Source organism: Carex rostrata, chromosome 25 (genome assembly GCF_964058835.1).
Source record: "Carex rostrata chromosome 25, lpCarRost1.2, whole genome shotgun sequence".
In the NCBI taxonomy this organism is placed as follows: Eukaryota; Viridiplantae; Streptophyta; class Magnoliopsida; order Poales; family Cyperaceae; genus Carex; species Carex rostrata.
In genome coordinates, this window is record NC_135942.1 from 4,777,115 (window position 1) to 4,921,293 (window position 144,179).

Here is a 144,179-nt window from a genome sequence, read left to right on the forward strand (position 1 = left end):
AGGCCTTGTTATTCCACCAAACGTGCCTTAAATGAGCCGGCCTAAGATGGCATAAGCCGGTCTTTAGGCCGGCCTAAATTAAGCCACCTCACATGGTGGTTTAATTTTTATTCCACCTCGTGGCCTAACTTGAATGATTATAATAATATTTTATTTGTATATAATTAGTATGTTATTGTTAATAATTATTATTAGTATATAATTATATAATTAATATCTTATATTGTTAATATATTATATAATTATTATAATAATATTATATAATTAATATCCTTTTATTAATAATTATTATTAATAAATAATTATATAATTATTATGTTATATTGTTAATATATTAATATTGTGTAATTAGTATCTTATTAACGATATATAACTATATAATTAATATGTTATATTGTTAATATATTAAATAATTATTATAATAATATTATAATATTTTATAGTTATTATTAATATATTAATATTATATAATTAGTTTCTTATTATTAATAATAATTATTAATATATAATTAATGCCCTATATTATTAATATATTAAATAATTATTATAATAATATAATATATTAACATTATATAATTAATATTTTCTTATTCATAATTATTATTAATATGTAATTATATAATTAATATGTTATACTGTTAATATATTAAATAATTATTATAATAATATTACAATATATTATAGTTGTTATTAATATATTAATATCATATAATTAGTATCTTATTATTAATAATTATTAATAATTAATATTCTTAATATAGTAAATCATTATTATAATAATATTATAATATATTATAGTTATTGATATATTAATATTATATAATTAGTATCTTATTATTAATAATTATTATTAATATATAATTATATAATTAATATTTTATACTGTTAATATATTAAATTATTATTTTAATAAGATTATATAATTAGTAATTATTATTAATATATAATTAATATTTATATTGTCAATATATTAAATAAATTTTATAATAATATATAATATATTACAATTATTATTAATATATTAATATTATATAATTAGTATCTTATTATAAATAATTAACCAATTTAGGCTTTTAAAACTTTAGTCCTCCACCAACTCTAACCAAACAAGGAATAGTTTAAGCTGTGATTTAACTTTAGGCCTCAACCAAACACGAATAATTTAGACCGGCCTAAGTTGGAATAACCAATTTAGGTCTCCTTAGCTTTAGGCCACAACCAAACATGGGGTATGGCTTTAATTCCAATTTTCTATTCATTATAAAGAAATAATAACAAGAATACATAAAAATTAGATAGTTCGCAAGGAAAAAATTTCTTACCGTATTCAAACATGCATTTTTCCATGTGTTTTCACAATATTTCTAATCATAAATTCTGACAAAATAATTAAAGAAAAAATAACTGCATAATCTCATTTTATTAATTTCCAAAATATCCGAATATGACTAACTAATTGTCTACGACTCTGCGTAAGGTGTACAAACTCATTTTATTAATCGCTTGATCCGGCCAATACGAACAAATTTAAAATTTATTTAAATTTTTTAAGTAAAAATAAGGGTCAAAGCCCCCATTTGATTTCAAAATTTATTTAATTGGATACGGATCAAAGTTTATGCAACCCATCAAATACATATTGTTTATGAATTTTAGAAAATATATTTGTTATAATCCGACATGACATGACATGATAGTATAATATATTGTATTCTTTTCATAAGTTTTTTTAAGAACTCAAAATTATGCTTGAATCAAATTAATTTTCAATGAGTTGAATAAAGTTAATCCAATCTGCTTTAATTATTTTCTCTTTGTTGTTTTGGCCAGGAGGTTTCGTGGAAGCTTGTTAGAGAAGGAGCCAGCTGGCATGGTCGACAACTCTTGTTATTTTTCTTCATCAAATGATACAACAACCTTTTTACTTAACGAAACCAACGACGATCGATGTCTCAATCTTAGTATTCGATACGGCGAGGTAAAAAAAAAAAAAAAAATACATGGTCGACAACTCTTGTTATTATTCTTCGTCAAATGACACAACAGCCTTTTTACTTGACGAAACGAACGACGATGGATGTCTCATTCATACTGATAAATGAATTACTCGGGTTGGTTCGGCAATATTAAAAATTTGTGATTTGAATATAATTCGGGTATAATTCAGAAATGATTTGAAATTATCCTGATTAGAAATTTCAGTCCCGCAAGAGAGCAAAAAAAATATATTTTAGAAAAAATTCACAAATAATTCAGGAAATTCGGAAAATATTTGTAATATTTGGTAATTATTCGGATTTAATTCGGTCAAAGTTCGGTTAACCGAATAATTCGGCGTTCGGTTCGGCATCACCAAAAAAATGAATTATTTGGGTTTAATTCGCAAATATTGTGACTATACTCTCAATGAGTTCGGCGATGTCAAAAGTTTGCGATTTGAAAATAATTCGGGTATAATTTGAAAATGATTTGAAATTATCTGGATCAGAGATCTCAATCCTGCAAGAGAGCAAAAAAAAATATATTCTAGAAAAATAATTCGGAAAATATTCGTAAAATTCGCGAATTATTTGGGTTTAATTCGATTAAAGTTCGGTCAACTAAATAATTCGGTATTCAGTTCGGTATCACCAAAAAAAAAATTATTCGGATTTAATTCGTGAATCTTGTGACTATACTATCAACGAGTTGTATTTGTTAATTGAGAAAAGGTAATGTCCCCCGTGCTACAGTCCCCCAAAAATCCCCGTGTATAAAAGCCTTCCCTTTTTAGCTTAGTTCTGACGCGTTTTTAATTGCCACAACTGCCATAATTTCAACTACTATAATTTCAAGTACACTATGTATGTTTACATAATTATATGTTGATAAGCCGAAATGATATATGTTGAAACCTAGGGTTTGTTGTGTAAATTAAGCCGAGTTTTATTGAAATTAGAATTTAATTAGGTTAGAAATGTTTAAAAGTTCAAGTTACTGCTCTAGTTGTGTTTATTTTGTAGGTAATCAAGTGCTTGGAGCTTAACGGAGCAAGACGGGTGATCTGGAGCAAGACAGCACGAAGTTTGGACGAATTTTCCCATTTATTGCGGACCGCAATTAATTTATTGCGGGCCGCAACCAACTTAGACAGAACAGCTTCCAGCCTGAGTTTTCTGCACTTCCATTGCGGCCCGCAACCAAGTCTCTCTGCGCGATGGAATGAACTGCCCACTCATTTGCGGCCCGCAAGGAATTTATTGCGGCCCGCAATAACAGTTACAGAACGATATTTTTGCTATTATTAGTTGTTTTTATTTCTGGAAGAGGGGAGAACTGTTTTTAAGGACGAATTTTAGACATTAGAAAGAGAGAAAAACAGAGGAGAAAAGTGAGAAAAAGGAGAGCAAAAGAAGAGAGAAGAAGATAGCGAATTCATCGAGCGATTATATTGTTTTCTTTCTTTTGAAACTCTCTTACTCGTTTATTCTCTTTTGTGCTTTAGCCATGATCGGCTAAGGACATTTCTAGGGTTGATTAGGGTTATATTTTCTTTTGTTTTCTTCCTCTCTCATTTCAGGTTGAAATCTGGCAGAGCAACCTTCAACTCCGAACGTCACAGATTTGGTTGAGTGGTTTTCTAGGCGAGGATCAACCCATCTCTTCTACCAGAGACGGAACAAACACCCAACAAGGGGACCTTTCTTGCACTTAGATCCACGCCAATTAGACATGTCGGCCGGGAATGAAAATGTTCGTCTGGAGAACCTCCAAAGAGAACGGGATCAGATGGCCCGTGAACTTCAACTCTTGCGTGCAGCCGCCGTTGATAGACAAAACAATGAAGCCGCTGATGCCAACCGGCCCTTGAGAGACTTTACAACACCTAGGGCTGAGGAAATCCACCTTGGTTACACGGCACCTACCATTAATGCTGAAGAATACCAAATTCCGCCAACATGGGTTAGCATGGTGCAGCGCAATCTGTTCCATGGTCTAACTCACGAGGACGCAACTCAACATTTAGCCAATTTCGAAGAAATCTGCAGCACAATTAAGGTACAAACTGTTTCTCCAGAAAATCTCAAAGTTATGGCCTTCACCTTTTCTCTTGCAGATAAGGCTAAAAGTTGGATAAGAAGCCAACGACCCGAGAACATGAACACTTGGCCTAAGGTGGCAAATGCTTTTCTCAACAAATTTTTCCCACCATCCAAAACAAACTCCTTGCGCCACCAAATCCACAATTTCCAGCAGAAAGGAGAAGAAACTATGAGCGAGGCTTGGGAGAGGTTTCAAGAACTGCAGAGGTGCTGCCCTCACCATGGTATCGAGGGGTGGAACTTATTGCAAATCTTCTACAACAGTCTTCTGCCGCAAGACAAGGGTATGCTAGACGCAGCCGCTGGAGGTAGCCTCATGAACAAAAGGGCTATTGATGGATACAAGTTGGTTGATGACATGGCTCTCAACCAAAGCCAATGGCACAACCCTAGAGAGACCCCGATCATCCTGCAACGGGGAATGAAGGAGGTGAATTCGAATTCAAACATGGCCGCAGAAATTGCCGCTTTAAATCGCAAAATTGATCAAATGAGCGTAAATTCGGTAAACTATCCTTCTTCTCTTCCTTGCTCAATTTGTGGTGCTACAGACCATTTAGCAATTAATTGTGTTGTAAGTAATGAGGTTAGTCATGAGAAAGTTAATGCCATAAACCAAGGCAATTTCAAACCAAATAACAATCCTTACTCCAATACTTACAATCCCGGTTGGAGAAATCACCCAAACTTTTCGTGGAGACAAAATGACCAATCGACCCAAGGTAACCAAAATAACCAAGGTAACTCAAACTTTAATCGACCAAATCAAGGTTATGGTAACCAAGGGTATGGTTCTAATGCACCACCAAAATCCAATCTTGAATTGATGATGAAGACTTTCATGACAAGTCAAAATCAAAAATTCGATGAATTGACCAAAAAGGTAGACATATTGGCAACCCAAAACAAATTGCTTGAAAACCAAGTTGCACAACAAGCTACACAATTCTCTCGCCAACCGGGCACACTTCCGCCAAAACCCGAGAACAATCCCAAGGATGTCAAGGCGGTTAGGCACATGCTTCGTAGCGGTACGCAGTATGAGGATCCACCTATGCCAAAGGATGACTTCATACAACCACAAGGGGAAGAGGCACGAGGAAATGATGAGCACATCTCCACACATGAGGATTCCGCCTCGAAGGAAAATACACCAATGGCACCAAGCGGCCATGCAGACCAAGCAAAGCCATCTCAAGATGGGACACCAAAGGTAAGTGCACAGCAGGTACCTCTCTACATCCCTCCTCATAAATACGCACCTTTCCCTGGTAGAATTAAAAATGACAAAACTGACAAACAATTTGCTAAATTCCTTGAACTGATGAAACAATTGCATGTAAACCTACCATTAACTGAGGTAATGACCCAAATGCCGGTTTACACCAAATTTTTCAAAGACATTCTTGCAAATAGGCGTAGGCTTGAGGAAGTCCAAATGGTATCCTTAGACACGAACGGTAGTGCCATGGTAATGAATGAATTGCCCAAAAAGTTGGATGATCCGGGTAAATTTTCCATACCCTGTTCGATAGGAAATGTCCAATTTAAACGTGCACTATGTGATCTAGGAGCAAGTGTAAGTCTTATGCCAAAGTCGGTATATGATAGGTTGGGTGTTGGAGAACTTAAGCCAACAAGAATATCGCTTCAATTGGCAGACCAATCGGTTAAGTTACCTTTAGGAGTTGTAGAGGACTTGCCGATTCAAATTGGTAAGTTCTTTGTACCAATAGACTTTGTTGTGGTTGACATGGATGAGGACACTCATACTCCACTCTTGTTAGGTTGACCATTTCTCAATACGGCAAAAGCCGTGATTTATGTTCATGATGGAATTATAACAATGAACATTGGTGAAGAAAAATTAACATTTGACATCAAAAGATCCATGAGATATCCATCTAACGATCAAAGTGTCTTTAGTGTTGAGATTCTTGACAGGTTGATAGATGAGGAGCCCATGAACAACTTGGAGAAGGGTTCCTTTGAGCATTGGATGGATTAGGAGTGCGAAAAAGCCAACCAAACGAGTTCTGTAGATGTTATTGCGGCCCGAAGTGAAAGTTATTGCGGTCCGCAGCCAATCCAGACAGAGCAGGAAGAAATTCGCACAGTTATTGCGGCCCGCAATGAAAGTTATTGCGGACCGCAATGAAAGTTATTGCGGCCCGCAACCACTTCAGACAAAGAATCTGCAGAAATCAGACATTATTGCGGCCCGCAATAACAGGTGTACAATTATGGAGAACCGGTTGAAGGGAAGATTAACATCTCCCTTACCGATACACAAACGAACTAGAAGAGGAGAATGGTCAAGCTCGAGACGTTAAACGAGCGCTTCTTGGGAGGCAACCCAAGCAATTTACCTTTTTGCATGTTTAAATTTTGTACTTTAAAATTAATTTGCATTTAGATAGGTTAATTTAGGTGTTTCAGAAGATTTCAGCCTTCTTTGCGGTCCGCAATAACTTTATTGCGGGCCGGAATGAAGCAAACAGAGATTTCTGAAGCTTAAGTTACAATTTTTCCCTTTATTGCGAGCCGCAACGAAGGAGTCAGAATATTTTTGTTCGCTTACAAAGGTATGCTACAAAGTCTCAGGTACAACAAGTTGTACCAGTTTAAACCTTGAATCTACTCTCGTCTAAGGTTGCAAGTGCACAACCCTATCCGTATAGCATAATAAGGTATCGATCCTCAGGGACGGTTTAATTCGATTCTAAATTTCTACAAATCCGAGTTAAGTACTAGAAGTGTGAAAGGTTTGGTTTGAATTCGTTTCAATTTCTCAATTCAATAACAAAAGATTGCAAAAGAAAGTAAATGTTTGTTTCAGTCAAGTTTAAAAGGATGTTTCCAGGGTTTCAGATTTCATCCTCAGCTTTGCCTCTCTGGACCTTCACTCGACTCGCATCATCTCTGATGCAACCCTAGTGATGCGACCCGCATGGTCTCCCATGCGACTCGCATGGCCATCGAGTGAATGCAGCATTTCACCTGTTTCTGAGTTATTCGATTGTGCAAGGTTCTACTGACCCTACCCACGATTCCTGAGCCTCAACTCTCGTTTATTAGCACCAGTAACCTAGTAGGGAATTGCAATTTCACCTTCTTAGATCTACAACTTTCAACTCTCGTTTATTTGTATTCAATCTAAGTCAATTGATCGGTTTGCTAAAGGTATCCACTATCTCTCAATAAATGGAAATCTCATCTTTCGGTTCAATTGATCTATCTTTTCAGATTTCTAATCTACCTCAAGTGCTTGATTAAATTGCAAGAAAGATCTAGATCAAGATATTAGAAGAGATGAAAGATTCATTCAACAATAGTCAACAAAATGCAATCACACAATCTCAATCAAGCTTTAAAAGGAAGATACACAATCAATTGATCACAAGAACAACTCAAATTCAAGTGAAATACACACAATCAAAGCTTTAGACTACATCAACCCTAGAAACAAAGAAGGATCTACTCAAACAACATCATAAAAGAAGAGAGAAGAGATAGGATCATGATAGAACCAATTGAAGCAATCTTGCAAGGATCTTCCCTCCTTTCTCTCTTTCTTGATCAACACTCCAATTCTTGAGGCTTTGAATCTTCAAATTTCGGAACTCCCTCTCTGGTGACCGAGGCGGGCTATTTATAGACTTTTCAAAACATTTGCTTCAATTCTGGGCCCTTATTGGGCCTTTGCTGTCTGCTCTGGAAGCTCGCGATGCGACCCGCATCAGAGTGTGATGAATGCGCCTCGCATGCAGTGGTGCTGCGACTTGCTGGTGCGGCTCTGAGTGGTTGATGCGCCTCGCGTCAATCCTGATGAGGGTCGCATCAAGGTCTCTTAACTTCAGTAATTTGCTTGATTTCACCAATTTTCCTGCAAGATAAGAATGAAAGCACAGCAGTACCAATTCTACGCATAATCATTATAATAGATGTTATTTAATGGCTCAAGATTCATGTTTTGGTACCGAAATTGGTCAAAACAATAGGTCGGATATAGCAATATCAAATTCCCCCAAGCTGACCTTTTGCTTGTCCTCAAGCAAGGAGCATTCTTTGGTACCAGATTGGTTCTAAATGCAAGAATCGACATAAGTTGTTATTATCAGGAATTTCGTGAGTCATTTTGATAACAAGTTAGGCTTTCCTCGAACTACTTTGATTCACTCCACAAATCGTCCACTTAACTTCTTTTTCCAAGATGTTTTGTTAATTAGAAAGACTTAGAACTCAGATTTATCAATATTCATTCTTAAACTGAAGTTATACCCTAGTTTGTGGTGTACGGATCAAGTTCCCCCAAGCTTGGAGCAAGCTAGAGTCAGAAAGTTGCGGACGAAGTGTGTTGATATATGCAAAAGTATATTATTTCTATCGAGCTCAAAGGCATCCGAATGGATTGTGCCAGTACTCTTTTTTATGTTTAAATTGGGAGACGAGCTCAAAGGCGCCCCGAAGGACTTATTGCCAGTACTCTTATATTCTCCATCTTTTTTTTTTCTTTTTTCTTTTTATATTGCATATACCATGAATACACACAAACACTGGTATTCATTCATACCAATGAGTATCCCAATCTTTATTTATTTTTATTTTTTTTTAAATCCCGTTTTCTTGTTTTAAAAGGCATAATTCAGATTTCAAACGTTTCTCGATAAAATTTAAGATCTCATCTTTTCAATTTCACAAAACTATCTCATTCAAGTCGGTTAAGTGGTCAACCATGGGGTTAGACATAAGCAATTCAAGATCAGACTAGTTATTACCACAATAATTCACAAAATTCCCGAATCAAACAAGTCATGCAAGAAAAGTAAACATAATCTAAAAGGGTAAACATGGTCTAAAAACGAAAAAGATAAAGGTGTAGTGTACCCCCCCCCCCCCCAAGCTTAGTCTGAGCATTGTCCTCAATGCTTCAAGACTGAAAGATAAAGTAAAGAGGGGAGTAAAGAAAGCGAACCTGATCAGTGGTGAGGAGGAGGATGATCTGGCCAATATCCATGGTCCTCATAAAAACGCCAGTCCTCCATGTGAATCTCAAGCCTCTCGAGTCGTGTATCATGAGTTGATAAATCCATCTGGATGCTGCTAAGAGTGTCACCCTGGTCAATCAGAGTGGACTGGATCTCCTGCTGAGTGGTACGGATAGAGATCTGAGTAGCCTGCATGTCCATGATAATGCGATACAGGTCTCCGATGGTAGGGTCAGATGGGTGAGATGGAACAGCTGTAGGAGTAGAGGTGGGGGGTTGGTGAGACGAGCTGGGGACATCAGTCATGACAACATCCTCGGAGGGATAAGAAGAAGGAAATGGAGCTATAGGGGATGAAGAAGGATGAAATGAGATATTAGGAGAAGAAGAATGAAATGGAGCAATAGGAGAAGAAGCTCGCTCGAGTGGAGATGATGTATGGAATGAGGTATGAGGAGGTGGAGATGGGACTCTCTCAGGCTGAGGTCCAGTGAAAAGCCAGGTACTCTCATCCTCAAAAGAGATCGGTGCTCGAAGAGGCAGCTGAAACTGAGCACCATGCTGCAGGCGCCAAAAGTTATGGTCACTGTGACCGGCTGGCCCGCGCACGATCTTGATAAAGGTCGCTGACTGGTAGGCTACGACATCTATGTCAATCCGACCTCTAGACTGGGTAAAACCCGCGGTCGAGACACCTAACCTGTCAGCGATGAGAGTGACGTAGGCTCCAATGTGGATGGAACCTCCTACCTTCTTGTTCTGCTGGATATCGACCCAGTGTCGAACCATGAAGAGCATCAGATCGGGCCGCTCTAACTCCACATCGCGTCGTAGCATGTGGTCCAGCAACTGGAGATCCTCCTCATTGGCCCTAGCCACCGTCTCGCCTCGTGCGAAGATGGTGTTGGCTAGGGCACGCTGAATGCAGCGAAGAACAGGGTGTGGGATGGCGAGACCTCTGTACTGGTTGCTTGTGGCTGTCTGCATACCAGTAATCAGGCGCCAGAAATGATCCTTGTCAAAGCCCACGCGAAAGTCGAGAGAGTCAGTGGTGGGGTTTGGGGCAAACCCGAACCACTCGCGGAGCCTGGAGACACGCACGCGCCGAACCTCACTACGCATCTGAAATTTGATGTAGGGCTGGTCAGAGTTATCATACCTGAGCTTGAGCGAGGAGAGGAACTCAAGTGTAAGCTCGTCGAAGCATGGTCGCTCAATCTCCCAGAATGCCGGCAGGAACCTTACTCGCTCAGTAAGGCGGCGGAAATTGTCAGAAACTCCGAAAGCGCGGAGTGCGTCAAAATCGGGACGGTGCATGTTCGCGAACTTGCGCTGCTGCAAGAGCTCGAATCGCTCAAACATACCCCGACCCGTGAAAGAGAAGGGAGGGTCAGGGTAGTGCTCAGCACGAGGAGTGGTCTGAGCAGAGATGGCATCAGAATCCTCGGAGACATAGTCAACAGGTGTCCCTGCTGCATAATGAGAAGAGGGAGAAGGGTGATAGGAAGAATGAGGAGAAGAAGAGGGAGAAGGGTTACCCGTATTACCAGACGAACCCGAGCCTTGCTGAGACCAGTCAACCGACTCCGAAGACTCAGAAGGAGAAGGAGTGGGGTCTGGTATCCCCTGTTGGAGACGAAGGTCTCTCTGACGGCGGAGCTCTGCTTGATGGCGCTCGTGGTTGCGCTTGGATCGGAGCTCTCTGCACATTGCTTGTTCTGGATCATCCATGATGCGGGTCGCGTTAGGGTTGAAGCGGGTCGCGTTGGGGTTGAAGCGGGTCGCGTCTACCTGGAAGCGGGTCACACTGGAGAAACTCGGGGCGCAGCAATGGCGGAAGGGCAACCGCCCCTTCGTCTCCTTCTCTCTCGGCTGTGCTTCCCTCGCGCTCTCTCTGTCTCTCCCTTTCGGTCAATCTCTCTCTATCACTCTGTCTCTCTCGATCTCTCTCTCGGTTTCTTTCTCTCTCTCACGGTGTCTCTCTCCCTTTCGCTCGGTCTCTCTCTCTTTCGCTCTCTTGCTCTCTGTAGGTACGGTGAAGGAAGAAAGAAGAGGGGGAGGGTTAAGAGGGAGGAGTCGGGTCGCTTGGGCTACTGGTCTCATTAACGCTGTCGGTGTTGCGATGCGGGTCGCATCATGACTCATGCGGGTCGCATCAGAGTGAGTCGAGTCGCAGGAAACACTAAAACTTAAATTATCTAAATGCAGGATAACTAGAAACAAACATACAAAAGGAATGAAGGTTATGCAAAAAGTAAAAAGAATGTTTGGGCTGCCTCCCAAGAGCGCTTGTTTTAGGTCTCGAGCCTGACCGTCGTCCGCTAGGTTTCGGTTGAGATAGGATCGGAGAGATCATGAACAAATCGTCCCGGACGAGGGTGACTCGCAATGTAGTGCTTGAGACGTTGTCCATTGACCTTGAAGGTTCCACACGCGTCATTTTCAATCTCAACTGCACCAAATTGGTACACCTTTTTAACCTCAAACGGACCGGACCATCTAGACTTCAATTTCCCTGAAAAGAGTCGCAGACGAGAATTAAAAAGAAGGACAAGATCACCTTCTTGGAATTCGCGAGGCATGATATGCTTGTCATGGAGAAGCTTCGTCTTTTCCTTGTAGATCCTTGCATTCTCGTAGGAGTGTAAGCGTATCTCGTCCAACTCGTGTAAGTCAAGAATGCGCTTCTCTCCAGCTTCCAGCATGTCCATGTTGATGGCCCTTGTAGCCCAGAACGCTTTGTGTTCAATTTCCACAGGAAGATGACATGGCTTGCCGTACACCAACTTGAAAGGGCTCATCCCAATCGGTGTTTTGAAGGCAGTTCTGTACGCCCACAGTGCATCACTCAGTTTCAGAGACCAATCCTTCCGTGTCCTCGCTACGGTCTTCTCCAGGATAGACTTGATTTCCCTGTTGGAGATTTCAGCTTGACCGTTGGACTGGGGGTGATAGGAAGTGGTGACCTTGTGTGTCACCCCGTGTCGACTCAGGAGTTTGTCGAATTGGCGGTTGACGAAATGCTTGCCACCATCACTGATCACAGCGCGTGGGACTCCAAAGCGTGGAAAAATGATGTCGGTGAACATGCGTTTCACTGCATTTGAGTCAGCATGTCGACATGGAATTGCTTCGACCCACTTGGACACGTAATCCACCGCAACCAAAATGTACTCATAACCGTGAGATGGTGGAAACGGTCCCATGAAATCAATCCCCCATACGTCGAAGAGCTCTACCTCTAGGATGGAATTGAGAGGCATCTCGTTGCGTTTGGAAATGTTCCCTGTCCTTTGGCACTTGTCACAAGCTGCAACTAAGGTCCGCGCGTCTCTGAAAAGAGTAGGCCAATAGAAACCAGATTGCAGGACCTTGGCAGCTGTCTTGGAGAATGAAGCATGACCTCCGTATGCTGACGAGTGGCAGTGCTCAAGGATAGAACGCGTCTCTTCATTTGGTACGCAACGCCTGAGTATACCATCAATTCCTACCTTAAAAAGAAAAGGCTCATCCCAAAAGTAGTGCCTTGAATCTGATTTGAGCTTCTTTCGTTGCTGGTACGTCATGGTGGCAGGGGTGATCTCAGAAGCTAAGAAGTTGGCAATGTCTGCATACCAAGGGTCTGATTGAAGGCTTGTGCGGGTCGCATGAGGAGTGAAGCGGGTCGCATGACCCTGGATGCTGGTCGCATTGATGGTGTTCAGTGCAGAGATGGACAAAAGTTGTTCGTCAGGGAAAGAATCGCTGATTGGTAGATGAGCAGAGCTTCCTCCATCCAAACGAAGTCTAGAGAGATGGTCTGCCACCGTGTTTTCGATGCCCTTCTTATCCCTGATTTCAAGATCAAATTCCTGCAGAAGAAGAATCCACCTGATCAAGCGCGGTTTAGCATCCTGTTTGCTCAACAAATACCTGAGTGCGGCATGATCTGTGTAGACGATGATTTTGGATCCCACCAAATACGACCGAAACTTGTCGAGAGCGAAGATAATCGCCAGGAGTTCTTTCTCGGTGGTCGTGTAATTCATCTGAGCTGGGTCTAGCACTTTGCTGGCATAGTAAATCGCACATGGCTTCTTGTCTTTCCTCTGCCCTAGAACTGCTCCGACAGCGTAATCACTAGCATCACACATGATCTCGAAGGGGAGCGACCAGTTAGGTGGTTGCAAAATGGGCGCTGAGATAAGGGCTTCTTTCAATCTACTGAAAGACTTGACACAATCGTCCGTGAAAACAAAGTCAGAATCCTTAACGAGTAGATTGGTCAAAGGTTTCGCGATTTTGGAAAAGTCCTTGATGAAGCGACGGTAGAATCCTGCGTGCCCGAGAAAGCTCCGTATGCCCTTGACATTTGTTGGAATCTCCAGTTTCTCGATCACCTCTATCTTCGCCTTATCCACCTCGATTCCCCTGGAGGTCACTACATGTCCCAGAACAACTCCAGTTTGGACCATGAAGTGGCATTTCTCCCAGTTTAAAATCAAATGGACCTCCTCGCATCTCTGGAGAATCTTGCAAAGGTTCGTCAAACAAGACTCAAAACTTGAACCGTACACGGAGAAGTCGTCCATGAAAATCTCCACCTCGTGCTCAATGAAATCAGAAAAGATGGCCATCATTGCTCTCTGGAAGGTTGCAGGCGCATTGCACAGACCGAAAGGCATCCTACGGTACGCGTACGTACCATAGGGACAAGTGAAAGTGGTCTTTTCTTGGTCCTGTGGGTGAATGGGTATCTGGAAGAACCCGGAGTATCCGTCCAGATAACAAAAATATGAATGATTTGCAAGCCTTTCCAAGAGTTGATCAACAAATGGCAAAGGAAAGTGATCCTTGCGGGTGGCAGCATTGAGTTTTCTGTAATCAATACACATGCGATAACCGTTCACCACACGTGTTTGGATTAACTCGTTCTTCTCGTTCCTCACCACTGTTGTACCACCTTTCTTCGGCACCACATGGACAGGACTCACCCATTGGCTGTCGGAAATTGGGTAAATGATACCTGCGTCGAGAAGCTTGAAAATCTCTTTCTTCACCACCTCTCGAAGGTTTGGGTTGAGCCGTCTCTGGTGTTCAATTGAGGGTTTGTGATCGTCTTCGAGGAAAATTCTGTGCGAGCAAATGGATGGACTGATTCCCTTCAGATCATTGATGGAATACCCGATTGCCCCTTTGTGAAGCTTCAGTTTCTCCAAGAGTTTGGAGGTCTGATCAGGGTTCAACTCTGCGTTCACAATGACTGGAAAGGATCGATCTGAGCCTAAGAATTCATATCTGAGATTGGCTGGAAGAGGCTTAAGCTCAGGGACCTTTTCTTCTGTCTGCGTGTTGATGCGGGTCGCATCATCTCCCTGCGGCTCGCGTTGAGGTCCTTGCGGGTCGCATCCTGCTTCTTTCAGTTCAGCTGTTTTCACATCTGCTTCAAACATCTCTCCCAATCGAGCAGTTTCAACTTGTATCTCAGACAAGAAATCAGCGTGTGCTTGCATTCCCTCCTGAATTTGTTCAATGAAGTATCCTTCTGCCAAGTCCGTTAGACATTCTTCGGTCGCATCGATGCGGAAGCAGGACTCGGCGGTGGACGGGTACTTCATTGCTCGGTCAATCTGGAATCGCACCTTCTCTCCTCCAAAGTTCAAGGTCAGCGTTCCTTGGAACACGTCAATGATTGCACCTGCGGTTCGAAGGAAAGGTCGTCCAAGAATGATCGGGACTTCCTTATCCTCTTCCATTTCCATGACTACAAAGTCAACAGGCACGTAGTACTTGCCGACCTGAACTGGCACATCTTCAATTATGCCAAGTGGAAGTCTTACTGAGGAGTCAGCCAGCTGAAGTGACATCCGAGTTGGTTTAAGCTCCCCCACTCCCAATTTCTCAAATATCGTGCGAGGCATGAGGCTCACACTCGCTTCCAAATCACAAAGAGCTCTCTTGATTGTCGCTTTCCCTATAATGCAAGGAATAGAGAACTTACCTGGGTCATCCAGTTTGGGAGGAAGCTCGCTGTTCAAAATAGCACTGCACTGCTCCGTCAGTTTCACCGTTTCGGCCCCCCCCAAGCTTCGTTTGTTGGATAGAATATCCTTCAAAAACTTGGCGTAAGTGGGCATCTGGGTTAGGGCTTCGGTGAATGGAATTGTGATGTGCAATCCTTTGATAACCTCAACGAAGTTAGCGAACTGTGCATTCAATTTGGTCTCAGCCAATCTTCGAGGGAAGGGTACAGGTGGTCTGTACGGAGGTGGCTTCTCGGCTTTTCCTTTGTTCTAAGCCTCAGGCTTGTCTGATGCGGGTCGCGCGTCTGGGATGCGGGTCGCATCCAAAGTCTCTTCACTTGGCATTGCGGGTCGACTAGCTCCTTCATGAACAGGAGGGTCTTCAGAGCTGGATGCGGGTCGCACGACTGGGATGCGGGTCGCATCAGATGAAGTTTGCTCTGTTGGGTTGACTGGTTCCTTGTACTGGGTTCCACTTCGCAAAGTAATTGCCTTCGCCTCTCCTCTGGGGTTTGGTTCTGGTTGTGCAGGTAGCTTCCCAGGTTGGGGTTGGCTCGAGGCGACTATGTGACTCAACTGCTCAAGCAATTTGTTCTGAGTGGCTATTTGAGTCGACATGGACTGCATTTGTTCCCACATAATTTGGTTCATTTTTCCTTGCTCGTGTGTGAAGTTGGTCGCATAGGGAGGCACATAAGGTTTGGAAGGACCAGCTTGAGATGCTCGGCTGTTCTGATTGGGGAATGAAGCGTTTTGGTAGAAGTTTCTGTTGTTGCTCCCTCCAGAAGAATTGTTCCAGTTGTTGCTAGATGAAGGGTTGTTGAAGGGTGGTCTGGGAGGATTGTGGAATGGTGCAGGATTGTTTTGATTCCTATTCCAATTTTGTTGTTCCATTGGATCCTTGGAATAGGATCGGTTGAAGGGAGGTTTTGGGAAGAAGGAAGGTTCGTTGTTGATGGAGTTGACCTGCTCGATCTCCTCATCAGCCTGCACCAATGGACATTGCTCATAAGCGTGTCTCTCATCACCGCACATGACACATGCTTGCGGCTGCTATTCGACTGCCTTCACGCTCAGCTTGTCCATCGCTCTCTGCATGGCGTCCATCTTGGCGGTGAGAGCCGTGATGTGATCCACCTCGTACTTGCCACCTCCTTGGCTACCACCTTGGCCTCCTCTTCGTCGTGAGTTGTCACGGCCGGACCACTGCTGGTTCTGCGCCATGCTGTCTATCAAGTTCATAGCCTCTAAAGGCTCCCTTGACATCAGCGCGCCTCCCGCAACAGCGTCGACGTAAGCACGAGTGCTCTCTTTCAAGCTGTCATAAAATGTTTGGATCAAGAGCCAGTCCGGTATACCATGGTGTGGACAAGAGTACTGCAGTTCTCTAAACCTTTCCCATGCCTCATTCAGGGGTTCATCAAAAATTTGACTAAAGCTGGTCAGGTCATGTCTTACCTTGGCAGTTCGTTTATGAGGGAAAAATCTGGTCAGAAACAGTTTGGATAATTCCCTCCAAGTCAGAACTGAGTCCCTAGGTAAAGATCCTAACCATTTCTTTGCCTTGTCCCTGAGAGTGAAAGGAAATAGAGCAAGCTTGGTGTAATCAGCATTCTCAATGTTAGTTTTGATGGTCGTGATGCACTCGAGGAATGTTTGGAGATGGGAGTGCGGGTCTTCGCGGTCGAGTCCATGGAAGGTGTTCTGTTGCACCATGTTGACTACCCTCGGATTGAAGTTCGGTTGTTGACCGGGAATCCTTGGTAGTCTGATCGCGCCTCGGACATCTCCGGCTCTTGGTACGTTGAACTCACGCAAGGTCCTTGGCATGAAGACATCCATGTCGTCGTCAGACTGATCGGTCAGATCTTCTCTTTCTCTGTTTCTGGCTTCTGCATCCCTGTCCTCCCTGCTCGGATGTTCTGACATTGTTTCTGTGACGCGAGTCGCTTCAGAAGTGATGCGGGTCGCGTCGGATGTGACTCGGGTCGCGTCAACTTCGATGCTGGTCGCGTCAGCTGATAACTGAGCAGGAACAGTGTCGTCAGGAGGAGTGTCGTCAAAAAGCGGTCCTCTGCTCCTCAGTTGGTAAGTCAACTTGTATTTACCTGCAGGAGGGGGAATGAAAGCCAATTTTTAGTGATAAGGAAGTAAAGAAAAAGAAAAGATACAAATTAAAATCTAGATTAACTAAGAAAAGCAAAAATCTAGAAAGGAATTTATAGCCGTCCCCGGCAACGGCGCCAAAAACTTGTTCGCTTACAAAGGTATGCTACAAAGTCTCAGGTACAACAAGTTGTACCAGTTTAAACCTTGAATCTACTCTCGTCTAAGGTTGCAAGTGCACAACCCTATCCGTATAGCATAATAAGGTATCGATCCTCAGGGACGGTTTAATTTGATTCTAAATTTCTACAAATCCGAGTTAAGTACTAGAAGTGTGAAAGGTTTGGTTTGAATTCGTTTCAATTTCTCAATTCAATAACAAAATATTGCAAAAGAAAGTAAATGTTTGTTTCAGTCAAGTTTAAAAGGATGTTTCCAGGGTTTCAGATTTCATCCTCAGCTTTGCCTCTCTGGACCTTCACTCGACTCGCATCATCTCTGATGCGACCCTAGTGATGCGACCCGCATGGTCTCCCATGCGACTCGCATGGCCATCGAGTGAATGCAGCATTTCACCTGTTTCTGAGTTATTCGATTGTGCAAGGTTCTACTGACCCTACCCACGATTCCTGAGCCTCAACTCTCATTTATTAGCACCAGTAACCTAGTAGGGAATTGCAATTTCACCTTCTTAGATCTACAACTTTCAACTCTCGTTTATTTGTATTCAATCTAAGTCAATTGATCGGTTTGCTAAAGGTATCCACTATCTCTCAATAAATGGAAATCTCACCTTTCGGTTCAATTGATCTATCTTTTCAGATTTCTAATCTACCTCAAGTGCTTGATTAAATTGCAAGAAAGATCTAGATCAAGATATTAGAAGAGATGAAAGATTCATTCAACAATAGTCAACAAAATGCAATCACACAATCTCAATCAAGCTTTAAAAGGAAGATACACAATCAATTGATCACAAGAACAACTCAAATTCAAGTGAAATACACACAATCAAAGCTTTAGACTACATCAACCCTAGAAACAAAGAAGGATCTACTCAAACAACATCATAAAAGAAGAGAGAAGAGATAGGATCATGATAGAACCAATTGAAGCAATCTTGCAAGGATCTTCCCTCCTTTCTCTCTTTCTTGATCAACACTCCAATTCTTGAGGCTTTGAATCTTCAAATTTCGGAACTCCCTCTCTGGTGACCGAGGCGGGCTATTTATAGACTTTTCAAAACATTTGCTTCAATTCTGGGCCCTTATTGGGCCTTTGCTGTCTGCTCTGGAAGCTCGCGATGCGACCCGCATCAGAGTGTGATGAATGCGCCTCGCATGCAGTGGTGCTGCGACCTGCTGGTGCGGCTCTGAGTGGTTGATGCGCCTCGCGTCAATCCTGATGAGGGTCGCATCAAGGTCTCTTAACTTCAGTAATTTGCTTGATTTCACCAATTTTCCTGCAAGATAAGAATGAAAGCACAGCAGTACCAATTCTACGCATAATCATTATAATATATGTTATTTAATGGCTCAAGATTCATGTTTTGGTACCGAAATTGGTCAAAACAATAGGTCGGATATAGCAATATCAATTTTCTAAAAAAAAAAAAAAAAAAAAAACTGCATGATTGCGGACCGCAACCAGGCCCGTTACGGCCCGCAACAGGGATCCGACAGTGAAAAACAGGGTCCTTTTTGCAAAATTCTCCCTCCTCTCTCTATCTCTATCTCTCTCACAATCCGCCCCCAATCTTTTTCTCTCTTCTCCCCTGCCTAAACCTTCTCTTTCTCTCCCTCTTCCATCTCAATCCCTCCTCTCTCTCTCTCAATTTCTTTTTTACTTTTTACTTTTTTCTTTTTCTTTTCTTTTTCTTTTCTCAATCTCTCTCTATTTCTCATTTCCTTTTCTTTCTTTCTTCTTTTTCCTCTTTCTTTTTCACCAACCTTCACCGATCTGCAGCCATCCTTCCACCGCACCTCTTGCGGCCCGCAACACATCTTCTTGCGGCCCGCAGCGAAGCAGTCAGAGGTGCTTTCCACATCCAACACATCTTATTGCGGCCCGTAGCCCTCTCCTTTGCGGTCCGCAATACAGCACGCAGAAACCCTCTTGGCTGATTTTGCTGGAATTTGGGCGCATCGACTCGGCACTTGGACTTCTCGGCTACATCTCCACTTCAAATTGGTTTGATTGCACGCATTCGGTTGTATTTCTAACTCTTTTTCATTACAATTAAATCAATTAAGGTAATCGAATTGTGAATTGTGCATGAATTGAGTAGTATGGTTGCTTGAGTTGCAAATTGTTGATTGTGCTTGACTTGAACCAAACTGCGATTGAGTCTTGTAATTGCTCGAATTGAACCGTACGGTACCAAAAATGCCACCAAAGACGAGGGGAAAGAATAAAATAACCGAGGATGAGGATCACTTAATTCCTAAACGGCCCAAACAATATAGGGAAAGAGCCGCTCATACCAGTGGTTCCGGTGATATTGAAATGTCTGACCAGCCTGATTGGACCACTCTACCTCAAGATCAGTGGCCTGAAAGTCGTGACCCTGACTATGGTCTTAGGTTTGTGCATCCAAAAGCACATGAAAATTTCCAGATTCTTAGGACCAAAAAAGTTGTTCAGCCCAAATACGTTCACATACCTACCCTTCAGCAGTTGGGCATTTTAGATGAGGTTCAGTCCCTCATGTCTTCCCTTGGTATTTGGGACTATTGTACCAGACCATTTCCTGCGTACCGCACTTTGACTTATGAGTTTTTATCTTCTCTTCACATGGAGGATGATACTTTATTGCAGTACTATTTGGACGGTATGGAGTACCAGATCACAATTGAGGAACTCAGCAACCTCATGGGGTTCACTCACCAGCCTGAGGCAGTCACAGTGCCTAATTGGGAGCCGGATTCCAGTTTCTACGACTTCTCCTGCCAGCTGATTGGTGGTCCTCGGCGGACTTACAAGGCCAGTCAGATCAGCCACCCTGTGTTTCGCTACATCCAGCGTGCTCTCGCCTTCACTATCTTTGCACGCGGTGAGACGGTGGGTACCATGGGCGAGTGCGAGACATACTTCATCTATGCCATGATCCATGCTCTGACCAGTCCCGAGAAATTACCCCACGTCGGTAGCTTCTTCATTGATAACCTCTTGAACGTGCGAACAAACGCCACTCCGGGCGGTATGATCTCTTGCGGTGGGTTTGTGACCCGTCTTTCCATTTACCATGGGGTCATTCCTGCGGACGGGCCGGTTTACAAAATCCCTGCCCATCGCCTCCAAAAGCAAACCGAGTTCATTGACATGGCGTATCTTCAAATGGCTGGTATTTTCTCTCGAATTGGAAACTCTTTCTTTTTCATCTCCAGCGGTCGGCAGATTCCTCTACCTCTGCCGGTTCCGATTGATAGGGCAGATCCTTCCACTTGGATTCTGCCCCTTAATGTGGCACAACCACACCAGCCTGGCGCCGAGCCTGCCGCACAGCCCGCTGTCGATCCATTTGGGATGCCTCCGCCTGAGCAGCATCATGCACAGCCTCCTCCATTTTGGGCTCCCGGTCCCGGCCAAGTGACCCCACAGCAAATGTACGAGTTGATGCAGACCATGAACAACAACATCACTAATTTGGCAGCTCAGAGCGATCGGCAGTACACACAGCTGCGCGATTATGTGGATGAGCGGTTCAACTCTGTAGACCGACAGATAGCCGACCTCCGCACTTACATAGGTGGCCAATTTACTGAGCATCAGACCTACATGACAGGTCAGTTCGGCACTTCTCATTCCGACATGACTCAGCTCACCGCGCAGATGGGGCGTATGCATGTCCAGTACACGGACCTTGCAGGGACTGTAGATGAGATAGCCGAGCAGCAGTATGGTACTTACCATCGGACGGACTGCATCTACGGGCATATGTCTGACTCCGGCTTTGTTTCTACTGACCCGATACCGCGGCGCCGGCGACCTAGGACATCACCTACAAAGACTAGTACATCATCCCAGGGGACTGCTCCACCACCTCCGCCGGCCTGATTCTCATTGTGAGTTTTTCTCATCTCCTCTTCTTACCTTTCGTTAGCTTGTTTATTGCACCGAGTCGGTGCCAATGTTTAGGCTTGGGGGGGGGGGTAAAATTGCAGGAATTGTATCTTAGGTTATATATTTTGTTTGTTTATTCGCTTTAGTTTCAAAAAAAAAAAAAAATTTTGAAAAAGATAAAAAAACATGGTAAGTTCTGTGCTCTTTAGGGGAAAAACAATTAAATTTGAAGCCTTGAGAAAATAAAAATCTAAAAAAGTGGTGATTTCGATGGTATAACCTCATGGCGCACGTTGGGGTAAATAGTTGGTGAGTTTATGTTTTATGACACCTTAGTACCTGTGGTCTTAAATTAGAACCTGTCTACATGTTGAAAATCAAGTCTCAGATGCGCAATGCCAAGAGTTTCCGAAAGGCTTGGTGCCCGTAGGAGACTTTGCGCGAGACTCAGAAATCCTTTTCTAATTAAACTTAATTGAACAAAGGTGTAGGCTGAAAAAGTGAGCTATGTTGGATTGAAGTCCTTAGGACAGATAAATCCGCATAATAATAAAATTAAAAAAAAAAAGATAAAAAAAAGAAGAAGAAAGGTTTGTGTAAAAAAATAAAAATAAAATAAAAATGAGTGGAAAAATGAGCGAGCCAAAAACAGACGGATGCACAAGTAAAAAAAAAAAAAGTCAAAGCATCAGGCACAGTCTACACCCCTAACTAAAATTTTATTTTTCAAAGGATTTTCTGGAATTGGTTGTCACTTGTAGAACGGGGAGAAAAATTTAAGATTAACTAATTCTGAAGTGTCATATAGATATAAACTTGCTTAATTAAAACCAAAACTTGCGTTTGTGAGGTGAAGAAGATCATTGAAAGAAACCCACATAATTGTTCTACACACTCATGTTTTGGATTAAATTGTTTGGACCCTAATTTGCCTTGACCGACCAATTTTATGTTTAAGTCTTTGTTATTAGGATAGTTTAGATAACTTGGTTTAAAATACATTAACCAGCCCCGGGGATTTCCGTGAGTGTTTAGACTTGCTTGGGACAAGCAAGGACTAGGCTTGGGGGAATTTGATAAGCCGAAATGATATATGTTGAAACCTAGGGTTTGTTGTGTAAATTAAGCCGAGTTTTATTGAAATTAGAATTTAATTAGGTTAGAAATGTTTAAAAGTTCAAGTTACTGCTCTAGTTGTGTTTATTTTGTAGGTAATCAAGTGCTTGGAGCTTAACGGAGCAAGACGGGTGATCTGGAGCAAGACAGCACGAAGTTTGGACGAATTTTCCCATTTATTGCGGACCGCAATTAATTTATTGCGGGCCGCAACCAACTTAGACAGAACAGCTTCCAGCCTGAGTTTTCTGCACTTCTATTGTGGCCCGCAACCAAGCTTATTGCGGCCCGCAACCAAGTCTCTCTGCGCGATGGAATGAACTGCCCACTCATTTGCGGCCCGCAAGGAATTTATTGCGGCCCGCAATAACAGTTACAGAACGATATTTTTGCTATTATTAGTTGTTTTTATTTCTGGAAGAGGGGAGAACTGTTTTTAAGGACGAATTTTAGACATTAGAAAGAGAGAAAAACAGAGGAGAAAAGTGAGAAAAGTGAGAAAAAGGAGAGCAAAAGAAGAGAGAAGAAGATAGCGAATTCATCGAGCGGTTATATTGTTTTCTTTCTTTTGGAACTCTCTTACTCGTTTATTCTCTTTTGTGCTTTAGCCATGATCGGCTAAGGACATTTCTAGGGTTGATTAGGGTTATACTTGAAACTTTTGTCATGAATTAGTTGATTTTATATTATATTTTCTTGTTCCTTGTCATGATCTATTCTTTATATTATTTGATTGTGAGGACTTAATCGAAATCGCATGAAACCCTAGGATTTGGTATTTGCAATCGAGAGATTGAATATTTAGTCCTGACCATAAAGAATAGGGTATTTGATAGGCTAAGTACCGAGAGGCGACGCTTGTCTTATACGGGCTTTACCCGATAGGTTAGAAAATTGTACCAAGTACCGAGAGGTGACGAATAGCTTTCTACATCAATTGGGACAGTTAAGGACTTAATGACTTTGGATTAGTGTAACCAAGTACCGAGAGGTGACGTTTATTCTAATTTAAAAATGGTATTAATATAGAGATATCACTTTGTACCTATAACATTCAACTGTGCCTTCATAATTATAAGAACAACTTTAATAAATCAATTAATCGTGACATTAGTGGATAGGAACCCTAAGAAACCCTAATTTCTCATTCTTGCTTAAAAACCAAATTTCGCCCTTAGACTTTAGTTAATTCAGTTTGATCACCAACAAACAAACCTCTTAAACAAACACAAACCTTTTTAATTCACTTTTACTAAATTAAATAGCTAGGTTAGAATTAATATTCCAAATTGTCCCTGTGGAGACGATCCCTAAGTGCTACTTGACTAGGTTGTACACTTGCAACCGAATTAAGTATAAACTAGGATTTATTACTTGCAATACAACACATCATATGTGTATGTTTATAGGATAATATGTGTATGTTTACAAAATAATATGTGTATGTTTACAGGATAATATGTGTATGTTTACAGGATATTATGTGTATGTTCACAGAAGGTGGTCCCCAACAGCTGTCACGCGTTTTTATGTTTACAGGATTTAGTACTGATGTTTACAGGATTTAGTATTGATGTTTATAGAATTAGTTAAAAATCTCGGGAGATTTTTGAGAGACTGAAGTTGGAGGACTGTTAGCTACTTCCTTTGTTAATTATACTCTTTTAGGTAAACTGTTATATTCAGGTTATATTAATTGAGGGGAGATTATCTTGATTTGGGGCGTTATGGCCTGGGGATGAAACATTCATATTTGGTACTTGTAAAACTTGTGTTATGTTGCTTTTGATAACGGAAAGCAGCAGTTCTAGAGATTATATATATTTTATTTAAAAATAATCGTTGAATTTATTCACATTTTATTGTGCTTCAATCAATTTATTCATTTACTTACTATCGTCTAATGAATGTTACTCTACAAATACGTTGTGTTGAATTATTTTAGAATATTATTACGATCAATATTATTATTATGAAATTCCAATTAATTAATAGCTTTATTTATGTTACTATTTGTTGGGTTTAAGCGGTCCTACGTGCGTTGCACAGTGCAGTTGTCAAAGTTTAGGGGTTTGATCAGCCGTTTACTGTGTGTGCGGGAAAAAAAAATTCACTCGGACTTCACAAAAATCAGCTCACGCGCACAGTATTTCGGCCATTCAAAAATTTCCATTTTTGTTCTCTTTAGATGGCCAAACAGACCCTAAAAGAATGCTTCTTAATTATAATGACATATTTGTGCATGAACAAAAAAACCCAATTATAATATAATTTTCTTTTGAAGTTTAATTGTATTAGTGTTAGTATTAGGTGAAATTACATTATGCTGAATTGTTATTCACTAAGCTGTTATCAATGATTTTTGTGTTTTTTTTAATTAGTAATACGACCAGTTGTCCATAACTGATTGCTTGTGATTTTTAATTGGTATAATATAATATAATATAATATAATATTATCAGACATTGATCCTACCTTTGTTTAATTCCAAATTTCCAATAAAATATAGTCTATTTTCTTGTCCTATTTTCTTCAAACTAGTACACGGATCTACATTATATAAATTTACTTGTTTAACTGTTTGATTATATAAACTAGTAAGAAACAGTCTTTGATTTTTAAATCTATACTGACAAAAAATAACATTCTTAGTTTGAAAGTTCGTAAATTCAAAATTCAAATAATTCTTTACAAACATAAATTTAAAAGACACTTATTATCCTTCTATCTTAAAAAAAATATAGTAATGGTCTCGGAGACATAGTCAGAAGATTCGCGAATTAAATCCTAATAATTAGTTTTTTTGGTGATGCCGAATCGAACGCCGAATTATTCGGTTGACCGAACTTCAATCGAATTAAACCCGAATAATTCGCGAATTTTACAAATTATTCGTGAAATTTTTCTGAATTTTTTCCAACACATTTTTTTTGTTGCTCTCTTGCAGAACTGAGATTTTTAATCTAGATAATTTCAAATCATTCTCAAATTATACTCAAATTATTCTTAAATCAAGAATTTTTAACCTCACCTCAGTGACCTCACCAAACCTGAATAATTCATTTGTCATATTGCTCAGAGATATGAAGAACCGAACCTTAACCTAACATTCTAATAAATGCTCACAAGTGGTTACTCTTTAGTTAGGGCAACAAAGCTACAAATAAAATATAGGAAGAGGAGGAGCTGGCGTGGATAGAGAGATGGCATACATATAACATATGCTAGAGGTAGAGGGACTCTTGTGTAAATAAAAATATATTATATAAGTCAGTGATGACAACTGCCAGTAGTTGGGTTTTATGTAAATAATTTTTTTTATCAATATATCTTTTAGTGGGACTTTTCCACTAAACTTCCAAAAAAAAGAGAATATATGTTTGTTGACTCGCCTGATACTCTTGTTTACTCTTTCTAGCCACAGAGGATTTGAACTCGTCTAGCATGTTCTGTGGAAAGAGACATCTTGAAGCAGTGACCAATCAGAGTATGGTCAAGGTCAATGCAATCCCTTAGTCATGGTCTTGGAGGTTCCTTCATGCTCCAGTATCCTCCAAGGATCAATGTATCTGTTTATTTCTATATCAGTGTGGCATCTGTCATGCAACTTTTGTGTAGCCTATTTGCGCACATACATAGTCACAAGATTTGCGAATTAAACCTGAATAATTCATTTATTTTTGTGATGCCAAATTGAACACCTAATTCGGTTGATCGAATTAAACCCAAATAATTCACAAATTTTATGAATTTTTTTCGAATTTTTCCTATAACATTTTTTTTTGCTCTCTTGCAATATTGAGATCTCTGATCCGGATAATTTCGAATTATTCTCAAATTATACCCGAATTATTCTCGAATCACGAATATTTGATCTCGCCGAACCGAACCCGAATAATTCATTTCTCACTATGCGCACATATCATGCAATTTCTTTTTTCAGTTGTCAAATTACTTATAGAACAACATGAGAAAGACATTTGAGAGCCAATAAAAAAACGTCCATTTTGGTTATCAGGAAATTTACAATGATAATCTTTTAGTAATATATCGTGTATACAAAGCGAAAACATTTCTTGTTGCTGCTTTAATTTTTAATATTATCCTTCAAGAAAGAAAACATTAAAGGGTGTCGGCGTGTCGCCAAACCTACCCTTCATTTAAATAAACACAAAAACATTGAAGAACATTTTGTACTTTATGGCCGATTTTTTTATTTTTATCCAAAATTTAAATTAAATTTTAAAAATTAACCGAACCGGTTGGTAAATTATAAAACTACCCAAACCGCTAAACGGTTAACCGGACCCTAGGTTCGGTTAACGGTTTAGCGGACCAAGGGTTCGGTTAACCGTTTAGCGGACCAAGGGTTTGGGTCCGGTTAACGGTTAACCGGATTCGTTGGTTCGCTGAACCGTTAACCGAACCCAATTTTTTTTTTTTTTTTTTTTTTTTATTACTTTTTTTTTTTTTTTTTTAAAACAGAAAATTTTAAATTTTTTTATTTTTCTATTGAAAATATACATGAAAATTCGTATTTAGATTTATTAACCGGAAATATGGTTTTGGTCCGGTTATCCAATAACCGGTTTTTTGTTTTTTTGTTTTTTTTTTTTAACTCGTTTTTTTATAACCATATTTATATGCATATGTATATGTGTATGTATATTTTTCTATAATTTTAAATTTTAGATTTGATTTACAAATTTTTTTTGTGTAAATTTGATAAATCTAAATACGAATTTTCATGTATATTTTCAATAGAAAAAAAAAATTGAAAATTTTCTGTTTTAAAAAATATTAAGTGAATAATTTGATAGAAAAATACACATACACATACACATACACATACACATACACATACACATACACATAAATAATATACAGTTACCAATTTTTTTTTACTTTTTTTTTACTTTTTTTGAAATTATAAAATTATTTATTCTGTATCATGGTTAATTTTCAGATTTAATTTACAAATTTTATTCGTAAATTTGATAGATATAAATACGATGTTTATTTTTGTAAATCGTATTTAATTGAGATTCATTGTTTTGGAGATTTTTTAAATGTATCTTTTGGAGATGCATTGCAAAACAATAATCTTGTATAGTGGAAATGGGAGATGCAAAGCAAAACCATGCATCTTTAGTTGTTTACGGATCTTATACAACTGGGTTGGACATTTTTTTGCTCCAAATTAATCACAACCATTCAAAGAACCATTTTTTCTCAAGAATTTTCAGAAGTTGCTGAATTTTAATTTTTTCGAATTTGATGGTTCATGATTAGTGTTTTCCGGATTTGATGGTTCATGATTAGTGTTTTCCGGATTTGATGGTTCATGATCAGTGTGCACCATTTTTATACTTCTGGATTGTACATAATCCATTTCTGGTTCAAATGGAGGCAATGGACATGTCCATTACTTTAGGAATGGAGGGGTCTATGAACCGGTTCAACCTAAATAGACTTGGTCCATACCTTACTCATGAACTGCGAAAAAAGAGAACTTTTTTTGCTCCCACCGGGGCTTGAACCCATGTCACTTGGGTGGGAGCCAAGTACACTAACCGCTATACTAGATTAACTTTCTTGTTACCATCTTGATTCTTGTTTATTATATATACGACTTGTATAAATTTTCTAGTCTATATAATTTCAATGTTTCTTGTATAGTGAATAATTTTTTTTTTTAATGTAAACTATATATATTCTGTCGGAATATTTATTTTATTAATATTCTATATAATCTATATACACTAACCCTAAACCCTAAACACTATATATTCTATATAATCTACATATACATATAAAATAAAATTCGTATTTAGATTTATCAAATTTACACAAAAAAATTTTGTAAATCAAATCTGAACTTTAAAATTATAGAAAAATATACATACACATATACATATGCATATAAATATGGTTATAAAAAAACGAGTTAAAAAAAAAAAACAAAAAAAAAAAAACCGGTTATTGGATAACCGGACCAAAACCATATTTCCGGTTAATAAATCTAAATACGAATTTTCATGTATATTTTCAATAGAAAAAAAAAAATTAAAATTTTCTGTTTTAAAAAAAAGTAAAAAAAAAAAAAAAAAAAAAAATTGGGTTCGGTTAACGGTTCAGCGAACCAACGAATCCGGTTAACCGTTAACCGGACCCAAACCCTTGGTCCGCTAAACGGTTAACCGAACCCTTGGTCCGCTAAACGGTTAACCGAACCCTTGGTCCGCTAAACCGTTAACCGAACCTAGGGTCCGGTTAACCGTTTAGCGGTTTGGGTAGTTTTATAATTTACCAACCGGTTCGGTTAATTTTTAAAATTTAATTTAAATTTTGGATAAAAATAAAAAAATCGGCTTTATGGTTATGGTGGCATTTTTTTTTTTTTGGTTTTAACTTCTGTTATCTGGATACTTCAATATGGACTCTGTATTCATATCTGATATGTATTAGATACCGATAAGCGTCCGATACGGCTCTGATACTTATATAATACGCCAGTTGATGTATCAGATGAGTTGATATATCATATACCTTTCGATACAGTAGCCTGTCGACTTGTTTAGATACGGTTCTAACACGCCGAGATACGTCTCAAATACGCATACACCAGCGCAGTGTGAGAGGTGCACACGCAATAATCGAACCTAAATTCTGAGACACCAATGCAAACAACTTAACCTCTACGCTAGATTAGATTCACCGTTAAAAGTTAGTAGCTGTGCTATTTAATGTATACTTGAGCTATCATTTTTATAATTTTTTATATTTAATTTATATAATACATGTGTTGAATTAGTAATATAATTAATATAATAACAAATAAAATATATAATAGACATATCATATTCTTAATTTTTAAAAATTACTACGATACCCGTATCCATGCAACATAGGTTTTAACTAAAAGATATTGTATTGGTGTAAGAGAAGCATTTTTAAAGCAGTTATGTAACTAATATGCTATCATGTAATAATATCTAAGAGAACCAAGTTTTAAAAAATAGAGTTTAAACGACATCTTAATATATTAAAGGGATTTAAGTATCCTCTGACATTATATGTTTGTTCAATTTGTTTTTAAGAATTTTGGATGATTAAATGGATTAAACTTCGAAAAATCAGTAGTTCACTTTTAACGTTTTTTAATAATGATTAATCACCCTATAAAAATTACGATCCTATTGTATTAAATTATGATTAATCACCCTATAAAAATTATTTTACTTTATTATGTCTCATGTTTCTTTTATTATATATGTAGTATTGAATTATTGGTTTGAATCTTATAATATTAAATTAAGCACTATTTTGATTTAAAAATTAGGATCTTGTTCTGTTGAAGTACTAGTTTATTGTAATACGCTGCTAATTAAAATTACGTTGAATTATGTATAAATTATTAATATTTGATATAATTTGTAAGTATAGAGATTTGTTAATAACCGTTATAAAGATTAATAGTTAGACGTTAAACTGTTAATGTCTGCTCTAAATTTAAACGTTTTGTACAAACTTGTCAACAGGGGCGAACCCAGTGTACTCCGGGGGACAACAAATTTATAGGTTCGATTCGACTTTGTCTCTCTCTGGGATTTTATTTATTCCTCTCTGGACTTTAAGTTTGTAATTAATGTTAAATTTAGGGTTAAAATTATAAATTTGTTGAATTCTAATTGGTATTTAGAATTAGAAGTCGAAAATTAAAAGTTAGAGCATTGTTTTTTTATATAATATCTGATTATCTAATGGATTTGAACCCGATTAAATATTTAAATCCGATTCGTTATTTTTTTTTTCCATTAATTGCAACATCTGAAATTGAATGCATCTGAGGACTTGACTTTTGACCTGAAAACAACATCAGTATATGAACTAAGACAGTACAAGGACCACAATTTATCCGGGTGAAGTATTTTTTTTTGGGCATGATCAAAATTCAAATTCAAATGAAATATTAAATTCTATTAAAAAATGAAGTAAAAGAAATGCTCACGAGACACCAATGTGAACGCTAATATCCGATAATTATTTTATTTGGGTTAGAAACCAATTGTTTAATTGCCTCACAAAAGAGAAGTATGACCCGAAACTGGTTTGCTTCAAGAAACAAGTTCTGATAGCTAATTTGACCAGGGGAATATTCAAACAGATAATCTGATTGACAATTTAAGGAATACAAAATTAAATTGCATTTATAGAAGGACCGTTCAATTTAAGATATATCACTTGAAAATTTGAAATACTTTGTTATTTGAAATGTATTAGAAACAAACCAAACTATTCAAACATCTCTACTCATATATCTCTTTTTCAGCAAAAAATATATATTATACATCAGATAGTCAATGTTTTGGAGATGGTTAAGACAACAAATTATTGAACCGGATTTAAATAGCTAATTAGGTTCAAATCTGTTAGGATTTTAAGATCTAAAAATTTAATCTAACAATTAATTAGAGTTCGAAGACCTAAAGTAAATCTAAAATTTTAAAATTAGAGTTCAGGGTAGGGCATTATTTTTCGAAATAGAACAAGAATTAAAAATTGGATTCTTGGAAACTATTTCTGAAATTCTAAAGTAATACAATTGCCTCCAGTATGCTAGATCCGTCTCTGCTCATGGGTTCGGATTTTATTCCGACTCTCTGATCATAATCCGAATAAATCCAATCCGAAATGAAATACACATGGTCGTTTGATACTTGTGCTAAAGCAGAACAATCAAAATCCATACTAAAAATTTGAGTGACTCTAAGAAATTCGAATTCAACCCTAGTAATTAGAATTTATTATTCATAGAGAATATTAAAAAAGAAGCGAGAGAAGCATAAAGAGTACTGAAACGTGAGAGAGAAAGAATTGAAGAATTGAATCTCTGTTCATTTTCTTATCTTTGAATTGTACAATGCTTGAGTATATATAGAACTCTTTACATCTCAACTGCTATCTGTATATTACAGCTCATCTAACTTCTAACTGTCTAACAGTGACAGTTCTAAATCACTAACAGCCTAACTGTCTAACTAACTAAGTCTTGGTCAGCAGTGGTTGACTTATCTCCTTTAGCCCCCCCGCAAGCTGGACCTACGGTCAGCTTGGATGTGAGATGAAGGAACCGAGGTGAACCAAGTGGCTTTGTGAAAATATCCGCAAGTTGATCCTTTGAGGAGATGAAGCGGATTAGAAGAGACTTGTTAGCAACCCGCTCACGAACAAAGTGAAAATCGATTTCAACATGTTTGGTGCGTGCGTGAAACATAGGGTTCGAGGCTAGATATGTGGCGCCGATGTTGTCACACCACAAAGTAGGTGGAGTGGCCAAGTGCACATGAAGTTCGGCTAGTAAAAACTGAAGCCAAATGAGCTCAGAGCAAGTGACAGCCAATGCTTTGTACTCGGCTTCGGTGCTAGAGCGGGCAACCGTAGGTTGCTTCTTGGCTCCCCATGAGATGATGTTAGCACCAAGGTAGATACAAAACCCCGAAGTGGACTTGCGATCGTCTAGTGAGCCCGCCCAATCGGCGTCACTATATGCATGAAGAGCAAAGGAGGAGACCGGCTTAAGGGTTATGCCATGAGACATTGTACCTTTGAGGTAGCGAAGAATCCGCTTAACCGCTGCCCAGTGGGAAGTCGTGGGAGATTGCATGAATTGTGACACTTTATTGACCGCAAAGGCAATATCCGGGCGAGTGAGGGTTGCATATTGGAGGGCGCCAACAATAGAGCGGTAAAGATGAGGGTCTTGAACCGGATCTCCATCAAATCGGGAGAGTGCAATCTTGGGAACCATAGGAGAAGGGTAGGAATTAGAATTGAGCATGTTAGCCCGACTAAGGATATCCTTGATGTACTTGGTTTGAGATAGATGAAGCTCATTAGCCATGGAATGGACCTCAATACCAAGAAAGAAATGAAGAGGCCCGAGATCTTTGAGTGCAAATTTCTGTTGGAGAGAGCTAATAAAGGCTTGAATGAGAGAGAGGCTAGAGCCCGTGACGATGATATCATCAACGTACACAAGAACAATGAGAGTGCCGGTTTGAGAAGAAAGGATGAAGAGAGAAGGATCATAGGTGGAAGCCTTGAAGCCTTGGGTGATAAGAGCGGAGCTAAGGGCATGAAACCACGCTCTTGGGCTCTGTTTGAGACCGTAAATGGCTTTGGTCAGCAAGCATACATGATCCGGTTTAGAGCTGTCGACAAATCCCGGTGGTTGCTGCATGTGCACGGTCTCTTGGAGATCGCCGTGCAAGAAGGCATTCGAAACATCAAGTTGGCGGAGTGGCCAGCCGTAGGAAAGAGCGAGCGTAAGAATGACCCGAATAGTAGTAGGCCGAATGACCGGGCTATAAGTTTCGAAGAAATCAATGCCCTCTTCTTGGTGGAACCCTTTTGCTACTAAACGAGCTTTGTACCTTTCTAACGAACCATCCGCACGGCGCTTAATTTTATAAACCCATTTGCAACCGACGACATTTTGATCAGGATTAGGTGGAACAAGGATCCAAGTTTTGTTTGCACGAAGAGCATCAAACTCGTTATTCATGGCTGCAACCCAATGGGAATTTAATTTGGCTTGGTTATAGGTCCTGGGCTCAACCAGTAGAGAGGTGTCGGCTGTTAAAGCTGTAGGGGCAGAGGAATCAATTTTGGCACGGCTACGGGTAATCATGGAGTGATTAGAGGTAAGCCGGGTAGAAGAAATAGGAATTGGGGGCTCTCTGGAAGAAGTGGCGCGCATGGGAGTTGGTTTAAAGGGGATCGGATCCGCTGCAGAAGCAGAAGGACCCGTGGATACCTTGGGGCGGCGAGAATAAGTCAAGAGAGGACGTGGATTTGCTGCAACGGGTGAGGGAGCCGCACCAGGTAAGATTGGAGCGGATTGGGGAAGTGGTAATAATGAATGTGCAGGATGCTCTGTGGCCGAATCCGTGGGAGACACAGGTAGGAACCCCAACCAATTTTCTGAAGGAACCGAATCCAAACAAAAGGAAGGTGCAGAGAGTTGCTGAGTGAAAGGAAAGTGCTGCTCATCAAAAATAACATGCCGTGAGATAATCATTTTATTAGAAGCAATGTGATAACACTTATAACCTTTTTGTGACAAGGCATAGCCAAGAAAAACACACGACATAGAACGGGCTTGGAGCTTGTGTTTGTTATACGGCCGAGTGTATGGAAAACAAGAACACCCTAGTACTCGCAAAAAGGAGTAATCAGGAGACTTATGAAAAATTTTAAAGAATGGTGAAGAATCGGCATTTGAGGGAGGTTGCCGATTAATTAAATATACCACGCTAGCAAAGATGTCATCCCAAAATCGGGTAGGAATAGAAGCATGAGTCATAACGGCTAAGGCAAGCTCAACAATGTGGCGGTGTTTTCGTTCCAACACACCGTTTTGTTGAGGGGTGTAGGGACACGTGGTTTGATGGATGAGAGAAGGGAAGGCACGTGCGATAGGTTTGTATTCGGTACCGCCATCCGTACGCAACACCTTAATAGATCGTTGTAACATGTTTTCAACTTGTGCCTTGAAGGAAGCAAAAACATGAAAGACTTCATCTTTAGACCTTAAAAAGTAGATCCAAGAATATTTAGAAAAATCATCCACAAAAACAATATAGTAACGAAATCCATTAGTTGAAAGTAAAGGTGCGGGACCCCAAACGTCCGAGTACACTATCTCTAATGGTAAAGTAGAAGAAGAAGAACTAGAAGGGAAAGGTAATCTATGTGCTTTAGCCAAAACACAATGATGGCATAAAGACATTTTATTTGTATTACAAGGCAAGGAATGAGAATGTAAAATTTTATGTGTAGTAGTAGATGAAGGATGCCCGAGTCTAGCATGCCATGTGTCAATTGAGACTCGTTCACCAAAGTAAACTTGAGGATGAATCGCCAAAGGTAGAGAGAGAGGGTAGAGTCCATTAACAAGGTTGGCTTGAAGTAGCGTCCTCAAGGTGTGGCGGTCCTTTATGACACAAATGGTAGAAGAAAATTCAATGAGTAAGGAGTTGTCATGTAAAAGTTGAGACAAGCTCACAAGGTTTTTGGTAAAGTTTGGAACAAACAAAACATCATGTAAATAGATGGTGTACTCGGAAAAACGTAAAGAGGTAGAACCGATATGAGTAATATTCATACCCGCACCATTACCCACATGGAGCTTGTCACATCCTTCATACGGCAAAAATGAGGAGAGGTTGCTTAGATCATTCGTCACGTGATGAGTAGCTCCCGAGTCCAAATACCACTCCGAACCAGCTGCAGGTGGTGCTGTCTGGACATTGTTAGCTTGAAACGGAGCATGCTGAGCTAAATGAGCTTGAAAACCTGGTGTGGACTGTTCTGGATAATTCACCAAGTCAGTTCTATACCAACAGATTCGGGCTGGATGGCCTCTTTTAAAACAAATCTGACAGATGGTGTTTCTGTCTTGGCCCTGAAATCCAGCTCCAGTGGGCCGTGCAGTAGGAGAATTGGGCCTGGAAACATAGTTTGGTTTGGGCTGCGGATTGGGTAAAAGAGGCCCCCTGTTCTGGTTTGGATGATAGGCACACTTCGGGCGAAATCTCCCTCTGCCGGGTTTGGATCTGTAATTCGGCGGACCCGAATAGGAAGAGTAGAAGGCGGCGGGATTGTGAGAAGAAGGAAGAGAGGTAGAATTAGCACCCGATTGAGCTTGAAGAAGATTCTCATGGCTCTGAAGCATCGCCTGGACTTCATTAAAAGAGAGGTGATCTTTCGTGTTGACAGCAACAACGAACGAGTTGAAGTCCGATCCAAGTCCGCCAAGCACCTGGAGAACTAGATCTTCGTCAGAGACTGGATGACCAACGAAAGCAAGCTCATCGGCAATAGATCGCAATTTCTGACAGTAATCGGAGCAACTCAATCCTTCTTTGGTGGTTGTCTGAAGAGATCGACGGAGCTCAGACAGTCGAGCGCGAGAGGTAGCAGAAAACGACTGTTCAAATGATTTCCAGAGTGCGGCAGAAGAATCGCATGAAACAGCCTGACCTAGAAGCGTGTCAGATAGGGAAGAACGTAACCAGCTGAGAATAAGCTGATCTTGCCGATGCCAATGGGAAAAGCGAGGGTTGTCTTGCACCGATCCATTAATCGTTACCTTCTTAGGTGGAGGATCATCAGTGAGAAACCGGTACAGACCATGACCGTGAAGAGCAGGAGTAATCTGAGATTTCCAGGCCAAGAAATTGGTGCGATTGAGTTTTGTAGAGATAGGAACATTCAGTACTACAATCGGATCAAGAGATACTTCAGTAGACATTATTGAATTGAATTCAGGTTGAGGAGTATTAGTGGGAGAGGAAGAAAGAGACATGGCTCTGATACCATGAAACGTGAGAGAGAAAGAATTGAAGAATTGAATCTCTGTTCATTTTCTTATCTTTGAATTGTACAATGCTTGAGTATATATAGAACTCTTTACATCTCAACTGCTATCTGTATATTACAGCTCATCTAACTTCTAACTGTCTAACAGTGACAGTTCTAAATCACTAACAGCCTAACTGTCTAACTAACTAAGTCTTGGTCAGCAGTGGTTGACTTATCTCCTTTAAGTACAAATGAATTTTATGAGTAGAAGACACGATATAGATTTTACCGATTCAAATTACAATTTTTTTTCTTCAGAAAAAAACCGAATTATGTCTGTATTCTCTGTGGTTTCATCATATTAGAAGCATAGTACAAATAAAAGAGCAAGGTTCTAAATAGTGATTATAGCGCTATAGCTTTTAAGGTCCGAAAAAACTATAGCACAATCATAGCTAGCTATTTAGTATCATTATAAAAGAAAAGCGGTTAATAGCTTTATAGCTTTTGAGATCCGAAAAAACTATAGCTAGTTATTTAGAACCCTGCAAAAGAGTAATAGATAATGAAACTACAAAAAGTCCAAACACATGTAAACATATGCAAAGAAAAATAAATAGTTTTAATTTATACTTATCCATATATTAGAATCTAGACCAATTCTTCTACTCATAAAAATTCAACTGTTATTTTTATCTTTTTTTATGATATTTTCTACAGATAAAAAATTCTCTATCTCAGCTACCAATTTCTCTTTACAGTTTTTCGAAAATAAATCTTATCTTGGTCCAAAAAATAAACAGTTCCATTTGGATCCAAAGTACATGCATTAATTAGTTATATGTATATTTTTACATAGTTTCTCGTTGTGCATTGGTTCTGTTAAATTATATGTCAGTTTAAGCATATCTATCAATTTAAGTTTCAATTTGAAAATCAGATTTCCTAATAATTTAAGTTTCTGCAAACAAATTTGTTACTTTCAGAGGGTTCATACACATAATTCACACATTGCAACAAAACAATATATGAAATTATGAATACCCTTCTCCACGTGGTCTGCTAATAGCAACAGGCAACAGAAACGGAGAAAATTTAGGGACCGGATCGGTTAAAATATATATAGTTAGCCAGCAGAATTGACCAGTTCCTTGCAAATATTTTATGAGTTAAACGGACGCCTACACTTTTTCATATTTTATTTCACTGTAGTATGTTTGAATGTGTCAAGAATATGAACTATTTTAGAATAAGACTATTCAGAATAATAATGTACAATCAAATAATATTTTTGCTATTTGAAATAATTAAAATAACTACTATTCTGTATTTTTTGTAAATGTTTGAATAGTTACTATTTGGAAAGTGTGATGAGAGAGAGAAAAATATTTTTATTTTTCTCGGATTTCCTCTAACACAGTTCCGAAATAATAAAATTGATATCATTTATATTATCTCCACATCGTGGCAATAGTTTGAGACCCCACTTATCTATCTTTCTTTTTAATTAGTATATTGTTAACACTATTCTTTATCAGTCACAACTATTCACTAAAATATACAATCAAAACAAAAATTTTATTAATCCGAATAGCACCAATTTTTATCAACTTTGATTTTCAATGAAATCTTGGTAAAGATACTTTGATCAACCTTGTATTTAAGAGCTCCCATACGAACTTTAGCAAAGTACTTTATTAAATATCAAATTTATAATTGCCCTCGACACTATGGAAAAGAATATGCTACTTTCATCCAACCGTTTAAATATTTTCATAAGGTTCAAATTTTGAAAAGAAGAGAAGAGCAACATATACTACTATTTATAAGCATATCAATGTTACCGACAGACGTATTCGTGAATATATTATCGACAAAAAAAACCGTTTATTGTCGCAGATAGTGACATATTTTTATTGTTCAAATCTAAACTGTTAAAAATTATTTGAACAGTTTAAGAAAAACATGTTCTTGCAAACTTGGTTGCCATAAAATAGAACACCATGAGTAAGTATTCTATTGCCTGAAATTTTGAGTTTAAATTCCAACTATCTGATTCGAATCCGAATCAATCTGATCTATTTAACATTCATGCTAAAACAGATTTGACGGTTCAGATCTAAATTCAAATTTTGTATTACTTTAGATGATATAAATTCAAACACCACCACCTTTCCTACATGGAGAATGCTGAAGTTTTACTTGGTCCAACAATTTTATCACATGTTCACATTCTCTCTGTTTAATTTTCCTCCATTTTGAACAAAGAATAATTAGGTTTAGATACTTATCTCTAGAGTCTTCTGAAATATTATCATAAATTTCTAACCACTTCAAATACACACTTCTTTCTTATGAAAGAACAATTAATTTTCATATAATATATATTTCTTTAAAACCGAAATAAACATTCACCTACTTTATGGTATATGCTGTGTATAATTTTTTAGTCCAGTTTCATTTAACTAAAACAAGAATTAATTCAAAAACTGATATGGTGCAGAATGTCAGAAAGAACAAGACAACATATCTGCACAAAGAAAACAATCACTAGATTTCTATCACTACAATTAAGCAAAGATTATTAAATTTGTGTCCATAAAATCGATGCATCTACTTCAGTAGTACATGTCGTACGCTCAGATGATATAACTTTTATGATGTACTACGTACTACTCTTATATGTTTAATAAAATATATGCTTACGAACTGTTTACCCAAAAAAAAAGAGTTAATGCAAAAACTCTCACCCATATAACAATGTCCACTAATCTAGGTCATCATATAACCTACATCAAAAGCTGATATCACTAGTACTAAATACTAATATCCTTCCAAAAGTCATACATAAAAGGACAATTTTCTTTGTTCATTGCGTTCAGCAACTTGGGTTCCTACGCTGTGTATTATATGCTAGTCGGTGGGGAGTGCGTATCCTCTGAGATATCTTAATTTTTGCGTGACCGATGTGTCCGGTGCCTATTCGGGGATAGCGCAGGGGCCAGTATTATTTTTGTTTTGAGATTCGTGTAAAACTATTTAAACGGTTGATAAATTCCAAAAAGTCACGCAAAGTTTGAGATATCTCAGAGGATACGAATTCGTCGGTGGGATGGTCTGCGCTTACTACGGAGAATTTTTTTTTTTATAAACCATAAATAAAAAATATTTTTTATATGCTAGTTGGTGGGATGGTCTGCGTTCAACCATATATAGAGAGAGAATGCTGTAATGTTTTTTTTTTTTTTTTTGCATCAAATTGTCATTTCGGTACCGGTCATTTTTACATATTTTGAGAATAAAATATATTGAAAAGTTATAAAAATACATGAGACTGAATTGTCATTTTTTGTTCTTATGATTTTTATAAAAATTAATAATAATTATGAAATGGCTGAGGGGGCAGTATTATCTGTGCTTGGAGATTCGTGCCAAGTTAAAAAGCAATTTACTCAGTCCGGTAACATGAGAGGATGTGAATTCATCCCGATTGGTTGTGATTTTTTTTGTTGACATCCAGATTCAATTCATCACGTGCCGGTTGGATTAAAAGTTTATATAATCCAAATTTGAGTTTGTTTGCAAATTGTTGGCAAATTGTGTAACGACGAAATGTACTTAGTTTGCAAATTGTGTCTGCTTAAAACATTTATTTATTTTTTCAATAAAGATTGAAGCTCAAGTTACTCAACTATTTAATATTTATAAAAGATTTTCTCATTCAGATTTTAAAATTGCAATCTTTCACACAAAAAGTATTGTCTTTATCACTGGATCAAATATTAGTTCTCAAAATACATGGATTTCTTTTCAAAATCTTCTTCGATTTATCTTGCAGGTGTTATGAATAAAATATTAATGTGAATGTCCATAACTCCCAACATTCATTCTCCACTATCCCTATTACTCCATGCACTACAATTGGAATTGATGGCCACTACTATTGAAATTTATTTTTCTATTTATTTAGATGGTTTTTCATTTACAATTTGTACCCTATAAATAGAGGCTTTGTAATATTGTATTGTACATATATATGAGAAATGTATGAATAAAGATATTGCCATCTTTTTCTCTCTATCTTGTTTATTCTTCTTTCTGCTTGTTTATCTTTATTTTATAACACGTTATCAGCACGAGAGCTCTACTAAGATTTGAGGTAATTTTAATAACTTTTATTTTAATTTCATTTATATAAATAATACTTCCTAGTAATTGCTAAATGAAATAAGTTATCAATTTATTTATATTTATTTTGAGATGTTTAGTATGATTCATAGAATTTTATATGAATTGCATTTTTTATTTAATCTTCCAGAAGAAGATTTAAAAGAAAAATCTTCTTGAAGAAGATTTATATAATGTATAAATATTGTATAGTGGTTCATATTTGTTTTCTTCAATAATTGAATATTTTTGAAGAGGATTTCAAGAGATATTACGAAAATTCTCAATTTTATAAAATGCACCGAGCAATTGGCCCGAAGCCATTGTAGCCAATTTATCAACCTTTTCAATTCATATTATTGGCCCGAAGCCAATTCACCCCTAAGGAATTCAATTTAATTGATAACATATTATTGAATTTTAACATTTATTGAAAATTGGCCCGAAGCCATTCTATCATAGTATTGATTTCAATTTTAAATTGATTAATGAGAAATTGAATTTATTAAAAATTGGCCCGAAGCCATTCTGTCACCATAATTCAACTTTTAAATGTTCATATAATTTTTTTTTCAATAATTGAATTTTTTGGAAGAAGATTTTAAGAACAATTCTATAATTTTGATCTTCCCGAAGAAGATTTTAAGAAATTTTCCTGAAGAAAATTTAAATAAAAATTCATGTGATGTTCATATTTTTTTTTAAATTTTAATCTTTACGAAGAAGATTTCAAGAAACAAAATTTGTTCAAGTAATCTTCATGAAGAAGATTTATGTGGCTCACAAAAATTAATATGAGAATATTTCAATATATCTTCTTGAAGAAGATTTCAATAAGATTTATATGATGTGGAATTTTTTGATGTACTCTTTCTGAAGAAGATTCAAGAAATATTTCGAGTTTATACATTATCTTTTACATTATATTATGTTAATGAAATGGCCTGAAGCCATATGAATATAAATTATGTTAATGAAATTGGCCTGAAGCTATTTCATCAATTTTATCAATTGACCTGAAGTTCAATTATAATAAATTATTGAAGCCACATGTCTTGTTCTGGTTGTAAAAAATAATAATTACACCTGAAGTGGAAAATAATATGATGGACAAACTATTTGATATGGACGTGATAATGAAGAAAAAACGCATCATTCCACTAGACGCGGAAAAATAAATGAACAAAAAGAATTACCATTAGAAGTGGAGAAATAATTAGAAAATGAAGAGAATGACAAATAAGAAAATTCATGCTATTATTAGTCATGTACCTGTCGTACGCCAACGTACCTGTAGTACGTCAAAACATTATATTGAACTATTATGGACAAACTCAATTTAGTCAAATGATTTGACATTATTTGAATGATGAAAAAGAGAAATATAAAATAGGTGACATTTATGAAAAATTGAGCCCTCACTGTTTGAAAAAAAAATAGTATATCAAACTTATACAAAATTATTTGAAAAGAGATGATTTACTTTCAAAAATCATTTAATTTTCTATTAATACAATGCCCTAAAAGAAGCTTGTTCGTTTCTATTAATACAATGCCTTAAAGAAGCTTATCTATTTCATTAGAGGTATTACATTATAAGGTGGAATTTTAATTTTCATCTTTTATGTTGTTACGGAAAATTGTAAGATAAAAAATGAATAGTTATTCATTCTTTATTTTAAAAAATGAATTAATACTTATTTATTATTTATATTGATTGTAGTGCATAAAAAAATGTAAATGTAAGATAAAATTTGCTTATTTATGTTTAATTTTTTTTAAAATACTACTTATTTATTCTTTTTATTATTGATTATTGTTGAAATGGTATTTATTTATTTTTATAAAAAAAATGATTGAAAGCTCGAGAAGAGCTATTTTGTTGTTACATGTAGAAATACAAATTTATATTAATGATGTATTATATTCTTGTAAGTCTCAAAGAAATTTGAGACAACTAATGAAAAAATATTGAATATTTGAAAAACAATGCATATTGAAAACAAATTGCATATGTTTTACCTCCGACTTGTATTACACATATATTAGTACAATTAAAGCACATGTTATTGTAAACCAGAAGTTTACATACAAGAATATGTTTATAGTTTGCCATGACCGGTTGGACCATTATGGATCAATAGTGATGCGAAAAATAATAGATAATTATTATGAACATTCATCAAAGAACTAGAAGATTCTTTAATCTGATGAATTTTTTTTTGTTGGTTTTATTTCTAGAACGTATATAATGTGATATTTGTGGAACAATATATCTAACATGTGAACCATTTGAATATTTTATGATTTTAATTGATGCATCAATAAGATGGTTACATGTATGTTTATTATCAAATCGTAACCTGGCGTTTGCGAAATTATTTGCTCAATAGATTTGATTAAAGAGCATAATTCAATTATGAAAATACGTCTAGACAATATTGAAATTAATGTTGAACATCCTGTAGATGTTAGTATATAAAAAGAAGATATGATATTCACATCATGTCAACTAGCTATTATAAAGCTTCCCCTTATAATTGGTTTTTGGTCACATATCTAATATTTCCCATATAAGAATTTTTGAATGTGCGGTATATGTTATAATTGCTCCACCACAACGTACTAAAATGGGATATCAAAGAAAGTTGAGAATTTATATTGAATTTGAATCTCCATATATAATAGAGTGGTAGATTTATTCATGGCTAATTTTGCCGGTTGTGATTTTAATGAATAAAAATTCCCAACCTTAGGGGGAGAAAACTATCAGCTGAAAAAAAATATTAGTATGAATTATCATTGTCTTATTTTGATCCTCGTACTAAAGAATGTGAACTAAATGTTCAAAAGATAATTCATTTGCAAAGGTTACTGAATTAATTGTCAGACACATTCACAGACTCAAAGAAAGTGACCAAATTACATGTACCAACTGCTAATTCTCCAATTAAAGTCGGTATCCCTGTTCGACAGACAAATTATAACACGCATGAAGCGTGAAAAAGCAATCGGTTCCAAAGATTAAAAATATAAAAATCCTCGAAAAAGAAAATGAGCAAAGAATGAAAATGGTCAAGTCGAGGATATGATAATTTCAGATAAAACTCCAGAAGAGAATGAAATTATAAGTAATATTGGAGTTCCAGTAGAAACTCAGGTATCTAAAATTTATGAAAATAAAGAGATCTAGATAAATTATATCATGAATGAAATAAGATGGAACCGAGATGAAATTGATATCAATAATATTTTTGTATATAATATAGGACTAAACATAATAAATATTGAGGATCATGACTAGAAGTCTATTAAAGAATGTCGACAAAGAAATGATTGGCCAAAATAGAAAGGTGCAATTGAGGTAGAGGTAAACTCTCTTGAAAAATGAAAAGTTTTTGGACCTGTAGTCCTTGTACCTCAAGGTATAAAACCAGTAGGATATAAATGAATATTTATGAGAAAATAAAATGAGAAAGGTGAAATTTTGAGATATACTCACATGTAGTGGATGCAACAACTTTTTGATATATAATTAGTCTGGCAGTCCATGAAGGACTTAATTTGCACCTAATGGATATTGTTACAACCTATTTAAATGACTTGCTTGATAATGATATTTATATGAAAATCTCTGAAAGATTTAAGATGCCCGAAGCATGTAATTTAGGTTCTCGAGAACATTATTCAGTTAAATTGAATAAATTTTTATATGGATTAAAGCAATATGGAAGCATTTACTATATTTATTGAAATATGGATATAAGAATGATACGATCTGTCCATGTATTTTTTCATGAAAATATATAGAAATGATTTTATTATAATTGTAGTTTATGTTGACGATCTAAGTATCATTAGAACTCCTGAAGAGCTTCCAAAAGCAATAAATTATTTAAAGGAAGAATTTGAGATGAAAGATCTTGGGAGAACAAAATTTTGCATTGGATTGCAAATTGAACATTTAAAAATGATATTTTTATGCATCAAGAAAATTATATTGCAAGAGTGCTGAAATAATTTTATATGGATAAATAACATTCATTAAGCACTCCGATGGTTGTAAGATCATTAGATGTGAATAAAGATCATTTAGACCTCGAGAAAATGATGAAGAACTATTTGGTCCTGAAGTACCATATCATAGTGCAATATGAGCACTTATATATTTTGATGGACATACAATGCATGATGTATCATTTGATGTAAATTTAGCAAGATATAGTTCTTCTCTCATGTGAAGATATTGACATATAATTAAACATATATTTCGCTACCTATGAGAAAATTTAGCAATACACAAAAGCAAGCTAAGTGTGTGTTTGGTTAAGATATGTGATTCAACACATTTGTTAGACATGCAACTTGTCTTTTAGAGAAATGATCATGACGATCATATATGAATATAATATTGTATGTATTGCTCAATGAAAGAAATGATACATTAAATGAGATAGAACAAAACATATTTTACCAAAATTCTTTTTCACACATGATCTTCAAAAGAATAATGTTATTAATGTTCAGCAAATTCATTTAAGTGAAAAAATCCAGCTGATTTATTCACTAAGGCACTCCCTACTGCAATATTCGAAAAGCTAGTTCGTAATATTGGAGTTCGCCGAATTAAAGATCTTGACTGATGCTGTCATGAGGGGGAGTTCATATGCACTATATTTTTCTTAACCATGGTTTTTCCCACTGGGTTTTCCTGGTAAGGTTGTAGTTGCATATTTAGAAGAATATTGTATTATTTTTTCTTTACTAGATTTTTATCCCATATGGTTTTTCCTAGTAAGGTTTTAATGAGGCATATTCTTATGTAATGGACATCCAAGGAGGAGTGTTATGAATAAAATATTAATGTGGATGTCCATAACTCCCAACATTCATTATCCACTATCCCCATTACTCCATGCACTACAATTTGAATTGATGGTCACTACTATTGAAATTTATTTCTCTATTTATTTAGATGGTTTTTCATTTACAATTTGTAGCCTATAAATAGAGGCTTTGTAATATTGTATTGTACACATATATGAGAAATATATGAATAAAGAGATTGCTATCTTTTTCTCTCTATCTTGTTTATTCTTTTTTTATGCTTGTTTATTTTTATTTTATAACAGCAGGGATGTTATTTCTATTAATCCACATTTGAGTAAAGTTAAATATTCATTCCAGTAATGCAACGTAAGATTCATAATTGCAAATTATTTTCACTTTCGAGAAGTGTTCCCGTGAAATTTGCACCCAAAAGAATAAGTATTTAACCATCCATATAGTTAGATGATAAGATATTTCACCTAGGAAATATATGAGCATTGGGCCCCTTGAATCCAATCCGGCCCAAAATCATATCTAAGCCCACATTTAATGTTCTTCACTTCTCCCGTCTCTGTTTTAAACCAAAATGATGAGAGTCCTATTGCACCAGACATTATTCAGGCCGTCTGATCGATACATGAGCATTTTTTTTTTTTTATGAACGACTATATAAATCTTAAAATTCAAACATTTAGTTCAGATATCAATCCAGCCTTCCTCATCCGTTTGAATCAAGTAAAATAAACCAGGATCTTAATTAGACTTATATCTTTCTATAATACAGGAAAATAACCTCTGGATCAGGAATTTTGTCTGTTAAATATATAATTTTGTCTCATCCGTTTGAATCAAGTGAAAAAAGGGCTAATCTCCTCTATATAAAAAAAAAAAATGTAATTTTGTCTGTTAAATATATAATTTTTATGAGGAGGATTCAAATGCCTCCATGTTTTTGTGCCTCCATCATGCCTCCATCTTTTTCCATCATTTTCAAAGTTCAAACAGTCGATCCGAACCGCTCAACCTAACCTCCATACTAAAATATGTTTGGAGACCAAATTTTATATTTTTAGGAATTTTTTTACTATTTTTTTAGATAGGTACAAAAATACTGTTTTTAGATGGTTCAGATTTATTGATTTTGTACCTATCTAAAAAAATAGTAAAAAAATTTCTAAAAATATAAAATTTGGTCTCCAAACATATTTTAGTATGGAGGTTAGGTTGAGCGGTTAGGATCGACTGTTTGAAATATGAAAATGATGGAGAGGGATGGAGGCACAAAAACATGGAGGCATTTGAACCCTCCTCAATTTTTATATACATCAATGCATTTTAACCCCCTTTAATTTCAATATTTTAGTTCAGCCTCCGCTCTGCATCACCAATGTCCAAATTCATTGTTCTAAAACTTCTCACCTGGTTAACAATCTCTATCAGAAAAGTTGACACCATCACCCTTTAGAATACAGGTACACCGTCTGTAAGGCCGGATTTGCCAAACTAAGAGAACCCATAATAATTATTGAGCTTGCTTGAGTTACAATTCTATCTTTCTTTTCTAAATAAAACTTGAGGCAAATTTTACATGTTTAAGATACCTCTTTGAATTCTCAGAAAGTTAGCAATAAAACAAAACGTCAAACACCTTCAAGGCATACCATGAATTGAAATAAAAATAGCAAGATAATGAAAATAGAAATTGGATACTTGTGGCATCTCTGGTTGTGATCTCCTGAAATATCATGGTGAGCAACATAGGATAGATTAGAAACTTGTATGATTTCTTCTCTTTTAATACAATTAGGTTCAGGCCGGAAAAATAGAAATCACATTCTCTCCAACAAGGCTGGAAATGAATCGAACCGAATTGAACTTTACCCCGGTTTGAGTTTGGTTTGAATTAATTTCGAATCGAATTTTTTACGAACTCAATTTCAAATCTTTTACGAACTTTTTACAACAAGGAAGAGTGATCGTAGTCGCCGAAAGCGAGAGGTGAAAGTCATCTAGGGTTTTAGAATTGAGAGCGAGAGTTACGACTTACGAGTTATGACTTATGACTGGGCGGCCTTATGTTTTAACTTTTAAGTCATCAACGGAAATCAACAGTTCACGTTACTTTGAGATTCGAACTAGAATAGTTTGCGAACCTATTTCGAACGAACCAGGTCCAGTTTGAATGCGGTTTGAATTAATTTTGAACTATTTCGAATCAAATTTTTTATGAACTTTTTCGAATCAAACTCGAATTGAATCATGAACTACGAATTTTTTGTGCAGCCCTACTCTCCAATATCTGATAAGGGAATCTTTTATAATTACTAGATCTGGACCGTTCTTTTTAACTTGGCATGAATCTCAAAGTCCAATAATACTACCCGTATAGTGACCCGAATTCGAAACCGGCATCTTAGCCTTTGATTCGAAGAATAATCTCTTTCCAATAACAAAACTAATATAATTAATCAAAATCTTCTCATTTGCCGTAATTTGTTTTAACTCTGTTATCAGAACCGGAACAGACCGACAAATTTGATTAGAAAAAAATTGGACCTGAAAACTATACCGGTTCAATTTGTTGAGGAGACTTGAAATATAAAAACAAGTTTTCTACACGTATCCTTTAGAATATCTTTCCCATATCTTCTCTAGTTAGATTGGAAACTTATCATAAATGAGAGAAATTGTATTGTTTTTTTTTTCTTTCAAAATCCTCACACGTAGAGGTAGAACTAGAAAATTTCAATATGTGGTGAGTGAGATTTGAATTCATATCCTCCCAACTATATAATATAGCTCTAACTACTAAATTATAACTAAACATTTGTTATTTATTGAGGAGGACTGGACTATATAAAAAGTTAAAAATAAAATAAAACTTCATTAAATTTAATATACATAATTAAAATTTTAAAATTATAGAGATGACTTAGTCGTTTTTGGTCAGGCTAGAGTTCCGTCCGTACAATAAACAATAAAGAGCTCATTCTTCAAACAAGAGAAGTTATATCCAAATCATCTTCTAGTAACTAGAATTCACAGACAAAAACTAATACGTAAGTATAATATTGTGACATATCATGATTCCTGACATTTCAGTTTGTAGAAGGTAATTAGAAGAATAATATTTGATCCCACTAATGTAATAGTCGAATGCTTTTAATGTCTTTGATAAATTGCTCAAAATTTTCTTTTGTAATTACAATGTTATTATCTTTGGATTTGTAAAGCTCTTTTTACAAATCTTTGGAGGTAAAAGAACATGAATGCTTGTGGGACTTCATCTTGGTGCATTTTTGGACTTCAATTAAACTAGACATCGGAGTAAAGGTCATATATTAATCTCAGTACGTAGTGCCAGTTTAACTATATATGATTTATGTATCAAGTACTAAATCTAACAACATTTAATAGCCATATTGAGTGTGCACAAATTTTTTTTTTGAAACCTTGACAGTGACTGTCAAATATAATTTTTATTAATTAAAACGTAAAATACATCCATCATTCTACATCTAAAATATCATTCAAACTACATCAACATTTAAAAACACAAACAACTAAAACAATAAAAGAAACAAACCATATCCTTTAGTGGTAGACACCGATAGCCTTCAGTATTGGCTAGCTAGCGACCAAAGGAAATGAGACATCTTTTTTTTTTTTTTTCCTATTTGGGTTGCAGGCAGAGAAGGCAAGGTGCCATGGTGGTGGGAGTGCAAAGAAAGATGAGAGCCGACGACTAGGGCTATTGCCGCCAACTGTTCTCTTAGTTCTCCCAACAATTGTGAAGGAAGAGAAGGTGTCGATAGGTGCTGGGGTAAAGGGCAGGAACGAGTAGCGCTTGCTGACGGCTAGAATTTTTTGAAGAGAAAACGGGGTGGATGAGAGTGGAAGAGGGCGGAGGAGGGAATAGAGAATGCAGAGAAGAAGAGGAGGAAGAGGAGGGTGAGGATCCCCCGCTCCCCCTTGGGGGAGCGGGAGGCGAGGACGAGGTTGAGGAGGCTTGCTGGCGGAGAAATGGAAGAAAGGAGATGGACAGGACTGAAAAGGCTTACGGCGTGAGATGGAAGGAAGAAGATGGCAGAGGCGGCTCGAGTTTTTACACTTTTTTTTTTCAATATGCTGTAAAAAGAGTGTGCACAATTGCTTTAGGATTTAGGTGCATCTATCTCTTACAATCTGGAAATTCAAAAAACCAATTTATTGGAATTGGGTTTTAGGTCTTTGCCCTACTTTGAAAAATAATATTGTTCCTATTTTGATGGTCTGCCCTGTAATTTGAGTCCAACGATCCAATAGATTTTAGATAGAAATTAAATAGATCTAATATTGGATAACCCAACAAATTAAATAGATCTAAAGTAGAGTCCAACAATCTAATTAGTTGATCCAGCTCGTTTTGTTGATCCAATTTGATTATAACATAGATTCAATTCTCTGTTCAAAATATTTTTTCATTCGCTGATCCAATTTGTTCTCTGCCTCTCTCTCTCTAATTCCTCTCCGCTGATGCGTTCTCTGACTTAAAACGGAAAATAAAACACAGACTCCTCTCCGCTCTGAGCTCTCTGACTCGAACAGAAATACACAAATGAAAGTAGAATATCTCCTCTCCGCTCTATGATGGGAAAGAAAATAGAAAATCAATTGAAAGCTGCTCTTTGCTTTTTTATGACATTGTCTCTTTTTATTTGGACCTTTCCTCTTGATGAATTTGAACCTTTGAAATCCGATTCGATAATTTTTTGTTCTATTATGATAAAAATCTTGCATCCGCCTATGTATGTCACTAACGGGTACCGGTATATTCTATTATGATTAGAAGAATCATTATGCAAATTTTATGAACTTATAATATTTATTTTGTAAAATGTGCTAAAAATAAATAAATTACAGCAATTGTAGGATAGATAAAAAAGTAAATTACAAGAATGAGACAATATTCACGAGGAATACTGTTGGTATATCCTTGCGAATACTACCATCGCTAATTCTATTAGCACGATTCTATCGGTATACCCTTACGGATGTTGTCCCATTCTCTTTGGCTTCATGTTATAAGTTGTAATTGATTAAAAGAAAAAGTGGTTCAATTAGTTAATCTATTGCCCTTCTCTGAATGTTTGAATTGTAATTCGGGTTAAATTTAGAGTTAAAATTAAAATAAATTCCTTGGATTATGATTGATAATTAGAATTATAGATTAGAGAATCAGAAATTACAAGTCGGAATATTAGAAACTACAAGTTAAAGCAAGACCTAATTAATTAGTTAATAAATTTAAACCTAATTGGCTATTTAAATTCGATTCGATATTTTTCTGCCCCCGACGAAAATCTTGGATTCTTTCCTGACTAGATCGATGTTGGATCGATTCGGAAAACACCCCAGTACTCAATAAATAACAGCCGCCTGAACACCAATTGCGAACTTAGGTAGCCATACAACTTGCAAACTTGTCAAATCGGAGACAGAGACAGAGACGGTTGTCGATGCTTTCAATCACAGTCTAATCCGCCGCCTGCAATTGGAGATTAGACTGTGCTTTCATTCTTGTCTATAATGATGCAAGATATTTGCTATTCACATTCAAAAGCTTTGGCAGCTTCTGCCAAATAAAAAAAAAAAAAAAAAAGCAAAGTGAGTCCTGCTTCTTTTTGGAATTTTTTTTTATAAAATAAAATTAGAAAAAAGATTTTTATGAAATCAACATGATTATTTTCTTTTGAAAAATCATAAGAATCGAAATGTCATTTCGATTATTTTTTTTCTTTGGACCGAATTGCTATTTTAGCCCCAGCCATTTTTATAGATTTCGAAAAAAAATACGTTGAAAAATTATAAAAATATCTGGGACTGAATTGCTATTTCGCCCTCCCCAAAAAAAAAAAAAATTGAAGACCGAAATGACATTTTAGTATTTTTGAAAAAAAATATTCATGTTGGTTTTATAATTTTTTTTTCTAATTATGGTTTAAAAAAAAAAAATCTTCCTTTTGCGTGTCCCATTTTATGACTTGGGCAAAATATTCTTCGTCATTTCGGAAAATGTGAAGTTATTTAAATTTCCGACCTGATTCAAACTAGAGTTTGAATAAAACCCGGGTCGGGTATACCCGACCATACCCGCCCGTACCCGCCGCCCGGGGTACCCGTGCCCGAGCCCGGGTATGGGTCGGGTACTCGGGTATGCGGGTATGGGCAAAAACTGGACCGGACCCGTTATTTTGAACCAATACCCGACCATATCCTACCCGAGTTTACCCGTACCCGACTAAACCCGTACCCGAGTACCCGTACCCGTATACCTGACCACTGTTCATCCCATTTCAAAATTCAAAAAATCTGATTTTTTCCACCCCAAACCGGTGCGATCCCATCCGGACCCACCCGGACCGACCGGATGGGACGGGCTTTTTTTTTTCTTTTTCTTTTTCTTTTCTGTTTCTGTTTTCTGTTTTCTGTTTTTTTCTGTTTCTGTTATTGTTACTGTTACTGTTACTGTTATTCTTTAAAAATTAAAAATTTAAATTTTATCCCTCCAACCAAAATTTCTTTAAATACCCCTCTTCCTCCCTTCATTTTCACATCTCCATCTCAATTCTCATTCTCTCATTCTCTTATTCTCTTAATCTAAATTTCTATTATTCTCAAATTTTAAATTTATTGTTAAAAAAAATATATAATTGTACATTTAATTCCTTCTACAAATACGCAAACGGAATTATGAAGGTATCAAAATTACGAAGTTCAGGACCTTCTGCAAGATTTTTCCGCGAGATTTAAATGTTATATTTATTTCATGTTAGATTAATTTATTTTTGTAGAGTAAATTTAGTTTATGTAGATTTATTGGATGTTAAGTAATTAGATATTTAGATTTGTTAGATTTATTTTATGTTAGATTTGTTAAGTAATTAGATTTATTAGATTTATTGAATATGTTAGATTTATTTAGTTTATGTTAGATTTGTTAGATGTAAAGTAATTAAATTTGTTTTGATGCTAGATTTTATTTTTGAAATTCGGATTTATTTTTCATAGGTTTAAAAAATGGGTTATATTTATTTTTGAAAATATGTGAAGTAATTAGATTTGTTTTGAATATGTTAGATTTATTTTTGAAAATGTTAGATTTATTTTGAATAGGTTAGATTTAATTTCTGTTTTTTTGTTTCTGTTTTTTAATTTCTGTTTTTTAATTTCTGTTTTTTTATTTCTGTTTTTTAGATTTATTTTTGTGAATGTTAGATTTATTTTGAATAGGTTAGATTTATTTTTGAAAATGTTACATTTATTTTGAATAGGTTAGATTTAATTTCTGTTTTTTAATTTCTGTTTTTTTGTTTCTGTTTTTTTATTTCTGTTTTTTAATTTCTGTTATTTAATTTCTGTTTATTAATTTCTGTTTTTTAGATTTATTCTTGTAAGTGTTAGATTTATTTTGAATAGGTTAGATTTATTTTTGAAAATGTTAGATTTATTTAGAATAGGTTAGATTTATTTTTGTAAATGTTAGATTTATTTTGAATAGGTTAGATTTATTTTTGAAAATGTTAGATTTATTTTGAATAGGTTAGATTTAATTTCTGTTTTTTAATTTCTGTTTTTTTGTTTCTGTTTTTTAATTTCTGTTTTTTAATTTCTGTTTTTTTTTATTTCTGTTTTTTAATTTCTGTTTTTTAAATTTATTTTTGTAAATGTTAGATTTTTACAGAAATTACTAAATATTTCAATTAGTTTTTAAATTATTCATTTTAAAGAAGAATTACTAACAAAAAAAAAACTTAGAACTCCGCCTATGTTATTTTACATAGCTGGTCCCATGCCCGGAATAAAGGAGGAGGGTAACTTCTATTGTTTTAAAAATTTCGAGATATAAATAAATTATGAAACTATATAATTAGAACGAGAATTTAAAAATAAAATAAAATGACTCGTGTAAAGAAATAAATAAATACATTTGTACTTAGGCGACTAAACAAACAAATTTTGGCAAGAATAATTTATATATATAAGTTACAAATTTTAATTATTTAGGAATTATAAAGATGTGACTTGATAATTTTATGTATATATATACACACTATTTGATATTGAATTATTCATATTTTAAAAGTCGAATTATAAACACGTAATAACATTTATACGACATTGTTAAAAAAAAAAACAGCAAAAAAAAAAACCAACAAAAAAACAAAAACAAAAAAACCAGAAAAAAAAAACCAACAAAAAAACCAGCAAAAAAAAAACAGCAAAAAAAAAAAAGAAAAAAAAACCCGTACCCGTACCCACCTTACCCGTCAAGGGTACACGGGTAAGGGTATAGGACGGGTAGGGTATGGTTTTTGAAAATTATACCCGCCATACCCGTACCCGTATACCCTTGTACCCGAGTATACCCGTACCCGAGACGTACCCGTACCCGTCCCGGGTATACCCGGGGTATCCGTACCCGCCCGAGTGTAAATACACTAATTCAAACGGAGCCAACCTCGGGGTTAAACATAGATCGGATACGGATTTAATTTTTTTGATCCGATTCTAGTTGGGTATGATTGGGATCCGACCTGATCCAAACTATTTCATTATTTTTTTGTTTGAATTTTAATTTGAAATTTAGTACTAATAAACTTTTATGACACACTAATTAAGAGTAATTATATATTATGATTAACTTACATAAATAAATTAAGAATGATTAAAAAATTAGTAATAAAATTATATGGATCGACTCGTGACCCGTTTGAGTAAGATTGGATCAAATAATTTTGACCCGAATCAGACGAAATCAAATCGGATCGGAGAAAATAATAAGATAATATCAACTTGAGTCATAACACTTTTTCAAAAAAAAAAAAAAATCCTGAATATAGTGTATTTTTTTTTAGTAAAAATTAAAAATCAAGTCACTTAATTATATAATATCTATAAAAAATGTTTATTTAGATATCAAATCTACAACAAAGTGCATTTCTCCAGTGGGATGGTACATGCCTAGCAATCATTTCTAGTTTACATTCAATTCATATATATGAATTTATTAGGAACTTCTCTGGCATAGAATGAACAAGAAATTTACAGGAGCATTGAATGAATAGACTAAACTTCTAAAACCCGGTGAGCATTGAATGATCAGCGAGCGACATATATTTTTTGAAATTTGAAAGAATTCGGGTAGAAACTATAACAAGTTGAGATAGGAAAAGCCGAGCATGAAAAAATCTTGATAAAGATATTTATTTCATCACACCAGTCATAGGTCAGAGGCGGATCCAAAAGTAAACATGGATATTTTAATTTTGACAAATTAAATACATGGGTGCGGATGTGGAGTCAAACTTTAAATTATGAACTGAATTATATAAAATTTTCATACTATTTATCGAATATAAATAAAATTAATTATATAAAATTTTAATACTGAAAATAAAAATCAATTTTACACAGTATTTATAAGATTTTATTCTGAACTATATAAAAAATATAACACAAGTATAAAAATAAATGAATCAATCGACCTCATTTCTTTTTTATGACTCTGGCATCGAATACTATACTAAGAGTAGAACTAGGGTGCTCTTAAGCTCACCAAAGTTTTGGTGAGCTTAACTCTAAAACTCATCAAATCGATTTCAAATAACAAATCCGAACCGTTGAAACCCACCTACCTTACGTGTGATGCATCTACATGTGAAATTTTTAAACATTTGAATTAATTTAGTATAAAGTCAAGCGGTCAAAATTAGAAGGTTAATAAATTAATTTTAGTGCATTCATTTTTTGAACGTTTTTGACCGCTTGACTTTATACTAAATTAATTCGAATGTTTAAAAATTTCACATGTAGATGCATCACACGTAAGGTAGGTGGGTTTCAACGGTTCGGATTTGTTATTTGAAATCAATTTGATGAGTTTTAGAGTTAAGCTCACCAAAACTTTGGTGAGCTTAAGAGCACCCTAGTTCTATACTAATTATAAAGATTTTGTCATGTAATTTTGAATAAAATGAATAGTCTATTACAATTACGGCTTCATATATTATAAAATAGTTCATTGGACATACAAAAATTCCTAGTTTTACTCTTAGGTAAATGTTTCTGTCACTGGAATAAGAGGTGGAATTAGAAAATTTCAAAATTAAAATACAATATGTGGTGATTGGAATTTAAATTTATATAGTCTCAACTACAAAATAGAATTCTAACCACTAGGTTAAAACTAAACAATTGTTATTTATTAAGGGATATTGGGCTATATAAAAAGTTATAAAATAAATAAAATTCCATTAAATTTCAATATACATGCATAATTAAAATTTTAAAATTATAAATATAACTTGGCTGTCTTTAACTGATCTGAACTACCGTAATATTTTCCATTATCACAAAGGAAAACAGAACACAACATTATCAGTTATCACTGATGCTGACAGTAGAGATGATGCTTAAAGTTCTACAAACTCTAGGCCTAACTCTTGCATTCCGATTTTCTGTGGATAAATTTTTTCACTCCAAATTCCCATAAGCAAAAAATATTTTTATAAATTAATTCTGGAAATATAAATTATCTTTTTTTGCTATGATGATATTTCTTTATTTTTCTAATTTCATTATGTTATCCGCAATGAGTGTAAGTAATTTCGTTTCCGTTATGTTCCCAATTGGTTAGGGACAATTAATTTGATATCAATTTGATTGTGGATATACGGTTATTTATAAAATATAAATTAATGTACTGCTTTTTTTTAAGCTGACTATCAATTTATTTCAGCACATACATTTAAACTTTTTTATTATAATGTAATTTTTCTATATTTAATTTGATTATCCTATTTTAATTTATTTTTCTAATCAGAACTTTGCATGGAGACAATAAAAATCATTCAAGCTATGGCTTAAACTACAAATTCCATCCAAATACAATAAATAGCTTAAGACATGATTTAACTTTAGGCTTCAATTAAATGTGAATAATTTAGACCGGTTTAAGTTAGAACAATCAATTTAGACCTCCTATATATGTGATAATTTGTAATTAATAATTTAGAACTATTACTAGCTAGCCCGAACCAAGGATTTAAAAAAAAAAAATAGAACTATTATCTATACAAAAAGCTTAAGTCAACAATTTAGAACTAATTCATTCAGAATATTGGTTCACAAAAGAAGGTGGATGTGATGTTTGTGTGTCTTCTTCAATTTATTTCACCAAAAAAAAAAACTTATGTTCAACATTTTAGAACTATTTCATTCAGAATATTGTTTTTATTATTTTTATTATTTTTTATGCACGTGGTAATTTGTAAACTTTTCGCTATATATATATGGAAATAAATTTGTGTTGCGATCCGAATTTCAGAAACAGTAATCCGGAAATTTCTGCTTTTCCAAATCCAATCGTTCAATTTTTTATGTGCACATATTTCTAAACAACTAGTTTTTCTATGCACGTATCTCAAAATAAATTAATAATTGAATTTGAAAAAATAGGAATTGTAAGCTACTGTTTACATGTAAGGATCGCAGCAGATTCGGATCCATATATACATATTTGTCAGCTTCGATCTTCTTATTTTTTTTCTTTCTTCTCTCTCTTTCTTTTTTTCTTTGTTCTTTTCTGAAAAGTTAATTAAGACTTAGTCTCAATGGCTATAAAGAGCAAAGTGGTCCTTTCAAAATTAATTTATCCTACGAAAAATTTAAGGATGCTGCATGTGGCGTGCTAAAGTAAATAATTGACCTGGATATTATAGCTACCATTTCATGAAAGTTAAAAAGTTTGCACTCCTAATTAATCTCCTCGTAAACCTCTGTTACCTTTATCATTTATGGATTAAAACCCAAAGAGAAAGTTAGAAAGCGATTAAGCGACACTAATTAAGAAATCAAATCCTCTGCCCTCCGGGGGGCAGGAATTTCCTGCCCCCAGAGTCTCTGCGCAGTGGGACCGGGGTGGGACCGTTACTGTTTAAGGGTTTAATTTTTGTTACTGTTTTTAAATGGGGTCCCACCCGCAGAGACTCTGGGGGCAGGAAATTCCTGCCCCCCGGGGGGCAGACGATTCGGTCTCACTAATTAAACCCAAGTACAGAAAAAGCTCTGTTAAGATGCGTGATCTGATAGAGAACATATCAACTTGCTCTATTGTCTATTTCAGTTAGGTTTTGAATGATTCTTGTGTGAAATTCATTTCCGCAAGACCGCACATATTCTTCTCTTCTTGCATTTAAATCACTTGCATATTAAGGCCCAACAACTAAACTTAGGGGTGCAAATAGATCGGATACGGATCGGATAGTGGTAAAACCATATCCGTATCCGCTTTTATTTTTCGGATATCGGATATCCGTAGATATATACATAAATATTTTCATAATATATATTAAACTATATAGTATATATCTGCTATTCAAATACGGATAATTAAAAAGCAAAACAATATATGTATCCGTATCCGTATAGATATTCGGATATCGGATATCCGTATCAAATTTTCGGATACGAATCCTAATACAGTCGGATATTATCCGATCCGTTTGCACCACTAACTAAACTAGCATGCACAAAAAATGTCGTAAAAAAGCATCAGTACTTGTTGAACTAGTTAATTTCTTGTATTCCAATTCAGCAGAAAACCATGTTAAAAATAAATAATGGGTAAGCATATTGACACCACACATATTTATATTAACACAACATCTTTAATAAAATTTAATGTATGGACAATTTTAACCTTCTTTAAATATTTTGCTCATTACCATATTTTTCCATAATATAATTATTGTAGTGATCATTTATTAACTTATTTGATTTTCATATTTGTTAGATATTGTTTTCCTTTTTAATTTATTTTATATTGAGGTAATCTTTTTCTGCTTCATATTTTCTCATAAAAAATATATATAACTACAAACTTTACAAGAAAACTATCAATTCAATTGAAATTTTAAGCATTGAGTGATCCATTAATTTCCACTCAAACCATATTAATTCAAGGTATGTATTTATTTATTTTTTTGTAATTTTTTTTATATTATGATAAACTCGCTTTAATTTTGATACTTTTTATCTACAAAAAAGAAGACGGCTACCGGATCATATTACATATCTCGCATTAAATTTGCTTTAATTTTTAAACTTTATAATTTTTTCTTAATTTAGATATTTATTATCTCTAGTCTATTTTATTTAAAATTGCTTATTGATTTTTTTGTAATTAATTTATATTTGTTAACAAACAAACTTCTTTCTATTATAAACTCTCAATGTTCACTTACATACAACATAATACTACTTGTTTTATAACTTTAAACTTTAAAAGAAAACTTTAGAAATTCCTACAACATTAAAAAAAAAAAAAAACAGAATTAGAAAGTAGAAACAACACAGTTAATTCTGATTCCTTCACTAAAATGGATCCGTATCCGGTATCCTCCCAGGTACCTGACTCAACACAATTGAAATGGACGGCCCAGATTTAATTTTAGCCGGTGGGTGATCGGGATGGCAGTAGGGGCAGTATTATTCGTGCTTTGAGATGGGTACCAAGTTAAAATTTTCATTTTCGGATCGTCCGATTCAATTCTACTCAGTCAGGTAACCTGAGGGCCGGGATACGAATTCCACTAAAATACCCATAAGAACTATAGGAACTTCAAATAATTTGAAACCTTCACCATTAAAACTAGAATTAAAGAACTTTAATTCTATAGGTAATACACTCAGATTGACCAACGTTTTTTTTTTCAAAAGCCATGTTTAATTAGCCTCAAATTCCGTCCACCGTACGTAAAATATTTTCAAGGAGTTTTATTCAAATCTAATTTTATTACATAAAATTAAGTTTATATTTCAACAAAACCATAATTGCATAGCGACAAGGAGCTAGCTTGTATTCAATTATTTTTCGCATGGTTGTAGTTACGGAAATTTGAAGCAAAAATAATCAACATTCATGCACTTTGATCAGCAAGTGAGAATAGCTCTTCTAGTATAATCATCAATTAATGCATAAATCCCACTTAAAAGCAATGTTCCTCTACATTTCATTCAACTTATCCAAAATTAGAAGAAGAGAAGACAACTTTCCAAGGCCACACATTCAACTTTCTCGATCGTTAAAACTTCACGAGTAAAAGAAATAGTCCTCTACATTGATTTCACGTGAATAAAAGCTCCTACTGCGCGCAATATGTATTTTTAGATACAAAAAGGAAACTAGAAAGCATAGTAAATTAATCCTAAGTGCAACAAATACTCGCTCTCTATATACATTTACAACAATACTAAGAGCTCAGACATGCATGGTTCATGAAATGTTTTGCCTTCCCATGATCTCTATCTCGATACCGTTCTTATCCACTGGTACGTGTCCAGCGAAAAGCGACACATGCCCCGCCAACTTATCCTTGCGTGAAAAAGTTGTGCCACATGAACACAACCACCGGAGATCGCCACAGTGCTTCTCATGAGTGCGTAGGTCAGAAAGCACCGAAAATTCTTTACGGTTGCACCGGTTGCACACGTACATCTTCGGGCAATGGCTTCTCTTGTAGTGATTTTTCACACAGATAATACTCTTAAGCGGTTGAAACTTGGCATGCTTTTGATTCCATCTGCACCCTTCATGCGGGCACGAGTACTTCCTGGTGCTCAAACCCGAGCCCAAATCAGACTTCTGTATCGGGTTTGTCAACGCAGCGGGTGTCTTGTACTCATCTCCATGGGCCCGCATATGCATCCTCAAATTCGCATCACGCTTGAACCCCTTCCCACACACTTGGCAATAATGTGTGTACTTTGCAAGCAACTCAGATGCATCTAATTCAATTATATCCCTTGCTACTGATGTAGTCGTGTTCGGAGGCGAACAGGATCCTGATCCAGTACTCAACCCGGATCCTGATCCGATTTTCTCGTTGCTGTATTTTGTTTCCTGATTATAAACTATGACCTCATTGATATCTTGGCCAGATATTTCATTATTAGGATTAGCAGTTGTAGCCAAGGCTGGTTCGAGTTGTTGAAAAGCATACATCATTGACGAGGCAATAACTGTTATCTCTTGCAGCGCTGTGCCGGCACTAGATACAGCAGCGCTAGGTGGATTATGCGACAGCGCCAAGCTGAGAAGTGGTTGCAGCTGTTGTATCTTCTCTTTGATTACTGTAAAGTTGAACAAAAGATTTTGAGCATGTGATTCAAATCCGGATGCAGTAGCAGGGACCGACGGGTGGTGGGCCGACGAAGGCGGAAAGAAGCTCTCCATCATCTCCATCATGTGAAATGCTTGTAGGTTGTGGTGATTTTGTTGGAGATATGAAGGAGCCCCTTGATCCATGATTAATTCCTCTAGTGCACTTAGATTTGGCTTTTCTCTCCTAGGTTTTCTTATCTTATTTTTGTCTCTTTATCAAGGCTAATCTAAGGTGGAAGAGAGAATGATAGAGGCGTAGAAATATAAGATTGGATAAATAGTTTAAAAAGGATTGGAAGTCAACTAAAGGTACTTAGAACCATCCCTGAGTAAACCTCCCTCATATAGCGTCGGCTTTAAGAGTATTTCAACGCAGAGGTAATATGTGCAGTTGTGCTGTATTTTAAAAATTATCTATACCTAATACACCGATTTCAAAATTGACAATTTCATTCCGTTTCGGCCAAATTCCGGCCAAAATTTAACGATACACTGTGAACTAGTTACGAACTATACAATATGGATACATTCCGGCCAAATTTCGGCCATTTTTTTTAAATCAAACATACATTGTGAATTAGTTACGAACTATATATAATATGGAGAAAAAACTTATTTAACGTACGATGTGATAAACGAACAAATGATATAAAAAAGTAAAAAAGTAAATATCTTCAATATAGCTTAGATAGATTGATAGAGACGGGTATCTGTACAGGAAAAATATTAAATATGATAGGAAAAAATGAAGATGAACTAGTGCTATATTAATTAAATAGGGTGTATATTAAACCTCGTTTAGTTTGGAATGTATTCAGTAATTAATCAAAAAAATTTAACAAAAAAACTTAAAGGGCCTTTTTCCCATATTCATCATATTCAAATAATGATGAATTGCGTATTTATCAATGCATATTCTTAATTACCATTCTCAGCGACGCTAATTATATATAACAAAAATTTAAAAATAAAGAATATAATTAAGAAACGGAAGTTTATATAATTGAATTTCAGAAAATACTATTACACCAAGCAGCTGACCGGAATATATAGTTGTTGCTCAATGTAAAAATTGACAAGCCTTGTAGAAATATACTTTAATATTAGCATGTTGGATTTAATATAATGGTTTATGATGTAAAAAGGCTGGATTTATACGCACGGTGCAAATAAATGAAATCAAATGGATTGATCCCTTCAAGGGAAGCATCAATTTGATGAATGAAATAATAGAGGGTCCCAGGTATTTATATACTAAATAACTCGGTTTGTTAAATTATACGAAATTTATTGTTAAATTAATTAGCTTTTTAGTGACTCTAGGCCACTTGGTAATAACAATCTATGGGAAAACACAGTGTTTTCTTCAATTTAGCAAGTTAAACTTCTAAATAGAAATTATAAAATATGCCAACTTATTTGGGTTCCGAGGTCATAGAATTCTGTTAATTTATGGGTTGCATAATATAATAATGGAGAGTCAAAGTTTGAGGGAACAAATCATCGCAACAAATAAGCGATACACGAAATATATATATAAAAAAATAATAAAATACATAAATAAGCTAGCAAGAGTATGTATAACCATGTGAACAATAAAGTGAAATTCACATAATGTGCCGAGTGAAAGAAACCTAGCACAAATCTTAAAACATATCTACTATAATTTGGCTGGGAGCTCATTATTGAAGCTCATTGTATTAGGCGGAACTAGAAAATTTGAATAAAAGTGACTAAATTATAAAATACATAATATGTAAAAAGGTAAAAATAATGTGATCACTAGAAATTGAATTCAAAGTCTCAAAAACATCAAATGAAATTCTAATCAGTAGACTGCAAGCATACATCTGTCATTTTACGAGAGAGTCCAAACTATATATAAATTAAAAAAAAAATTAATATATATAATTAACAGTTTTAAAATCATGAGATGACTTAGCACTTCGTGACAAACTGAAAGTATATAATTACTCAAAATAGTAGCATTTTTAAAGTAAAAATAAATTACACTAGCATTACATAACAAATTATTATTGGGCTGAGCGCTGGAGAGAATGGTCCATCAAGTGGGACAGTCAAATTAGCCCAAAATGGAGTAGAACTAGGGTGTTCTTAAGCTCACCAAAGTGTTTGGTGAGCTTGACTCCAAAATCCGTCAAATCGGTTTCAAATGACGAATCCGAACCGTTGGAACCCGCCTATTCTACGTGTGATGCGTCTACATGTGAAATTTTTAAACTTTCGAATTAGTTTAGTATAAAGTCAAGCGGTCAAAATATGTTCAAAAAATGAATGCACTAAAATTAATTTATTAACCTTCTAATTTTGACCAATTGACTTTATACTAAACTAATTCGAAAGTTAAAAAATTTCACATGTAGACGCATCACACGTAAAATAGACGGGTTCCAACGATTCGGATTCGTCATTTGAAACCGATTTGACGAGTTTTGGAGTCAAGCTCACCAAACACTTTGGTGAGCTTAAGAACACCCTAGTTGTACTCCCCAAAATGTATCCTTTTCAATACATAACAGATTTTGAAATTGTTTTACAATCTTAAGTTGAAATTCTAAATGCTTTTTTATTTTTATTTATTTTTTTATTTTTTATGAGAAGCCCTTGGGCATGAAATTCTAAATGCTGCCATTACCCCAGAGACCAAAAGACGTTGCTATACCACTTCATTCAACTTGGATTTGCAATGAACTCTAAATTCGCCACAAAATATTGACCCCATATAGAGATATTCAACCTTTGTTTATTTTATTTTATTGAATATTAATTCAACCTTAGTTATTTCCTTGAGATGTGCTGAGTAGAACTAGGGTGCTCTTAAGCTCACCAAAGTTTTGGTGAGCTTAACTCTAAAACTTATCAAATTGATTTCAAATGACAAATCCGAACCGTTGAAACCCGCCTACCTTACGCGTGATGCATCTACATGTGAAATTTTTAAACATTCGAATTAATTTAGTATAAAGTCAAGCGGTCAAAAAACGTTCAAAAATGAATGCACTAAAATTAATTTATTAATCTTCTAATTTTGACCGCTTGACTTTATACTAAATTAATTCGAATGTTTAAAAATTTCATATGTAGATGCATCACACGTAAGGTAGGCGGATTTCAACGGTTCGGATTCGTCATTTAAAATCGATTTTATGAATTTTAGAGTTAAGCTCACCAAAACTTTGGTGAGCTTAAGAGCACCTAGTTCTACTCAGATGAGCTAATTGAACCTTGAAGAACTTTTGTCTCGTTTCGCTCAAGTCATGTAGTACGCAAGTACTAAATGCTCCTCCTATCTCAATCAAGTGCCATAAGTGCCAACCTATTATAATTTTATATCTTTTATAAAATTGATACATGATAGAAAATTGGTACTTCTAGATAACGTAATATTTATCAATTTCTTTTAAAATGGTTGACCCAGTTTATCTCAAAGCGGAGTAAGAACATGCTTTTTTGCTGTTCTCTTTTTAAAAGAAGTCATGTTCGTTAGGTTTGTCTCCTATACGTACTTGTGTAAACTGCTCGGGTTGAGAGGTGGAGGTCATAAATCAATACATTTTATTTATCTGTCGGCGAGATGACAGTGACGTTGGAAGATGTTGCATGTCTATGGGGCTTACTGATTAAGGGTAATTAACTATTTAAAATTATTTATCAATTATTTTAATTAACTATTTATAAAAAAATGAATTGTTAATTGTATAATTCTTTTAATTTGCAGGTGACATGATTACTGGCACCAGCGATACTGATTGGAACCCATACTTAGAGTTTGATATAGGGGTTGATCCTACTATTTTTTGTAATCACCTCGATGAGACAATGCCATACAAATATAAGATTTATGATCCTAACACACTGAAAGAAAGATTGGCCATCTCTGCTTATGCCCTTAGACTGAAATAGTTGCAGACCCAATTTAATTTTGCATTAGAAAATTGGCACGATGATGAGACAGTTGCACAGTACATAAGAGATTTTTGTATGGATTTATTTGAGTCAGTTATGTTTCCAGATTCGAGTGCGGATGGAGTCCCTGCAATGTACTTGCAATTCATCAATGATCTTGAGACTCCACGAGAATACAATTGGGGAGGTGCAGTACTTGCACATCTCTATCGAGAGTTGTCATGTGCTTGCTTCGCGGGAATGGACACGATAGCGGATCCGATGTAGTTGTTACAGATTTGGTCATGGACTCAATTTACTGTTTGTTGGCCTATACCTCGATCAGAGCCACTTCCCTTCGATGGTGCTGATGAGGATACGAGAAATGTTATTGCCTGCATAGTAAATTGAATCTCCCAAGCAATCTGCATAATATATTTTGAATTGTGACATATTGCATATTAATATTGAAAAATGTAGTTTGATTGAAAAAAAAAGTAATGTACGAACCATACGAGAATGCCTATGACCACGAGGAACGTATGCCAGTGTAGCAATATCTCCTGTTCACGGGGGGAGCCTGACATCGTAGAGCTTGCGGATTGTTATCTGAGATATACATTGATCTCATACCACGTAAATTGAACCAATGCATGTATCGATGATGCATCGACATGTCATATGGTCTCTACTCTCCAATTAATAATGCAGGTTTCTCGATGAACTCACTATGAGTAACCACCCAACAATCATCCTTTGTTGAATTGCCATCGTGATGCCACGTCTTTCGTAAATAACTAATATCCCATGCTAGAGGAGGAGGAGGAGGAGGCGGGACCTCTTGGTACTTACCAAACTGGCGCATGACCCTAGTCGCATGCTGAAACTCCACCATCCAAAAATAGATCACGTAACTGTAGCTCATCCAAAACCTCTTTTGTCGTCGGACATGTCGAGGTAACTAATTGTAGAAATCAACGTATGGTCGCCAGTTAACTATCTCATTAGCTAGTTTATCAAAGCTATCTCTATATGTGGCTGTACCTCCTGTAAAAAAAAATATAAATATAAATTTTAAAAATAATTATAAATTTTATCGAAGCCATCTCAAATTATAATTTTTTTTACCTAAGTGAGGGTTTTCTGTCCACAAATGGAAAGTGGTCCACTTTACACCGAAAGCATTTCTCGTATTCTCATCGACACCATTGAAGGTAGGTGGCTCTAATCGGGGTATAGGCCGACAAACAGTAAATCGAGTCCATGACCAAATCTGTAACAACTACATCGGATCCGCTATCGTGTCCATCCCCGCGAGGCAAGCACATGACAACTCTCGATAGAGATGTGCAAGTACTGCACCTCCCCAATTGTATTCTCGTGGAGTCTCTAGTTCATTGATGAATTGCAAGTACATTGCAGGGAATCCATCCGCACTCGAATCTGGAAACATAACTGACTCGAATAAATCCATACAAAAATCTCGGGTGTACTGTGCAACTGTCTCATCATCGTGCCAATTTTCTAATGCAAAATTAAATTGGGTCTGCAACTATTTCAGTCTAAGGGCATAAACAGAGATGGCCAATCTTTCTTTCAGTGTGTTAGGATCATAAATCATATATTTGTATGGCATTGTCTCATTGAGGTGATTACAAAAAATAGTAGGATCAGCCCCTATATCAAACTCTAAGTATGGGTTCTAATCAGTATCGCTGGTGCCAGTAATCATGTCACCTGCAAATTAAAATAATTATACAATCAACAATTCATTTTTTTTATAAATAGTTAATTAAAATAACCGATAAATAATTTTAAATAGTTAATTACCCTTAATCGGTAAGCCCCGTAGACATGCAACATCTTCCAACGTCACTGTCACCTCGCTGACAGGTAGATGAAATGTATTGGTCTCTGGCCTCCACTTCTCAATCAGAGCAGTAATCAAATGCAGATCAATCTTTCAATCATTAAGGTGAGCAATTTGATACAACCCTAACCTCTTCAGAGCATTATCCATCCGATTGTTGTAAGTAATATTAGTCTGATGTGAATTTACTTTCAATGAAGAAGTAGGCTGCCAAAAATAATTAAAACATTATAAACCCTTGAAATACTTCATATAATATTTATTTGAAACAAATAATTAATAAATTTAACCAAAATTGCCATATCACGAACTTTCCATGCCTTGTAGTTCTTTGGTACTAATTTTAACAACTCCGGATAATTTGAATTATCCATTGACTCTGTTAGAAAATTTAACTATATGTAAGTTAACCCTAAAATAAGCCCTAAAAATTTACTACATCCTACATAGACAAAAAATTATCAACAAATTCAAAATTTTAACAATACCATTCAAATTAGACAAAATAATATTAAACTACATATTATTAAAAATTTAGATTTTAACCATACACAAATTTATTCTAAATTATACAAAATAACAATAAACTTCACATTTATCTAATTTTACCAATGTTTTAAAATGCGGCCGCATGGCCTGCATGTGCTTATGCAGTGGTCTTCCGCATACATAATCTCATGCAGTCAATTTCATGCAGTTTTGAATATATGGACACATATACGGTCCATGCGGATCTAAAAAAAACCTAAAAACTATTTTGTAATGGAGAAAATTAGAATCTATATCATTTATAATATGGTAAAGAGGACAAACCACTAGACTAAACAAGTCTCTAGATATAAATTAATTTTATTTTATCTATATTTATTTAAAAAAGCATAGTAAAATCTCATATGTACTTCCACATACAAATCCGCATATGCGGCCGCATGCCGCATATGCACTATGCAGTGACCTTCCGCATGCATGAACAAAACCACATTTTAAAACATTGAATTTTACACAAATTATACTACATATTACTAAAAATACATTATACTACATAACACTAAAGTACACAAATTTATACTACATATATACTAAATTACACTATATTTATACTACATATTACTAAATATACTCCAAATGAACACTAAATTACACCAAATTAACACCAAATGCGAATTCAATACTAAATTTAACAAAAACAATCTAAATATACCAAACAAACTAAATTAATGTAGTTATTCGTTTTAATTTAGCTAAAATAAAAAATTATAAAAAAGATGGATTTTTACCTTGTTAAAATCGTAGATCTGAAGAGTTTCTAATTCTCTTAAATGATTCAAAAATTTTAAAACAATTGGATGGAGGAATGATGGAGTATTTTGAGAGGATAAAAGAAAAAAAAATGCATGCCTTCACGGTTTGAAAGGAAGAGGAGAAAGGTAGAAGGAGAAGGGGAGAGGGAGAAGAAGCTGGGGCATTTTTTTTTTTTTTTATAAATCAAGCCTGCACCGATCCAGGGGATCGGTGTAGCTATATGAAGGGATTTTCTGTGGCGACATACCTGCTAATTCACTTATTAACTTAAAAAGGTTTGTTTACATATTGGACCAACTTTTATTAAATCCAATTTTAAACATAAAATATGGACAACCAACAGGGCCAAACGGGCAAACAGCCAACAGACCCCTATTTCTAACTTGCGCTTGTATAAAACATTTGCCCAACAGACCCCTGTTTCTAACTTGCGATTGTATAAAACATAAAGTATTAAAGAAACCAAACGGGCAATATACTAAGTTGCGATTGTGGAGAAAAGTAAAAAAATAATCAAATTGCACAAAAACATCTTAATTAAATTTTAGCACTAAATCAAAAGTGCATAAAACATCAAAGGGCCTGAAATTTTACGCCTCAACAAAAAGACGAGAATATTATACAAATTAATTGAAGTTCTTGATTTCTTGGAGTTCTTCTTAAAGCTCTCCTCGGGATCAATCTGCATAGATTTTGAGGTCATATATAAATGAACAGTTTGCTGATTTTACTTTAATTCGAAATAAAGAAAAAAAAAATTATACCATTGTAATCATATATGCAGTGACAGCTGGTAGTACGTATTTTATATTCATATATACACACTATATATGCAGTGACAGCTGGTAGAACGTATTTTGAGTTTTTGAGTTTCTTGACACCCCCAGGTGCAAAAAACCCCCAATAAAGGTAGAGAAAAGAATTTGGCTTAGTACTGGTACCAAACCTGACTGGAAAAATAATTGTTGTGTCAGTAAATACCAGAAATGACCAGAGAAGACGCTTCCAATTAATCCATTTGCTATCACCACTTCATCGGTTTTAGCTGAGTGAGGAATCGTGAATTTCGGTTCAACTCCCAGAGCAGTCAAGGGCTACACTGAAATTAAATAATATAACAATCATTATAAGATAAAGTCAAAGGCCATATCTTATATAGATCAAGTTCCATCATTTTTTTTTTCTAAATTCGGTACTTATTAGGAGGAAATGGGAAGTAGGTCTATATAGCATCTCTCTAATGGTCTGTGTTACATATATGATAATACATAGTTACATACCTATTTGAGCATTTAAGGAAAGTTATTAATTAATTAATTAACGTTGACCAATTCATATACAACGGCCAGGAAAATGGCATAATTATCGCCACCAAAATTTAGAATTCTGAATAATAAAAAATTAGAATTAAGCCATACCAAACCACCAAAGAGCAACAAGTGTAAAGAGACCAACATATCGAAACAGCTTTTGCACATCTACTCTTTCGCCTTCCTCTCCAGCAAATTTTTTCAGTAGAACTTCATGCATTAAAAAAAATCCAAGGGTTATTTTATAATAAAAAAAATTGATTCTAGCTTTTTCTATATTCTTTGTCAAGAATTAGCTATTCATAAAAGTATGACTTTTGATAAAATGATGGTTACAATTGAAAATTTCAATCAAGAATGTATCAAGGCAACATCTTACCAGTAAATAGGCCATATGTCATATGTGACAGCTGAGGCCTGAGAGAAAGCCAAAAAGATCACCAACAAGAGTTCTCTCTCCTCTCCTCTCAAATAATACAATTAATGCAGGTACCAGCCAGAATGTCTAAAGTTTCCAACAATATGGTGTTAAAATTTTATCATTACCGTATAAGCTATAAAATATTAGCAAGTCATAGGTTTAGGGCTGAAACAAATTATATAGAACGAGAGATACTGGTTGAATTTTTGTGAGGCAACATGGTGAGATTCAGTGATGAAGATTAAAAGGAATGCTGTCCAATATAGGGAATGAGGGATATGAAGGTAAAGACGTAACAGTCATTTTCATTTTTAATTAATACTGAGCAATAATTTGTAGAAAATTGCCTTACAAAATTCAGATATGGGGAATTTAAAAGGTTATTAAGTTTAGATGGGATAATGGCAAATTTTGAAGCTTTGAATGGGGAATATCTAATCTAGAAGTTCAATGAATATATTGAATATTTTCTCTTCTATCTGCTGGTAGTGTTGCCTGCTTTTGGAGCTTGATTGCACAAATCAATACAAATTGAGACAGGTTTGCACTACGTTGAGCACAAGAGTTCACAGTAAATGAATTTTACAAGCTAAGCGGGTCCAAGAAAGGGCTGAAATTGAAACATTGGGGCTTGACTGACTGAGGCTATAAAAGAAGTATGGAGTAAACTACTACCTTTACCAGAAAAATTGTACTGCCTGAAGTTGCAATTGTTGCATCAGATAGCAAATAGAACTTTCATTATCAATAGAAGTAACAGAGGGTATCAAAGAATAGTTCATTAATATTATTAAAAAAACAAAAATACTAACCTGAATTAAGCTGAATCTTCTTCATTGAGCTCCAAAACTGGTTTTCCACTCCTTCGTTTTCTCAAAATAGTATCAGATTTCTTCATCAACTTCACATATTTCTTTCTCACCTTCAACAAAGGGTGTCTTTCAATCACAGTACCTTCCCCATTAACCTGATAAGCCTCTTTAAGCACCACAAAGCATGTCTTGTTCTTCAACAAGAGGTAGAACACGTGTGGATGCTTTTCAAACACCTTATCCACCTTTTGAGGAAGCCTTAAATGCTTTCGTAAGCAAAAAAGACGTCTCCTTTCTGCTGAATTATCGACAAAAATGCTCAATAATTCATGAAGAACACCTGCAACCCGTTTCTCGGCCACATCAGAATGGAGTTCCAGATCAGAGAAAGCTTCATAAGGAGATACGTAAGGCAACTTTTGAAAATGGTCGAGCCAATCTCTTATCTTGACTTTTAATCTAATTCCTTTGAAAGGAAACAAAGGGAAGTGAATGTCCGATCGAGACAAGAGCTCTAATTGTTCTCCAGATTCATTGATAGCATTCCTTTGCAATGCTGAAAGAGGCAATGTTTGACCCGGATCGGGAGCTTTTAACCACATCTCTCCATCCCCAATTTCCAATATTTCAAAACCAAATTTTAGAAGGTTCTCTTGGCTTTTCAGAAAATCATCAGGTAAACCCAAGTACCACAACATACCTTGAACAATCCGGAACGGAAGAATTCTTTCTCTAGACATTAGCACAAGACGCCTCAACCTATCCACAATATCTTCCATCTTTGTCTCATAAACCGTGTTTTCTTCTTGGTCAAGCTCAAATGCCTCCTGTGTAAGCTTAAACCAAGGAAGATTGTACTTGGGTCCTGTGAATTCCTCAAAAAAAGAGGGATATTTCCGGAGGAACGCCGTGACACGGCCTGATATCTCTAGCCGGCAATTTTGTTTTGAAATGGAAGAGATGGGAATGCCAACTTCAGGTGGAGAGAGAGAAAGGATGAGATTTTTTAGAGAGATCAGGATTTTGAGATCTTTTGATTTGGTTAAGAGATCAATTGAGTCGAAGTAAGGATCTTTCTTCCATTTCATGGTCACAGTTACATGCGTGCATTGTTGAAAGAGCGTGAGAGCTAGGGTTTTAGATTGGTGGAGGGAGAGTTTGTATATTGGGTTTTTGGCGAGAGAAAGCATGGTTGTGTTCAGAGCTTAAGAAAGACTGCGATTCCAGAATTTTCCGTTGCCATGGGGAAGAACAGCTAAATGAAAATCATAATTATGCAAAGTTTTCAAAATTAAAATGCATATATAGTTATATACCTAATCCCATCCAGTTGCCAAGCGTAAGCCTTAGCTCTCAGGTGAATTTTCGGATGGAAGAGAGAGGAGGAGAGATGGTCGGGATGGAGTGAAGGAAGAGAGAGTGGTGATGGTGAAAGTTGGAATTCTCGGTTTTAGCTGAGTGAGGAATCATGAATTTCGGTTCAACTCCCAGAGCAGTCAAGGGCTACACTGAAATTAAATGAGGAGGGTTCAAATGCCTCCATGTTTTTGTGTCTCCATCATACCAGATATGCAGTTTGGGGGAGATCGAGTGGAAGTAGACATTAAATTGAGACTAAGCTTTGGTTTTCTCAGCTCAGTGCAAGGACTGAGTTCCCTCGTATCTATTTCATCAAAATCTGAAAAAAAACAAATAAAAAAGAATTGAGACTTAGGTTAGTAAAATCGAGAATTAGAGACAAGAGAGCAGATAAAAGTAGACAATAGTTACTCCTTGAGAAACTGAGAGAGAGAGAGAGTACCGTCGGAGTGGAGGAGGGAACGGCATAGTCACCAGCCGAAGTCGCGCCGCCATAGCCAAGCGAGTGAAAAGGAGGCAGGAGTAAGGTCGAAGAGGAGAGGCGGAGAGGCAGGGATTGAGCCTAGAGGCGGGAAGGGTTTTGGTCTAGAGGTGAGCGGAGAGGAGAGGCGCGGAGGCGGGAAGGGTTTTGGGTCGGGAGGCAGGGAGGTCTGGCGCGCGATTTGGAGCAGATCGAGATTTTGGTTTGGCGCGGAGAGAAAAGCCAGCGCTTTCTTCACCAACTACGCACCTATGCCATATGCCGGCATTTTTTTTAGCACCGGCTCGGTTAGCGCCGGGAGATTCTAAAGGTGAAGGCGAAGGCGGCAACGAGAGAGAAGCGAAGAGAGGACCAGGAAACGTAGACGGAGGGTAAGAAAATAAAAGTACAAAATGACTATTTTACTCTTTCGAAAAAAATTCCTGTTTAATTTAACGCGAGCTGCACTGAACCATTCAACCATTCAGACAGATATAATTAACGATTGAGATTTCATTTTGATTTTGCTACACTACAGCCAAAATCACTTTAATGTATAAGCCCAAAAATAAATATTTTGTACGCATATTGACATGTCAAAAAGAATCATCTTTCAAAAATCATAAATAGTAAAAATATTTCTAAAAATAGTAAAAATTAATATTCTACAAATTTAATATATAACCAATTTAATAAACTATTAAACTCGACTTTTCGAATATAATTTTTTTGAATTTGACCCGTAAGCATACGCTTTGGTATGCTTATATAAGTAGCATAGCTAGACTCATATATTTATATATTTTTCCTTTGTTCTTCTTTTGTTTGATCATTAAAAGATAAATCCAATCAAAACAATGATTTTATTAAAATCATAAACTAGGTAATATTGACAAAGAATTAATTTGTGCTAAGGATTTTTTTTCTTCACCAATTTAGATGCTATAATAGCAGGTAGCCTATATGTAAATAATTCTTACAAAGTTTAAAACTACAATTAATCAATAGATCTAAAATTTCTAACAATAACAACATCTTCCTTCTTAGGAATAAGACAAATAGAAGCTAGATTTAGCTTTTTAACTTCTGAATTACCATAGTAAAACGCATTAAAGATTTCAGCAACATCATATTGGATCACATCCCAAAATATCTGGTAAAAACAGACAATTAGTACATATTTAGTACATATCCCCTTGTCAGGACATTCAAAACTAAACTATTGTTTAACACTCTTTACTAAATCATATTGGGACTTCAGTTTATAAATTTATCAGTACACCAATAAATGCATTAAATCCTGTACAAATAAAATGTATACATAAACTAAAATCATGATTTTTTGTTTTCACATAACCAACTATTATTACTATTATGCATTAGCATCAGATGTAAGTCAGGCATTAGTATCAGTAACTGGTATAATAACCCTCAATTCATGGACTTCCCACAAAACTCCATGAAAATTAGTATCATTAATATGGTCAAGATCATTATTAGTAGACTTAAGTTTAAACAACACTGAACCAAAAAAAAAAAACAGTAGAAAAGTATAGTTAACTTTTGTCCCGTACAGTTTAGAGTCAGACCAGTACAAATATTTATATGAGTGAGTCTATGGTACTATGCATATCACGTGTTGTTACTGTGTTACAGCTCTATATTCGAGTTTTCAAATCCTAACGGTCGATCCGAACCGTTCATCTTGTTCTCCATATTAATATGTGTTTGGAGACCAAATTTTACATTTTTTGAAATTTTTTTACTATTTTTTTTAGATATTTAGAAAATCACTTGATCTGAAAATTCTGGACCATCCAAAAACAGTGATTTTCAATAAATTTAAAAAAATAGTAAAAAAATTTCAAAAAATGTAAAATTGGTCTCCAAACACATATTAATATGGAGAACAAGATGAACAGTTCGGATCGCCCGTTAGGATTTGAAAACTCGAATATAGAGCCGTAGCACGGTGCCAAATCGTAATATGCATAGTACCATAGACTCACTCTATTTATATTGTCCTGGCTACAGATTAAAAATGACTACTACCTCCATATCAAAGATGAATTGTCCATTAATCTCTCTTATGCACTCTAATCACATGCTTCTGCATTTAACAAATGTAACACAAATTGCTGTTATAAAATATGGAGTAACAAAAAATAATAATAATAACAATAAGATTCTATGTAACACGTAAAACGTTTTTTTGAAATTAATAATCAGAAGTTCTGCGATTTCATGCAAAAAAAAATTGAAGCCCAAAGATTGGGTGTCAAATTTTGCATCTGGACTGAATTTATATTTGATTTAATTCCAGGGTCCTTACTTGACCATTCAATGTTCAATTAATCTTCCTCAATAATTAATGAACCATAAGATGTACCTATTCACAATTTATCTAGAATGAAAGCAACTAAATTAGTTTCTGAAGTTAATTTAAGGAGAAATACAAATTTTTCAATACCATGAATAGTGAAGGGTATTTCAGTAGTTTTCCTCCAATGTCTTATATTTTTTTTTTGACCAAGTTAGGTACAAGCATCAAAAGAAAAAAATAATCTCTGAATAGATGAGTGCTACTTCTCTCGGCCATTTTTATTAATATCCTAAAAAAAAAACTTAATTTTAAAAATAACCTCGAATTTTTTTTTTTTTTATTGATGCCCCAACCGCTCAAAGCCTGGGCGGGCCGAGCCCCAAGTGGAGCGCCAGAAATTTGGGCGGTTTGCTTTTTTTTGCTTTTTTTTTGCTTTTTTTTTTTTTTTGTTGTTGTTGTTGTAAACCGCTGCACTGTTGGGCGGTCTTTTTTTTTTTTTTTTTATTTTAGAAATTTTAGTATTTTAATTTAAATAATTTTGTTAAGAAAAAATTGTTTAGAGTGTATGCTAAAAAATAAAACATTTGACATATTTATGAAGTGATGTCGTAATTCTTTATAACTTTGATTTTTTTTTTTGTGAACTTTGATTTTATTTGTCAATTAGATGTCACAAGTCTAAATATAACACTAAAAATATCAAATTTGACATTTGTTGGTAAATCAGCAAGTCTGGACTGATACAAGGACCAGCAAGTCTGGACTGATACAAGGACCAAACTACAAAAGTGATTGCACCAGCATGTAGAGCATTCAAAAATACACACGGTAGGCATTAAAAAACAGCAATTTTCAAACCATCTTAATAAATAGTAAAAAAATTCCAAAAAATGTAAAATTTGGTCTCCAAGTAGATTATAATATAGATTAAACATCTAACGGTTTGGATTTGTTGTTTTGACATCACACTGCTAAAAATAGCCCCGGCAGCACCTGGGCAGAACTGGTGCCAGCAGCAATTTAGCCACAGCCTACATATATAGAGTAAAGCTAGCGTGTGACATGCTCACCAAGAAATTTTGGTGAGCATAACTCCAAAAGTATATCGGATCGACGTCAAATGTCAAATCCAAACCGTTGAAATTCATGTACTTCATGAGTGATGCACATACATGCAAATAGCTAATCCAAATAGCTAATCCAAATAGCTAATCCAAACTATTATATGTTTAATCTATATTAAAATGTGCTTGGAAACTAAATTTTACATTTTTTTGAATTTTTTTACTATTTATTAAGATGGTTTGAAAATTGTTGTTTTTTAATGCCTACCGTCGGACGAAAACTTAAATTGAATTTTTGAGGCTCCCAACGATATTTTTTTGAAATTCTAATGCTTCCGATACAATGATGCCCAGTGTACCACCTGGTCAAAACGGATCCGTCTCGTCCTTCCCTTTCCGAAAAGTGCTCATACGCGTAAATTCGAGTTTCTTAGCCAAAGTTATGGCTGTTTAAAGTTTTTTCGAAAATTAAACTTTGAAAATTCACAACTGGCTGTAGAAAAATCCAAATAAGTTGAAATTTATATCAATTCTGTGTATTTTTTAATGCTCTACATGTTGGTGCAATCACTTTTGTAGTTTGGTCCTTGTATCAGTCCAGACTTGCTGATTTACCAACAAAGGTCAAATTTGATATTTTTAGTGTTATATTTAGACTTGTGACATCTAATTGACAAATAAAATCAAAGTTCACAAAAAAAAAATCAAAGTTATAAAGAATTACGACATCACTTCATAAATATGTCAAATATTTTATTTTTTAGCATACACTCTAAACAATTTTTTCTTAACAAAATTATTTAAATTAAAATACTAAAATTTCTAAAAAAAAAAAAAAGACCGCCCAACAGTGCAGCGGTTTAAAAAAAAAAAAAAAAAAAAAAAAAAAGCAAACCGCCCAAATTTCTGGCGCTCCACTTGGGGCTCGGCCCTCCCAGAATTTGGGCGCTCCACTTGGGGCTCGGCCCGCCCAGGCTTTGAGCGGTTGGGGCATCAATAAAAAAAAAAAAATTCGAGGTTATTTTTAAAATTAAGTTTTTTTTTTAGGATATTAATAAAAATGGCCGTACTTCTCTTATTAACTTAAAAGGTTTGTTTACATATTGGACAAATTTTATAGTGACTATGTACCTCGCCAATTCTGTGAGGTACCTAATTTGCACGAACACAACAAATTGATGTATGTCAAAACAATATGACAATATAGCCTACCTTTCACTTCCTATTAAAGGAAAAAGTAATTAAGGTGATTGGAATTTTCTTTTCATCTTTAACTTTTACAAAGGCCTAAAATCCTACGTCATTTTTGTTTAATGCATGTTGAACTCGCTCCTCATGAGGCTGGTTCGTAGAATTAAATAGTTAAGCACTTATGCGTTAGAGAAAACAATGTATCACATAGTTTATGTGAATCTAACATGTTGAGCTCTTATTAGACGAGGAGCAAAAGGCAGGCTGAATATGGGCTGGGCCGTGAAATTTACATTGTAGAAGAAAATTGGAGACTGACAAATGGGTCCAGAAGCGTCGGCATGACTGTGATGGGGACCAATGTCAATGAGTAATTGGGTACTGAGCAGTGGGACCCGAGATGTCAGCAAAGCAGGCGGTAGAGACGCGGCGAGCGCTTCAAGCCTTCAACTGATGGAAGAGCCCCACTTGTCAGAACTCAACGATGGAATGAACGCACTGGAGACGAAAGAACAGCTCTCAACAGTTGTTACGATGATAATCGTGTCATTCTTTCTTCTAATCGTAGAAAACATTTAATTAACTCAAAATGCTGGAATGTAAAATGGAAGGCCACATACATATAATAAATACTGTTGTTGAATTTTCAACTTGGTAAGAATTAATACATCGTGCAATAATTGTAGAAATAGCCAGTACCAATATTTATATTGCTTTAGTCTCAATTTGGAGTGGAACTAAAAATTTATTATAATATGACGGTTGAATTTTATAAAAAATGATAATAATATCCAATAACAATATATTTAGAATGACGTACATTTGTTATTTTAATTATACAAATAATAATAGAGAGAGCAAATTATATTGGTTTTATAAAAAAAACAACAGTCAGAAATTACCTATGAATTTATAATTTTTTAAAATTATAGGGAGCACTAACCTTTCCCAACTCCTCTAGTATATCCAAGCATTAAATGAAAATAAAATAAAATATAAACTTCTATTGTAAACCCAAGTACAACATAAGAAATAAATTAGCTGGCCTAGGGTTGACATTCTGGAACATTCCATTTCTATGAATTATGAAAGACTTAACAATTGTCACTTTTGACTACAAGAAATAAAAAAATATATATATACATATTCAACAAACAATAAGTAACGCCTGAAGCTAGGCTAGTTACAACTGGGAGAGTATCCTCTGCGGAGCTGTGTGGAGCTTTTAATCTGATCCGTTCGTTTTGATCGGATGGACCAGATCAGAGGGGCCCAAATTTTGAGATCTGATCTGGTCCATCCGATCAAAACGAATTGACCAGATTAAAAGCTCCACACAGCTCCGCAGAGGATAGCGTTCCAGTTACAACTAATCATCAAGATGGAATAAGAAACACATAAGATTAAGAACAATCAAGATAAGGTAGGGTGTCATTAGCCAATTAAAACTCCGATTACAGCTTTACTAAAAGAACCCACCCCGTAAGAAGAAAATGTAGTAACAAAATATAAAAGAAGCAACATCCAGTTCATTCCGAAAGAAAAAACTATCAGATTACCGACTATGAACTAGTTAGGGTCATTAAAAAGAGTTTTCTGTAATTTTTTTGTTTTATTTTAAATGAAATCAAAGTGAATGATTTGCCCGATTCAAAACATCATTCAGACCAGCTAGTACATATCAATACCACAACCCAAATAGAATGCACTTCAAGAAAATAATTATGTTTCCATCTTAAACAAAGACTCACAACTTAGAATGCAATACATAAACTAGCATCAAGAGTTCAGTACAGAGTAGAAATAAACATCCTTTTTCCTAAAAAAGAAGGATAAAAACAAAATAACAATAATACATGTCATGTACTCACCTCACGCCACCACTTGCGCTGGCACCCTTCTGCTTGGCCTTTTCAATTAAAGGCTTCAGTTGTTTTTTCTCTGCCAAAATCTTCAAAAAGTTGAACAAAAAGGGTATATAGTTATGTTTCCTCCTTATATTTTCAGTCTTCCATTTTTTGAACTTCTCTTCTTCCATTATTATCTTCTCTGTCACAGCCTCTATAGCTCCAGACACCTCAGCAAGTGATTTGTTAATTCCCTCCATCATGGCAGCATTGTTTCCTCCCCCACTCAACTGTTGCAAAAGATTCTCCCGTTTCTTCTGCAACTCCTTCAACTCGGCCGTGTACACTTCCTTACGGTTCTTTATCACCGCCATGAGATTAAACCTGATCTCACTCTGGGAGTACCGTTCAATTCTCTCTTGAATAACAGGTTGCACCATTCTCAGCCATTCAATATCCCCGGGCCCACCAGGGCATGGTCCGAGATTTACAGGGCCTTCTTTGAGTCCGTCTAGCTCGTACAAAACCCCATTTACAGGAACATAGCTTATGAAATGGTACACATCATCGTCCTTGTCAGCAACCTTTTGCTCGTCAGGCACAAAAGGCTCAGGTCGTGCAAAGCTGTTGTGCGCCATGCGTATAGCTTCAGAGTTGTTTATCGCTAGCCCCTTCAGTTCAGGTGGGAAGCTTTTGGTGAACTCCTTCAGTGATGAGAGCTCTGGCCCAATGTCAATTTCCGGACAGTTTAGCAGAATCGAGAGGATTGCTTGGGTTGCACATGCATTGTTTATAACCTGAGGAAAAAAAAAAAATCAATGGTGAATTTGGTTATGTTTATTTCTGGTTTGTTCTTTTAGATCCAAGGATTGCAAATTTAACTGTGTACCAGCACTTGTCTTGTCTGCAACCTGATAACCTTAACTGATATTTCTGTGTATTCACGATTTCAACCTAATTCTATAGTAAAGTTTCAGTTATCCACATTTTGCCACACTTATATTCTGTTCTCGTGGATAAGTCTCAATCAGTAACAACTTTGTAAAATAAATCTTAAATTACACATAAATGTTCTACTGAATTATCAGCATGCTGCAATTTTGCTTAATTTGGCCGAAAGGCTCAATTAAGCCTCATTTAAAAACAATTAATACTCAAAGTACTGAACTAAATGAAGGCAGACCATAAATGAAGTGCTGAGAAGAAGATGAAACTTATATGAGCCTGTACGTACCTGACTTGCAAAGAAGAGGTTAGGTACGAGATCTTTGACTACAGGTCGGTCATCCTTTTCACCGGGCCTCCATTTGAAGAGGAATATTAAGCCATAGACCGGCCTGCAAAAGTAGATAAAATAAAATGTTAGTTTTAACTTAAGAATTTGGTGGGCAGAATTATCAGGCCTAATGCCTCTAGTTATTCCTGCGAAACACTCAATTTAAAAAATTTCAAGACCTCCCAAGTTCTCTTATTTCAAGAATTACAATAGATCTGAAAGCACAATTTTACATTGTATTAAGATTCTTTTAATGTTTTCTTACTCCCAAATAAACATTCAACATATGATATGATTAAAAAACAAGAATAAAATTGCATATGAAAGTACATTGTCGAGGGGAGTAGTGTGTGTGTGTGCGTGTGTGTGTTTGTGTGAGGGGGGGTTGGGGGTTACCAAAGCTCATTAAGGGAGTCGAGATCAAGTGAGTAGAGCTCTTCAACCTATAGAATAAAATTTTCAGGTCAGAATATTCCAAAATTGACATAGCAACTCTTACCAGCAAAATAAGTCGACGATTGATCATTTTCACTACCTCACCAAGACTGAAAAATCACCAATGTAACAAATAAGAAAATCCTCCTGGTTAATTAGGTTGCGTATATCAGCAGCATATTCTCAAACTCCATGTAACAAAGAGCAATTTATGTGAAGTTAGATTCATATCAGTATGTCTGTCAAATTTATGCAACCAGCCACACTTAATTACACCTGAGATTGTAAAATTAAAAGCTTCACAACTAAATAAGACAAACTGCATCAACAAGAGACTTACCTGAACACCCTTTACTTGCATCTGCTGAATCAGTTCAGTAAAAACACCTACAAAAAAGTTTGAAGAAATAAGTTCACATCTGAAAAAGAAAATATAACACATGGCAATTGTACTACACTAGCCTGCTAATAAATAAAAGATGAAATAACAAATAAATCAATGAATGGCCTGAATCTATAACTTACCAGGATCAGACTCGATGGTGCACCACGACATCTTTTCAACTGCTCAAAAGCTGTACAAAAAAGTAACCATTTCGCAATATTGAAATTAACCTGAAGATTGGGGAGGAAAAATAAAAGGAAAGCAACAAAGAAATATCACAAACTCAGAGCAGTACTTCATATCATCATATGCATGTTCCTTTGGGGCTTTTCGGTATTTTGTAATTTTATGGGGTTAGACGCAAAATTTCCCCAGGTTAAAACTAAAAACTCTTCTAAATTCCCAATTAGGTTGAGACCCGACTAAAACTCCCAAATTAAAGAGAAAAATCAAGTACCCAGTAGAAACTGCAGAAGTTTGCCTCAAATTTTACGACAAAACGAACTAGCTTAGACAGAATCCAACAATTTGGCCATAAAAGAGTTATATAAAATCCTAGAATTAATACGAAGAGAAGATTCCTGATGTATTGTGTGAGACTTACCTCAGAAAATTTGGAGAAGTCTGATCGGTAAAAGAAAAATCTTAAAGCCCTCAGCAATTGAACTTGGAACCCTAGAATAGCCACAAGCAAAAGAAAACGGGTTTCAGGACCGTACACCAGGCTCACGCAATGACGCAAATAACTTTATCAAGGTAAGTTGAGAATTTGGATTTAGTGTGGCCGTGCACTTTATCCTAATTACAACCTATATACAAATTTACAATCTGATATCATATAACCGACATTAAAAGAAAAAAAAAATTGTAAGTGTTTGCATGTAGACTGGAAAAAACATGCCGTGCTGTGGTGTGTTGTAATTAACACGTCGTGACTTTGGTCTCGTGTCATGCCTTGATCAGTTTTTACGTATCGTATCGTGTCGTGTCGTGCCGTGACTAAAATGTTAATAAATGATCATAGCACGCGAATGGTCACACCATGTCTAAACATGCTGATCGATGATGATGATTCTAAATACTTGGATCTTAGATCAATGATCGATGATGATGATCTTGGATCTTAGATTCTAAATACAACCTTTATTTATTTCTATTTTTGATATTTAATCTAAATACTTGGATCTTAGATCAATGATCGATGATGATGATTCTGAGATCAATCTTCAACAATGCCGAAAAAAAATATACTTCTTTAAAACCCGAAAACGATTTCCACCGTGATGATCCGAAATCTGACTCCCATCTCCCATATAATACATGCAGGGATATTGAAAATAATAGATAAAAATACAATTGAGACCGAAATTAACATGAGGATCAACAACAAATACAATTAATAAATAGTACGAGAATCCATCATATTTGAAATGAATAATTTTTCAAAAATTTAAAAAATAATATGTAGAAGCCCAATTATGTAAGGTATAGATGAAGGTCAAATGACCTCATTTCTATCAACTGAATAGATACAATTTTTTTTTTTTTTGAGTAGAAGTTGGAAGCCAAACCATTCAACTATTCAATATTCACTGAAATTTTTATTAATATAAAAATATTAAATTTCAAAATCTACAATCATACTGAGAAATTTCAAAATCTGTCCAAACCGCAACTTTTTTTGCATAAATTCAACCTAAAACCGCACTTTCTTTTTCCGATTTTGGAATTCCAAAACCACAAGGTTTTTTTGCGATTTTAAGTTTTTCTTATTTTTTTAATTAAATAGAAATGTTATAATTTATTTATTATTTGTATTGAAATATTAGAAATATTTTATATATTTCTTTATAAATAGATGAAATACTATATAATTTGATTTATTAGAAAGACTGCCAAAAATAATCCGGATCAATATTTTTCAGGTCGTATTTTTGTGGCATTTTTTTTTGTTTTTTTCGAAAATAGAAGAATCCAAATATTATCTATATTTACTTAGTAACTTTTGAACTGGAATCAATATCCCAGATTCAAAAATATTTTTTTTTCCATTAACACACAACTAAATATTTTAATTTTTCTTACTACCACAAAAAATTCGGCCTAAAAAATGTTGATCCGGATTATTGTAGTAGTCTTTCTAATAAATCAAATTATATAGTATTTCATCTATTTTCAAAGAAATATATAAAATATTTCTAATATTTCAATGGAAAAAAAATTATAAATATTTTTGTTTAATTAAAAAAAACTTAAAAGCTCAAAAAGACCTTGCGGTTTTGGAATTTCAACTTTCAAAACCGCAAAATAATTTTGTGGTTTTAGGCCGAATATCTGCAAAATAAATTTACAGTTTGAGCAGATTTCAAAATTTCTCAGTCTAGGATGTATATTTTGAAATTTAATATAATTTTCGGATATTAATAAAAATTTCGGCAATATTCATATAGAATTGTTATTTTCGAATTTTAAACTTGCGACCTTTTACGTACATAAAAAATATTACTTGTGTCACTAGACCAAAGAATAATTCTCAATATATGCAATATTTATCTAGGTGATCCTGGTAAGTGAATATCCTAGTAAGTGTCGTTAGTAATATCAGGATAATTATGAGTGCATGTTTTATTGTTCATTGAAAAACTTACATTCTTCCTTGAGAAATTGCTAACAAATTCTCAAGTATCACCTGGTTTGACAGAAATACTAATAAGATGAATAATATTATTATAAATAAAAGCTTCTCACATAGATATTTTCTGTCAAACTTAGAGCATCTACATCCCTGAAACTATTAGAGTTTCTAATCTGACGTGGCAGTTTCTAATCTAATTTTAGGGATGTGGAAGAGTTTCTTATTTAGAAACTATGCAGGAAAGTTTCTTATTAAGAAACTGTTTATAAACTCTATGTTGGCCAAATAATTGGCTCAAATTGTTTCTCCTTTTTAATTTGTTGCTGACGTGGCTTAATAGAAACTCTAAAATGAGTTTCAGGGATGTGAGAGCTAGAAACTTTAAAGACCATAATTTCTAAAAAATAGTTAACAGTTATTTAGAAATCATTTTGAGTTTTAGGAATGTAGATGCTTACATTCTTCCGTAATTTACGAAATAAGAACATTATTAATAATTAACTATTAATTACGTAAGTAAATGGGTAAAGATCAAAGATGGATATTCATTGACAATAAATTAACTTGACAATTTTCACAACTGTAGAAAATAAATATAATGTTGTAATGAGATACTTCAAATATCATTTATACTTTTATGCTTATCATGACAATTGAAGAAGGTCTTACTATTCATCAAATGATTAAAAATTTAAAAACAATCTATAATCATTGAGCTTTGTTGGATATCTAACGAAACTCAAATTATATGAAACTATGTATGCGTTAATCTATATTGTTAAATTAACATATGTGACTAGTTTCTTTTTTTTTTTTAATACTTTTAAAACTTTGTTGACTTAAATCGAAAATATTTATTAAGTTAAACGGTTGTTAGTGATCCACTTAAAAATTAAATTTTTATCGAGATGTAATTACAGTTTATTTCAATAGCAATATTTCTTTGAAAATATGCAGATTATTCGAATAACTATTTATCCATTATTCTTGTTGTGAAAAAAAAGAACTCAAAATCTCTTTTTTTTTTTTTTTTTTTTCTAATAGTGAAACAATTATATCTTTCAAGATCATGATTCTTATGTACACTTCTTATGTCGGCAATGGTCCCAATTTTTTTTGCTACTATATGTGTTAGAAATCTTAAATTTCTTTCCTTTCGCAGTTGGAAGCATAGTCACAAGATTCGCGAATTATTTGTGAATTAAATTCGAATAATTCATTTTTTTAGTGATGCCGAATTGAACGCCGAATTATTCGGTTGACCGAATTTTGACCAAATTAAATCCGAATAATTCACGAATTTTACGAATTTTTTCCTAATTTTACGAATTATTCGCGAATTTTTTCCAGAACATTTTTTTTTGCTCTCTTACATGACTGAGATCTCTGATCTGGATAATTCTGAATCATTTCCGAATTATTTTCCGAATCACGAATTTTTGACCTCGCTAAACCGAACATGAATAATTCATTTGTCACTATGGTTGAATTGTATATCTTGTCTGTCGTGTTCTAATTATATCTTGTAATATATCTCTTCTATTTTGCATTTTTGCTGCTTTGTAATCACCATCTTATACATAGATGGTGACAGATAACAAAATTCTAATTTTTCGGCTTCATTATATTATATTATTATGTTCATGCGATAAAAGTTCACATATATTTTTCTCCACCTCGATCCCCACCACCGCCCGCCTGACGCAAGTGGAGAAAATGAAATTGCAATCACTTGCAAGTACAGTTTGACTTGCATGTATATAGAGAGAGAGAGAGATGGGCTATGGTGCATTGCAATGCATGGAGGAGTTTGTGTATTGAACTATAAATCTAAAATTCAAAATTCAAATGACCGATCCAAACCGTTCATCTTGTTCTCCATATTAATATGTGCTTGGAGACCAAATTTTACATTTTTCTGAATTTTTTTACTATTTATTAAGTATTTTACAAAAATTTTGATCCAACGGTGGCTTAACAAAACAGTAAAATCAGCAACCACCGTTGGATCAACAATTTTGTAAAATACTTAATAAATAGTAAAAAAATTAAGAAAAATGTAAAATTTGGTCTCCAAGCACATATTAATATGGAGAACAAGATGAACGGTTTGGATCGGTCGTTGGATTTTGAATTTTAAATTTTAAATTTTAAATTTATGGTCCAATACACAAACCCCTCCATGCATTGCAATGCACCATAGCCCATCTCTCTCTCTCTCTATATATATATATATATATTGCTTTCTATGTTCGTCTTAATTTGGTTAAGATGAATGCCATCCTGTATATATGTTCATCTTCAAAAAGAAGATGCATGCATGAATTCCATGTTTTTTTTGTCAATCTCTGGGCTTCCAATTCAAGCAAGCACACGCTCAAAGACTTCAAATCTCTGTCCAAATTCACGTTCTCCATTATAATAGATTTGTGCTAACCTTCCTCTAGAATCATTTTTACGCGTTCTCTTTAGAATTATATTTTTTATATAAAAAATCTGTGAAAGATCTTCTTTGTGAAATAAGTGGTGTCAACACCATTGCTCCACCCGCTTCCATTTCATACTATATGCTATATATCAATGACATTTCAACTTAAGTTGTCACAAGTTTCAAAATTTATTGGATCAACTTTAAATAATGAATTTAAACTGTTCAAATCGATCTACTATATAAATGATCTATAAATGACATGCTTACATGAAAAATATATACATTTTCAAATTAATTTAGTATGAAGTCAAGCGGTAAAAAAAAAGATTTTTAAGTTAATAAATTTTAACTAATACATTATTTTGTTTCCTACTTGACTTAGTACTTACATATTACACACTATCGAAATTTTATATAATTTTGTATGTAAACGCATCGATCACTAATAAAATTAATATGTTTGAACAATTTGAATTTATCAATCGATTTGAAAGTTTGAAGTCTATCCGATATGTTTTAGAGATCGCTAACATTTGAGATGAAATACACAAGAACCGTAAAAGTAGAAATTTACACAAGAAATATCCAAGAACCGTAAAAGTAGAAATGATCATGATATATATATTCCGTGTACTTATCCAGAATGTATGATTCTAGAAATAGTCTACCAAAATTGATTGTAGAAAATCTAGAGATCCATTTTCATTTGCCAGCGTCTAGATCATGTCCACTATAATAAAGCCATATATTATTACAATCATGGCCTCAAACCTTTCTTGCTATTCACTCTTTCAGACCCCATTTGCTCCCTTATACATAACAAAACACCCTTGCCACAATCTTTTGTACATACAAAAACTCTATTGATATCCTCTTACAATGACAAAAAAACCCAAAAACAATCTCTTCCTTTGGATCTCAGCCTTCTCCATTGCTCTTATTTCCATTTTAATCTCCTTCCACTCCATCTTCCCTACAATCACAACCAATTCAAAATTCAACATTTGTAATATTGGTACCATACGGGGACGTGATATCACGACTTCTTTGGTTCAATATGTTACGCGCCACCACAGAAGAACGCATAAGTGTGATGATATGGCGAAATGGGTCGTGATGATGACGGCAGGACAGAATGCTGGTCTAGTCCTGGCCGTTGATCAACAAGGCTGTGCAAATTTTAGCAGTGTTCAGAAGGCAGTAGATGCCGTGCCAGATAATAGTCTGAGTCGAACATTAATTCTTGTCAGCTCTGGCATATATAGGTACATCATTTAAAAGCTCTCATTCACACAAATATTTCAAATGTGATTATTTCACACATATATTGCTAGGTTATATATATACTTTCTAGGATACATTATATGTACTAAGTCAAGAGCAAATATACATAATATATATATATAGATGCATAGTCATCATGCATGAATGAACAGTTTATATGTAATTTTTGTTGATGATTACTTGGATATGGCAGAGAGAAGGTAATGATAGATGCAAGCAAATCCAATGTGGTGCTCCAGGGAAGGGGCAACCTAGAGACCTCAATTGTGTGGAATTCAACTGCCAATTCAAGTGGAGGAACCGTTAATAGCGCTACCTTTTCAATTCTGTCATTCAATTTTATTGCTTACAACATCAGCTTCCAGGTAAGTATACATAATTAATTAGCTTCCAATTTCACTTTTCTCCAAAATGGAAATTGTTGTCACTTGTCACAACTTAAACTGCACTCCTTTCCTTTTCATCCTTTCACATGCATTCAGTATTTCTTTAATTGTGCATTTCTCTTTTCAAAAGTTTTAACTTGGCTGTGCCTCTTAAAAGTCAATGAAAATAGAAGAACATATTTATTTGCAAGAATATAAAGAACAGTTAAAATTAATGTGGATTTTTAGAACACGGCGCCACCAGCATCACCAGGAGACGAAGGCGGGCAGGCAGTGGCACTGAGAATTGCTGGAGACCAGGCGGCATTTTATGGATGTGGGTTTTACGGAGCGCAAGATACTTTGCTAGATGAGAAGGGTCGGCATTTCTTTCGCGAATGTTTCATTGAAGGTTCTATCGATTTCATCTGGGGCAATGGAAGATCTCTCTATGAAGTAAGTGACAAAAGATTTCCCACCTGTGCTTGAGTTTGCTTTTCTTAGTATCACAGGCTACAATCTGTACCAGTTAGGTCTCTTAATTACCAGTATGAGTATATATATGTGATCCATAAGTAAAAAAATAACTAAAATACTTTTGTTTCCTTTTGGAGAGCTTTATTAGATATTTTTTGTTAAGTTGGTTATCTTGACTAGTACAGGATTGCAAGATTAGTTCAGTAGCGAACCAAGTATGGACCGGGAACGGTCCGATCACAGGGTGCGTAACGGCTCACGGAAGACAATCACTAGCCGAGAAATCGGGTTTCTCATTTGTAAACTGCAACATCGACGGAACCGGAAAAATCTGGCTAGGGCGTGCGTGGGGCCCTTATGCGACCGTTGTTTTCTCCCAGACGTATATCTCAGCAATAGTTGTACCTGAAGGATGGAACGACTGGAATGACCCGACCCGAGACCCGTCTGTGGTTGCTCCTCTTTGCTTCTTATTGCTAATATTTGATTTCTAATGATATACCAATTTATACAAAAAAAATTATGATCAAAATTTATGCACTCTCTGTAGGACGGTAACTTTTGCAGAGTATGGATGCATGGGCCCAGGTGCCAGTAACTCACAAAGAGTGTGGTATTCAAAGCAGTTGGATAAGGGGAAGGCGGCCCCTTACATGGATATTTCTTACATAGATGGTGCTGACTGGGTGGTCCCACCTGTCGGAAGACGACACCGGAGCATCCCTTGCGATACCCATAACAGAGACAGCCATCTTAAATTTACGGAGGATGAATCAATCAATGAAAATGTATTTTCATCTGCTGCTTTAAGTCTTCCGAGATGAAGCATTTTAATTCACAACTTGTATACTTTTAACAAATATATTTGGTTGATTCTTAGAATTATTTATAATGGCACACTAATACAATAGTTACCAAAAAAAAAAAAAAAAAAAAAAAGATTATACAAAGAAAGAAGAGATAAGGAAAAGAAAGTCAATTAACTTGATAGATATATAATATATATTACGAAAGGAGTAGCTTTGAAGTTTGAACTACAGATCTGCTGTCTAATTCGAAATCATGTGCGACACGATAATTGCTTTTAGAGCTGGTAAATGGGTGGATTACAACTGTTTGCGTTTCAGGTTATTTTGGATTTGGTCATATCCAGGTCAATAAGTGTTTCGGATTTTCCGAGTCAAACTGCGTCATGATTTAAATTTAGAAGGCTAGATCTTATTTGTGTTTTTGTCTGCTAGAGCTTATCTCGAATTCTGAATGAATTAGTTCAGAGATCTTTGAGGTCAAGTTAATTAATTGATGGATAATTCATGAAATATTTTACTTTTAAAAAAAATAAAAAAAAAATAAAAATTTCCTTCAAATTTTTCTAAAGAAAGATGAATATCTTTGTCTTTCAAATCCTACACTGTTATAATAAATACATTTTTTTATTTGAATTTTGAACCCGCATTGCTCATACGAAGAACGTTGTCCTTTGTCACTAAATCGAAAACTGATTCTTCTTTCAAATTTATTAACAAAATATATTTGGAATCCCAATTATACGTTCTCCATCACTCTCTTAATCTCTTTCATCTCCTTATCATTTACTTAATTTATTTCAACATGAAATCTATCTAACGTTATTCAAATTTCTTATAATTAACATGAATATAGTTTCAACTTTTTTATTTTGAATTTACTTGTCAAGTTTACAAATTGGCTCACCTGAAAAAATAGTATTTTTCATCAATCAAATATGTTCAAAAATAACTCACTTGCGAAAAATAACATTTGAATTTATAACATATTTTTTTTCATATAAATCAGGCAATTTCACACACACTACTTGCCAATATAACATTGTGAACAGATGTGGCAAATCATACAAGTATTTTGTTTGGATATGATTAAAATCATAATTATTTTTGGATTCATATAGATAATCAATATTTGAATGCTTCATATCGGTTATGTCAAATCGATATGAAACATGTTAACTATTAGTGGCCACTATGTATTTATCAAATTTAATAAATTTAAAATTCAAAATTCAAATGTCAAAATAAAATCAATAGATATACTATATATTATTTTATTTATACGCATGATAAAAATTACCACAGTTTGACTTTATTTTGATATATATCAAGAGTTTACAAAAATTTGGGAGCACCTAGCTATCCCCTGTAATATTTTCTCATTTCTTTCCTCAGTTATTAACTGCTTGAATAACTATAATTACTAACTGCCTAGGGGGACCACTTACTATTTGAGGACCACAAAATATTTGAAAGATTTTACAACTGGTACGCGTAGGTATTCATCTATAATGCATCAAATATTCATATATAACAGATCAAGTATTCATCCTATGATATCAAGTATTTAAAAAAAAAAACTGAACACATCACTCATCTATCTTGTACACGTTTTTAGAGACAGTTTTTTTTTTCTCCATTCAATATAATCAATATTTCTGACAATCTGTAAAGAATTTTGCAAATCTAAAACCACGAATGTCTTCTACAAAATTTTCTCTTTCAAATGAGATCCATGATGACATACTTTCGAGTTGTCAGTTGCATAAATATTCATATCTCGTCACGCAAGTATTCGTGCCTCATCGAAAACGTATTCATCATCGTTGTGCAAGTGTAAATATAAAAACTGGACACATCACTCCATCTTTTGCATATTTTTAGATGTGGTTTTTTTTTCTCCGTTCAATCTAATCAATATTTCTGATGACCCGTGAGGAATTTTACAAATCTAAAACCACAAATGTTTTCTACACAATTTTATTTCTCAAATGAGATATATGATAACATACTTTCGAGTTGTCCGTTGCATAAGTATTCATATCTCGTCACGCAAGTATTCATATCTATGCTAGCAGGTTCCTGTGTTTGGAGACCAAATTTTATATTTTTTGGAATTTTTTTACTATTTTTTTAGGTTTATTGAAAATCGCTGTTTTTTTTATGGTCCAGATTTGCTGAAAACAGTGATTTTCAATAAATCTAAAAAAATAGTAAAAAATTCCAAAAAATGTAAAATTTGGTCTCCAAATACATATTAATATGGAGAACAAGATTAACGGTTCGGATCGACCGTTAGAATTTTGAAAAGTCGAATATTGAGCCGTTGCACAGAGGCCCTCTATGGTTTGCGTAGCATGCTAGCAGTTCCATATAGGAATATGCTAGCATGCTACGCGTAGCATAGAGGCCTCCGTGCAACGGCTCAATATTTGACTTTTCAAAATCCTAACGGTCGATCCGAACCGTTCATCTTGTTCTCCATATTAATATGTGTTTGGAGACCAAATTTTACATTTTTTGGAATTTTTTACTATTTTTTTAGATTTATTGAAAATCGTTGTTTTCAACAAAATCTGGACCATAAAAAAAAAGCGATTTTCAATAAACCTAAAAAAATAGTAAAAAAATTCCAAAAAATATAAAATTTGGTCTCCAAACACAGGAACCTGCTAGCATGCTATGTGTAGCATAGAGGGCATCCGTGCAACGGCTCAATATTCGACTTTTCAAAATCCTAACGATTGATCCGAACCGTTCATCTTGTTCTCCATATTAATATGTGTTTGGAGACCAAATTTTATATTTTTTGGAATTTTTTTACTATTTTTTTAGGTTTATTAAAAATTGTTGTTTTTTTATGGTCCATATTTGCTGAAAACAGCGATTTTCAATAAATCTAAAAAAATAGTAAAAAATTCCAAAAAATGTAAAATTTGGTCTCCAAACACATATTAATATGGAGAACAAGATGAACGGTTCGGATCGACCGTTAGAATTTTGAAAAGTCGAATATTGAACCGTTGCACGGAGGCCCTCTATGCTACGTGGCATATTACTCCTTTTTTTTGGCATATTACTCCTTTTTTTGCATGGTAAAGATTCATACGCGGCATGCTAGCATATTCCTATATATATATGCACTTGATATACTTTTTGTTATTTAAAACAGAAATAGAGCGAATTAAGTATTTCATTAATGGCAGTAGGGAGAAAAAAAATAAAAAAAAATAGAACAAGGTCGCTGAATAATGAAAGGTTAAATAAAGAAGTTCTTCGACAACTATTAACAGGTTTGCTTTAATTTACTTAAAACTGCTGAGATCGAAAAATAGTAAAAGAATAAAATATTGTGTAGATCGATTTCTTTAATTCTCGGTTAATAATAGAAATAAATGGAAAAAAAATGTTCCTATTTCTCGATAATTCCTCTCCTGCTGTCATTAAACGGAGAGAAGAGCAAGAAACGGAGTTTACAGACTCCAAACTTCCAAAAGCATCAAATCATAACGGACCGCCGCACTGTCGGATCCGTATCCTCCCAGGTACCTGACTCAACACAATTGAAATGAACGGTCCAGATTTAACTTCAGCCGGTGGGTGATCGGGATGGCACATGGCAGTAGGGGGGGCAGTATTATTTGTGCTTTGAGATGCGTGCCAAGTTAAAAATTCTATTTTTGGACCGTCCGATTCAATTCTACTCAGTCAGGTAACTGAGGGTATACAAATTCCGCACGCACTGTGTGTATAAAATCGTGCAAGTCGCCGTTCTACTTGTACCAGACAAAGACCGAAGAGAGACTCTAGTCTAATCCCCTTATAATCTCTCTCCCGATCGATCTCCTTTTTTTCTATGATAGCAATGAAAAGCCAAAGTGCCATTGTTGAAACACCTTCTATACCTAATTTATGTCGAAAGGCAAGGAGCCGGAGGAAGTGCAATCGCTCTTTAAAAGGTTGTCGTCTCTAAATACATTTCATTTATCCAATTTTTGTGTAGGAAGTCCCCAATTTTGTGCTTGTAAGATTGAATCGGACTGGTTCTCACGATTTCGTGAAATTAATTTGCTCGCAATATAGTTTTGAGTCTGATATTAGTAGAATTAGGTGGTGCATCAACTCTCTGTCTGTTTAACTCATAAATGGGGAAAGAGAATTGTTGTTCTTTGCAGGTTTGCAATTCACCAAATTTTACTTTATAATAAGTTGATTAATTAGAAGAATTACATGATTAGATGTAAGTAGTCATGTCTTGAGCTGAAGTATAAATTCTGATTTTCTATTCCTGAGCTACCTACTTGAACCCCTTAATTGCATTTCCATCTTAGCATTCTAGTGTCACAGCCTTTTTTGACCGTAACTTATAGGATAACTAGTAGTCAGCTAATTCCTTTATGTGCTGGATTTTTGGTATAAGCATATTTACTATTCAATGTCTCATTGTGCTCATCGCAATTGGACGTAGCACACTGTTATCTTCCTTTAAAATGCAGTCAAGTACAAATTCATATCACCTAAGGTAACAGAATATTTTTGTTTAGATTCGGGCCATCCGATCAGAATTTGCACAAATATTAAAGGGATTGTCCGGATTGATCCCGATTCTGATTGGACGATCCAGATCTAAACAGAAATATTATGTTACCTTAGGTGATATGGACTCGTTAAGTACACATGACATAGGTAAATTTAAATTTCATTCAAGAATTGTCTCTTTTTTTTATTCAGAATAGCACTAACCCGGATTCCCTATTCCGTGTTTGGACACATTTCCCAATGCAATATTTCTCTTGGGTTAGTGGCTATTCTGCTATTCCAACAAAATGTTAGGTTAGAGTTGCGTTAGCTGCTAACCCACATTTCATCCAAACACACCTCTAGGGTAACTATTTTTGTTTTAACTTCCTATTAGTTTTTTTTATTATTATTTTCAGTTGAAGGTTCCTCATTGGAACATCTGAATATTGAAGATGCACCTAATTTTAATCATCATTGGGGAAGAAATACGATAAACTTTTTGAAGAACTCTTCTGAAGTACCTGTGGTTCCAGTTGAATCTGTCCCGTGCACTAAAAACAGCATCTTTCAGAAGCAGTGGTATGGTTTCTGTTATCATACGCAACTTTTTATTTACTGATAGATTGCGTAATGTTTGTCTATTATGTTCTGGAATTTCAATTGTTAGCATAAATATACTCCTGAAAAAAATAGTGGATCTAACCATTCTTTCCCATAATTGGCAATGCTTAGCATTCTTTAGTCTGCTATTTTGATTCAATTTGACATATATTTTGTTTTTATTCAGAGAAATACAGCCAAATTACTATCCAGTCTTTATTTATCCTTCTAGTGTTGGTAGTACAAAATTGTACCTTTATCTGTTTTTTCCTAGCTACAGACAGAGAAAATTAGCTTTTGTAGCAGGCTGGTATAAGCATATGACTTCTTTCCAGGTTGTTATGATTTGGTAAACATTACTACCTCTACATACATCATATACTGTCATATTTTTGTTAATTATGTTTTCTTTTTTGAATCTTTGTTGGATCCAGGAAAATCACGCCAGCTGTAGGTGATCGTAAAGATACTAATTCTAGTGCTGGCACATCATCACATTGTTTCAATAAATCAGTCCCAGCCTCAGCTTCCTTACAGAAATGCAACAATAGTAATTCTTGGTTGTTCCCCGGAATTGTTGTTTGGGCCAAAAAGGCAAACAATGAGTGGTGGCCAGCAGAGGTATGGACCTATACAATTTACTGTATATTACAACTTGCAATATTAGTAAATTCGCAAACCAAGCCCAACTCTTTGAGGAGACAAAGTGAAACAAAAGATAACTAAATTATGCCAGATTAATTATGAAACTTTGTTAACCTATTTATACAGTTAATCAATCTTAATACTCAACATAGGGAATTTTCTTTGCTTTAATTTAATTCAGTTTGGTAAAGAAAAATAAAATAATGCTTATTGAGTTAGGGTATAGTAGCTAAATATAACATAAATTACCTATGTGGGGCTGTATTTGCAAATATGGTCAATAATAACCTGTTATTTGTAAGTTCTACTCTTATATGCATTGATTCAAGCTTTTATATTGTTGTTCTTTAAGGCAAGAATCTGCATGGCGATTCCTGTTCAAGCTGGGCAGAATCCATATTTTTCTTATTGGGTTGGGATCCATTGATGATGGGTTGAATATTTGACAATATGTTTCAAATCAAGCCAAACATTTTTTCAAAAATAGGTTCATAGATCTGTTGTTGGCCTTAGATATTGGTTTATGTACCAAGTTTCATGCAACTTGGGTGCCATTTGATATTCCACCGTCGCCTGTTAAATATGGACCATTGCAAATTTCAAGTGATTTCATGAATAATCAAACATATGTCAAGTTTCATCATTTTTCGTGTGCATGTGTATCGTATATATTCTTAATGTCTGATTTCAAAAGTAGAAGTTATTTTTTGACGATTCTTAGATTTGACAACTTTATCCGCTATCAATGGATTCAAAACCCTTTTTAATTTTCTACCTATATAAAATAATTTCTGGATATGTCCATATGGTTTCTATTGTCTGAACTTTATACCTTTATGGTTAATTAACAATTCCCGTATAAGGTAGTGGATGCGACGAGTCTTCTCAAGTGCACTGGGAGTTATTCTATTGGTCGAAGTTTGGTGAAATTTTTTGGTGATGATAAATAGTACGTAAACATTCTTTCTGCCAAACTTGTTATATTATTTGTGGAATCGTTGCTTTTTTCTAACAGTATATTCTAAACAATTTTCAGTGCATGGCTGGATCCAATCAGACAAATATCAGAATTTCATGCTGTAAGTATTAATTTTTTAACTAACTAATGGTTGAAAAGCAAAGGAATATGTTTCAGGTACAAATGCACAGTTAATACCTATTACTTTAATTGTTAATTTTTTAGTTCTACGAAGAAAGGAGCCAAAGCCGTGTAAAAGAATTTCAAGATGCTCTCCATGAGGTAATAATTTTTTTTGAAAAACTTGAGAGGTTAATTTCTGACATAATGGTGACTTGTAAAAAAAAAGGACCAAGTCTGTTACCAAAAATACCGAAAGGAAGAAACAGAAAACAAGAGTGAAAGGAAGAAAAGATGTAATGGAGATTTGAATTTTGACTATTCTTTGTCTAGGCATTGCAAAAGCACTCGCATTCAGCTCCTGATATTTCTCCTAGGAAGTGTTCAGGTGAGCTAAATGCTTTCTTTAGCAGGAATACTATGGTTAACTTTCTTTTGTACTCTACAAAATCTCATACTATCCTCTGTGCTGCTGTCAAGTTAGAGCTATCTGATACACCTCTACAATGCATATGAAATATCTTTGATGACCCTTCCAAGTTTTTCGATGGAAGGTTGCATATACTCTCTTTTTGGGAGGATTTGTGGATGCAACTTTGAATGAGGGGCATTTTAGGTATTTTTGATAAATTGCAAATGGAGACAATCTGAGGGCTGCATTTTACATTTTGCATGGCTAAACCATTCAGGTTTCATTTATAAGTTTTTCAGGAACACAGGAGAATGCCCCTAACCTTCTCTTATTTATCAATATAGACAGCTTTAAGGAATTTAATAAAGTAGTTCCTCTGCACAATTCTTATCTGTATGCATGTCAAATTGTAGCATCTTCAGATACAGAGGGTAGTGTGAGTCTGAGCATCACCGAAGATCGGTCTACAGAAAGGCAGGGAAAAAGGAAAAGAAAAATGAAAATTCATTTTGATGTAAGTGGATGTCTGCTTGTGGCTTTTGTTACTTTTAAGTCTCATTTATCATCCACTTTTCACTGAAAGTGAAAATAGAGAATTATTGAAAAATGTAAAACCTCTTTCACTCTTAGTTAGCTGCTTCAGACAATACTGTACTTTGTTCTTTCACCATAACCTGGAAAATCTATTTTTTGCACATATGCCCTTTAATTTGTAGCAACTTTACTAATTTCTGTCAGTATTATATATACCATTAGGTATGTGTTAGAATTTGTGGGATTTTCTTCTGTACCATGCAAACCTTGGAACCAAGGGGTTAACATACTGTATTTACCAGTCCTTCCCAGTACCTGACCTGATTGGAGTATGATAAGTAGAGCTTGTATAGTTTCAATGTTGCAGAACAACATACCAATTCATATCATTTCAATTGAGAAGAAATAATTATTCACCATTTCTGCAAATATTTAATGTTTTTAAAGGTAAGAAAGAGGAAAAGGAATATAGATCTTCATTTTACCAGTGGAGATTAACTATGAGCCCTGTGTGTAAGTTTGGTTAAGAGTGAGATCTCTATGTACTACATTTATCAAGATAATTAAAAATAATGTTATTTTATTTTACTTATTTGGTTCAGGAATTGATACTTAGTGATAAACCAGTGAAAAGAGTCAGGAGAACAAAAATTATGCGGCATCTCGGTCTAATAGCCCCTGTTGGATCACCTTTTTCTCTTTCGCGTGCCACATCTGATGCAGTCTAATCTTGTGATTATTTTTACCATTTTCCTTTTTTTTTTTTGTAATTTCGAATATTATTCAAAAGGGTTACAATTAGCAAGTTTGAAATAAAAGGCTTATTATGCTTGTCCGCAGAGTGCAAGGTTTTATTAATTATTATCTAGTGCCTAGTTGATTGAAATCCTGTCCTTGTCTAATTTTTCAAGCATGAAGTTAAAATAATTTGCAGATTTGCGTATAATTTATATTTATGATCATTTTGTTAGTGAGTTGTCGTACAATCAGAAAAGAGGGAAAGCAACAACAAAGTGACAACCTGGACCCTTGTTGTTCAGTAGAAATGGATAAACTCAAATGAGTTCACATCATAGATATAAACATCTCAACTAAATTCATCACTTAATGATTTAATTACCTTTTAGTAATGCCATGTGAGAATAGAATAAAGTTGATCAGGTCTTTAATATGCTTTTTAGTGACACGAAAGCTAGCCTACTTTAGGAAATATCTTGAGGTACCTTTTATTGCAATACTTTGGCGCATAGATCACTCATGTGCTTCCCACTCAAGTGTTGCCAATAGGTTCCTCACCTTTTTTTCTTTTCCGGCTTTGCAAAATAGTTCTACATTACTGAAAAGCTGATACGGAAGGCCCTTATCTACTTAGATAATCTAAATAAATTTGCAAATTATAATCTTAGTAAGTGTGCATTTGCTTCTTCCAGAGAAAAAGGTAACTAAATATTAATTTAGTACAAGTAACTTTACGAACGGGCACAATAGAAAAATATCTGGCTGAGATAAGTTCGTGACAACCTAAATAACAACATGTATTTTTTTTCACTTTCCAGTTATTTTATTTTTTTCAGAAAAAGCCTTGCATAGATAGGGAATTGCAAAAAAACATGCTACACCCCGTGGATTCAATTCCTCTCAAATAGCTAGACGATGGGCCTCACTTTACGGTTTTGGATTAAATCCCGCACGCTGTGCTATTCACTGGGGATAGAGTTATGTTTTATCATTCTATTTTAACAATAATGAATTAATGGAAATTCTTTGGTAGTGGCGACACACTAGCACTACAACTCTACTAGCAACTTTTTTCCTGAATTGAACCACATCCTATTTGTATCATGAGGTTTTATTTGGTGGAAAATTTTTATCTGTAGAAATTAAGATAAAAGGAAGAGAGAGAAATAATAAAAGTATATTGTATTTTAGATTGGTAGAAAAATCGATAGGAATCCTACCAATCTAAACTTTTTTTAAAATCTGATACATAGATAGTGATAATTTTTATATTAGATTTCTGATTAAATGTAATTTTTTTTCAAAAAATAAATGAAATATTTCTATTATATATAGATTTTAAGATAATTTATCTATTTTTGTAAAAACAAATTTATACTTTACTAGAAAAATTTTAAAGAAAAAAAATACAAGGTGGTTTAGATCACTATTATTTCTACCGATCCAAACTTTTTAATTTTTAGAATCAGTAGAAATCCTACCGATCTTTCTACCAATCAAAAATATGATGTACTCTTTCTGTTTGTCTCTGTTTCTTTTTCTTAATTTCTACAGATAAAAATTTTCCTTATTTGGTGGCACATGTTGATGTTGCTGTCAAATCCCAAAGGTAAGCTATAAAGCAATACAAATACTGAAATACAACACTAAATGAGTCATCCGCAACATTTCTACTGCAAAGTCAAACAAAATGATATTTACATTGAAGAAACGAGGCCAATAATTAATTTCTTGGCAATAGTCCATAAAGAAAGATATGTTTCCTTGTAAAGTGACATTGTTTTAATTAAGACGGTGAATATTTTTATGGTAGCTATATATTGACATTAAAAGTCAGATATCTTTCTTCCTAAGAAAAGGAAGGTATGATAACTAATCTTAAATTCTGTCCCCTTCCATTTCTCCGAGTAATGCATATATCTCCCTTCTATTATTATTAAGCACGTTGGGTGTCCGATCCGCCAACGGCTACGATTGAAAAATAAAACTTCAGATTTGATCTCAGCCCTCCAATTACATAATTTGTCTTCTTTTGATTAAATGCATATGTTTTATGTATAGAAGTCTAAATTTAGTTAAAAACATACTCACCACATGTGCCGCCACACGATACATTGCAATTAAAATTGAACAAATTTTGAAATTTAGCGATATATTTATCTGTTTCCTTATTTCTTTGTTTCCGTAATTATCCTCTTCAATTGAGAAAACCCCACCTTCCATTTTCTTATTTCTTTGTTTCTTTACTTCTTCTTTGTTTCTATACGGATCACAATGAAAATTAATTTTTTTTTATTTCCTTATTTCTCTTTCTTTGTTTCTATACATATTGGTGTGGGCAATTTAGAATATATTTCCAATATAGAATATATCAATGTTTGTGTATATATTCTAAATTGGAAGCAAAGAAGAAGAAGAATATAAATTGGAACGTGTGTGTGAATATATATTTCTCTTATAATATGTGAGTATATATATATCCTATACATACACATGATAACACTTTTTATTTATGTTTTTTGATATCATATTATATGTCGATATTGAATTGTTGTATGAGATTTGATATTATATTCGAATCGGGCTATTATTTGATATCATTGATACTTAAAAATAAAGAATCCATATCATCAAATTGTTATCAGAGATCACGATTAAAGTTAATTAAAAAGAGGAGGGTTCAAATGCCTCCATTTTTTGTGCCTCCATCGTGCCTCTATTTTTTAAAAACTTTAACAATTCAAAATTTAAAACTTAAAAGTCAAAATAAAACCGTTAGATATGATCTATGTTATTTTCTCTATGTGCTCATAAAAAATTATCATATTTCAATTTTATTTTGATTGTCATTAAGAGCTTGTAAAAAACATACTAATGTGGATAATTTATAGACGTTGATTTTTCAACTTATTGATTCACACAAAATTAAAATTGAAATATGATAATTTTTTATGAGCACATAGAGAAAATAACATAGATCACATCTAACGGTTTTATTTTGACTTTTACGTTTTAAATTTTGAGTTATTAAAGTTTTAAAAAATGGAGGCATAGTGGAGGCATTTGAACCCTCCTCAATTAAAAATACATAATCATATAAATTTTCTATTAACATGTGTCTTAATTTTTAGATAATTATTATTTTCATTGATATATTTGTTTCTTATAATATATCTCTGTTGCAACACACGGGTATGATACTAGTATATATATATATATATATATATATATATATATATATAGGCTGTGACTAATTTGCTGCCGGCAGCATTTCTGCCGGCGGTGCTGCCACTGTTTTTTCTATTTTTTGATGTTCAAACGACAAATCTAAACCGTTAGATGTTTAATCTATATTATAATCTACTTGGAGACCAAATTTTACATTTTTTGGAATTTTTTTACTATATATTAAGCTGGTTTGAAAACCGCTGATTTCAATGCTGCAGAAATTTACTGAAATCAGCGGTTTTCAAACCAGCTTAATATATAGTAAAAAAATTCCAAAAAATGTAAAATTTGGTCTCCAAGTAGATTATAATATAGATTAAACATCTAACGGTTTGGATTTGTTGTTTGGACATCACACGGCTAAATATAGCCCCGGCAGCACCTCTGCCGAAATGCTGCCAGCAGCAATTTAGACAGACCCTATATATATATATATATATATATATATAGATAGAGAGTGTGATTAATATGCATTCGGTAGCATATGGGCCGAAGTGCTACCAGTTCAAATTTGAAATTTCAAAATCCAAAAAGTCGATATGAACCGTTCATCTTGTTCTCCATATTAATATGTGCTTGGAGACCAAATTTTATATTTTTCTGAATTTTTTTACTATTTATTAAGCCACTTTGAAAATTGCTGATCTAACGGTGGCTTAACAAAACAGTGCCACCGTTGGATCAGCGATTTTCAAAGTGGCTTAATAAATAGTAAAAAAATTCAAAAAAATGTAAAATTTGGTCTCCAAGCACATATTAATATGGAGAACAAGATGAACGGTTCAGATCGACTTTTTGGATTTTGAAATTTCAAATTTGGTCCGGTAGCACTTCTGCCCATAATCCATATGCTACCGAATGCATATTAGTCACTCTCTCTCTCTCTCTCTCTCTCTCTATATATATATATATATATATATATATAGTGTGACTAATATGCTTTCGGTAGCACTTCGGCCAAAGTGCTAACGATTTAAATTTCAAATTTCAAAATCCAAAAAGTCGATTTGAACCGTCAGATGTGATCTCTATATTGAAATGTGCTTGGAGACCAAATTTTATATTTTTCTGAATTTTTTTACTATTTATTAAACCACTTTGAAAATCGTGGATCCAACGGTGGCTTCTGATTTTACTGTTTTGTTAAACCACCGTTGGATCGGTGATTTTCAAAGTGGCTTAATAAATAGTAAAAAAATTCAGAAAAATGTAAAATTTGGTCTCCAAGCACATTTCAATATAGAGATCACATCTAACGGTTCAGATCGACTTTTTGGATTTTGAAATTTGAAAATTGACCGAAGTGCTACCAAAAGCATATTAGTCACAGACTCTCTCTATATATATATCTCTCATTTATATGTCAGGTTTGGTTGGTTTGAAAGCTTAATTAATTAGTTCTCCCTTCTCATAAGTAGTAAAATCAACGCGAGAAAAATATACATGCTCCCAGGTACCTGACTCAAAAAAATTGAAACGGACGGCCCAGATTTAATATCAACCGGTGCCTGTTCGGGATGGAGGGGGCAGTATGATTTGTGCTTTGAGATTCGTACCAAGTTAAATATTCCAATCTTTGACGGTCCGATTTAATTGTACTCAGTCAGGTAACCTGAGGGGTGTGAATTCAAAAATTTCGATATCCCATCCAAATCTGCTCAGCTGTCTAAATCTAAAATTCGTCGGGGCTTAATTGAAAAAATTCAGAAAAAGCATTGTGCTGTAATCATGTACCTATCTCTTTTGACATATTGTATCGTTTACTCAAATGTACTATTGTATATCTTTTAGTCAATGTAATCATTTCATACTTGTAATTTAAACTTTACTTTTATTGAGTAATGTTACGCTACTTTGCGAATTAAAATGGTTGTTTTAATTTGCGCTCATATTTCTAGTTTCGAAGGCCAAATAACCGATCCAAACTGTTAGATGTTTAATCTATATTAAAATATGCTTGGAGACCAAATTTTACATTTTTTGGAATTTTTTTACTATTTATTAAGATAGTTTGAAAATTCCTGTTTTTATTAACCTTCTAATTTTGACCGCTTGACTTTATACTAAATTAATTTGAATGTTTACAATTTTCGGAAAATTTTACAAAGTGACCTTCTTTTTCAAAACATAGAACAAAATACCCTCCTTCCAAAATTCTTAACAAAATGGCCTTGTGAATCCGACTTGTTCCATCTCTTTCCCTCCCTCCCTCTTTCTTCTCCCTATTTAGGGGTGTTCATCGGTTCGGTTCGGTTGAAACCGAACCGAACTTGGCAAACCAAAGTTATAATTCGGTTTTAAAAATAGAATCAAACTGAACCAAATTGGCATTGCAACCGAACCGAACCGAATCAAAGTTTTATTTCGGTTTGTTCGGTTCAAACCGAAATATATTAATTTTTTATTTAAAACAATTGATTTATAATAAACTGAAGTATATTAAGAAATAAACCGGAGTATTAAGAAATAAACTAAGATATTTAGAAATAAATGGAAGTATTTAAAGCAATTGTTTAAGAAATAAACTGGAGTATTAAGAAATAAACCGGGGCGGTTCGGATCAAATTCATATTATATAAAAGTTCGGTTGGTTCGGTTATTTTGGTTTTGAAAATTTTTAAACCAAACCGAACCGAAGTTATAATTCGGTTTTAAAAAGCAAACCGAACCATTAAACCAAAAAAACTGAACTGTTTGAACCAAACTAATTCAGTTCGGTTCAAAACCGAATAAACTGGACCCAATGAACACCCCTATCCCTATTTACTCTCACCTATTTTTTATTTATGTAAAATATACAATTGTGATTTTATTTAAGTTTTGAATAACTTTTTATTTTTAACGTGTATAAATGATTTAGAATTAAAAATTTAAGTGTTAAATTTTATTTGCTAAAATCAGAAAGTATAATATTAGCCTAAATATAGAATATTTCCAATATATGAGTCTTTTCAAAAATTATTATAAGACATGGTATTAACTTATTTTATAAAAAAAAAAAAGTGTCTAACATATAAATGTTTTTAACGTATGCATTTTATTTAATTTATTTGGTATAAAATTTCATATTCTTAGTTTTCACAACTATGTGAATTTTATCGCATCACATGTTAAGAAAATTTAGTGATGTACTTATGCTTCACTAAATTATTCTTAACATGTGATTGATAAAATTCATATAATTGTAAAAATCAAGAATATGAAATTTTATACCGAATAAATTAGATAAAATGTTGTATGTTAAAAATATTTATATGTTAGATTTTATGAAATAAGTTAATACCATGTTTTATAATAACTTTTAAGAAGACTTGTATATATATATATTTTTTTTAAATTCTACATATACACTAATACTATATTTCATGATTTTAGCAAATAAAATTTCACATTCTTTTATTCTAAATCATTTATACACATAAAAATAAAAGTTATCTAAAACTTAAATAAAATCACAATTGTATATTTTACATAAGCAAAGAATAGGTGAGAGTAAATAGGGAGAAGGAAGAGGGAGGGAAAGAGAGGGAACAAGTGGAGTCCACAAGGGCATTTTGTTAAGAATTTTAGAATGAGGGTATTTTGTTCTATATTTTAAAAAAGAAGTGCACTTTGTAAAATTTCTCAAAATTTTCACACGTAGACGCATCACTCGTAAGGTAGGCAAATTTCAATGGTTCGAATTTATCATTTGAAGCCGATTCAATGGGTTTTAGATACATAGCAAAAGTTAGTTATTTAATATTGCATAAAATGCCATATCATTAACAAGAAAAGTAAAAGAGAACAAATTCAAACATATTAAATTTCTCCCCAATTGGTTTTCTTCAATGCAAAAAGGACAATTCGTCCACTACAAAAGACAGATCAATGTGGTAAAAAGGTGGACAATTTATCCCACTAAAAAAGCAATTTAGAAGAGAAGTTGGCAACTAATTTACTAATAAACGAAATTAAAAATTCCAACTCATTACTTAATAATTAAGAATTAGATCATGGACCGATTATAATTTGAAATTGCTCTTGATACCGAGTAAAGAAAAAAATATTTATCATATATATATATATAGACCGAGCTTTATAAATTAGAAAAATTTGTCCAAAAGTATATATATTGTAGCATAGTGCAACTAATCGCTGAAATAGTACCAGTTACTGTAGTTATAGTTGCATTTTCTGTAATTTTTAATTTAGTTTAATGTTTTAATGAGGTCTGAAAAACTTAAAGCTAAGCTATTCACTATCACAGTAATAGCTGTTGTAGTAATATTTTCATAATTTTAAACATATATATCTCAAAGTTTGAGGTCTGAAAACCTTACAGTGTTGCTGCTGTACTGTTACAACCAGTATTATAAAATGCTGTTGCCAATTAACAACATTTATGTACCGGTTGAAATTAACATGAATAATACTACAAATCCAGTGCCTTTCAATTCTTGGAATTGAAATCTGCTGAAATCCCTCATTCATGAACAATGTTTCTGAAATCCCGAATTCAGCAATTCAACTTTTTTTATGTACGCATCTTGAAACAGCTAGTTTTTCCTTGCACGCATCTCGAAACAGTTCGACCGTTGAATTCAGAAAAGCAGGAATTTCAGAAACACTGTTCACGAATGAGAATTTCAGCAGATTCGTTTCTCAATTTACTGGTTGAAATAAACATGAATAATACTACAAATCCAGTACCCTTCAATTATTGGGAAATAAATATGCTGCGATCTGAATTTCATGAATAGTAATCATGAAATTCCAGCCTTTTCTAATCCAGTCATTCAACTTTTTTTGTGCACGCATCTCTAAACAACTGATTTTTCCGTAAACATATCTCGAAACAAATCAACAGTTGGATTTGGAAAAGGAGGAATTGTAGGCTACTGTTCACATGTAAGGATCGCAGCAGATTCAGATCCCAATTCTTGAGCCCCCAATACAAGCCATCCAATGAGAGACTTAATTAGATGCTAAAAACGTCCAGCAATTTAAAATAACAAAAGGCTACCAGAACTAAGAAAAATATAGTGGCCTAAGCGAAAAAATCCTTTTATGGTCTTTTCGACAGGAGAAAATGAAAGGCACCATGCCCTCTGTACTATCTTAATTCTCTAGGATATCCCATAGATGCCATGAAAAAAATGGTGGCAGGTCACAAAAGGTGGCCATTAAAATGTGCTTGTAGCATATCCCTTGGAAGATGCCACTAGCTAGTACTACCTTTTTCCTTTCCTCTTCCAAAGCACTATAAAAGCACCTCTATGCTCTATTTAACCTCTCCCTGCTTAATTCCCTCAGTCATGTATCCTTTATTTCTCTCATGAACAACTAAAAGCTACTTGTATATACATATATATACTTGATAGCAAGATGGTAGTGTATTGCTTTCTCCTATTGATGGTGCACTGGAACGATGGACGGAAGAAAGAAAGACAACGAGGGGTGTGGTAAGAGAGAGAGAGAGGGAGAGAGACAAGGGCAATTCGGGAACTTTGGCATTTCAAGAAGAGGGAGAAACTTGTTTTCGCTCTCTCGCGAAAGGCAACTCAGGATCTTTGGCATGTTCGACTTATCTACTTTGTACGAAAATGTTATTTGATATCACATTATATTTTCCATTTTGTTTAAATAATGTACCCCTTGTACAATATGTCGTGAAATGCAGAGCTATATATATATATATAACTACAAGAATGGAACGGTATCTGCGAGGATAAAAAATGACTATTTGTGAGGGTATATCGACATAAAGATGTTTTTTTTCTATTAGCGATGGTAGTATCCGTGATGGTATACCGACAGTATTCCTCGTGAATACTGTTTCATTCTTGTATATATATCAAAATGCAGCATGTTATATATAGTACCGATTATGATGATTGTGTACTTGGAAGACATACAAGCGTGGCTTTGTTCTTCAAACTCAATAAAGTTTTTTTTTTGGTGTGTGTAGTTATCTCAATTTGTTTATATATGTCTATTAGTAAATTTTTTTATTATGAAAAACACGAAAGTTATCATGGCATATGTAGAACACACGAGATGTGCCAAATTAATGAGAGTTTTTAATTAAGGTTGAATATATTTTAATTAGGTCAACATCCTACGTGTAAATTTCTTATATGACTTTGTTCAAATATGTACTAAAGTTTCTTTCACAAACCTACTTATTATGTGGATATACCCCAGATCTCGTTGGTGACATTCCTGTCAGCATGAAATGTACCTTTTTTACTGGCATCCTTTGTTAAAGATATCCTGTCAAATTAAAAACCATCTAGGCAGGTGATGTACATGAATATCCCTTAATTTGATTCTTATTTGGTCAATTCACCTTGTTATTAATTACTTCTTTATGATGATGTTGTCTCACATTCAGGGGCGGACCATAGTTATGGTTGGGGTGCTAAGCCACCCCAAGATTTGAATATTTTTATTATCAAGAATTTAGAAACCATACTAATTTGTTTGTTTTACATGTATAAGCCCCCTTATAATAATATATAACAAAGTTAAAGGGCTTGAATGTATATTAAAAACCAAAATAAGACTCATTTCAATTGGACAATTGAGACAGTGGGCCTTCCGTGCGTGAGCAATGGAAAAGAAGAAAATTAAAACCCTTTCCAAATTAGAAAGGTAATACATAGAAAGAATTAGAAACAAATGGTATTTTATTATAGCACCAGCAAAGCTCCTTGAAAAGACCATTTTTAAATTTAAAAAGACAATTTCGTGTATTTCATTATTAACATCTGATCCAACAAAATTGAAAAAGACAATCCCCAAATTTCAACATCTCCATTCTCCACTAAATTTCACTTCTTCGGTTCTCAAGAACAGTAGGACACCTTAGGGAATTGTAAGAATTTCAATTCATTGATAGAAAGGAATATTCAATTTTCATGATTATAATCAAACCTGGAACTAGTTTTAGGATAAATTTAAATTTCCATGATTGCAACTGACATAGTGTCAGTATAAAATAGAATGAATTAAGAATGAAGTGAATTTATTTGTAAATTTGACATCTTTATTTATTAAATTATTAGATTTGTATCATGAACTAAGGATGAATTGATTTATTTGATAGATATGACACTTTGTTGATGTTAGTTATTTATTATACTTTTTTTGTGAATTCAAATAATAATGATCTTCTTACCTTGTGTTATATTGTTTTTATTTATTTTTTTATTACAAAAAAATTAATGATACTATTTAGCCCCTATACTTAAATTCTGGTTCCGTCCCTGCTAACATTATATATATGTGGTACGAGGATCATTCGATTGTATGAAACTACAAAATCAACTGACAAGAGGAACAGGGACAAAATTCTAAACCCCAATATAACAGGAAAAAAAAAATTAAGGTGTCACTTATTAGGCATCTTGAGTTTCTAATAGAGTTGGAAAACATCAGCCTATTGCAAAGTGCAAACCTCCCAAACTAAACTATTTGAGGTTCTATATAACGAAATAAGAAGAAACTGTATCTCTCTCCCCAGTGCGGTTTGCGATGCATGCGCCAATAATTGTGCGTCACATGAATCTTGATATCAAGAGAGTGAACCCAGGTGTGAGCCCAGGTGCAGTCCTATTTTTAGATAGTAAAAGTACTGGTCATTTCCTGATTTAGTAAAGTACTGATACTTTCCTGATTGATGTAATCTCGAGACCATGATTTAGGATTTAGGAATAACAGATTCAGAGCCTGGTGGTGCCAGTCAGAAGAGTTAAGACAACTTACAAGCAATGAAGTAATTTCTGATAAGGATTACAGGCACGTCTTTAGGTGATCATTCTTTAATCTAGGAAGTAGATTATTTCTTAAGTTCATTCAGTTAATAGGTAAAAGGGGGAGTGCCGATCGATTTTACCCCCCTATTTGTATTTCGAGTTAAATTTACAGTTAAAATCAAAATAAATTTCTTGAATTATGATTGGTAATTAGAATTATAAGTCAAAGTATTATTTTTTTATCGAGTATCTAATTAGTTAATGGGTTTAAACCTGATTCGATATTTTTTTGCCCCCCCGACAAAAATCCTAGATCCGCTTCTTGTACACATCATTAGTGTCAATTGGCCTTCCTACCTCCCTATGTAGGTATGCCACTGTTACCATGTCTGAGATGAGAGGTCCCTTGCTTAGCATGTTTTTTAATTTTATCTCTGCTTAACATTCTCCTAAAAATTCAGTTGTTGGAAGATGTATAAGTGTAACATCTTACCAGATGTACATGGGCGCATTGAAAGTCGGTGATGTCTAACTTTCATATAATTGTGGATTAAAAAAGGAAACATATTGATGATTCGATCAGGTGTGCTTTAAGCCTTTTTTTAAAGATATATTGATGATTCGATCAAGTTTCTTCAGATTATATGTCACAAGAGATTAGATTCAGCTTTAATAAAGCCAATATCCTGTTGTGTCAGATGTTGAGGCAGAGCAACCACAGAAAGTCAAATCTGAACTTCAATTTGTACAGCTGGAGAATGTATGATTTTATAAATTACGTAATCACCTCCCTTTAATAAAAAAATTAAGCGAAAAAAGAAAAAATATTCAATAACAAGGATCAAGGATTTTGTGGATCAAATTGGATTTGCTTATAGCTGAGAGTTGTGACATGAAACTAGCACCGAGCACAAAAACAATGTTCTCTTTCACAATGCAACAGCATTCCAGGTGGAACTTACCAGTAAATATATTCTTTCCAAAATCAATTGATGTTTATTGGTCAGGTATGAATGGTGAATTGAAATTCAGTAACTGAGATCAGTTTTGCCAGATGATCAGTACAAAAGCCCAGGATCTCGTTTCCTCTTTTACTGTTTCGACACAAGGGGTTTACTCCCATATAAAAATTACCAAAATATGTATTTTTTTTTACCAAATGTCTAACTTACCAAAAAAAATTTTTTTAAAAAAGAAGAAGATGATCTGTGCATATAAAAATTGAGAAAAATATAAACACAACATATAGACAGTATAGTTCTTGACAATTTTAAGAAGAGAGAAATTTCAAGTTGACTAAAAAAAGAATTTGTTGTTAATTTCGACATCTATAACTAGAAAAGCATTAGTAGATGCCAAAAGAAAAAAAACACAACATATAGACAGTCATAGTTCTTGACAATTTCAAGTTGACTAAAAAAGGAATTTGTAGTTGTTAATTTCGACTTCTATAACTAGAAAAGCATTAGTAGATGCCTGTCTGGACTATTTCAAAGACTATCAGTGGAAGCGTTGTCTGGTCAATACATAATAAATTGAACTCCCAAGGGAAAGAGAAAAAAGCAGAGACAGAAATGAAGTCTGTATTTAAGCTAATGTATGCAAACTTGTATTACACACTATAATATCAAGTACAATAAAAACACATTTAGTAGGAAAACTACCATAAACCAAACACATTACATGTTTCTAGCAAAATATACCCAAATTGCTCTCTTCTTGTCAATCTGAGCTATCATGGCACACCACTTTATCAATTATTAGTGATTAGATTTCTTCTAAAACAAAAATTTACCCATAAAATAAAATTTACAATCTACCCCAAATTTCACACGCAAAAAACCAAAAGAAAAGGGAACTGATTTCTTTCGCAACTTTCTTGCCCAATAACAAAACCAGCAAAAATATCTAACTAGAATAATCTTCTTTTTTTTTTTTAAACCCCTAACTAGAATAATTAATCATCAACTAACACTAGGTTCAACTATAGGGAAAAAAGGCCAATTCTTTTGGTTCTTGCTTGTAACGGGTACCTTGTCCTCGGTCCACCAGTCAGAACCTACAACTGGCTCACCCGAAATGTTTCCCTCTGAATTCTCAAACATGAACTCCTTCGCTCCTTTGCGTGAAGCCGAATGCTGACAACCATCCAGCACTTCAATTTTTATTTTCCCTGCCTCTCCCTCTTCCAAACTTTCCTTTACATTTACATTCAGGTCCACGGCTTCTTTCCTCAGCTCGAATGAAACCCTATGTTCTTGTCCCCTATCGGGCATAGCTGCACTGATACACCCATCCAAAAGTGACCCATCTTTTCGTGCATGCCATGGTGTTATTTTCCGTGTTGTAATCCCTTCTGGACCCACTATTTTTGGTGGCTCACCAATTGGTAGAAAGAAACTTTCCCTATATGGAGATGAACAATTTGAACACCCTGATGTAGGAGATATCAATTGCCCAATTGGGCTACCAGGTGGAAACTGGTACGCAGTATATTCACTGTTACTGATCACGGTTTTGTAACTTGGGTTGAAAGAGCTCAGAAATTGCGCAAATGGCACCTCAGGGGAAGGTGGAGTGGTGAACTGTAATGATTCAGGAGGGGGCGTGAAAGGTGCGGTTGAGGGTTCGGTCGAGAAAACGGGTGGAGAGACCAACTGTGTTTCATGGGCATATGGCCCGATAGCAAAAATGGATGTGGGCCCCACAGGGGAGAAGGTTAAGGTGGTGGGCCCTGCAGGGGAGAGGGTCAGGGAGGCAGGTTCTGACATAAGGGAAGAGGTGGCAGGAGATGAAGGAGGGACAGCAAAAGGAAGTTGGGTTAGCCGATTTGAATTTGCTGTAGGATAAACGGGCACAGGTGGGATTGAAACGGGTTGGGAGGAAGGAGATGGTGCATGGTTGATGCGCCTTTTGTTGGGTCGGTTGGAGCTGAAGCAGGGCAGAGTGAAGCATGAAAACCATTTTTTTCTTTGCTGTTTAAGGAAAACAATACTAATAGTACATTAGTGGTAGATCCATTAACCCGAAATGCAGTAAATTATTTCAACAATTCATAATCAAATTTGGTACTCTATGAAGACGTGCTTTTTACAAAACAATTGGCTTAAAAAAAGAAAAGCCAAAGAACTACAAAATGCATTTAAGTTGCAATTTAAACAAAAAATAAGTCCTTTATCACTACAAAGGAAAACTAATAAGCTGTGACAGATATATTAAACGTAATTTAACTATAATCACAGTAATGTTAAGAATTTTTTTTATAAACCGTAATTAGAATAAAATTTTTTATGAAACCAACATGATTATTTTTTTTTTTGGATGTCCCAGGTATTTTTTCTTGAAATCTCTAAAAACAGCCGGTACCAAATGACATTTCGGTACTTATGATTTTTGCAAAAAAACAAAAAATAATCATTGTTTTCATAAATTTTTTTTTCTAATTATGGTTTGTAAAAAAAAATTAAATTCTAATGTTAACTCTGTAAGGAGCTCCTCTAATAGTACAAGAACTAAATTAATTAATTTACACAATCCACGAGCTTTCAAAAAAAAAATTTGTTCAAATGAAAAAAGTTACTGTATAGCAGAATCATTGACTTATTCTCATTAAACATCTGCATAATAAATCCCCAATTATCGAAAAATAAAATAGTCCTGAACTTGTTCAATTACAAAATTCCACGGAATCATGCTCCAAATATCCCAAATAAGTACAACACGAAAATCGAAAACCAAGAGTAACAATAATTATAGGAGAAAAATAGAAAAAAAATTAGCTCATACCGGTGCTTCAGTTTGCTGGACTCTGCTCTCAGCCGATGCAATCGCCTCAGCCGCCAAATTAACCGTTTGTACACTACGAGGCATCCCGCTCATCTCCCTCTGTTTCGATTTGAGCTGTGAAGACTGGAAATTTAAATCAGGATAAAACCCTCTAAAAACCCTCAATACCTTCTCGTGAAGCAATTAACTCAGACCATTTCGGGTAAAATTAAAAGATTTCACCAATCAGCGGAGACTTGTTAGGTTTGCTAATTAGAAAGAGAATCTTTTCTTAACTCTCTCTCTCTAAAAGGGAAGAAAAGGGAGGGAACGAAGAGAAGGTCCAGCACGCCGATATAAAGGGTTAGGTCGGCGGGAACAAAGAACTTGCGAGGATTCCGCCCTCTCGGTTGAACCTCTCCAGTTTAACAAGAAAGAGATAACCTCTTTCTGAGGATGTAGTTTAAATAGAAGAACAGCGTGCGCCCTCTGGAAGGCAGGACATCTCCATTTTCCCTGTGAAACAGAGTTATAAAAAGGAATGGGACTTCACCACTCGTGCGTTTCTTGCGTAGAGTGACGTCATGTTGACTTACGTGGACAGATGGAAGCATGTCTTCGCCTTCAGCTTTTTTTCCAGTCGTCGTGCGGAAAGATGGTCATAGTTGAGTCGTTTGGTCTCCAGTTAAGGTGAATGGTCTTCTCCAAGAACCAAGATGCTCTTTTATTCTTTTTAACCACTTTCAGGAATTTAGATATGCAGCAGTTTCAGTGTAATAAAATGTGATTTTTACGGTCGCATGTGTATTCAGTTGTAATTTGTATAGAAATTTGTATGTGATTAATATATACAGTTCTGTATATGCTGATATTTTTATTTTTACTTAATTATTAAAATATTTTAATAAAAATAACCAGCGTTTAATGAAAATTTTAAAAATGCCCAAAACGCGAAAAAAATCTACGGTTCTGAATTTTTATTCGGAACTGCGAAAAAAATTCACGTCCTGGGATTTTTATTCGGAACCGCGGAATTTTTCCACAGCCCGGTTTTTTTTGTTGTTGTTTTTTTTGTTATAAATAGGCGATTTTTCTGATCGTGACAGAAGGAGAAGGAGAAAGAGAGGAAGAGAGAAGGAGAAGGAGAGGAAGAGAAGAAGAGAGGAGAGAAGGAGAAATGAGACGTACTATTCAGCTTCTAAATCAAGTAATTTTTTTTTTACAATTGTTCAATTACATAGTTATTGTTCATATACTGTTGATATACGTCTTTACTATTCATGTACGTCTTTTACTGTGCATGTACTGTTTATTACTGTTTATGTAATATTCATATACGTATTTACTATTCATGTACTGTTCATATAATGTTCATTATTGTTCATAAACTATTCCCAATTGAAATTAGTAAACTAACAAAATATTTACCATTTACGAATGTAGTTTATTGGCCATGCCTATTGGAATTTCAGTACATTTTGGAGGGGAATTCATTTTTGACCAGAATGGGGCACGTTACTCCAAATCTCCAGTAAATACGTACTAGGTTGAAGAAAATTTCTCATTTGAGCAGTTGCAATCGCTTATTTATGAAGTGAGCGGCTACAATAGGAATCGCTGGGAATTAGAAATAATGGCTCGAATGGTCCACGCAGGAAAGTATGTCAAAATCGCATTGGGAGATGATGGGGCATTGAGAAGCCTGATCGCGCAGGTTATGAGTTTCGGCGAATCACTATGCGAAGTTTTTGCATGCAAAATTCGCAGAGTGGCTGGTGCTGGAAGTTTAGACCAAAATTCGATTGCAGAAAATTATCAATCAAATTATGAACCACACACTGCTTTATTCGTACCCGAACCAATACCAAAACCAGAACCAGAAATATACAGTAATTCACCCCAATCTCCACTTTTTATCCCACCCCAACTACAATCTCCACCTTTTATATCACCTACATCCGTGTATAGAGGTCCTTCATCCTTACCTGGGCCTGAACCAAATCCTCACCCCAGACCACCACTAGTACAGGAAGATCCAAACGAGTCAGAATTTGAATTTATGAACGAGGTACCGGAGGAGAATCTGCAAACTGGGGATGAATGGGGGGAAGAAGACTGAGACATCAATGATGAAGAAAAATACACACAGCCCACTGTGATGCAAAATAGAGATATGCCGTTAAGTGGCCGTTCTGAGAGTCACCCGTTCGTAAACTTCAATGACACATCTGTTTTTCGAGAAACATATGGTTCTTACTATGGTCATCGGATTGAATACAAGAGTGATCTCGCAGAAGGCCAATACTTCGCAAATAAAAAGCAACTGGCGAAAAATTGTTGATATGTGCTTGGAGACCAAATTTTACATTTTTCTGAATTTTTTTACTATTTATTAAGTATTACAAAATTGTTGATCCAACGGTGACTTAACAAAACAGTAAAATCAGCAGCCACCGTTGGATCAATAATTTTGTAAAATACTTAATAAATAGTAAAAAAATTCAGAAAAATGTAAAATTTGGTCTCCAAGCACATATTAATATGGAGAACAAGATGAACAGTTCAGATCGACCGTTTGGATTTTGAAAAATCGAATTTGGACCGGTAGCACTTCGGTCCATATGCTACCGAAAGCATATTAGCCACACTATATATATATATATATAGAGAGAGAGTGAGAGAGAGAGAGAGATAGCCTAATATACAATCGATTGTTCCTAGCCTCTCGTGAAACCAAGTCATTTTTCAATTTTTAAAGTCCAAATGATCGATCCAAACCGTTAGATGTGATCTCCATATTAAAATATGCTAGGAGACCAAATTTTATATTTTTTGAAATTTTTTTACTATTTATTAAACCACTTTGAAAATCATTGATCCAACGGTTGCTTAACCAAACAGTAAAATGAGAAGCTATTGTTGGATCAGCGATTTTCAAAGTGGCTTAATAAATAGTAAAAAAATTCCAAAAAATGTAAATTTGGTCTTCTATCACATTTTAATACGGAGATCACATCTAACGGTTTGGATGGATCATTTGGACTTTAAAAATCAGAAAACGACTTGGTTGCACGGGAGGCTAGGAACAATCAATTGTATATTAGCCTATCTCTCTCTCTCCCTCTATATATATATATATATATAGAGAGAGAGAGAGAGATAGATAGATAGATAGGCTATATATATATATATATATATATATATATATAGAGAGAGAGAGATAGATAGATAGGCTAATGTGCTTTCGGTAGCATATGGGCCGAAATACACACGGTCCAAATTTGAAATTTCAAAATTCAAAAAGTCGATCTGAAGCATTCATCTTGTTCTCCATATTAATATGTGCTTGGAGACCAAATTTTACATTTTTCTGAAATTTTTTACTATTTATTAAGCCACTTTGAAAATCGCTAATCCAACGGTTTTACTGTTTTGTTAAGCCACCGTTGGATCAGCAATTTTCAAAGTGGTTTAATAAATAGTAAACAAATTCAGAAAAATGTAAAATTTGGTCTCCAAGCACATATTAATATGGAGAACAAGATGAACGGTTCAGATCGACTTTTTGAATTTTGAAATTTCAAATTTGGACCGTGTGTATTTCGGCCCATATGCTACCGAAAGCACATTAGCCTATCTCTCTATATATATATAGAGAGAGAGAGAGATGGGCTATGGTGCATTGCAATGCATGGAGGAGTTTGTGCATTGGACCATAAATCTAAAATTCAAAATCCAAATGACCGATCCAAACCGTTCATCTTGTTCTCCATATTAATATGTGCTTGGAGACCAAATTTTACATTTTTCTGAATTTTTTTACTATTTATTAAGTATTTTACAAAATTGTTGATCCAACGGTGGCTTAACAAAACAGTAAAATCATCAGCCACCGTTGGATCAACAATTTTGTAAAATACTTAATAAATAGTAAAAAAAATCAGAAAAATGTAAAATTTGGTCTCCAAGCACATATTAATATGGAGAACAAGATGAACGGTTTGGATTGGCCATTTGGATTTTGAATTTTAGATTTATGGTCCAATCCACAAACCCCTCTATGCATTGCAATTCACCATAGCCCATCTCTCTCTCTCTCTATATATAAACCCTCATTTTAAAATATGCATATATAAGTCTACATAAAAATCTGCATATGCAGTGATATTTCGCATACTACATAGAAACCTCATTTAAAAACATTGAGCAGGGTTGATTATCTGTACTTCTGAAGTGCGAGAGTGATACATAAATAATTATTTATTATAGTTTTCGATATTAGATTTAATATAAATAAATATTTGATAAATTGATACAAATTAGATATGCATGTCTTTATACATGTATATTAATTACGATAATACATATTAATTAGAATAATATTTTTAATCAGTAGAAAAATCATATATAAAAATCAAGGTTCTAAATAGCATTTATCGTGTCATAGCGGGGAGCCTCCAAAAAAAGCTATAACGAATAGCGTCGCTATAGCGAAAGCTATGCCGCATAGCATTTTTTATTTTTATAAAAATTATATTATATATTTGTACTAAATATCAATATTATTTAGTCTCATAGAACAATAAATAATACCAAATTGATTAAAAAAATTATAATATTCATATTGAACCAATTCAAAGTCTAAATTGCGACTCAAAATATCCATAGTAATACTAATATCATAAACTATCGATCTTTTTCTATTCAAAATATCTTCAACATCATAACATAATTTATCTTTTTTCTATTTAAATTTCAAAATAACCTAGAAATTGAAAAAAAAAATTCATACTTCTAGTAAAATAAACAGATGATCCTTGAAGAAATTCTTGTTAGTCCCTAAAATTTTCATAATTTAGCAATTATTTATTTGATTTATCATCAGTTAAAAAAAAACCAAGGGCAAAATGAAAAATTTATTATAGCGGACCTAAATTTGATATAATGTAATATTCATTAAAATTAAACAATATCTCCACCATTTATTTATTTTAAAGCCCATATAAATTGAAAAAAAGAAAAGCTCATGTTGCATAGCGCACGCTATTTGCGCTACACGCTATGCGCTATAGCGTCCGTAACTCAAATAGCGTGTGTTAATGCTATAGCTTAGCGTTTAGAGTCCAAAAACGCTATAGCGCGCTATTTAGAACACTGATAAAAATTGATTTTATTTTCTTGTGAATTTGACCTTATGCAGTCGTTCATACATAAATCTATTACACATTGACACCAAACTTTATCATATAAATGATATGTATACATATGTTTTATGTTTTCATTAGTATAGAAATACAGCTACCAGTAGCTTATTTGATCTTTGATATGATATGATATACATATATATGTATTGCTGAATAATTCATATCAGTTTGTCTACCCTCTCAATAATATAAAATAAATATTGATTATCGAGCAAATATATAACATAATATCAATTGAAATTCAAGATAATATCATGCTCGTCCGTTTTTTGTTTGAACTGGAGATGTTTGCCTCGGCATGTTAGCGTGTCAGTACGCGTGATATCCAATATACCCTGCTGCTTTCAGAGTACAGATTTTGGTTTACTCTCTGACCCGCTCAACTGAAACAAGAGATGTACAGAAAACCTAAAACTGTCTTCCAATATTTTTAAAAAAAATTACTTAAAATCCAACAATTATTATATACCAAAAGAAAAATTCTACAACACGTGTAACCAACGCAGGGTGCTGTCATTAGTGATTGTCATAGTCTGATCTTTTAATTCTCCGAAACATTCAATCAATCAATCAATGTCTCGCCTAAATACTCTGTCTTTTCCTCGTTTTCTGCACCGAACTAAACAACAGTTTTCGTTGAAAATTTGCACTGGCGTATAATATTCGAATTCGTATCCTCTGCATTTAACTCAAAACATTTCTTTTTGAGTTAATGCAGAGGATACGCATTCATAATATTCGTGAACTGGAACAGAGAATTTTGGGATTGGGATATGAAACCAGTGGTCCAGTGCTTAGACTTTTGCTAAATCCGGAACGGGTAGAACCCGTTTTGCCCGGTCCGTACCCGTTATCCGTGGTATCCGTACCCGTTGCCCGGGTACAAACGGGTAGACGGGTAGACGGGTACGGGTAATAAACGGACCGGAGAACGTGATTTAAAAAATAACCCGTTGTACCCGTACCCGTCTACCCGCCAACCCGTACCCCTATACCCGCCTACCCGTACCCGTACCCGTACCTGCACCCTTTACCCGGTTGCCCGTACTCGTTACCCGTACCCGTTACCCGTACCCGTTACCCGTACCCGCCAACTTTACCCGTACCCACTTTTGAAATTCAAATTTTGAATTGTACCGCCGGTTCAAGAGGGGCCCGGTCCGGGTCAAATCAAACCCGGCCGGACCCACCCGGGTCACGTCGGTTTTTTTTTTTTTTTTTTTTTTCAAATTTTATTCCCTCTCCAATTTTTTCTTTAAATACACCCCTCTAATCCTCTTCCTCTCCACATTCTAACTCAAATTCTCAAATTCTCAATCCCTCAAACTCAATCTCAAATTCTCATTTTTCATTATTCTCAATTTTTAAATTTATTTTTTAAAAAATATATGGTTGTAATTTAATTCATTTTACCAATACGCAAACGGAATTAGAGGTTCGCTAAACCCGTTACGGAATTACGAAGGTATCAAAATTACAAAGTTCGGCACCTCCCGCAAGATTTTTCCGCGAAATTTAAAGGTTAGATTTATTTTATGTTAGATTAATTTATTTTTGTAGAGTAATTTAAAATTTGATATTAGATTTATTGTTGTAGATAAATGTATAATTTAAATTGAATGTTAGATTTAGTTTATGATAGATTTGTTAGATTTATTTAATTTATGTTAGATTTGTTAGATTTATTGAATGTTACAATTATTTAATTTATGTTAGATTTGTTAGATGTGATTATGTGAACTTGTGAAATAATTAGATTTATTTTGAATATGTTAGATTTTATTTTTGAAATTCGGATTTATTTTTAATAGGTTAAAAAAATATGTTAGATTCATTTTTGTTAGATTCATTTATTTTTGTAGAGTAATTTAAAATTTGATATTAGATTTATTGTTGTAGATAAATGTATAATTTAAATTGAATGTTAGATTTAGTTTATGATAGATTTGTTAGATTTATTTAATTTATGTTAGATTTGTTAGATTTATTGAATGTTACATTTATTTAATTTATGTTAGATTTGTTAGATGTGATTATGTGAACTTGTGAAATAATTAGATTTATTTTGAATATGTTAGATTTTATTTTTGAAATTCGGATTTATTTTTAATAGGTTAAAAAAATATGTTAGATTCATTTTTATGAATATGTGAAATATTTTGAATATGTTAGATTTATTTTTGAAAATGATAAATTTATTTTGAATAAGTTATATTTATTTCGAATATGATAGATTTATTATGTGAACTTGTGAAATAATTAGATTTATTTTGAATATGTTAGATTTATTTTTGAATAGGTTAGATTTTATCTTTGTTTTTTCAAATTCTTTTTTTTTTCTGTTTTTCCTATTTTTTCTGTTTTTTTCCAGATTTTTTTAATTTTATTTTTTTCTGTTTTTTTTAAATAAAGTTGTATTTGAAATTCATTATATAATTAGGTTAGATATATTTGTTGAATATGTTAAGTAATTGTATTTATTTTTGAATATGTTAGATTTATTTTTCAATAGGTTAGATTTTATCTTTGTTTTTTCAAATTCTTTTTTTTTTTTCTGTTTTTCCTATTTTTTCTGTTTTTTTCCAGATTTTTTTAATTTTATTTTTTTCTGTTTTTTTTTAAATAAAGTTGTATTTGAAATTCATTATATAATTAGGTTAGATATATTTGTTGAATATGTTAAGTAATTGTATTTATTTTTGAATATGTTAGATTTATTTTTGAATAGGTTAGATTTTATCTTTGTTTTTTCAAATTCTTTTTTTTTTTTTTCTGTTTTTCCTATTTTTTCTGTTTTTTTCCAGATTTTTTTAATTTTATTTTTTTCTGTTTTTTTTAAATAAAGTTGTATTTGAAATTCATTATATAATTAGGTTAGATATATTTGTTGAATATGTTAAGTAATTGTATTTATTTTTGAATATGTTAGATTTATTTTTCAATAGGTTAGATTTTATCATTGTTTTTTCAAATTCTTTTTTTTTCGGTTTTTCCTATTTTTTTCTGTTTTTTCCAGATTTTTTTAATTTTATTTTTTTCTGTTTTTTTTAAATAAAGTTGTATTTGAAATTCATTATATAACTAGGTTAGATTTATTTGTTGAATATGGTAAGTAATTGTATTTATTTTTTAATATGTTAGATTTATTTTTCAATAGATTAGATTTTAATCATTTTATTTTTGTTTTTTCAAATTCTTTTTTTCTTCTTCTGTTTTTTCCGGATTTTTTAAGATTTATTTTTTTCTGTTTTTTTTTTAAAGAAGTTGTATTTGAAATTCATTATATAACTAGGTTAGATTTATTTGTTGAATATGGTAAGTAATTGTATTTATTTTTGAATATAGGTTTACATTTTTTAAAAATGTCATCTCATCGTGATTCGGTGCAAGAAGATATCGCGAGAATGTCGGCCGATATTTTTGGCCCCGAAATACCAACTACAAATTATCCACAAGATTATTCACAAAATTATTTTGATAGTTCCTCTCAAATGCCGCCACCTAATTATCCACAACCTCCCCAAAATTATCAAAGAAGAGACCAAATGCTACAAACAAATTATCAACAAAACCCCCAAACGGGTGCACCGTATTATACTTCAAATGATCCAAACACATTCATTCCACAAGAATCACATCAACTACCACCACCGTATGCATATGGAGGCACTTCTTCCGTTGCATCGTCGAGTCAACTCAACCCCCCTATTTCAGGTACTCCTTCGACAAGTGTCACTGAAATTCAAGAAGAAGGTCTCGCTCCTCCTCTGCCAATTGTCCCCTGCCCCCCCACAACAACCAGCAGCAAAGAAGGCTAGAAGACCTCCCGAATACAACCAATATTGGTTTGAATGGTATGATGTGACCAAAGATGACGACGGTTACTTGAAAACTCTTTATTGTAAGGTAGACCATTGCAAGAAACCTTATTTTGTTTATAAACAAGCTAGTGGTATGAGTAACTTTAAAAGACATGTTGATGTGCATATTAGAAAGGGTGAAAACTATAACCCGAATAATACCCCGCAAATTCAAACTCAAATCACCCCGGATGGTACTTTAACCAACCCAAAATTTGATGAAAAAAGAATGCTTAGTGAATTGGCCCGGTACATAACCCACAAAGCCCAACCAATCAGTATGGGTGGTTGCACAGCCTTTGCCCGGTTGGTCATTCGGGGGTGTGCTCAACCAATGTACAAGAGGATGGATCATAGAAAGTTGGTTGGTGAAATAAAAAAACAGTTTACAACCATAAAAGATGACCTCAAAGGTACATTTGCATATCAATCCAACAAGGTCTCAATTACCTCCGATATATGGACTGCTGGTAAACATGGCCTTGGGTACTCTTGTTTACTGGGCATTGGATCGATGATCAGTGGGTATTACAAAAGAGAATATTAAGTTTTCGAGTGTTAGATTCCCCGCACACCGCAAATGTAATTTTTAAATCTATTATTGAGGTTTTACAAGAGTATAACCTTAAGAGGGATATGGCTAACAAGGTTTTTTCAATATCTTTCGATAATGCTAGCAACAACATTGCTTCCATTGAAATTTTTAAACGGTCACTAAACCCGATTATGAATGGTGAAATGTTTCACCAAAAGTGTGCTTGTCATATACTTAACCTCGTCGTGAAGGCGGGACTTAAAACAGAAGCCATAAAATTATTGATAGTTAAATTTAAGGATGCCCTCAACCACATTGTTTCAAACCATGAAAGAAGACAAGAGTTTGCGAAGTTGTGCGTAACCTATCGAGTAAGCAAGTTGAAAGTACCTTGGGATATAGATACCCGTTGGAACTCAACCTATAGGATGTTGAACCGATGCCTTCCTTATAAAGCTGTCATAGGGGAGTTTTTGAGGGGATCCACCCCTCAGGCAATGCAATTGGAACTCACCGTCGGGGAATGGGACCAACTAGAAAGGCTTTCAACATTCCTAGGAACCTTTTTTGAAGCAACCGTCAAACTATCCTGCTCGTATTCACCGACGGCATTTGAGTTGTTGGGGCAAATCTATCAAATTTCCAAGGTTTATCGTATTTTGGAACAAGCAGAAACCCACGATAAATCTCTCACACCGATTGTAGAGGCCATGAAACTAAAATTTCTAAAATATTGGGAAGATGTACCCCTCTTGGCCATTATTGCAAGCTGCCTCAACCCGGCATACAAGAAATATTACACGATCAAAATGGTTGAAGCGTACAAAGATAATCTACATTTAGTCGCAACCGGGGTCGAGGCATACGTGGATGCGAAGTTCGCTGAGATGTTTAACATATACAACTCAAGAATTAGTGGCAACCAGAACCCCTCTTCGTCCCGGGCTGGTCCTAGGTATGAATAAATATACATTATGCTTTTAATCTTTATTATTTATAATATCTACATTATTTGTCCACTAATTTTTTTTTTTAATAGTTCCACTTTCAGGAGCACTAGCAGTAGTGGATTGTTAGCAGATTTTCAATCAGATAGCGAACCGCACGCATCCACAAACGAGTTAGTGAGCTATTTGAATATGCGCAACGAAAATGAAAACGTTGACATCATGACGTGGTGGAAGAGGAATCAAAGGTCTTATCCAACACTGGCGATGATGGCCCGCGACGTCTTTGCCGTACCCGTGTCAACCGTCCCTTCAGAAAGTTATTTTAGTTCGGCGAACAGGATCCTCTCCGATAAACGCAGTAAATTGGGTCCACATGTTTTTGAAAGACTTGTGTGCTTGAAAGATTGGATTAATGCTGACGAGCGCAACCAACATCAAGCTCAAGAATCATCTTCTGCAGCTGATACTGAAGAAAGCGTTACCGAGCCGCGGCCTCAACCTAATTCAGATTCAGACGGTGCGGAAGAAAACGAACAATGGTATATGAATCCAAACTACTAGATAGGTAGTGTCGGTATAATTTTCTAACCTCTTTTAATATTTATGGTTATTTTAAAAATTATAGTTTCTAAACATTTCAATTAGTTTTTAAATTATTCATTTTAAAGAACAATTACTAACAAAAAAAAAGTTAGAACTCCGCCTATGTTATTTTACATAGCCGGTCCCAAGCCCGGAATAAAGGAGGAGGGTAACTTTTATTTTTTAATCTATTGTTTTCAAATTATTCATAATTATTTTTAATGTAATAAATTAATTTAAGATATTATTATTTATAATTTATTGTTTTAATTATAATGAGAATTTGAAAATAAAATAAAATGACTTGCTTAAAGAAATAAATAAATAGATTTGTACTTAGCCGTATAAATATACAAATTTTCGTACGAATAATTTTTATATATAAGGTACAAATTTTATTCATTTATAAATTATAAAGACGCGACTTGATAATTTCATGTATATATATACTCTATTTGATATCGAACTATTCATATTATAAAAATCGAATTATAAACACGTAATAATATTTATACGACACTGTAAAAAAAACAGAAAAAAAATATTAAACAAAACAGGAAAAAAAACAGAAACAAAGACAGAAAAAATAAAAAAACGGAAATACAAAACTGAAAAAAAAAACTGAAAAAAAAAAACTGAAAAAAAACAGAAAGAAAAACAGAAAAAAAAAACAGAAAAAAAAACGGAAAGAAAAACAGAAAAAAAAACAAGGAAAAAACAGAAAAAAAAAAAAAAAAATGGGCGGACCGGACCCGTACCCGGATACCCGGACCCGTACCCGCGGTACCCGTACCCGTCAACCCGCAACGGGTAAGGGTAATAAACGGACCGGATATACATTTTTCGAAATTTACCCGTCTACCCGTTACGGGTTTTACCCGTACCCGACCTACCCCTTTACCCGTCCTACCCGTTACCCGTAACGGGCAACCCGGAACGGGTCACGGGTTACCCGTTAGCAAATGTCTACCAGTGCTGTATTTTTTTCATCCTTTTTTTTTTTTTTGAATTTGGGATTGTCATAGCCATTCCAAACCTCTAACTTTACGCAGACTTGACTTGGAGAAAGTGGTTAATCCGGTCTTTAAATTAACACGTTTAAAATATTCTTAAAGGTTGGTTCCGACTTCCGACTTCCGACTTCGGAGAAATAATACAGGAAAGTCTGAAAGATTAATTATTTAGCGATAAGTACGAACTATAGTGAACCTTTTTGACTTAATTAAGATTTAATGAAGCCTTCTTAAGCCAACCAACCTTATCTCGCAAAATGGGAGAAAGGTTACATAATATATTTAAATGTAGAGATGCCTTTGGGATTGTCTAATTCATTATTTTTTCTTCGTTCGTATAATCTAACAATTAAAGTAATGATTTTATAGGAGCTTTTATAAGGTGCAGGTGAATTGCCTACCAATTATATATTAACAAAAAAAGTAATATTATACCAAGAAAGAATAACAAAAAAAATTAAAAGACGGAACATATACCACCTAAAAACGCATCATAATTAATTCTTCATACGAAATTTGATGGTTTTAAATATAAAATGTTGTCATGTTGTTAGAGTGGAAAAAACGTGTTGTGATTTTGGTCTTGTGCCGTACCGTGATCAAGTTAATTTTTCATGTGCCATGTTGTGTCATGATTAAAATATTATGGGTGATCACGGCACGCGAATGATTGCCACGTGAGTCACACCGTGTCCAAACGTGTCGTGACCAAACGTGCATCGCGTGACTATTTAACCATAATTTAAGTTAGTTTTATTCAAGATTCACTATTTAATAATGGTTCTAATTACATGTGACTCGTGTGATTACGTGCCTTATCATGACTAGATTTTTCACGTGATGTGCCGTGCCGTGTTAAAGTTCCAAAATGCGACATGCGAGTCATGACACGTAACTGATACACATGCCGTGCCGTTCTATGACGGAACCGGCTCCGCCGTACCAATTTTCCCACTCTACATGTTGTCATGTTGACTAGTGTTTAGATAACATGATGTTATTAACCAAAATTTCGGCATCTGTATAATCAGTGGCATATATGGTATGGTGGATAAAGATTGATCAATTTGTACAACTATTGAAAGCTTTAGCTCTAAGAGCCAACTAATCTACCTACTACATGACACGCTTGAATATATACATGTCGATCAGATATAATGGATTTGGCTAATATGCTATGAGTTGCATAGAGGCCTTCTATGCTACGGCTCAATATTCGAATTTTTAAAATCCTAACGGTCAATCTGAACTGTTCATCTTGTTCTCCATATTAATATGTGTTTGAAGACCAAATTTTACATTTTTTTGGAAATTTTTTACTATTTTTTTAGATTTATTGAATATCGTTGTTTTTTATGGTCCAGATTTGTCTGAAAAACAACTATTTTCAATAAATCTAAAAAAATAGTAAAAATTTTCAAAAAATGTAAAATTTGCTCTCCAAACACATATTAATATGGAGAACAAGATGAACAGTTTGGATCGACCGTTAGAATTTTGAAAACTCAAATATTGAACCGTAGCACGGAAGGTCTCTATCCAACCCACCCATAGCACCTTAGTCAAGTCCCAGATATAATTCTACAGAAGGAAAAAAGAACGAAACATCATTTATTTTACTTTTAGAAGAAGAATAGTTGTGGGTTCAAAACTTCAAATGCTCACTCTGTCCGATACTAGCCCAACTAGTGCTGGACTCCAAAATTCTATTTTTTTTCTCACAAATATTTTGTCTCTTTCTTTCTTAATGGGTGCCGGAGGACTGGAGGAGCAAATCTTGAACAAAGTATTTGTTATTTGGAGCAAATTATCAAAAAAATTATTTCCAGCAAATAAAAATGTAATTCGGATAAATACTGTTCATTGAAGAAAGTTAGAACCGAAGCAATTATTGATAATATCTTGCTCTTTGAAATATTATGAAAAATAAAACAAAGAATTTTTCCGGATAAAAAATTAGAATTGAGGCCGCTAACCTAAAAATTCTGAAATATATATAGATATATATTATATATATATTAGGAGGTTGGCTATAATATCAAACGTTTGTTTCTAGACTGTGAAACAAACACTTTGGTTTTTACATATTCAAAGTTCAAACAGCTAATTCAAACTGTTCAATATTTAATCTGTATTAAAATGTGTTTGGAAACCAAATTTTACATTTTGTGGAATTTTCTTATCTCCATTCTATTATTAAGCACGTTGGATGTCCGATTCGCCAACGGCTACAATTGAAAGATGAAATTTCAGATTTAATCTCAGTCTTCCAATCAAATAATTTGTCTTCGTTTGATTAAATACATATTTTTTATGTGTAGAAGTCTAAATATAGTTAAAAATATACTCACCACACATATGGTCACACAATATGTTACAAGTAAAATTAAATACATTGCCTTTTAGTGACTTTTTATTAGTTTCCTTGTTTTCTTATTTCGCCTTCTTTGTATAAAATCAAACTTTTCTATGTTTTCTTATTTCTCTTTATTTGTTTCTATACAAATCTCTACGGCATATGAAAAAAATTAAGGCCTCCAAAAAGCGAATCAACTCTCTTTCCATATCACTTGGAAAGTAAATTAAGTTATATTAAAGGGGTCTATGTCCAACCAAATTGTACGTTTACTGTTATGTTCAAACTCAATTCATATAGGTTATGACTATAGTTTCATATTAGCATCATTTAACAAAATTTATTTACATTAATTTATGATCATACAAACCTGCTTCTTCGTGATCTTTGCACAAGTCACATAAACCAACATCTACTTTTGTCATCCATCCGAATATGGTAAATTAAGTGCATTTTTTGAATTTCTCTTGAAACTTATTGCATTTCAAAGTTAAAAACATAAAATGTTGAAAACATAAAATCTAAAGCCTAACCAGATTACCAGAACCATACTGGCCAATTGTGGTTTTAACCTTCAAAATCTCTTGATTGAAAATCTCGAAATGCAATAAAATAATCCGAAGAAAATGATAGAATTTACTATAATTTCACTCATCTTATTTCGACAACAATTTATGTTCAGTTAGTTTTAATAACTAATACTTATTTGGTATAAATAAATAAGAATATGTTTTTTCACCATTAGTGTTGAATAAAGAAATAAAACAATTATTTGTTTCTTCTTCGAATTTAGTATACATGGATTATTTGTGTTGCAAATAATCCTGGAAAAAAAAATTGTGTATGCTATCTTCTATTGTTATTTATTATTTATTTATCTATATGTTCAATTTTAAAGTTCAATCTTATAATATAACTCCGTTGCAACGCACGGGCACGATACTAGTTATTTATTAAGTCAGTTTTAAAATCGTTGTTTTTAATGATCCAGAAAATTTTCATGTTTATTAAAATCAATAATTTTGAAACTAATTTAATAAATAGTAAAAAAAAGTTCCAAAAAATGTAACATTTGGTCTTGAAACATATTTTAATATATAAATCACTAACGGTTTGCATCGACAATTTAGACTTTGAATATTGAAAAATCAATTGATTGTACTTCAACTTCAGAATAAACATTTTAATATTAGCCGACCTCTGTATATTAGAAAAGAACCCATAGACATACATTAGCATGCATTCAAAGATGTTACAACTGTTTTCTATAAGCGCATACAATAAATGAGATTCATATCCATCTAACCAACCCCAAATACAAAATACATGAAACCCAAAAACAAAGTAGGTCTTAATTCCAAGAATTACATTATTCAAGCGTTAATACAATGTCAGAAATGAAAACTAGAATTACATTGCAGACTTAATCTGCCCTGAATTAGATACAATAAGGGCCTGTTCGGATGTCAAGGAATTATACGGGATGGGATTTGATGGGGATGGGAATCCATTTTTGAAAAAGCGGGAACCCATGGGTGCGGGAACGCATATGATTAATTATGGGAATGTGTTGAAATTGGTGTTCGGTTGTACCATAGAATTAATTGTGGAAAGTCTTATGTTATTTCTAAAATGTTTGATATTTTACAATTATTTTTGTTAATAGCATTATTAGTAATGTAATTAAATAATATAGATTAAAAATTAACATAACACTACTTATTACTTATTATTTTATAAAATATAAATATTTTATAATTAAATAAAATAAGAATATAAAAGGACGAGTACAAATAAATTATAAAATATTTATAAACAAATAAAAATTAAGATATTAATAATTTTTAAATTAATATTTATAACACTACACTCTACGGACAAATTAAGAAGCACTAAAATTTGAATCTATTAGTTAAATCTAGTTTAATATTATTAATAATTATAATAAAATAACTTAATCACATTAAGTAGCAGTTAAGCCAATTGGAAAAAAAACAATGAGCTTCAACTCAATTTGTTTTTTCCCATGAAAACAGTGTTCTTAGAAGGCAAAAAGCAAACCCATCAAAAACTCATATAGGAACCCATACAGTGCAATCCTGAGATGCCGAACACATATAGGAACATATACGGAAATTTTGCCTTTTCCCACCTAAACCCTCACTAACGAACAGGCCCTAAGACTAAATTCTGATGTAAACAACTATTTTTTTAGTAGGTAACTAAAATTTTGATGCCAATAATTCTCCTGCCCAGATTTGAAAGATGAGAACTGGAATTACATTAGGAGGCAGACAACTTTGAGATTCGAATTGGACGGTTCAGATTTTGCCCATCCAAATTAAAGATATTGCCCAAAACCAGAACACATGAACAAGCTCGAAAGCCTATTTTATACTGACAGCATCCTTTTCTGAAAATGACATCATGATCAACAAACTACGAGTCCGTGTCCTCCCAGGTACCTGAGGTACAATTTAAAAAAAATGGACGGCCCAGATTAACCCAGCTGGGCCAAACTCAATCCGGAACCAATTGGGACTTTAGGGGGTCTGCTTTGAGATTCGTGCCACATGAAAAGAACGGTCCAGATTTGTGGCTTGCACCTCAGGTACCTGGGGTGATACGGATTCAAGTATTCCAATAATCACCAGAATCTTAATATTTCAGTAAATCACCAGAAACCTATATAATATACTGACAGCATCCTTTTCTAAAATGACATCATGATCAACAAACTGCCCCAGTATTCCAATAACTCCCAAAATCTTATCCTCTGATCGGAACCAAGAACTATCAAATTTCAATTCAATTCAATAGAGATGACTTCAATAGAAACGAATTAGAATTGAAATTTTCTGATTGGAAAGAACATTTTCACCGACAAGAATTCATTTGGTGAAACAGAAAAAAAGACAGCTATTTCTCATAATTTACCATCTATGCCATTTACTGTGATTTTGTCGCTTTAGCAAAAATATAAATTAAAAAAAGTTACAGAAGGAAAAGCTAGATGGGCTTTTCTCTGCCTCTCAGCCTTCTACTAGAAGTTTCTTCTCCTTTCACCAAAACAAAGAAAAATAGTCTACTCGATCGTTGGAGTTTTACATATTTTACGTACGATGGCAAAGCACTAGAGAAGAAAACGATAAACGGAGAAGAAGAGGAGTTTTCGGTCCTATCACTTTTTTCCGTACGATTCTTGTCAAATCTTATCGTTTTGAGGAGGATTTCCCAGCGCGATTTGGCCTCCTTGAAATCCCTTCAACTAAAATCGTTTCTCGTGGCTTCTCTGGTTCCGATCAGTTATTCGACACGAATTCTATTTCCAATTCTTGTTTCTTCATTTTTTTACGCGTTCCGATCAGAGGGTTAATATACCAACTCAGGGAAAAAGAAAAGACCTGTAGTCATTATATTTGATCATTAGGCACAATTACTTCAACACAGACAGGAATACATCATTCTGTGATGTTCTAGGGGGTGCTTAACAGCAGCAGGAGTAATTCAATGTTTACTGGTACATGCAATCAAGACTAAGCACGTAATGGATCGAAAAAAAAAAATTGCTCAAAGCCAAGTTTCAAATGCTAATTTAAGATAATAATTTTGTATGACGAATAGTTTTAAGACAAGGATTCAAGAGCATTCATCAGAACTGATCTTATTTGAATACCTCAAAAAAACTACAAGGGAATTTTGAATTTTTCAATTTTGATCCAAAAAGATCAGTGAAGCACACAAAAAAGTCAGCCAAGTTATCCAATATACCGAAAGATGTTTCATAAGCAACTATTAAGTGCAATACGAGCCACAAATCTTCAAAACTTTACCATATTGTATACAGACTATCCATTAAAATTTACAAGACATATGTACAACCACGAATCGTCACAAACAACAACTATTTACAGAAACCATGTAAAAGCACCCAAAAGATATAATATACACAAACCATATACATACTGGGTGGATAAAGAACCCATTTCTAGGATCTGTTTATCGTCATCATCACACATAAGCAACAGATATTTTCATACTGATATTCAAACCTTATCAACCAAGCGCGGAATAGCCATGAACCAAATGGTTGTGTGCATTGTCAGCAAGTGCAGCGTTTTTGAAAGGAACCACCATGCAGCTTATCCTCTGAAAAAAAAAAAGTTCAATGATTCAAACTATTACAACATGTTTCCCAGTAAAAAGAAATTAACAGTTCGGGCACTGGTTTGGTTTAAACTTTAAACTAAATATCTGCTCTTTGAAGAGGATCCTGTCTTTTATTTTCAAAGAAAAAGCATGACTCTTTTGTATGACCATGCCAAAAAAAAAAAGTTACTTCCAACTAACAGTAAATTCTAGTAACACATTCTTTATCCATGCAATTAATTAGATAACAAACCCTGCTACCAATATTGGAGACAGGTAGGGCCAGCTGGGTCCAACCCCCACCACATAACACACTAAAAATAGGATGATCTAGTTGTCTCTTAAGTAGATTTGAGAGATGGGAGTTAATAATGGTGCCTATGACAAAGTAGAAGGGTAATATTAAAAAAAGAATAACGATCTAGTTGTCTCCTAGTGCAAACTCACAACATAAACCTCTTATTCTTTTGCTTGCAGCATGCTAAACTTAATTGGTTCTTTCGATTTTACTTTATGGAGATGTTTAAAAAAAAGAAAGATCGCCTATTGTCTTTATAATATTTTTTGAACTCTTTAGTAGAGTTTTTTCTTTTCTCTTCCTTGAAATTACATGTTTAGAAATTAAGCTATTTGGCCTATTTGTTACATCTGTAGGATGTATTATCAACAAGAAAGAAACAATGTAGGAGTAATTGTAGGTCCTATGTCTCCTCAAATTGGTGTGTAACACTCGGTATGTTAATTATGCATTTTTAAAAAAAAAAACAAATACTTTGTTTTTTGTGCAATAATCGTGATATTATGGTGTATGTTGCAAAAATCCCCAATTCAGTTTTGGCCACACACACTCATGTACCATTTATTTCCTGAAGTTCTAGTTCTCAATCCCCCAAATACCCCCCCACCCCCCCAAACAAAGAAAAAGAGAAGCCCAGATACGCTATCAACTGAGCTTATTACCTCGTTATTGATGCGGAACTGCAACTTAAGTTGCTGAATCTGCAGTTTTTCTCTCTGCCACCTCTGGCCCACAATAGCTATTCCCACCAATGCAGTTGCCCAGAAAACCGACCACAATGGGGTTGCCTCCTTCACATTTTTATATACTATCAAAACCTGTTTCTTCCACCACCCTTCTTTCTCTACCCTTGTGGTCGTTGCCTCCTTCGCATTTTTATATACTGTCAAAACCTGTTTCTTCCACCACCCTTCTTTCTCTACCCCCTTTGTTTCTCTCTCTTGCTCTTCATATGCTGGGAGAGTCTCAGATTCCTCCACAATAGAGCCTCTGAGAGGCTCAAACCCAGAAGACATAGAAAGACTCTTTTGTAACTCATCCTCTTTGGCCTTACTGGTTTCTTTTTGTTCATACTGACTGGACTCGTCCATTTCTTCCTCATTTGGGAGAAGGAAATGGTCTGACATAAACATGGATGAGGGGGGTTCAAACTCGTACTGTTTTGTGGTGTAAGAAGAATCAAGGGATTCAAGCTTTCTATGGCCAGAGGGCGGCGTAGATGGTGTTTGTGGACCGGGTGCAGCTGCATATGTGGAGGCAGTGAGAGAGACCACCTCCCAGTCATTTCCTTTATCTTTCTCCTCCATCTTTATAGATTGCATAAAATGAAAATTAAAAAGGAAACATGATCAGCATGAGCAAAGGAAATATGTATTAATAAAAATGTAACACTTGCAAAGTTTTATTAGATATCAACAACAGCAATTAACAGCTGTCATATCAAAAGAACGAGAAGTGCAATGTCAGATTTCTATATTCCATAAAGAACAGTAGTGGAGAACTAACTTCTAAAGTTTAGAACTAGCAAAACTGGAGCACAAACAAGTGACAAGTTTTGAAATTTATTAATAACAAGATAATGCTTTGGATAACAATGAAGAGAATATAGGACAAATACAAAAAAAAAATTATAAATAACAAGATGATGCAATGATTAAATCCTTGGGATCAGATGCTTTATTTTTAGCAGTCATGTTGGTAAAACTTGCCAACTAAATACCTAGGCATACCTTTACATTGGATAAAACCTCAAAATCAGATTTGCAACATTTGATAGATAAGAAAGAAATTACATATGGAGAACAGTAAAATCCTATCCCTCAGTGGTAGGATAACTCTCATAAACAGTGTGTTAACAGCCATGCCTTTATACATGGTTTCTATGTATAAGGTTCCTTTGCAATTAGATAAGACTCTAAGACAATTTCTATGGCAAGAACTGGAGATAAGAAAAAATAGTCTTTGAAAAACAGAATACAGTGTGCAAAAGAAAACTCATTGAGGAATGGGATTATAAATATTGAATAAATAAATATATCCTTTTCAGGTAAATGGTGGTACAAAATTTAGGGATCACATTTTTGTAGTGTGTGGAAATTGATTATAACAAATTAATACAAGACTAGACCCGCCAATTTGTCCCTCTTTTGGCAAAGTACTATTAATGAAAAAGAGGTAGCAGATGAAATTCTAGATGGATAGCTTAGGAATTACATATTGGCAGTTTTATACAAATAGAGGAGGAGGGCACTGGTACCACACCGGTATCACCAAGGGGGGAACATGCTTCTCATTCTGCTATTTATCAGTGCTGTGATCTACTATCCGGTAGAAAATGAGACTGTATTTTCTTTGTTTTACAGTTTCATGGGGTATTATTTCTGCTGATTATGGACCCACTGATATCAGCACTACACATTGTTCTTTTTTAGCCAATTTGCTGACAACAGGGTAATAATAGATAAAAGTATATCGACGAAGTAATCTGAGGATGAGAAAAGGGTACACTAGGGTAGAGGCTGTTATGATTTGGTGAGCCTGTTTTGATTTTCTCAATATAGGTACCTTGGAATGAATAAAACAGGTGGCATTTTTTATGCAATTATTTTAAAATTAATTATAAAATAAATAAATAAATATTGTGATCTCAATCATAAATGAAAATGGAGGGCCTGGAAACTACTTTAACATCTGGAACTTGGCCAAATACAAACTACTTTCACAAGCACAAATCTGGGCACATACATCTAACCACCACAGTATCACATCTCAGTTATTCTATAAAAAAACAAGCCCTAATAGTTCTCATCATAGATTAGTACTGTATGAAAATGATTAATGATAAACAAATTCCTTAAGCAGTAATAGTAGATGAAATTCGAGAGGACAATGACCCGAATTGATTGAAATAAATAGCAAAATTACTTGATCCAGTTGCATAGTTCCAAATAAGTTAATTACATATACTATCAGATCTCAATAGTAAATATAAGACATATTCGAGCTTTGATTTATCCGTAAAAGTAAATTCAGGAAGTATTGCTGAATGTAAAAGTTCTATAGTTTGCTAAATTGCAGAGGACGTTATGTCAGAATTCAACCCTTGGATCATCTAGCACCACAAAATCAACTTTGTAATGTAATCTATTTAAAAATATAACTAGTGTAAGAAGATCTGATCCCCTGATATCCCTAGTGCAAGTACTACCTGTAGCTAGAACGAACCTAACAAATTAAACAGTACTATTTTACTCTGATATTACCAAATTTAAAACAATCAGGGAAGGTGCCACCTATCCAATTGTTTGTGAAGTACCTCACTTAAAATTAGGGCCTTCTACCATAGCATGCAATAGTCTAGCGTTGCTACTTGCTACCATAGTTTCGAAAATCTATCTATCGGCTGAGAGGGTTGACAGATTTCCAAACCGATTCGCAGCGTTTTGGGAGGGAAAAAAACTTCGATCGAAAGAGACTCACCGTTCGAGAGTTACGCTGATTCTTCAGATTCGAATTTTAACCAACTGTGCAAAGGGAAAGGCAAAGGACCAAAGGTGGATGTGATTGATTGACGGTAGGAACCAGGAAGAGAGATATATGTGGGAAGCGGGGAAAGTATATCAACAAAATATTTCTATTTGGATCTAGACTGTGACTGTCCAATTAAAATCTACCCGAATATTAAAGCGGTCAGTGCGGTCCCCTCCGAGCCGAATTGGCCCTTATTCCGATCCGACGGCCGTAATCCACAGAAATATTATGAAACCAGGAGGTGGTTGCCGGTTGTTTATCTTTACCAACAAATAAAGAACTGGTATTGGAAACTAAAACACAGAAGAAAAGAGGTATGAAAGAAAGAATTTTATTTCATTTTTGATCAAACTCTTTACAGTAGCTAATTACTCCTTTTATAATGAGAGCAATGACTAGATACAATGCATCTACAGAGTTTGTTAGTCTTACAATCTTGCCTAACAACTATTTTAACTAATCTCCTTGCTAACTAATTTGGTTGACTGAAACTCATCCTTTGGCGTCTCTTGTGCTTTCTCTTGAGATAGTCTATTAGAAACACTTGGTTTCCGCAGTAGGCTACTAACGTAGAGGGCTGACAACTGCATCAAAGACGTTCCTTTTCAATAACACGTATATTGGCGCTTCATCATTAGAAAGATGGAATTGTTTAAAAGAATAAATATAGGGTTCACCGATACATCTCCAGAAATACACACAGTAACTAACAACCCACCCGCTATCCACTGAGCCTTTCACTTCTCCAACTAAGAGCATCTACATCCCTAAAACTCTTAGAGTTTCTAAATAACTGTTAACTAATTTTTAGAAATTTTGTCTCTGAAAATTTCTAAACCTCCACATCTCTGAAACTAAAATTAGAGTTTCTTAATTGTCACATCAGCAAATAAATTACTAGAGAAAAGAATTCCAGCGAATTATTTGGTCACGTCAGAGTTTATAAACGATTTCTTATTAAGAAACTTTGGAGCAAAGTTGTTACATAAGAAACTCATCTGCATCCCTGAAACTGGTTTAGAAACTGCCACATCAGATTAGAAACTCCAAGAGTTTCAGGGATGTAGATGCTCTAACTTCTTTCCACTACAAAATTTCTCTCAAAGGGTGGCCTGCATCACTATCCATTACGCTACCAGATCAGTTGGATCGCGTTTTCCTTCAAAAATCGTGTTGTTACGCTGCTTCCAAATCGACCAGCAAGCCAAAGAGAACACCACCTGCCATTTCTTTCTCATCATTATGTTCCCACTGTACTATTTGGACGAACAGCGTCAAGTTTGCTAAATTGAAGTGCCAGGACAGAGAATCGTGCAATTGAGCAAAAACAAAACCTTATTCCAAATAGCTAAGCTGTGATAGCATTGGAAGAAGAGGTGGAAGGTCAATTCAATTGTACCAAAAGTACACATCAGACATGAGGCATCAATGCAATGGAATTGGCGATGGAGCATGGAATCGCGCGTTAACAGTTTGTCCTTCAACAACAAGAAGAGGAAGATCTTCATCGAATAGGGAACTGAGAACCGCCAAGTGCTAGAGAATTCCATTTGATACGGTCCCCAATCACCAAGGTATGGTAAACCGATTTAGCACTGTAGACTTCATTAGAATTTCATTTCCACATCAGCTTATCAGGTTGTCCCTCAGTGAGCTCTATTTGAGCTCTATTGGTAATTCTATTAGTTCTGATGCCTTCTGTAGCAACCAAGCATGGTTAGAACATCCAGCCCCAGTTTCAGCCAGTATTTGAAATCCCCATTCATCGTACAAGAATGAGATACTGGTGTCATCGCCAACCACCCATGTAGTCGACCAACTAAAGATATGCTTGATTGAGATGAGATCATACCAAAAAAAGGAACCATGTCTGGACCATAGTCTTGGCCATAGTGTATAATTCCCCTGCCATCTAATTTTTGATATCATCAAAGTCCACATTGAATTGGGCTCTTCATAGCCCTTCCACCACCACTTTAGCAAAAGAGAGGTATTTTGTAGAGAGAGATCAGATAAGCCCAACCCCCCTCCCCCCACAGCTTTGGTAAACATGCCAACTCCCAATTACACAATGATATGCATCTTCTTCTATTGCTCGATTTGCCCCATAGAAAATTCCTTCTTGCTCTATAAATCCTGGATAAGACCCATTTTGGAATCCACGCCCCCCCCCCCCCCCGAGAGCATCCTCGTTTGCCAACCCGCGAGTCTCTTCTCGATTTTTTTTTACCAGTGGTAGGAATTGTTGCTTGGTCTTTTTAAAGTTAAAGACATTCCCAGATAGGTCTTTTTAAAGTTAAAGGCATTCCAACCCATGTCAGCATTCAGAACATTTAACGGGATAAAAGTGCTCTTAGCATAATTGACCTGCAATCCATAGACAGATGTGAATAACCTTAAAAACAATTTAAAAGATATTAGAGTGTCAATATTTCCTTTGGCGATGACTGTCGTATCATCGGCGTATTGGAGTGCCACCACTGACTTGCTTATCTTGTTAGATAGTGGGGATTGCAAGGCTGCATTAATGACATTTATCATGAGCTGAAAGGGTGTCTCTTTGGCGGAGACCCTGTTTATGGAAGAATGGCCTAGATTCATATCCATTAATGCACACCTTTGATAAAGAAGTGTCTCAGAGGGCCTGCATCCAACCTATCCATCGTTCCAGAAACATCCGTGCTCTCATAATCCGAGTCAGAAAGTCCCAATCGAGAGAATCAAAAGTCTTTTTGAAATCAGTTTTGGCAAAAATGGCCGGATTGGCCGAGTGCGAAATATGGTTGAGCAATTCTCTTGTGGTGACGAAATTCTCTGAGATTTGTCGGCCATGCACGAAAGTTGTCTAATAGGGAAAAATCAAGTCCGGCAAGACCAATCTGAGCCTATTTGATAGAATTTTTGAGATCAATTTAGGTATTAGGTTTAGGACACTAATTGGGCGGAAATTAGATATAGTTATGGGGGCTTCAATTTTTGGAATTAGAATGATGTTGGCTTGGTTATGTCGCTGCAGATCAAGTTTGTTGTCATAGAAATTGAGCATGGTTTGGTAAATTTCATGCTTAACCTCATTCCAATAAACCTTTAGAAATTCATTCAGGATTCCATCGGGACCCGACGCCTTGTTATTTACTAGTTGTTTAACCACCAATTCAATCTCTTTTATTGTAAATGGAGATCCCAACTGTTCTAAACTCGGGTTGGTTGGATATAAGGCCTCTACCCTAAATATAGCACCGAATGCTTGGTGTCTAGTAGATTCTTCATATTAGCAGTGAAGGAATCTAGGATTCAGCTTGATTCAGACATGACTTGTCCATCCACCTGAAGTTCCATGATTAAATTCCTTCTCATGCGCGACGAGGCGAGTGCATGAAAGAACTTGGTATTCCTATCTCCGTTGGCCAACTAGTTACATCTAGATCGATGCTTCCATTTCGATTCAATGTTGCTTGCCAACTCAAACGCTCTTTCTTTAATCCTCAAACGCAGTCTGAACTCACAATCAAATAGGTTGTGCTTCTCCTCAATTTGGTCAAAAAAAAAACATAATGGATCTCTTGCAAAATATTATGTTACCTCAGAGGATATGGATTCGGGATGCGTGAGGTATGTTTTGTGAGTTAAAACAAAAAGTAAATTACTCATATGTCTCTTAACACCCTGTTTGGATGGAGAGTAGAGGAAGAAAGGGGAGGTGAAAAATAGAAAGAAATGAAATGAAAATTAAAGAAAGATTAACATATTTAATATCTTCGTGCTTGAATGATTAATAAGGAAAAATAAATTTAAACTTCCTTTCCGTCATAGTTCTTGTTTGGTTGATTAAAATTTAGAAGGTTAATGAGAAATTTAGTGGTTGTTGTAGGATTGTGACAAAAAACTTGTTTGAGTATTATATAGGTAAAAAACAAGATTAGACATTTTTGTTATTTTTTCTGAAAATATTTGCAACAAAATTACTTTTCATTTGTTACATTCTAAATTAGGAGGGAAACCGATTCTATTGATTACAATAATACAAGGTTAAACTTTTCACCTCCTGTACCTTCAACATAATTTTGTCAACCAAATAAAATTCGACCAAAAGTTTTATTTTCTTTCTATTCTCTCTCTTCCTCTATTCTCTCTCCAAACAAAGTGTAAAAAGTATCGTATATTAGATTAGTCCTTCAAATTTCAGAAGTGTTATTTTAACTCATCAAAAAATCACTTGGTAATTTTTAAAATCTCACAAGTATTATTTGACCTTTAATTTTTAAAATCTCACAACTTTTAATTAATATAAATTGGTCTACGGTTAACATCCATTGAAAATTATGATATTTTCATCTAATCGTGGCGTCATTTTTTAAAATTAAAACTAGTATGAATGTAGTAATCAAACAATTCGAATAAAGTGAAATAAAATATAATTACTAATAATATCAAATATAAACTAAATAGATACTAGCAGTAATGTCCGTGCCATGTAAATAAGTAAAAATAAATTTACATAAATTTTATTATATATATCATTATGATCTGAACTTCATCCGGTTGTTTTTTACCGGTGATAACGGTAAAACTAATTTGTTACAAATGAGCACTGATGAATTGAATGTTCCTAACTGTCACTTGTTATATATGGAAATATATATAAAATAGTGTTATTAAATGAGTCTATTTTATATTTTTAATAAAAAAAAATTTGATAAAAATATGTACTAGTAATATTTATGATTAAGATGCATGGTTTTACTGTTTTAGTGAACAACAATCCAAACCGGGGTGTATACTCAATGCTTATTTTACGGGCTGAAAATGAGGCCTTTCTATTAGTTATACACTATTGACACTTAGATTACGGGCTGAAGAATTGGGCCTTCTATGAAATATCTACCAAACATTTTTCCTATATTTTCCTAGTAAAATTTGAGTGTGCTAAGTACACAATTCTTCCATTTTATTACATAAGAATTCTTCAGAAGACATATTGCATAATCTGCTTATAAGTATATAAAGAATTTTCTCAACTTAATTAGGTCGATTTGTTATATATATATTCTCTAGCCGGACTTCATTCTTTATCATTAATTGCAAACTTTCCATGGAGACTTGACATTAAAAACATAATAAGAAATTTTGAATGACATCAATCATATTACTGATTAAATAAGCCAGATAATATATATAATTGCCACAAACAACTAAGTGCACATTTAATAATACTCATATCCATGCCTTACATCGAGCTCATATTAGTTGAAACATTTAATCTGAGCCTTCTTTAGTTCCAATGTTTAGAACACAGAACCTTATTAAACACAAACCATATAACTACACAACAATAACAACCAGGCTTAAATTCATACCTACCAAACCCAAACAACCAACCCAATGTAACTCCTAATTAATGATCTCTGCTTTCTCACTTTGCCATGATGACCGGATTGAGGAACTCCTCATCCTTCTCCAGCCTCTCCATGGCCTCCGGCTGCAGCGTCAGCTCCACGTCAATACTTCCATCGCCATCTCTGCCAGAGTACAAGTACACCATGCCATCAAACTTGTTGTTCGACCCGCTTCGGACCCTCTCAGGCCGCCCGAACCCGAAATCAACTTCATAAACCTTGAACCTTGGTGAACTTCCGACTGCCACACAGTTCATCCCGGCATCGCTATAATGAAACAGCTTTGGTGCTGCCTCGTACTCATCGAGCCGCTTAATTATAGCCTTTGAGTCATGTGCATCAATTGCAGCCTGAAGAAGCCCGGCTGCAAAACTTGGTGGATGCGCAAGTAGTAGACCGGCAGCGGTTCCGGTGAAAATGGCTTGGATGAGATTACCAAAATAGGAGGAAGGCATCGGTGGGTCAACACGGGGCCTACAATCACCGAACACTGCAAATGCAGTTATGTCTGTCGGTGCCAATGACCTGGCACGTGAGACAACTCGCCAGATGTGAGCCGACAGGGACTGGAAAGTCGAGAAGGGCTTGACCTCTGGTGGAAGCGAGGAGTTTATGGAGGATTTCAGTTTAGAGACTGTGTCGGATTTAAAGTGAAAGAGACGGGGTACAAGGGGTTTTGCGGGACCATTTGGGTCGACTGCTTCGTGAGCGGCTGGTGATACGGGGAGGGTTAAGGGCACACGGGTTGACCGGGCAGCGAGGCGGTTGTGCATTGGTAGATCAGAGGGAGCAGAGGAAGGGGTACGGGTTAGCTCAGCCCAGGCAGACATGAAGTGCCACGTCGAATTGCCATCAAGGACCGCGTGGTTGAAGGCACAGCCAATGGCGATTCCGTCCTTCAGCTTTGTAAACTGAAAAGGAAATGAATTAGGAGAAGTTTCTTGGACTTAATTTAATTGAAATGAGAAAAAAAAATTGTTAATTGATTTATGTTCTGGGTGACTTAAATTTTTAATTAATTCAAACTAAATATACACCCCATGGTGCAAAAATATAGATCCAGTTTAACCGTATCTAATATGATTAGAAGCATCCCGGTATAAAATAAAATTTTGGCGTCATAAACATTTCTTACACCTGAAAGTAAACTGACATAATTACTCTTAAACCCTTCAAAGTTCAAATCTCACAAATTTTCCTCCAAAAAACAAAGAACAAAATTTATACCTGAATTGCTAGCAAAGGCCGGTTAAACCCTTCGAGATTCATAACCCCGGTATACGGAATAAGCTCCTGCATGATCTTCTCCTTCTCGGCTTGATTACCTTCAACCGCCAACTCTGCCACCTCAACCCCCTCAGCCGCCGCCTCTAAAACCTCCACCCCTCCTTCAAACCCTTCATCACCATTGCATTTCACGTATAACGCCTTCTCGTCATCTTGACTCAGCTTCCCTGCAAGAGGGTAAAAGTACCCCAACGCCTCTGCCAACCCATCTTTCAATTTACTGACAATGTCAGTAAACTGTTGCTCTGGAGTTGTTTTGTAAAGGAGCAGTTTTTGGTTGTAGTAGAAGGTTATGTACGGGAGGTCAAAGGTGGCGAGGGGACACGTGGCGAGTTCAGGTTTCTTGGAGGGTTGTACAGTGGTGGTGCCGGTTACTTTGACGGTTGTCTGGGGTTTCCCGTTGTCAATATGCTTCCCATTCTCTATTGCCATTTTTGTGCTTTGATTGATGTTGTGTGAGGGAGAAAGAGAAGAGTTCTGGGAATTGAAGAAAAATGGAGAAGAGTTTGGATATTTATGCTGAGACTGGTAATGGGGTGATGACAAATAGGTGCTGAGAAGTGAGAACAAAACCAATTCAAAAGTGCAACCAGGCCATTCGGGGTCCATCGTAACATAGTACGCAAAAAAAAAATTATAATACGTTTTATTTGCCAATAAAATGTGAGTTACGTATTATTCGCGAAAAAGAGGCAAAAAAAAAACCAAATTTTAAAAAAAAAATTTTTGCTAGTTTTTTTTTTTTTTTGGCTTTCTTATTGTAGCGAATTATACCCGAATTATATCCAAATCACGAATTTTTGAACTCGCCGAACCGAACCCAAACTTTTTGTTTGTCATTATGATTCGGGACGAAAATACATAAAACTAAGACCCGCTACACGGGAATATTTATGGATTTTGTTTCTGCTGTTTTTCGAGATCACAATAAAAATCAACGGTAGAGACGTGTAAGTAAAATATGTAGTTTTTTAATTGGCAAATTATTTAGGACAAATGGTTTGTTTATGAATACGGTTGTATGTACGTCACAAGTGAAAAAATAAATTATTTGTTCTCATAATTGATCAATTAAAAGACTAAATATTTCTCTATATAGCTACATATTTTTTATTTTTTTAATAATGAATAAAGTGAATACTTTATAAATTCAAAATGAGTTTAAATTGGATAAATTTTTGAGTTTTTAAAATTTAGAAGGATAAATATAATATTATGAATTATGAAGTGAAAATACATAATTTCGAGGTTTTTGAGGAACAAATGAAATCCTCCCTAAGAATTATGTGCATGAGTTCATTAACAAAAAGACTTAGGGCCTCTTCGGCCGTATACTGTGCACGTGGGGAAAAAAATATTTACTGAGACTTCGCAAAAATCAGTCCACGTGCACAGTATTTCAACCATTCAAAAATTTTCATTCCCGTTCCCTTTAGACGACTGAACAGGTCCATAACAATCCAAAAAGACTTGGTCATTACAACGGCTGCTTGATATTTTGTGCTTGAATTCCAACCTCAAAAGTTAAAATGCTATGTTCTTATCACCCTTTGTCAAGGGCCTTAAAACTGAGATCATGCTGTGACTTTTGAAAGTCATTTCTCAGTTACTTGCAAAACCTCACTTCCCTTGAAACATTGAATATATCTAATACATTTGGTATCTATTTCATCTGAGGTCACAAGCAATCTTAAATCGTTATCAGCACTGCATTTTGGGAATTTCATAGGTGTCCCAATTCACTGACTTCAGGGAAACTGAATCTGCTGCAATTCTTCAAGTGTGAAATCTCCACTTTTCCAAATTCAACTGTTGGATTTTTTTGAGATGCGTGCACAGAAAAACTAACTGTTTCGAGATGCGTGCACAAAAAAGTTGAACGGTTGGATTGAAAAAAGCAAGAATAACTGTTTTACAATTTCGGATCCCACCAGATTTATTTCCAACTTCAGGCATGTTGTACAGGGACATTTAAAGTAGATGCTAAGTCAAGGCAGATCTAAGAAATCCAAGCCCATAATTCTAAATGGACTATTTTTTGGTTGGAATGACTTATTTGCAAGGGAAAAAAAAAAAAAACTTCTGAGCTGTTAATAGCGGCTCATTAAAGAGGTGCAAATTTATTTATTTTTTTTGTGAGAGAGGGGGATAATGAGGTAAAACATTTTATAAGGGGACCCACCTACTACGAGGCACTGACACAAGTCACAAGTTAACATGTTGAAGGTGTAATGGCTAAAGAGGTGTTAGTTGGGGAGGAGGTGAGTATTTATGAGCTCCATTGAGTTGTTGTCTCCGATCAGGCGTAAATGTTTGTGCAGGATCGTTTGCCAATTGCCTCTTTGGTATATTTTGCCCCACTGGCATTCTTCCAATGGAACTCAAAAAGAGTTCAGATAACATTGGTATCACATAATACTAACTTCAAAATTGATTGAACTTTAAACAACTAATTCAAACCGTTCAAATCAATTTACTTTATGAGTAATGCGTTTACATGCAAATTTTTTGTATTTTCGAGTTATTTTAGTATCAAATCACACGGTAAAAAAATTGAAAAATAAATGTATTAAAATTAACTTAAAAACTTGCACATTTGACCACTTGACTTGATACCAAATAAATTCAAAAAGTTACAAATTTTACATGTAAACACACAACTTATGAAGTATATCGATTTGAACTGTTTGAAATCGATTCGATAGATTTTTGAGTTGATGTTATATAGACTGAAATGACATTGATATTATACTAGTCAGACTCGCTCGGATAATTCCGTTGATGCGACACCAGAGTAAAGTGTTTCCTGATGAGAAGTTAATATTGCATTAATTATGTGCTTCGTTTTGTAGTTGACAGACACATTTAATACTAGATGGTAATTGTTTGTCGGTTTGTTTATTTATCGAGGAAGAGAGCTCGTCAAAGGAGATGCCATATATTAATTGAGTACTTATGTTATCACAGCTTATTATTAATTTATTATTGGGAATAAGAAGTTAAATAAAATATATCCTGATAAAATTTGCATTAAGGGTTAATTTAATTTACTGTGCAACTGATCTGTGAGCACATCCTAGTTAAAGAAAAGAAAGGAAACATTTCATTGATTTTTATTTTGCATATTAAGTTAAGAACCATGACAGATGGATGAAACATTTTTGGATTGGTATAAGATTAAGGGTACTATCCGTAATTAGGAAAATTAAATAGACAATTAAGATGCCATGTGAACCTATTTAATGCTGCATTCAATTCCTTCCGAAATTTTTTGAGGAAAAAAAAAACAGTACTGTATATTGTACAACTTCTTAACTTTGGTCATGTGCCGTGCCGTGATTAAATGAACAATGACACATGCTGTGCTATAGCCAAAATATTGAGGGGTGGTCATGGCACGCGAGTCATGCCGTAACTCGCGTGCTGTGTCCAAACAAACTGGTTACGTTTCTCATATTTAACTATTTTTTTCGTAATTTAAGTTAGTTTATTCAAGATTCACTATTTGATTAAGACCTAACGGTTCTAATTACACGTGACTTGCGTGATTATGTGCCATGCCGGGCTGTGACCGAATCTTTCACATAATGTGCCGTGCCAAATTTTCAAAAGCTGATTACAACACAAAACAGTCACACGTGCCGTGCCATTCTGTGCTATAACCGTGCAATTTTTCCCACTCTATTCAAATCTGCTCTTGTACCTAACATAGATGACTAATATGTAGAACGAGTGACTCAGATCTCATTCTACACAGTCAGTTTTTTGGATTTTGTTTTTTTTATAGGGTTAGTGGAAAGTTTTCCACTAAAAATCAGACCGTGTATACTCACAGCATGGTCAAAATTAATTCAGTGCTTATTTGGAATGTAG

General features: G+C 34.5%; 10 protein-coding genes and 2 long non-coding RNA genes across 25 annotated transcripts; 3 read left to right on the forward strand and 9 right to left on the reverse strand.

Moving 5' to 3' along the window:
• Nucleotides 1-3,711: 3,711 nt before the first annotated feature.
• LOC144543951 (uncharacterized) lies at nt 3,712-5,874 on the forward strand. The gene is made up of 2 exons (XM_078292397.1): nt 3,712-4,822; nt 5,009-5,874. The coding sequence occupies exons 1-2, from the start codon at nt 3,712-3,714 to the stop codon at nt 5,872-5,874; spliced, it is 1,977 nt and encodes a 658-aa protein (XP_078148523.1).
• Nucleotides 5,875-11,391: 5,517 nt separating this feature from the next.
• LOC144543952 (uncharacterized) lies at nt 11,392-16,914 on the reverse strand. The gene is made up of 5 exons (XM_078292398.1): nt 16,625-16,914; nt 15,411-15,943; nt 13,965-15,227; nt 12,773-13,490; nt 11,392-12,691 (listed from the first exon to the last, which is right to left on the reverse strand). The coding sequence occupies exons 1-5, from the start codon at nt 16,912-16,914 to the stop codon at nt 11,392-11,394; spliced, it is 4,104 nt and encodes a 1,367-aa protein (XP_078148524.1).
• A 41,898-nt stretch (nt 16,915-58,812) lies between these two features.
• On the reverse strand, nt 58,813-60,198 carry LOC144543843 (protein SENSITIVE TO PROTON RHIZOTOXICITY 2-like). Its single transcript, XM_078292278.1, has one exon. The coding sequence runs from the start codon at nt 60,068-60,070 to the stop codon at nt 59,039-59,041; it is 1,032 nt and encodes a 343-aa protein (XP_078148404.1). The 5' UTR covers nt 60,071-60,198; the 3' UTR covers nt 58,813-59,038.
• A 3,962-nt stretch (nt 60,199-64,160) lies between these two features.
• LOC144543850 (uncharacterized) lies at nt 64,161-65,025 on the reverse strand. Its single transcript, XR_013508098.1, has 3 exons — nt 64,961-65,025; nt 64,343-64,879; nt 64,161-64,257 (listed from the first exon to the last, which is right to left on the reverse strand). It is a non-coding gene; the product is annotated as an uncharacterized LOC144543850 (long non-coding RNA).
• LOC144543852 (uncharacterized) lies at nt 65,026-67,048 on the reverse strand. Its single transcript, XR_013508099.1, has 3 exons — nt 66,980-67,048; nt 65,663-66,081; nt 65,026-65,569 (listed from the first exon to the last, which is right to left on the reverse strand). It is a non-coding gene; the product is annotated as an uncharacterized LOC144543852 (long non-coding RNA).
• A 420-nt stretch (nt 67,049-67,468) lies between these two features.
• Nucleotides 67,469-71,749, reverse strand: LOC144543847 (protein WHAT'S THIS FACTOR 9, mitochondrial-like). Of its 7 annotated transcripts, none has more exons than XM_078292289.1 (6): nt 71,349-71,749; nt 69,548-71,225; nt 68,694-68,819; nt 68,423-68,524; nt 67,996-68,098; nt 67,469-67,686 (listed from the first exon to the last, which is right to left on the reverse strand). In XM_078292289.1, exon 2 carries the CDS (start codon nt 70,735-70,737, stop codon nt 69,553-69,555), a length of 1,185 nt encoding a protein of 394 aa, XP_078148415.1. In that variant the 5' UTR covers nt 70,738-71,225; nt 71,349-71,749; the 3' UTR covers nt 67,469-67,686; nt 67,996-68,098; nt 68,423-68,524; nt 68,694-68,819; nt 69,548-69,552. The 7 variants fall into 7 exon arrangements, with proteins under 7 accessions (XP_078148415.1, XP_078148412.1, XP_078148413.1 ...); XM_078292286.1 differs by having other exon boundaries at nt 67,986-68,098; XM_078292287.1 differs by having other exon boundaries at nt 67,996-68,103.
• Nucleotides 71,750-77,625: 5,876 nt separating this feature from the next.
• UCH2 (Peptidase C12, ubiquitin carboxyl-terminal hydrolase 1) lies at nt 77,626-80,631 on the reverse strand. Of its 2 annotated transcripts, none has more exons than XM_078326390.1 (6): nt 80,492-80,631; nt 80,028-80,077; nt 79,843-79,889; nt 79,464-79,510; nt 79,026-79,128; nt 77,626-78,588 (listed from the first exon to the last, which is right to left on the reverse strand). In XM_078326390.1, the coding sequence occupies exons 2-6, from the start codon at nt 80,056-80,058 to the stop codon at nt 77,812-77,814; spliced, it is 1,005 nt and encodes a 334-aa protein (XP_078182516.1). In that variant the 5' UTR covers nt 80,059-80,077; nt 80,492-80,631; the 3' UTR covers nt 77,626-77,811. The 2 variants fall into 2 exon arrangements, with proteins under 2 accessions (XP_078182516.1, XP_078182518.1); XM_078326392.1 differs by lacking the exon at nt 80,492-80,631 and adding an exon at nt 80,345-80,466.
• Nucleotides 80,632-85,762: 5,131 nt separating this feature from the next.
• Nucleotides 85,763-87,966, forward strand: LOC144543660 (putative pectinesterase 14). 2 transcript variants are annotated; one of them, XM_078291999.1, is made up of 5 exons: nt 85,763-86,218; nt 86,431-86,602; nt 86,852-87,058; nt 87,265-87,531; nt 87,630-87,966. In XM_078291999.1, exons 1-5 carry the CDS (start codon nt 85,833-85,835, stop codon nt 87,675-87,677), a joined length of 1,080 nt encoding a protein of 359 aa, XP_078148125.1. In that variant the 5' UTR covers nt 85,763-85,832; the 3' UTR covers nt 87,678-87,966. The 2 variants fall into 2 exon arrangements, with proteins under 2 accessions (XP_078148125.1, XP_078148124.1); XM_078291998.1 differs by having other exon boundaries at nt 87,265-87,524.
• A 3,663-nt stretch (nt 87,967-91,629) lies between these two features.
• LOC144543661 (uncharacterized) lies at nt 91,630-96,608 on the forward strand. Of its 3 annotated transcripts, none has more exons than XR_013508029.1 (9): nt 91,630-91,844; nt 92,823-92,985; nt 93,441-93,627; nt 94,515-94,600; nt 94,688-94,730; nt 94,835-94,891; nt 95,063-95,117; nt 95,210-95,655; nt 96,278-96,327. XR_013508029.1 is itself a non-coding variant. In XM_078292000.1 (9 exons), exons 1-9 carry the CDS (start codon nt 91,742-91,744, stop codon nt 96,401-96,403), a joined length of 921 nt encoding a protein of 306 aa, XP_078148126.1. In that variant the 5' UTR covers nt 91,631-91,741; the 3' UTR covers nt 96,404-96,608. The 3 variants fall into 3 exon arrangements, 1 of the variants encoding a protein (XP_078148126.1); XR_013508028.1 differs by having other exon boundaries at nt 95,214-95,655; XM_078292000.1 differs by having other exon boundaries at nt 91,631-91,844; nt 95,555-95,655; nt 96,278-96,608.
• Nucleotides 96,609-108,947: 12,339 nt separating this feature from the next.
• Nucleotides 108,948-111,560, reverse strand: LOC144543598 (uncharacterized). The gene is made up of 3 exons (XM_078291919.1): nt 111,167-111,560; nt 109,330-110,355; nt 108,948-109,292 (listed from the first exon to the last, which is right to left on the reverse strand). Exons 1-2 carry the CDS (start codon nt 111,257-111,259, stop codon nt 109,345-109,347), a joined length of 1,104 nt encoding a protein of 367 aa, XP_078148045.1. The 5' UTR covers nt 111,260-111,560; the 3' UTR covers nt 108,948-109,292; nt 109,330-109,344.
• Nucleotides 111,561-129,445: 17,885 nt separating this feature from the next.
• LOC144543672 (ATG8-interacting protein 1-like) lies at nt 129,446-133,730 on the reverse strand. 4 transcript variants are annotated; one of them, XM_078292025.1, is made up of 4 exons: nt 133,573-133,730; nt 130,986-131,399; nt 130,755-130,910; nt 129,446-129,794 (listed from the first exon to the last, which is right to left on the reverse strand). In XM_078292025.1, the coding sequence occupies exons 2-4, from the start codon at nt 131,397-131,399 to the stop codon at nt 129,702-129,704; spliced, it is 663 nt and encodes a 220-aa protein (XP_078148151.1). In that variant the 5' UTR covers nt 133,573-133,730; the 3' UTR covers nt 129,446-129,701. The 4 variants fall into 4 exon arrangements, with proteins under 4 accessions (XP_078148151.1, XP_078148148.1, XP_078148149.1 ...); XM_078292022.1 differs by having other exon boundaries at nt 130,755-131,399; XM_078292023.1 differs by lacking the exon at nt 133,573-133,730 and adding an exon at nt 133,409-133,559 and having other exon boundaries at nt 130,755-131,399.
• Nucleotides 133,731-138,764: 5,034 nt separating this feature from the next.
• PEL3 (HXXXD-type acyl-transferase family protein) lies at nt 138,765-140,869 on the reverse strand. Its single transcript, XM_078326693.1, has 2 exons — nt 140,247-140,869; nt 138,765-139,930 (listed from the first exon to the last, which is right to left on the reverse strand). Exons 1-2 carry the CDS (start codon nt 140,736-140,738, stop codon nt 139,037-139,039), a joined length of 1,386 nt encoding a protein of 461 aa, XP_078182819.1. The 5' UTR covers nt 140,739-140,869; the 3' UTR covers nt 138,765-139,036.
• Nucleotides 140,870-144,179: the final 3,310 nt, after the last annotated feature.

Bases quoted from the DNA above. Each gene is read 5' to 3' on its own strand.
- LOC144543661 (XM_078292000.1), top strand. From the start codon at position 91,742: ATGATAGCAATGAAAAGCCAAAGTGCCATTGTTGAAACACCTTCTATA. The intron at 94,892-95,062 runs GTAATAATTTTT...TTCTTTGTCTAG, and splicing joins TTCAAGATGCTCTCCATGAG to GCATTGCAAAAGCACTCGCA. The intron at 95,656-96,277 runs GTAAGTGGATGT...TATTTGGTTCAG, and splicing joins AAATGAAAATTCATTTTGAT to GAATTGATACTTAGTGATAA.
- LOC144543847 (XM_078292288.1), bottom strand. From the start codon at position 70,737: ATGCTTTCTCTCGCCAAAAACCCAATATACAAACTCTCCCTCCACCAA.
- LOC144543843 (XM_078292278.1), bottom strand. From the start codon at position 60,070: ATGGATCAAGGGGCTCCTTCATATCTCCAACAAAATCACCACAACCTA.
- PEL3 (XM_078326693.1), bottom strand. From the start codon at position 140,738: ATGGCAATAGAGAATGGGAAGCATATTGACAACGGGAAACCCCAGACA. The intron at 139,931-140,246 runs GTATAAATTTTG...TTTCCTTTTCAG, and splicing joins GGCCTTTGCTAGCAATTCAG to TTTACAAAGCTGAAGGACGG.
- UCH2 (XM_078326390.1), bottom strand. From the start codon at position 80,058: ATGTCGTGGTGCACCATCGAGTCTGATCCTG. The intron at 79,890-80,027 runs GTAAGTTATAGA...ACTTTTTTGTAG, and splicing joins CACCATCGAGTCTGATCCTG to GTGTTTTTACTGAACTGATT. The intron at 78,589-79,025 runs GTACGTACAGGC...TTTTTTCCTCAG, and splicing joins ACCTCTTCTTTGCAAGTCAG to GTTATAAACAATGCATGTGC.
- LOC144543598 (XM_078291919.1), bottom strand. From the start codon at position 111,259: ATGAGCGGGATGCCTCGTAGTGTACAAACGGTTAATTTGGCGGCTGAG. The intron at 110,356-111,166 runs GTATGAGCTAAT...TTCCTTAAACAG, and splicing joins TCCAGCAAACTGAAGCACCG to CAAAGAAAAAAATGGTTTTC.
- LOC144543672 (XM_078292022.1), bottom strand. From the start codon at position 131,399: ATGGAGGAGAAAGATAAAGGAAATGACTGGGAGGTGGTCTCTCTCACT. The intron at 129,795-130,754 runs GTAATAAGCTCA...TTTTTTTTTCAG, and splicing joins AGTTCCGCATCAATAACGAG to AGGATAAGCTGCATGGTGGT.
- LOC144543952 (XM_078292398.1), bottom strand. From the start codon at position 16,914: ATGGATGTCTTCATGCCAAGGACCTTGCGTGAGTTCAACGTACCAAGA. The intron at 15,944-16,624 runs GTTAGGATCTTT...AAATTGGAATAG, and splicing joins AGGGACAAGGCAAAGAAATG to GAATCAAAACAATCCTGCAC. The intron at 15,228-15,410 runs GTGAAGAGACTT...AGGTTATCAAAG, and splicing joins TAGTCGACCCGCAATGCCAA to GATTGCACATCACAATTCCA.
- LOC144543951 (XM_078292397.1), top strand. From the start codon at position 3,712: ATGTCGGCCGGGAATGAAAATGTTCGTCTGGAGAACCTCCAAAGAGAA. The intron at 4,823-5,008 runs GTAACTCAAACT...TTGAAAACCAAG, and splicing joins AGGTAACCAAAATAACCAAG to TTGCACAACAAGCTACACAA.
- LOC144543660 (XM_078291998.1), top strand. From the start codon at position 85,833: ATGACAAAAAAACCCAAAAACAATCTCTTCCTTTGGATCTCAGCCTTC. The intron at 86,219-86,430 runs GTACATCATTTA...TGGATATGGCAG, and splicing joins GTCAGCTCTGGCATATATAG to AGAGAAGGTAATGATAGATG. The intron at 87,525-87,629 runs GTCTGTGGTTGC...CACTCTCTGTAG, and splicing joins AATGACCCGACCCGAGACCC to GACGGTAACTTTTGCAGAGT.